This window comes from Podarcis muralis, chromosome 2, assembly GCF_964188315.1.
Source record: "Podarcis muralis chromosome 2, rPodMur119.hap1.1, whole genome shotgun sequence".
Taxonomy (NCBI): Eukaryota; Metazoa; Chordata; class Lepidosauria; order Squamata; family Lacertidae; genus Podarcis; species Podarcis muralis.
The window spans coordinates 14,383,221-14,525,922 of NC_135656.1; the positions used below are offsets into that span (position 1 = coordinate 14,383,221).

The 142,702-nt window shown below is 46.9% G+C and overlaps 3 protein-coding genes, 1 long non-coding RNA gene and 2 other non-coding genes across 17 annotated transcripts; 1 reads left to right on the forward strand and 5 right to left on the reverse strand.

The window, feature by feature from the left end:
- Positions 1–2,886: 2,886 nt before the first annotated feature.
- BAZ2A (bromodomain adjacent to zinc finger domain 2A) lies at positions 2,887–69,212 on the reverse strand. Of its 7 annotated transcripts, none has more exons than XM_077923916.1 (29): positions 69,072–69,212; positions 38,376–38,513; positions 35,480–36,025; positions 33,719–33,883; positions 31,053–31,274; positions 29,604–29,801; positions 29,440–29,500; positions 29,208–29,316; positions 27,593–27,694; positions 26,900–27,110; positions 25,316–25,377; positions 23,911–23,991; positions 23,585–23,818; positions 21,370–21,624; positions 19,766–19,980; positions 18,991–19,065; positions 18,063–18,225; positions 17,328–17,387; positions 16,987–17,131; positions 15,142–15,722; positions 14,112–14,340; positions 13,465–13,620; positions 13,214–13,377; positions 11,912–12,195; positions 10,897–11,029; positions 10,380–10,526; positions 9,823–10,061; positions 9,079–9,222; positions 2,887–7,168 (listed from the first exon to the last, which is right to left on the reverse strand). In XM_077923916.1, the coding sequence occupies exons 2-29, from the start codon at positions 38,509–38,511 to the stop codon at positions 7,000–7,002; spliced, it is 5,286 nt and encodes a 1,761-aa protein (XP_077780042.1). In that variant the 5' UTR covers positions 38,512–38,513; positions 69,072–69,212; the 3' UTR covers positions 2,887–6,999. The 7 variants fall into 7 exon arrangements, with proteins under 7 accessions (XP_077780042.1, XP_028566178.2, XP_077780040.1 ...); XM_028710345.2 differs by lacking the exon at positions 69,072–69,212 and adding an exon at positions 46,481–46,687 and having other exon boundaries at positions 15,142–15,719; XM_077923914.1 differs by lacking the exon at positions 69,072–69,212 and adding an exon at positions 46,481–46,687.
- Positions 69,213–93,356: 24,144 nt separating this feature from the next.
- ATP5F1B (ATP synthase F1 subunit beta) lies at positions 93,357–100,659 on the reverse strand. Its single transcript, XM_028710398.2, has 10 exons — positions 100,476–100,659; positions 98,762–98,944; positions 97,964–98,138; positions 97,099–97,220; positions 96,630–96,814; positions 96,092–96,250; positions 95,159–95,281; positions 94,745–94,957; positions 94,359–94,560; positions 93,357–93,592 (listed from the first exon to the last, which is right to left on the reverse strand). Exons 1-10 carry the CDS (start codon positions 100,609–100,611, stop codon positions 93,495–93,497), a joined length of 1,596 nt encoding a protein of 531 aa, XP_028566231.2. The 5' UTR covers positions 100,612–100,659; the 3' UTR covers positions 93,357–93,494.
- On the reverse strand, positions 96,881–96,952 carry LOC114593110 (small nucleolar RNA SNORD59). Its single transcript, XR_003705604.1, has one exon. It is a non-coding gene; the product is annotated as a small nucleolar RNA SNORD59 (small nucleolar RNA).
- LOC114593109 (small nucleolar RNA SNORD59) lies at positions 98,638–98,710 on the reverse strand. The gene has a single exon (XR_003705603.1). It is a non-coding gene; the product is annotated as a small nucleolar RNA SNORD59 (small nucleolar RNA).
- A 1,205-nt stretch (positions 100,660–101,864) lies between the features above and the next one.
- On the reverse strand, positions 101,865–114,366 carry ATG101 (autophagy related 101). Of its 6 annotated transcripts, none has more exons than XM_077923920.1 (3): positions 114,280–114,366; positions 109,285–109,541; positions 101,865–103,101 (listed from the first exon to the last, which is right to left on the reverse strand). In XM_077923920.1, the coding sequence occupies exons 2-3, from the start codon at positions 109,534–109,536 to the stop codon at positions 102,697–102,699; spliced, it is 657 nt and encodes a 218-aa protein (XP_077780046.1). In that variant the 5' UTR covers positions 109,537–109,541; positions 114,280–114,366; the 3' UTR covers positions 101,865–102,696. The 6 variants fall into 6 exon arrangements, with proteins under 6 accessions (XP_077780046.1, XP_077780047.1, XP_028566269.1 ...); XM_077923921.1 differs by having other exon boundaries at positions 109,285–109,537; positions 114,280–114,359; XM_028710436.2 differs by lacking the exon at positions 114,280–114,366 and adding an exon at positions 112,411–112,502.
- On the forward strand, positions 112,203–112,707 carry LOC114586716 (uncharacterized). Its single transcript, XR_003704168.2, has 2 exons — positions 112,203–112,307; positions 112,463–112,707. It is a non-coding gene; the product is annotated as an uncharacterized LOC114586716 (long non-coding RNA).
- Positions 114,367–142,702: the final 28,336 nt, after the last annotated feature.

The window sequence follows — 142,702 nt, forward strand, 5'->3', positions numbered from 1 at the left end:
ATTCTGAGTGGCAAAAAAAGAAGTGAGGGTCAGTAACAAGTGTTTCCTCGAAATAATTTAGGATCGCACCAGAATAACATTTTATTTTTTAAAGAAAGGGTTTTCTTGATTGCAGAGCACTTGGTGTTCTTCAGCTTTGCCTTCCCGTTCTCTAGGAGGAAGCTCTGGCGGGGATTCCAGCTCTGCTTTGAGCTAACACAAGGCCCAATCCACCCCATACCTTGGGACAAAGTTCATAGCTTGTCGGCACTTTCCTCTGGAGCAATACGCCCTTGGTGGTTCAGATGGTTGCACTGATCCTTGCCCTGTAGCAAATGGCCTTTAAAGCAGATAGCAATAGGCACCCACTCTTAAGAAATACCCATCTCATTCTGGTTCATGTCTACAGCAGGCTACAGGCTAGTGTGTTTTTTAACACCCAAGTTCGTCATCATAACATTGGAACATAACAGCTAAATTGTTGCTTTAAAAACACCACCACCACATGCTTGCCATGGATGTAAACGAGTCTCCTGTAAACATGCATTTGGCACTCTTGAGCGATGCCTCTGCCCTGTTTCTGACTCAAGTCATTCAAAGCTCCCGGGAACTCTCCAAAGGCAACTCTTCTGTGCTTCCATTTGCCACAGACACAGCGAGAGTTCTTGGCCCGCCCGCAACCCACAGTCTCAGTTCATTTTACCGGCTAGTTTTATTTATATACTTAGGACTATTTGTACAAGTTTTTTTTAATTGAGAAGTTTCTATAGTTTTGTATCTTCCATGCTACAGCCAGGCCTGTTTCTCTCTCTCAACCCCTGTACACCTTTCCCTCTGTGGAGCTCTGACTGGTCTCATTTTGAACAAATTTTTGTTTTTAAATAAAAGGTGAAAAAAACCTGTGGCTTGACTGCTTCTTTGATAGTTACTTTTAGCTCGTCGTCATCATTAAGCAGTTTCAAGAAGATGCTGGTCATTCTCTCCCTATTAAAGCGATTTAAGACAAAATATGTTGTCATAATGATTTTCAAACTATGCTCCAGGAAACTCTTGAGGTTCTGTGGAAATTTCTTGGGGACAAGGTTAAGGATGGTGGACCAGTGTTGCTGGCAGACAACTTCACCAGCTCTACTGACCCTTTCACTAGTAGCAGGATTGCTACCAATGAAGAGTACCCAATAAATTCAACCAGTCTTTTCCCTGGGAGCGGCTATTTGCAATCATCAGATGTATTCTAGATATACTCTGAAATGTGTGGGGCATATTGGAAGGCCAGGTCTCCTGTGAACTGGCAATCTGCTCTAGAACACCTTGGCAATGTAGACAGCAAGATTCCCTGAAGTGGTGGAGCACTGAAAAGTCAAGAGTTTCAACACAATTGAACTATCCTATTATGCACAAGAGGTTCATGTTAAACAGTAGTAAAAAGGCTGCCCCCCCCCCCCTTGAAATGTATGCTTGCTGCGAAGGCTGTTTCCCCCCAACTTGGAACTGAGGACTAATCCACAATCTAAGAAATGGTTGTGTGTGAAGTTTTGGTTTACCTAGAAGCTGATGTCTGCATCCAGCACAATATTCTGTAGCCCAGCCAACTGTTAAAGGTCCTCATCTCAGCTTAAGATTGCAAAAAAAAGGGGGGGTGGAGCTACTTGAGAACTCAGGTGTTATTTTAAAGTGGGAGGTGCATACCAGGTCTTGCATTTGCAATATCTCCCTTGCAGTTGGTCTCTTACACAACTTCCACTTAGCTCTAATGAATAACTGATCTTTCTGCAAGCTACAAACAAAATTGCAATTGACTTTCCATACTGTGGTGGTTACTGAACTTTTTCTGTATGTTCATTTTACCATTTTCTATACACACTAATGGGAGTAGCAACTGCCTTACCATGGAGGTAAAGAGAGGCTCAGGCTATGGGACTTTGGGTGCCATTCAAACCCACAGAATTTAAGATTTCTGAAAACTACAATATCTCTGCAAGATGTTGCTGGGATAGTTCACTGCATCCCAGCCTCATCAAAATGTCACTGCCCTAAAACACCAAATTTCAAAAGCCTCCATGAAATGTAGCCTGCTATCATGATGGAAACATTTCTCTCCACCACAGCTGGAGAAGCCTGGCTGATCTTTTGGGTTTTTCCACCTCAGATGACAAATTAAAAGTAGATAAGGCTGGGCTGGATTCCCGTTGTAGAGACTGGGCCTTCCTCCATGTAGGATCCACACAGCTCTAATTTAAGCTATACGTACAGGGTCCCTTTACCTTTTACACCCAAGGTGGAGATGGCGTCCTCTTTAGAAATCACAGAATTCTAGAGTTGGAAGGGACCCTGATAATCATCCAGTCCAACCCCTGCAATGCATGCAGGAATATGCAGCTGTCCTATATGGGGATCGAACCTGCAACCTTGGCATTGTCAACATCATGCTCTAACCAACTGAGCTACCCAGGCGCACAAAACACAGCTGGCCTGTATAAACAACACCCAACTTGTAGACCAGGGGTACCAATGCCATGAAACATTCAGTGACCTCACCTGTACGGATCATGCAATTTGGAAGGAACTGGTCCACCAGGAACCTCCACTCGCCATCCTGCCTGAATTCTGCTGTATCACAATGAAATCATAGACTACAGACGCACCTGCCCAGTCTCTACTTCAACATTAAGAGTGTGTGTTGTTGTTTTTTTTAAAAAAAAAACAATGACGCATCTTCAAGCTTTCTGGCACCCATTGCAGAGGTCCACATCTTAACAGGGTACTGAGGCAGGTTGCCAAAAAGCAGGAGGGGGAACAAGTCCATGTCTAGAGTGGTTAATGTTCAGCTTGTAGCAGAGCAACGCCCCTCCCCTCCCGCCCCGAGAAAAAGACAACATTCTCAAGCACATTCTTCTCTATCAAACGTGGGTTGTTTTTTTGTTTATTCTTTGAAACTTGACAAGCACTCTAACATCTGTACTTGTGGAAACATCACAAGGAAACAAACAGGAATTCTAGATTTTTTTTTCTTCCTTTTAAACCTTATTAAAAATGAGGTTGGTCCTAAAAATATAGAAAGAAATCAATTTAAATTCACAAAAAACTGTACATTATCAAAAATTCACTAAAACAAACACATTTGGTTATTCATATAAAAAGTGTGATGCCCCTCTTCCTGCTGTTCAGAGCATCTCACAGGATGTTGGGTTGCTTGGTTCCTTTCTGATATCAAATCAAGATGAAGGGGGAAGAAAAAGCCAGTAGTTGGATGATAAGGCCAATTATTCTAGTTGCAATTCTCAAAATCCAGTTGGGGGGGGAAATGCATGTAACTTTCAAAAAACAACAAGGTATTTTATACACTGACTCCCCTAATGAAGATCAAGATTAGGACAAACCTGGATTCATTCTTTTAAGGTGTGAGGGTTTGAATCTAAAAATTTTAACATTTCCATAACAAAACAAAACAAAAGCCCAACAATTAACACTTCCAAACTCTCTAGAGCTTTCTCATAGCTGAGAAAAAAATCCCAACAGATCAGGGGGGGAAAACATTACTTTAAAAAAAAAAACCCACCAAAAAGAAGCTGTTACAGCACAAGTTTAGATAAAATATAAATATTTATGCATAATATAAAGTCAGTTTCAAATAGACTTCAAATCTACCTCTTTATTTTAAAAGCAAAAACAAAACAAAACAAAAATCCCAAAATTTAAAATAAAATAAAGTTTGAGGTTATTTGATAGAAAAAGGCTACGTTTTGTTGAAAACAACTGGGGGTGGGGAGTGAGGTTGGGGTAGAGGAAGCACAGTAAGGGAGGTTTCAGTCTCCAGGCTACATCACCTGTGGCTGCATTTTACTTACATCAGTGCTCTTGCAACTGGATTGGTCGACGCGGGGAGGGGGAAAACACAAACACACACACACACACACACCCCTCATTCAATTGTAGCACAGGTGGAAATGCGGGAGGAAAGCCATCTCCTGATGGGACCCTGCCAGCCGTTTATCTGCCCCTAAGTGATACCCGTAATTTACAATGGTTTGAGGAGCTAGGCTGGGTATGAAAAGCAGCTAGGGAGTTAAGGTTACAGGAGATGGCCTTCCTACCACTCCGATCCACCTGGGTGGTGGAAGAAAAGTGAAAGAAACAAGTCGTTTCCTCTTTTATCTCTCCTATATGCCTCCTATGCATCTGCACCACGGCCAAGAATACTGGACCAGCATCCTGAAACAGACTGGAGAAAAACCAACGGCAGCAACGCCCCTGTTCCAGGACAGAGGCAGCTGGGGTGGACTAGGATGTAAGCCTATGACTCCTGAATACAATAAGGGTCGGGTGAATCTGTTTCCCAGACAGCAGTCTCCTTAGAAACCATTGCTCAGCAACAGTGTGAGACTGGTGCTTTGGAACCAGGTTATTACTTCGAATACAGATTGCTAGTAGGCATCCGTGCACCATGAGGGGGATGACTGATGGAGAGTTGCTGAATTGCAAGAAACGAGATGACCAATTATGCTTGTTAACAACTGCCTTGTGGACTGTTTGGGGTATTTTTCTTTTTAAAAAGGCTAGAGACCTAAACATGTATTTTTAAAGACTTTGTTAAAACCGCATTCCCTCTTTGCACCAAGTGCGAGCGGCAAGGATCACCTGGCTTCAGCCACAAATATTTGAATCTGTCAAGCGCTTAGCACCAGAAACCCAAATACAGAAAGTATCACAACTGCTTATTCGCATCAGGCTCCTTCTCATGCTTTAATATAGGTGGGATAGCAAAGAATCCAACACCTGGACATTCATCTCCATGGAAGCTTGTGCAAGAGCTGTTCTCGGTGGACTGTGCGGGTTCTTAAATCATTCCCCAAAGCTGGAGCAATCCATTGCTTCAATGGAACAGGGCCTGGGGGTCGGACCCTCTACAGACCGCTCTATACCTGCTCAGGCAGCTTCAAAACAAATTCTGGTTTTGGTGGTTCTGGCACGGGAGTTAATGGTAGTTCATTGAAACAGGCTACTCTTGCCCACGTGGCAAAAATAACGATGAATGGAACCGCGATTATTTCTCCTCTGAAAACCATCAAAATCCAGTTGGAAAAGGGTTTAGAAAAAAGGCTAAAATGTTAAGAATGTTCACATGGGGTATGTATGAGTGGCGATCTAAGGTAAAATACTATATAGAAAATGTAGACAAAAGCTGAAAGGAAATACCTATGAATTCCAGATCTTTAGATTGAGGGCAGCTGTGGACATCCTGCAAGGCCATAGTTGGTGGAAGGATGAGCTTCGTCCTTTCATGCTTCTAGCATGTGCCCTCCACAGCGGCATGCACCTCAAGAAGACACACAAGTGACTCTACTCTCCCTTCACTTGCATGTAATGTCCAAAGCTGCCCTTCTAGATTGAATCTCAGTCAAGGTAACCAAAGGAGGCAGCACGATTTAGACCCCACAGGTTAAAAATATGGTCAGGAGACAGGAACCTAACATGGAGGAAGATGAAATGGTGGCAGTTTTCCCTCCCTTCTAATGGGCTTAATCCCACATCTTGTCTCAAGGAGGAAATACCTACGATAGTTTGGGAATGGTGTTCCGAGGCAGGAAACAACAATCCTACCAAACGTACAGATAGATTGCAGATCAAACTTTGTAGACAGTAGCCATCCCTGAGGAATAACGCTGGGGCAGAGTTGGGGGACGGGGGACAGGGTGGGGACAACACTCAATAAGGCCAGAATCCCATGACATGATCTTCTGAAGAGCTGGAAGGGGGCATCAGAAAATCCTTCCTCCCAAAACGCAGGTTACATCAACCCCACTCCTGCAAGCTCCTTTACTTTGGTCCCTTGAAGCCTAGTGATACAATCCAGCAATGTTACCCACAACTAAGAGGGGGAAATGAGCTGTATTCTTGCAGCTGAGACTTGGGCACCGCAATGGACTCATGAGCTGCCCCTGCTGAAGTGTTCCCTGTGGAATCAGGGGTGGGGAAGAGGCTAGCAGGAAGGTTCATCCAGCTAAACTGTGGTTTGCATGAGGGGGGATTATCTGGTTGATACTGTCTTCTTGGTACACACTCGTTCTGGATTATTCCCATTTTGTTCAACTCCCTTAGAAACTAAATCTGGAATAAACCAATATTGAGCAAGGGGGGGGGGTTGATGTAGATTAACCAAATATAGGAATGCAAGATCCCAATTTCATATGAAGAGCTCAAGCTATGACCACCCCTCTGGAAGCAGCCCATCTTAGTTGAACCAAGAGAATGTGGCTCACAGGGGTGAGACCCTTGAGATGGGAGTACATCTTGCATTCACATGGGCAGAAGTACCTCGACATCCTAACTCCTCCAGATGAACACCAGCTCTAAGCCATATACCCTTGGTTTCAGAAAGATCATTGGAAACTGGGGGAAGGAACCGTCCACGGCTACAGTGGTTGTTCAGCAGTGGTGGGGAGAAGAGGCGGGTTGAGACAGAGTTGGAAAGGGCAAAGGGGTGGGGTGGGGTGGGGGGTAGAAGCAGCATGTTTCAGTGTCATCAAGGTTGTCATTCCCAGAGGCAGGAGTGATCTGCTTTATACATTTTCAACGCGACTCTAAAAAGGAGAAAAACTTAACGTTCACGTTACTGGCCATTAATGCATGGTACTGACACTGCACAGAAAAAAGTGTTCTTACACATTCACTAAGAACTATTGCTATTATTAAATAGCCCCAGCTAAGCTGGGGTTGTGGGTGGTTGTTTCTCCATTTGAAAAAAAGGAAACTTTTTTTTTCTTTTTTGGCTTACACAGTTCAGAGAGTTTGTGTTGTTTAGAGCGAAGAAGTGAGGGGGGGGGGGCTTCTGAGGATCCAGGCGGCGAGTGAAGCCGCCCCATCGTTAAATGCCAATCCAAGTCCAATCATTGTGAGAGGGGGAAACGTTAATCAGCAGGTAGCAAGATGGAGCTCCAGAAGAGACAGTGTGCAGCACAGGGTTTTGAAATGGGAGGGCTTCGCCTTTGGCTCCTCTCATCTCTCCCCATTCTGCCGGCTTCATGGGTTTGTCTCCTGTTTTCCCTGATAAAACTCCTCCCACCGGCTCTCAAAAAACTGGCGCATGGTCAGCCCTGCCTTGCCCACCTCGGACTCATCCTCATTAAAGGTCCGGCAGTTGTCGAACACCAGGGCAGCATCAGCAGCAAACTCCTCACAACTTGTGTACCTGCGGAGGACAAAGAGAGCAGCAGTCAGCTTCCTGGAAGCAGCTAAGTCCAGCACTCAGACAGAAACTGCAGGCGCCCTGCAACACCACAATCCCATCCCTTGGTGGTGAGGGCAGTCTCAATGCACACTGCTTTAGCCAGCTCTTAATTACTGTGAATCAACCCTCCTCTCAAGCTCTCCCCTCCCCTTCCTTCATTTCTTCCCAGTGGCTAGAATGCAGGGGCAGATTATCATCATGTTATTACATTTATACTACAACTTTCCTCCAAGTAGTGCACCTTTTCCCTGTTCTACCTCCACAACAACCCCTGTAAGGTAGGGTCTAGTCTTAAGTCACCTAGTGAGCTTCATAACTTAGTGGGGATCGTGTTTTTTGAATAAGCACTCAATAGTTCAGTTGATTAGAATGTAGTGCTGATAACGCCAAGGTTGCAGGTTCAATCCTTGTATGGGACAGCTGCATATTCCTGCATGCATTGCAGGGGATTGGACTAGATGATCCTTAAGGGTCCTTTCCAACTGTACAATTCTATGATTTGACACCTGATCTCCCAGGCTCCAGTCCAACGCTACATTGCACCAGCTTCTTTTTCAACAGCAGTAAGCTATGGCGTAATTTGGATTTGGGACCTGTCAACTGTAGGAATGACTACAGGACAGCAGTAAGGCATGTATACATTTGGGACAATTCCACCAGTCTCTCCCTTGCTTGGGCTACCACCATTTGCAGGTGTCATTAGGAAAGGGAGGAGGCTGCTGAGCTTGAGCAGCTAGCGGCAGGCTAATTTACAGGAAGGTTTCTCAAGTCTGAGACCTTAATTTACACTGTAAGAAACAGAAAGGAAAGATCTTGTGGCATCTTAAGAACTAACACAAATTTATTTGTGGTGTAAGCTTTCATGAGCAAGAGTCCAGTTCATCAGATGTAGGTGCTTTCCAAGTTGGCAAGTATATACACATGGGTGTGGAAGGGGGGCAAATAAAGCTGTGACATCAGAGGGAAATAAATTTCTAAATGTACAGACTGTGACAATTCTGATGAAACTTAAATGTAGTCCGATCTTGCATATACAGTGGTGCCTCGGGTTAAGAACTTAATTAATTCTGGAGGTCTATCTTAAGCAGAAACTGTTCTCAACCTGAGACACCACTTTAGCTAATGGGGCCTCCCGCTGCCGCCAGAACACGATTTTTGTTCTCATCCTGAAGCAAAGTTCCTAACCTCAAGTACTATTTCTCGGTTAGCGGAGTCTGTAACCTGAAGCGTCTGTATCCCGAGGTACCACTGTATATTCCTGCCAATGTGGGGCAATGTTCCATACATCCAGACTCTGGTCCACAAAATCTCATGCATTAATAAAGGGGTTAGTTTTCAAGATGCTACAACACTCTTGGATGGTTTTTCTGAAGCAGACAGATACAGCTACTACCCCTCAAGATTTTTATTTTTTTTAAATCTCTTCCAATATCGTGCCCAGGTGGTGGATAAAACACTGTGCCTTTTTTCTAAAAAGCCTTAACTCAAATTTTGCGTGACTGCAAAGGACGCCAGCTTTGCGATCACTACCTCTCTGCCATTCCTACATCACAACGCTTGACCTCCCCAAGGCAGGCCTCATCACACACTCCTTTCCCTGCGCAGCATCACCTTTCCCTCAGTAAGCCCTCTGGAGACCTCAAGTTTAGTAACTGCAAAAGAAGCCAGGCCCAAGGGCTGTGGAATACTGCATGGGACCACCATAAGGCGTGTGCTATCTCCACCTGCACAAAACTACCCCATTTGTAGCACACAAAACCCTCCAACCAGGACCAACCCCCACAATTAGAAAGGGGTTGTGTGAGCGCCATTTGGATTTGCAAATGCCTTGAGCTGGCCCCGCCACCAGCATGCTCCCTCTCTGGACTCACCCGCCGCGCAGCAGCCGTGCCCTCATGGTGGCGAAGTCCATAGGGTTTTTGATGATTTTCCGATAGCCAGGCACTAGCCGGGGGTTAACTGGTTCCAAGAAAGGCCAGGCAGCTTCATGTGATTCCATCTCCATCAGGATGATCCTGACAAAAAGGGGCCAATGTAAGAGTCAGGGCTAAAGAAACTGGAGAGCTTATTGGTCAAGCTGAGAAGGCCTCCCAAGGAGCAAGAGGAGCCCTAGAGGGGATTTACTGACACTCTAACCAAATTATTTGGATCATTCATGCACCGCCTACTAACCAAAGAGGTTCTTGCGGCAGCTTACTAATGCAACTAAATAGGCAAGGGTTGCTATAGTGGGAAAACATATACACAAGTTTTCCCCTCCGCTGCCTCTCTGCTTCTGAATCTCTGAGCCACAGCACATCTGAGAGGAAACAGCTGCTGCAGAAGCCCAATGTAAGTCCCTCACAGAGTGGGGCTGCTTCACCCCATGTCCACTGTGGATGTCTCTCTGCGTGGCAGATGCAAAAAGCCCAGGGAAAGCAAATGGGATTTACAAGCCTTCCACAGCCCTCAGATGTTCCAGGTGCCGCTCTGCTTCTGAATCTCTGGGCCACGGCAAGTCTTAGAGCAAATGGTCCTTTCTCTTCTCCATTCAAACCTAACTGAAAGCTTATCCCTATGGCATATTCTGCTCCACACCCATCTCCCCTAGACACCAACTCCGAGGTGACACCTACTCGCAGAAGGTGAGGTCGGCACTCTGGCCTCGTGTAGACACTCTTCTTCGCTTGGAAGGAGACAGGCCTTCACCCGAGTATCGGGGCGGTACGTTGGCCAGGTTACTGCGCTGCTGGTTTGCTGCTGACCGAGATCGGGGCCTGAGCTCCTCCTTTCCAAAAAAAGCCCCAGAACTTCCACCTTTTCTTTTCTTGCCGCGTCGTGGAGAGCCATAGTCATCCTGGTATTCTCTTTGCATCTGTACCATAGAGAAATTGGAGGGGCGACAGGGATGTATGTGTGAGAGAGAGGGAAGTAAAGAACCATAAACTGGTGAATTTAGGAATCCCACTTCAGGGAAGGGTTTCCCAAAGGCAGCACAAAAGGCCTAGAGCTATCTGCTAGGGATACTGCGCGGTCCCACACTGTTGCGCCCCCACACACTCCAACATTCAACACTCCCTCCCTTGGAATGCATCTCAGTACAAATTGTGGAGCAAAGGAAGCCCTGCCAATCAAGGAGGAAATATCAAAGAGTTTGGGATGGGACAGATTCTAGCCCACATGGAGCCAGCACCTGAGCGATGCAGAGGGAGCAGAACCAGTCACCGGCCGGCACCTCGGTCATCTTGGGCCGGTGGCAGTAGAGGTGGCAGCCACGATCGCAGCTATCGCATAGCAGCAGGTTCTCATCATCATCCCCTTTCCGGCACACTAGGCAAGTCTGAAGGGCAGGGAGAACAAGGAGGGGTGAGGACCAGCACCACATTCAGAGGTCCAAGGCCAAAGTTGAGCTCCGAGAGCTCTCCCTTTTCCCTTGTCCCCAAATTGAGCTCCTTCCCAGCTAGATTCATCCAAGCCACGGCTCTGCTCTAGCCAACCCCTTTGGAACAGAGAGATCTTTCTGCAGATCCCACAGCTGCTTCATCTCCTCCTAGTACAGGCTTCAGCACACATGTGCCTCTAAAGGCCACACAAGGAGGATCAACTCTCTTCTCTGCACCAGGGATTTCACAAGTTACCTATGTTCACTTTGATTTCTTCATTTAGGCTTCCTTCTATTTCCTACCCCCAACCCAGTGCTCGTTCCTCACCGCTCTGACAACGGACTTCTCCCAGGCAACAGAACGCTCCAGCTGGTAGATGCACAGAGAAACTTGGGCTGCACTATGGCATCTCTCCAAGGTCTGGCGCCACGTTCGCATCCGCGGTGTGATCTCGTATGAACTGCAGAAGAAAAAAAAATAGCAATCCATTAAGATGGGGGAAAGTCAATCCTGCCCAGCAAAGGAAATTCTTCACTTGGAGTCTCTTGGGGCCATTCCAAATGGAAACATACTGTGAGAGATGGCAGGCCTTTGGCGCATCATCTGAAGCTCCAGGATGGAATCGTCAGGGGAATCTATAACTTCTGGCTCAGAGTCTTACTGCTCTAAACCACCTACATCCCTGTTATATTTAGTTCTCATTAACGTCCATCGTCGCCTAGCTCATAAGCATGCTAGGTAAACATTAGAAATCTGGTGAACTTTGACATTTATTGTTGAGCCTCAAAGACTTAAGTAGGCCCAAAAGGAAATCTAACAGTAGCCTTAAGTTCAAATCATTCTCATTTCCAGCATATGCAGCAAAAAGGATATTTATCATACCTCAGGCCTGATTCTTGCCAATAAGATTTCTGACATTTCCTGCTGGGCCTTGTAAAACCATGAGACTTACTGGTAAATGTCAACATTCACCAGATTTCTCACTTTTGCTGCAATGCATACATTTACCACTTTCTATTGCCTAAAGAGCCTCATGTCAAAACAACCAACAGCAGCAGCTTTTTTCCTTTCATCTTAATATCTTCTCAATGCAATCAGACCTGGAATTTATCAGGACTCCTGCCCCAACAAAGTCCATATTCTCCCATTTCCACAAGAGGCTTTTTAAATGTTAGTTCCTGTGGGTTTTTACTATTTTACTTTAATGTAAACTGATTTAGGAGTCCCTGGGTTAAAAGGAAAGGTATAAAAAAAGCTTTTTATAAATAGTGAGACGACCCTGATTCTCAGAGTTAGGAGTAAGGCCCTGGCAATTCAGTCAACAGTAAAAGAATACACCTACATTTCTGTGGTACCCAGCTCAAGGTTACTGGGGTTACTCAGCAAAGCTTTTTCTACTACCACCTCGTGGGGAGGCCAGAGGGGCTCTCTGAGGTATCTCCGCTCCAAGTTTTGCTCTAGCTCTGTCAGGCGAAGCACAGCTAGGTCTAAAGGGTTGGTGGTTTCACGCTTCATAGCTGGTCCTTCACGCCGGTTTTTTATGGTGATGTCTTCTAGAAGCTCCAGCTGATGCTCACAGTACTGCAAGTCGTTCCGAACAGAATCAGGTTCTGGACTTGTCCAGCCCTGGGGGCGAGGTGGAAACACAACAAAGCAAAAACGTGAGATCAGGGCATGGCAGGAAGAAGAGGTGGGCATGACACACTCTGGGAACCCCAGATGCATTTGAAAATCTTCTTTCCATGTACCAACCGAAACCAGTTCCTGTAGGTACAGTGGTGCCCCGCAAGACGAATGCCTCGCAAGACGAAAAACCCGCTAGACGAAAGGGTTTTCCGTTTTTGAGTTGCTTCGCAAGACGAATTTCCCTATGGGCTTGCTTCGCAAGACGAAAATGTCTTGCGAGTCTCGCCATTTTTTTCTCGCTCCTCCCCCCCTTTTTCTAAGCCGCTAAGCCGCTAATAGCCTTTTAGCAGCTAAGCCGCTAAGCCTTTAATAGCCACTAAGCCGCTAAACCGCTAATAGCGCTAATCCGCTTAGCCGCTAATGGGGTTGCTTTGCAAGACGAAAAAACCGCTAGACGAAGAGAATCGCAGAACGGATTAATTTCGTCTTGCGAGGCACCACTGTACACAGTTTTCAAGGTTGTGCTACTCCCGTTGCCAATGAAAAATATTTGCGCCAAATAATGATGGTGCCTCTGGCACAGATGTGCAAAGGAGTCCCCATGTACCAGAACACTCACAGTCTTAAGATAACCCATCAAAACGAGGAAGCCTGAATCATCATATGTACATGGACCTCTAAAGGTGCCACAACAAAAAAAGAGAAGTCTTTGCTCTCAAATTGATTAGCTTTCTGCAGGGCAGTGTAGCTGCAAAGGTGCCAGCTGGGGAGTAATGCCCACATGCAAGAATGGAAATGCCAAGGCAGGATTTTAAGGTGACCTGGGTCATTTCTCTCCTCAGTTTTCCAACTCCAGAAACAAGGAAAGATCTCAGTGTATGTTTTGAATTGTTACGGCAGATCTAGAGATTACCAAGGGCACCCCCCAAGGTGATCTGTGCAACGTGAGGCTCTCCCCCACCTACAATAATAAGAGTTATCAGGAGGGACTCAGCCTACCCTTGATCTTGGTACCTACTCGGATCTGCAGATCAGCCATGAGTACCCGCTGCTCCAGCTCCTCCACCCACTGCAGAACAGACAGGTCTGCCTCAAAGGCCCGCTCAGCCATCGACCACCGGGCCAAGGTTTCCTGAGAGACAGGGTGGGAGGAATCCTCAGGATGGGTCTGGAAGATGGGATCTAGGTGAGAAGGCCAGAAAAGTCCATTAGAGAAGTTAGGGATGTGGCTCCCTGCCTCACTCCAGCCATACGATGAGAAGTTCTTACCATTGGCAGCTCGGGCACACACCTCCCGTAGGTACTCCTTGTGCTTGATAAGGTGCTTGTGCAGGGCTTTCTCGCGGATCCCTCGTGGGTGCAGTACCTGCACCACGGCTTCCAGCTCTTCTGGATCCTGCAGCCACCACCAGCCACTCTGCATCTCTGCAAGGAAGAGAAGAATGGGGAGGGAGAGGTGAAGCAGCTCAGAGTCTGGGGCCACTGAATAAGCCACCGTTTCTGCACAGCATGCCTCTTAGCTCCCAAATGATGCACTCTGGGTCTTGTGTCAGGTCAGCGTGCACACGAGGAACTGCACACAAGCAGCTTTCAAGGTTCAGGAAGCCTTTAAGTAATGTGGAAGACAACCATGTCTAGTGCAGTACTTGAGGGGCTTGTCCTTAAGAACAGAATTTTTAGTCCTCATGGGGAAAACGTGAAACTGCATTGGCAGTTTCTACAAGGTCTTACAGACACTGTGGGGTGATGCTTCCAGGGGTTAGGAGATGCCTATGGTCACTCAGGGCGGAGTCTTACAAATGGCAAACAATTTCATCTTCCCTCTCAATCCTTTTCCAACCCATGGTATCAATAACTTCAGGGTACGCACATAGTACAAATTATACAGAAGAAAAGGAGATGCAGGTTTCCCTCACCTGGAGGTATAGGCTGTGCTGTCAACTGTGTCAAATATTTCTGCTCAATTTGCTTGAAGAGTTTTGTAGGGGGGCGCCCCCGTCGTCTCGGCTGCCCTAGAGGTTCCTGGCCTTTAACGGGGACGTCCTTGGCTCTTGAGGAGCAAGTACTGTGAATCCTGGAGCTGGAATGGAGAGGGGTGGAGGCCAGCTGTGGCAATGCTGGGCTGGCGGTGGAAAGGCCATTCAGCTGTGGAGAGGGAAAGATCAGGATGCATCAGACAAGGCATGAGCTCTAACAGGGCTTTAAAGTCAATCTTCTAGTGGAGTTGCCATCTGCTCAAGGAGCTGCCTGGCTGTTTTTTCAATCATGCCAACACTTACAGGTTACTATGTGGGCTTGAAAAAAATCAGCTGCTACCTTATCTGAAGTCATTTGTTGTCTTATTGCTAGCTATTATATACGAGTGGAAGGCACCAGGGAATGGTGTGTATTAGCAGGGAAAGAGGATAACTAGATAGACGACAATGAGATCAAGAAAGGATGTTATAGTTTATCTATACCAAGTTGTGTCCCAAGGCAGGACAATCTTATAACCTAAAGCCACTTCCACTTTTGCCTTGAAAGCTTCGCAGGAAGAGATCTACCCACTCAACGAGAAAGCTCATTCTAAATGACTTTTCACGGTTAGGAAATCCTTCCTGATGACAACTCTAAATCTACCTCTTGAATTCTAATCTATTACTTTTTGTCCGATTCTCTATGAACAGTAGTTTCCAGACCGCTTCCTGTCTGATAGTTCCTACCTTGAACAGATAAGAAATGCAGAGCAATTCAGAAATAGCATTACCACCACCAACCCCATGCTCTAGTTGTTACATGGAAACTGACCACTCACAGGGAACTGTCCCCAGGATTCAGGTAAAGGCCCTGCATTCAATTCCTTGTATTAATGCAGGCACCATGTCCTTTGCTCCTCCACTGACCCAGGCAAGATCAGAATTGGAGCTTGCATTTCCTGGTAATGAAAGGTCTCTAGATGACACTCACCTGCCGGGTCGAGGCCTTTGACTGGTCCCTGGTCGGGGGCTTGCAGGTATGGGGGGCAGCTTTTATAGAGGGTTGTTCAACGGAGGTAGTAATTGGAGAGTCATTACAGGGTGCCCGGGGCAGCAGATTGAACCAGGCAACCTGTGTTTCTGTGGCACTTTCATCCTCTGCGGCAGAGTCTGGCAGCTCATCTGGGGGTAAGGGGTCCCCTTTGCCAGGGCTGCTGTCTGGGGTAAGCACAGAGCTGTTGAGCAGCGAGGATGCCTGCTGTGTCTGGCTGAGCCAGGACAGGAAGGCCGACTGGCTGAGATCATGCTGGGATTGGCCCATGGGCACACAATCCTCCAAAAATCCATTGACAGACATGGGGGCGGGCTCTGGCAACTTGGGCTCCGACGACTCAGGCAGCAGCATATTGTCCCTCCACGGCCGGCTCCATGACCAAGAAGTTGTGCCATTTACGTAATCAGTAACCGGTGGAGTCTCAGTGGTCTCTTGTTTGATGGGCAATGCCTCAGGTTCTTCCTCCTTCAGGGCCTCTTCCTTCTCTGGCATGTTCTTGGGTGTCTCAGGGGAAGCTGCAACAAAAATGATATCTCCCTAAGTTTCGCCACAAGATGGTGCTAAAAACTTATCTCAAAAATACAAAGTCAGGGGTGGGTGCGGGGAGAACCTGTGGCCCTCCAGATGATCTTCCATCAGCTCCAAGCAGCATGGCTGATGGTTAGAGATGATGGGAGTTGGGAGGGTCCAATGTCACCTAAAAGGCCACCGCTTCCTCATCTCTGTATGGAGTGAAGGAGGCAAGCACAGGTACAGCAGATCTTTTTTCTTTTGGAAAGTATCTTCCCTGCCTCCACCCCCTGACTGCAAGGTAAACACTGATTCAAATCACTTGTGGATGTGTGTGCAGCTTTCTTAAGCGAGTAGAACAATGAGAGAAAAAGCCACTAGCGTACAAAAGATCAAGCATCAGCTTTTCAACAAAGGAGTCATTGGCCAAATGTTATATACAGCTGAAGTCTAAAGTGTGATTTGGTTCGCAGATATAATGCCCTATTAAATTACTCCACCCATCCATATATCTCACATGCTGCCTCTGCACCCTCAGCAAACTTCAGTCAAATTGGCATTTCAATTTAAAAAGTGAAATGTGGCCCACAGATTTGAAAACACACACACACACAACCCTCCTGGCTCCACTTCCCACTTCTACTCTGGTCTTCTTGCCCCAAATTCCGAGCTGTCCCACGGCTCTTTCTAATTAGCCCATTAATTCTGATCTATTTTGCCAGCTGCAACAATCCTTGTGGCCCCAATTTCTGAGGAGGGAGCCACCCCACAAAAACAAGGAACACCACAAGAAACATGTGTTCTTCCTTGTCAGACCAGGATCTACAGTGCCATCTCTTGCTTTATAATAAAAAAGCAAACCGATAAATAAAAATAAAATAAAATAACTATTAGGGCAAGGCACATATTAACAAAAACCACAATTTGTACGATAAAACAGGAACTATAAAATCGCAAATCAATAAACTGTAAAATAAACTAATAGGCAGACCCCAACTCAGTAATGCCACCAGTACATTCCAAATGCCTGCATGAAGAGTCAGGTTGTTATTGAGCACTGAAAAGAAGCCGCCATTGGTGCCTCCTGGGCCTCTGGGGGAAGGGAGAGAATTCCAAGACTCTCTCCAACATCCCCACATAATGTATAGCTCCCAAGGAGCCCCTCCATGCAGGATAACTTAAATGTTCAGTCAGGACAATATAGGAATAGGAGTTCCTCAACTATCATGGTCCCAAGTGGTTTAGGCTTTGTACGCCCTAGGCTCCACATACCTGCTGAAACCTCACAGCCTTCTACGAAGACCCCACCTAGGTGAGGCAGCACCCAATACCGACGTCGATATCGATCCTGCCCCAGGGATGAAGCCCGTAGCAGCTGTGAAGCATGGAGCAACTTCTTGCGGAAGAACATCTGGCGCTGCAGCAAGGAGGAGACCAGTAAGAGCACCGAGTGTTATAAAGTGTCCGTGCAAAGCTCTGGTTACCACAGCAAAGAGTAACACACCTCCCAGATTATTCTATTGACAATCCCCAATATACCCTTTTAAGTCTAGCTGCTACTACAGCTCCTTCCATTCCGTACTTGCTTATCTTTTTCAAATACAAGTATTTACCTTGGAAAGCTTTTCAATTTGTCTCTCCAGCTCAGGCACACTGGAAACCGGAGTGTCATGCTGGGAAAGAAAGAAGATAACTTAGAGCCAAACCCTCATGTTTCCCAGCAAATCTAGACTGAATTGCTATGCTTTGGATACATTAAAAAAGATCTAGAAAGAAGAAAGTGGGAAGTGATGAGCGGAGGGGAGGATCCAGCTGCTGCAACTTATGAAGTTGCAAAATCCACTAAGAGACGGGGGAGGGGGGTGTCCCTCTTATTCTACAGGAGGCAACGCAGAGAATATAGACTCACTTCCTAAGACTCTTGCATCTTGCTAAAAAAGCTGGTCGTTTTGACAAGCTTAGATCTGCCTCAACGTCCATGGCCAAACATGATTTTTACCAAGGGTCACACTACTTTGAAGTTACTAGAAAGCAGAGGTAATTTAAATCTGTTCTAAAATATTAACTTTTATATGTTTTCAAGGATGGTTGTGAATTTCTCTTGATTTTATTGTTTTATCCTTTTGCGAACCGCTTTGAGGGGTTTTTTTTTACAATCAAGCGGTATATAAATTTTATGAAATAAAATAAAATTAGTTGGTCCTATAGAGGTTATTGCTCAAACTGTCCTGCATCTCATGCCACATGACCAACACTGCTCCCTCCAGACCTGCACTTTGCTATTAGAACAGATATTCAGGGACACTGCATACGCCCTTCTCAGTTTACTCGCTCACCCCTTCACCTACCTCATTGTCTTTCCGTGTCCTGCATGCTCTGCTTCTCTCCTCCTCCATTTCCATGTCCTCGTTCTCTTCATTGATGCGTGAGCTCCGCCGCCACCGCCCTTCCTCCAAGCCTGTGATTTCTGACTCGGGGCGTCCTGTCTTCTTGGCTAGAGCAATCTTTAACCTACAGTGCAACAACAAGGCACCAGTAAGGGAGAGAAAAGGGACACGATACATTACAGCAAGGGACTCTGGGATTGAGACTCAGGGCAAGTGTTATCCAGCTACTGAGCCTGCATGAGCTGATGCACAACTTCTAGCCATCTGGAATTATTTCCTTAGGTGACCCAAATAGCAAAGGGAGGAAAACCAGAAGGGAAATCCTCTGATAAATCCAAGAAGGTGGAAAATAAAACAATCAGTAATCACTCTGGCTCCTATAGTCACAGTAAGATTCCACACCACCAGAGGCTACTTGACTTAAATACATACAGTGGTACCTCGCAAGACGAATGCCTCACAAGACAAAAAACTTGCTAGACGAAAGGGTTTTTTGTTTTTTGAGCTGCTTCGCAAGACGATTTTCCCTATGGACTTGCTTCTCAAGACGGAAACGTCTTGCAAGTTTGTTTCCTTTTTCTTAACACCGTTAATACAGTTGCGACTTGACTTCGAGGAGCAACTCATAGAACGCGGTGTGGTAGCCTTTTTTGAGGTTATTAAAGACTTTGGTGATTTTTGAAGCTTTTCCAAAACTTTCCCGACACCGTGCTTCGCAAGACGAAAAAAATCGCAAGACGACAAAACTCGCGGAACGAATTAATTTCGTCTTGCAAGGCACCACTGTATAAGAGTGAAATGATCTCAGCCCTCTTCATCGAAGTGCCCCTCCTACACCCACTGAGCTTTCTGGTTACACTGGGTCAAAACTAAATCCTGGAATATGTACCTGCGCAGCTTTCCTTCAATGATCCATTTATTTCTCCTGTGGTTAGACATGTTCTCTAGGGTCTTGTCAATTTCACTGCAAGAGTTAAAAAAAATTTAGAAAGAGAAGTAGAGTGGGGTAGAGTGTATATGACAGGAAGAGTTCAACTGCAGAGAATTGGAAAATATTCCCTTTTTATCAATATATGCACAATGCTCATTCAAGATCCATTACCCAGCCCATTACACATACACAGTCCTGTCTACAGGAGAATCTGCCAGCGGAAGAGTAAGGTAGCCACTCATTTCTTTGCAGACATGCAAAGCTTATGTAGGGAAATTTGGACGTCCAAGACTATTGCAATCTGTTGTTCCCAGTGGTATCTTCCCAGAAAACAATTTGTTCTCTGTTCAGCACGTTTTCTACACAAAGCCCAGGTGCAATCTGGGTGGCCACATGCTAGAGTGCACAAAACCATTTATCTATTTATTTAACAGCATTTTTACACCAATGTTCGGTCAAAAAATGCTCCCAGTGCAGCTTGCATAAAATCAACAATGAGCAAGGTAGTCCCTGCCTACAGCCTTGGAACCTTACTGTGGTCACTAAACATCTAAGATATGCTGAACCATCTAGCTCCTCTGCTTGCTTTCCTCTCTCAGCTCAATACAGTAAGATAGCATCATGGGGGAGGATGCCTCCCCATCCATATCTACGTATTATGAGCTCAGACTGTCACATACATATGGCCATGAGAGACACAACTCAGCAACTTGCCTGACCTATCGCCACTTACTTGATGATAAGGGCACTGCTGTTAAGTTCATTGACGAGGAAGGCCAGCACAGCAGCCTTTTTGTCAGGGGCTAGTGCCTGGAAGGGTTTAGTGCGCAAGCAGTCACATAGGTTCTCATCTGCCCCATAGGCTATGAGGAAGCAGCGAAGGATCTCAGACACAGTGTCACGGTTCAGGCTTATCTCAGAGAGTTTCTCGCCCAGGATCTTCAGCGACTGGCAGGAGAAAGGAGAGGACAATAATCAAGATGTGTCTGCCATGCCAACAGGAGCATCCTGCACAGCACTCAAGACTCTTTCAGAAAACTAGTACCACCAAGCTTGTAGGAGAAAACTACTACCACCAAGCCAAACCTCACTAGGGAGTGGTCTGTTCATGACAATGGGGTGATAATTAGCCTCCTCCCCCACCTTAATGTCAACTCTAAACTGTTTTGTTTTTTTAAATAATAGAACAAGAGTATGGCTGGCAATATGTGTTGGGTCCATAATGTATTGAGACTGCCCCACGGTTAGAACAATGGTTCTAAGCGAAACAGGCAAATGTGCTAATACGTCCAATTTGCAGGTTTTAGACTGCACACAATTTATCTTTTCTTGGCGCAGAATTTTGATTAAGCTGCCTCCCTCGACCCTTTAAAGTACAAGTTTACTTAGGGCTAGACAGAACTGATGGCAATAAGTAGAACAGATGCAAATAGATCACTGGGGAGGAAAAGAGCTATGAAGAGCCACAAAATCTCACACCATGGTCAATGAAGCCCCCCTCCAAGCTCCCTCTCATAAAAGTATTTAGCAGATAATTCCATGCAACTTTTAAGTTCTCCCTGAAACCTTGAATGCTAGAAGCATTCTTTTTTTTAAATAAAATAAAATGAAAAATTCTATTCTCAGGAACCTGCACTGCAAGCCATAGTCTGCCACTAGCAGCAGGCTTGCAGCTATAGCAAGCCAGGATCCCTGACAATGATGCTTCTTCCTGTCCTCCACAGACAGCAATCTAGTCTACATCCTACTCACAAAGTAGATACAGGAAAAAACCACAATAGTCAGGCCTGCATGTATACCACAATTCTACAGGAGAACAGGAAACTTGCATAATGTGGTATTGGGTGCAGCTTCCTGAAACGCTCAGCTTTCATTTCAATTAAAAATATACAACATTTTTCTAGCTTTCTGAGCTTTTCGTTTGCATAAAAGTGTGTAGGCAATGCCTACTAACATCTCAGAAGAAAGAGGGCTTGTTGAAACAGATTCTCAGTGTTTGGGGCAGAGTTTCAGTGCTTTGCACAGTTTGCTGCCCTTCCTCATAGTGAACTCGGAATATGCAAAAATAAGAGAAATTGTGGAAATGTATTCAATTTTCCTAGGTGCAAAATTGGGGTTGTCTAAACACTCTCTCTCTCTCTCTCTCTCTCTCACACACACACACACACACACACACACAGTTAACACACAGCTCTGATTATACCATTTAGAATATTCGGCAAGCACCAGACTACAAACCCATTCCCTTTTCGCACCAGTACTTCAGTCCATATGATTTCTTATATTCAAACATGCAGATTGATGTGACCCAGAACATACAGACATACATGGGCTTACCTGGCAGAAGGGAGGCAGGCCAGGATCATACAGTGCAGCCTTCACCAGCTTCACCAGGAGGTCTAACACTTCACCCAAACTATCGCCTACATTGAAGAGGCCCTCTTGCAGGGTACTCAGACTGGGGACCTCCCTGGCTACATCAAAGCCCAGCACCTTGCCATAGTTGTGTAGGAATTCCACAATGGCTAAGCAGTCTGAGAAAGCATGGCTGGGCAAAACCAATCCAGGGATGCGAGAAAATTCTGGAAGAGGCTGGGAAAGACAAAATATCAGTACAGAGAGCATCAGTACAGACTTGTGATCTAGCAGAATAGCTAGCCCTGCTCATACTGCAACTCAGCCACACGAAAGGCTGATAATATACAGTGTCTAACAAGGTAGAAAATCACAGAACATTTTCCCAGTGTGGAAAGCCTGCCAGCCCTCCAAAGCCAGATGCCCAGATTTCCCTGTCTCAAACTATATTAAATTCCACCAGGACAGATCGAGTCCATTCAGCAACATGAATAGATACAGAGGAGAACTAAAATGCCACAGAAAAATACTTTACTGTCTTAGTGAGATACAACTAAATAGCTCAGACAATCTTAGCCTTTTGGTGGAAGAACTAAATGAGCAACCCAGTAAATATATGACAGAACACTAAATCAGACGCTAAAGTCTTATAATTGGCCATAGGTGACAGAACAATGTTGTGAGACAATCAAGTGTCTCAACTGAGCAAATATAGGAAAGTACTGAAAGGTTCACATATTTAAACAAAAATGCATTGTTTGTTTCGTATTGGCACAATTAAGGAATCTGGTGCAGAAAACTGGCATCCTGAGATGTTAATGTCTGAGCCAGAGTCGCCGCCTCAGTTTCAGTGTCGGATATCATTTTGTGGTAAACCCAGAAGACCCGCTAAGCTGGTGCTACACAACAAAATAGTGTTGCTTGGACGGGAATGTCTTGGTAAGAGATGAGGACTTTCATGTTACAATAAACACATAGCTGCTACAGGTTTGAAAATTTCCCCTTCATAATATTTGGAACAGCATGGTATAGGCATAGTGCACTGTTCTATGCTGCATTATTTGCTACTGTTAGCATGCGGCAGAGAAACATACCATACTGTGACTTCATAAGACTGGCAAGCTCCTCTAGATATTAAGAGGTGAAGGTAGGAATTAAACATTCAACTGCTATTTTTAATAGTGGCTCTGCTTTTACGTATCATGTAATTCTAGCCAAAGCTGTAAGGTAAAGGTAAAGGTAAAGGTACCCCTGCCCGTACAGGCCAGTCTTGCCAGACTCTAGGGTTGTGCGCTCATCTCACTCTAGAGGCCAGGAGCCAGCGCTGTCCGCAGACACTTCCGGGTCACGTGGCCAGTGTGACAAGCTGCATCTGGCGAGCCAGCGCAGCACACGGAACGCCGTTTACCTTCCCGCTGGTAAGCGGTCCCTATTTATCTACTTGCACCCGAAGGTGCTTTCGAACTGCTAGGTTGGCAGGCGCTGGGACCGAACGATGGGAGCGCACCCCGCCGCGGGGATTCGAACCGCCGACCTTTCGATCGGCAAGTCCTAGGCGCTGAGGCTTTAACCCACAGCACCACCCGTGTCCCCTAGCCAAAGCTGTACAGGATAGTTAATAGTCTGGCAGACGTTTGAAGATAAGGAGACGCCTAGGGCTTCCTTCATCAGCTGGCAGGGCTTCAACTACCTACACAACTTTCTCTACCCACCTTTGCCCATGACTCTTCTTCCCCATCTCTACCCTTAATGCCAGTCCATCCCATCTTTTGTAAGATTGTCCAAACCATACTGCAACCAACCAACCAACCAACCAACCAACCAACCTCCAGACCCCCCAATCTCTCGCAATGCCAACAAAAATAAATAATTTTATAAAGGACGTACCCATGTGAGGCTGACACAAAAATCCCTGCACAAGCATTACGCAATAGATCATTATCCAATAAGATCATTATGTCCCCATCTCTCTCCCCTTTCCCCCCAATGCAATGCCTATGACAATAGTATTTCATACCGAAAATAACCAAACTGTGAAAAAGACACTGTGAATTGAAATTGGAGGCGCTATATGTTCTTTTCCATTCGGTTACAATACATTTTTTAAAAAAAATAAAAACTGACTTAATTAAATAAACAAACAAATGGAATAGGGGGCTGTCTCCCAACCTCTAAAAAGCCAAGCAATTCTATGCACCTGGTGGTCCCCTAGACACATATCTTCGGTGGGCTTCTTCATTTCCTCCAGAATCATTTGCTGCCGCTGTCGTTCTTCCTGACGCCGAGCTAGAAGATTCTTATCCACCTTTCGGGGAACCTTGGCTGGTACTGGCAGCTTTTTTTCCTTGGGCTTCACTTTTTCTTTCAGCTTTGCCTTCTCCTTCAGCTTCTCTGGCTTATTCTTTTCTGGCTTGTTCTTTTCCTTCTTTACCTGGAGGAGGAGGAGAGACATGGCAAGGTTTACATGCAATCATTCAGGACCTGCCAACCTTCCAACTTTTCAAAGGGCCATTCCTGACCCACCTTCGGCTTCTTCTTTACTTCCTTGGCCTTGACCTCTTTGGGCTTGAGTGCCTTGGCCTCTTGCCTCTGCTTATTTTGCACCTATGGAAAAAAATAAGCATGAGGAATTCTGTCAAGGAGAGAAGAAGAAGAAAACCTAAGGGGAAGGGGAAAGCCACTGCTCTGTCTTTACAGTAGTAGCTCCCAAAACATTTACTAGGAACATTTATCAATTAAAGTTTGACTGCTTTTCGGCTTAACTGGGAGATTCTTTTCCTATCTTTCATTAATTTATTTTCAATATTTATAGGCTGCTTTTCACTATAAATGTGGTTTCCAAGTGCTTTACAAAGCAGTAAAGAAATGCATCACTGCACTGACAACACATCAGTCAAATAATAAAACAGGTGTTTTAAACAGTAAAATCCACAGGTACAAAAGAAGTCTCACACAACTTACTTAAAATATCTAATTGAACAGAAAGCTCTTTGTTAAGAACCTGTAAGTTCAACAGAGAGGGGGCTTGTCTGATCTCAGCTAGGATGGGACTCCACAGAATTGGGCCCACAATAAACATGGCTCCTAGTGGATACCGGCTGAGCCAGGAGGGATCAATAACAGAGACTCCCCTGCTTATCTTGTGATCAGGCAGGGATATAAGGAATCAGGCTGTCCTTCAAGTATCCAGGACTCAAGTTGTTAGGGGCCTTGGAAATGAATAAAAGAACCTTAAACTTGCCCAGAAATATACAAGCAGTCAGTGCAAACTTTTAAGGGCTGCAATTATGAACTGGTAGTGTGTCCCCACCAAGAGTTTAGCCACAACATTTTGCACCAGCTGGAGCTTCCAGCCAAGCCCAAGGGACAGACCCTTAATGCCCCACTCCACAGCTAACTAGGGTAGCATACATTCGCACACTGCTTAGATTCACCACACAATCAATGGTGGGATTTGGCATTCTGAGCATCTCAGCTGTGAGTAAATGCTTCTATCCCTCATGGCTGTAGAGAAATGCCTAGAATCACACCGAATTAGCGGACAAGCACTGGGAAACTTATTCCTTGCTTTCCTGTCCCTAAAATACAAACCCGTGTAATTTTTTTCCTACATTCCACTATGCAATTCAAATTCTTTGCCAAAAAATAAATAAATCCATCCTTTTAAAATGTGAAAGCAGTGTTATGCCAACTGACCTGGACATATTCCAGACTTGGGTGCACAATTTGGAATGTTTGTCTTGGGGTACACACACATCCTTACTGGCAACTGAAGAAGGAAGCTCTCATCACCCACCCCCACCCCCACCTCACCCCTTCAGCTTGGGAAATGCTCCTTTCATCCCAAAAGCATCCCCCTCTTGCATAGGGAGAGAATACTGTGACCCCTTCCCACCAAGAATACACTGTCCTGTTCTACTGTATGTACCTTTTGCCTCATTTTCTTTTTGATCTTGCTCATCTTCAGCTTATCTTCATCACTGAGTACCTCTGCAAATACAAATGGAGAATGAGGAAATTTTTAAAAAATTGTGAGACTAGACCAGCCCACCATTCCATACCTAATAGTATCCTTATGCTTTATAGCAGGCTTCCCAAAGTTGGTGCCCTCCAGATTTTGGGAGCAAAACTCCATCCATGATGGATGAATGATCAGGAATTAGAGGAGCTGTTGTCAAACAACATCTGAAGGGCACTAGGTGGGGTAAGACTACTTTACATAAGGTACCACTTCTCCAAAAGATGTAGACTTAGGATGATGTTCCTAAGATACACAAAAGGGGAGTGTGTCTCTATCTCAATTGTTAAAGTTTTATATCCTGCTCTAAAAATGCCTGTTATTAATGACTGCAACCCTGAATGAGCATCCATAACCACAAAATCTCTCATTACTACCTGCTCTGCTATCAGTCTACGTAAGATCCCAAGATAAGACATAAGCCAACATGTTCCCTTTAGAGTTTTGTCAACTGTACAGATACAGTTGACAGGAATCACCAAATCATTTCTCACCCCTGAAAGTCACCACTTCTCTCTCAGGCACACCGCTATAGATGGGAGGTCTGTGTTCAGGAAAGCAGCAGTCCTTCCTGTTTCCTCCTAGCCATAACCCATGTCTTTGAAAGGTAAGCAGAGAGAGCATTTTCCTCTCCCTGCCAACCCCTGCAGCCATACTGCCACTCAGAGGACCTGTCTGTTTATCTATCTGTCTGCCTGAATGTGTGTTGGGGCGAGGAGTAGGTCTGAATGTGTATGCATGCTGAGCGTGTGTACGTTTGTGTGAACGTACATGTGTAACTTGGCCACACACACTTCTGATCACATCCACTGCTGGCATGCAGCCCTCAAAGGGTTAGGAAAAGGTTAGCCAATGCTGACTGGAAGCTACTCATGATGCACCAGGACTGACCACAATCTGTTTAAAGATTGCTTGCGTGCAACCCACATAGAATTCTAGTCATATTTCTACTCCTGAAACTCTCAGCTAATCTTTAAATATATATATTTAAGCAAATATATATATATATATATATATATATATAAAACACAAGTTTTTATCCCTCATTGCTGTGGAGACACAAAGAAAGCTAGGAAGACAATGTCTGCAAGTGCTTCCAATCCTCTAGGGCAGAGCTTTTATGCCATGTTTAGCTACCTGCCCCTCCCCTCAGTCTCCAGTCATGTTCTCTTACCTATATACTTTTACTGCCCCTTGCTTATCCGTTTCTCTCTTCCTGCTGCCACACCGCTCCTTGACAAGAAATTCCAAATTTTGCAAAAACTCAAACATTAGTTTCCAGAAAAGGCATGCAAATGGAGATTGATGTAAAATAAGCAGATTTGCATGCATCTTGTTGATATATGCTTTAGTTTTGAGAGCAAAAATTGAATTTTCTTGGCACACAGAATGAACAGCCCTGCCTCCAGAGACTGACAAACAACTCCTGCCACAAACTAAAGCTCTTTCTTGTGAAAGCTCCCGGCATGCAGAAAGGGCTTGTCCAGCTGGTACCTTGGGCTTCCAGTCTTTTCAGAACCCTGGCATCCATCTTGCTCAGCAGGTCAGGCACTTTCACTTTGGGAGGACGGCCACGGCCACGTTTCACCTTGGGCATTTCCTTGGCCTTGGCTTTCTCAGTATTGCGGGGTCGGCCACGTTTGCCTGTGATGGCCTGGATCCGGGAAGGAATTTCCTCAGGCGTCAGCTGCACCCACTGCAGGCCCTGTGAAAGAAAGAAAGCGATACAGAAATAGAACCCTCCCAATCTCTACCAACTTCAACTGGTGCAGAGGTTTTCAGATTTTCCTCCTGCAGGGAAAAGTGATGCTTCCCAGTGGTGCTTCCTGTACACCCCAGTAAGTTCAGTCATTCCTGAACACAGATTCTAACTGATGTCAAGAAAGGGATTATGAGGTAGGGAAGAGGTTGGCAAACTCTTTCTTCACAGTTTACCAACCCATAGTGCCAAGGCCCTATGATGGCACAGGACCTGGTTTTGAAATGATGTCACAGGAATTGGAGAATGGAGCTATGCTGTCCTTGTGTCACAGTTATGAAACTGATAATAGGCACAGAAACATCTTGCGCCTTATAAAACTTCATTTGTATTGCTTCCCCTGAAGCACATGATCACCTACAGACAGCTGTAAACAAGATTGGTGCCAGTGATCCCTAGCAAACTCCTGGACTAACATCATTACTAACCTGGGGTGTATCTCGCTCTTCAAAGAAGTCTCCTACTGGCATTCGAGGACTGAAGCTGAAGTGTTCACGACAGACATTCTGCACAATGTTTCTGCTCAGATACTGGAAGGGAAGTAAATGACCAAAATATGAGCTGATCAGATACTGTGTAGCATCTAGTCTCTTACTAGGGAGGGGCTCTTTGAGGTGGACACCATGCCCTTTTGGTGGTAATGAGACTTGGTGAATCCATCTTGAGAATGAAAACGCACCCAAGAAATTCATGCTGGGTGTTGCCTAATGAAAGGGCTAATGCATTAACAAATAAGGCCACTTGTTGTCTGGTAGAAAGAATCTGAAGAGGGTGAAGCTGATTTCTGGATTGATGCTCTAAAGCAGAAATCACATTCAGCACAGTTAATAGTTCCCAAGCTCCAAGTGAAGGAAATGGGAGTGACTACCGTGAGTCATGTCTGAGAGGAAGGAACAAGGCTTGAAGCAGGGGGCAGGGGAAGAGATTGAAGAGTCATAGGCTATCTGAGGTGCAGGACCACTGAACAATAACAAAGAGAGATAGTCAAGTAGTGCTGATCCCCATACTACTTTGCTTTCCAAACAGTTCTCTATACCAGTGGTTTTCAACCAGTACGCCGTGGCACCCTGGTGTGCCTTGAATGATGGTCAGGGATGCCGTGGGCAACACTGGCCTCTGTCCCTCTTTCCTTCCCTCCCTCCTCTGATGCTTTCTCACATCTCTGCCTCCCAAAGGCTTGTGCAGCTGTTTGCTGCATCAGCCCTGGCTACAAGTTCAGAAGGCGAATGGTGCCTCTGGGTCTGGCCAGGGGGTGCTGGTTGCCTGGAGCTGAGGCGGCCTCGGAGTAAGCAAGCAAGTTGGCAGGGGAGCCTAGCCAGCCAGCCAGCCCTTGCTGTTGGGAATGGGCAGACAAGTCCCAGGCCCCTGTGGGGCAATGTGAGGAGGCACCTCTCTTTGGGGTGGGGTGGGGTGGGGCAGCTCAGAGACCAGGGGCAGGGGCTGCCTGGAGGACTCCCAAGGAGAGGGGTGAGGAGAGGAGGCTGAGGGAACACTCCACAAGGGAATGTGTACAAAAAAGGCTGTCAGCTCTGCAGGCAAGGAGTCACATAATGGGGCTTCTGAGCCACACGGGAGTGCCACAAAAAGAATATAGTTGGTCAAGGGAGCCATGGCCTCAAAAAGGTTGGAAACCTCTGCTCCATATGGCATAAATGACAAAAGTTTATCAACTGTCACTACAAATATCATCTCAATATCAAACTGCTGCTCCGCAGGGCTGACTGCCTCTATCAGATCCAAGGCAAGGAAGAATCCCATAGCAACTCAGCATCCTGTCTTCCTCTACCACTGGGGCACAGTAAAAACCAGAGTCCTGGTAGTTACATCAAATGATTATTTTGCTTTATTTATGACTCACTTCCCATGAAACGTACCAGAGAGATTAACTATAAAAACAATTATAGGATTTCAAAGGCAAGTGAATCCACTCCTGTAGAAGGTCTCTTTGCCCTTGAATGAAGAAACAGGAACTGTGTCTAGGGAAAAGTGGCTCCCAGAAGAGCTCAAATCACCACCAATTCCCCTCTGAGAACTACACTTTACCTTTATCACCTCCGGAAACTGCTTCATCCTCTTGCCACAGGGCCCATAGTACCAGGTTTCTCCCTGCCAACGGCTGCTTCCCTTCTTGATATACACCTCCCTTCGCCACCTAAACATAAAGATGGCCTGTTAAAGACTAGATACATGCACTGTCCAATTCAAGGCACCATGCCTTGATCAGCACCTTTTACAAGGCAGAAACCCACCCCACCAAGCAGATGAGGCTACCTACCCATGCTTTAAGGGGTACCGCACCTCTTCTGCTGTGGCTATCCGCCTTCTTGGAACATCACCTGAGCAGAAAGAACTACTGTTACCAACACTAACAAGCACCGGCTAATGTTTTAAAATGCAGTCTAGGCAGCTGAGAGGTCTTCAGGAAATGGGTCTACTTACTTTTTGCTGATACACTGAATGTTGAGGCCTCTTTACTGTCCCCCTCTATCATGGATGTGGAGTCTTCTGGGCAACTGCTCTTGGTTACCTCTTCCAAGGGGGTATCTAGAGCTTCTGGTTCAAGTGGTGCTTGTGAATCCAGAAATTCTGTGCCCTCTTGTCCTACTTCACTCACAGCTGTTAACTCCAGGCTGCTGTCTGCAGCAAAGAAGGCAAAAACAGGTAAATGGGGATGCAGAGAGGAAAATAATTATAATCTAGAAAAGCGAACAGATGAAGAAGAGTAGGAGTTAACAGTACTTAGTTATACATCTACCTACACACTTAAAAGAGTACTCACATAAATTACTCACTTTGCGCTAAGTCTGGGTTTGGAACCCCTGGCCTGTGGGTCAATCTTGGCCCATTAGGGGGTCCAATTTGACTTGTACCAACCCATCCATCAACTGATGACACTGGTGACATCAGCCGATGGGCAGGAGGTCAGGGTTTAATCCTGCCTTGGCTATGTGTTCTTTTCCCAGCATAGTTTTCCCTACTGTGCATTGTTTAAGACACTTCCAAACAGACTTCAAAGAAAGGAGGGGAGAAAACTGAAGGCCTCACCGTATATAAAAGAGACAAGTCATCTATGCATTCCAAATTTAACCAATTCCTTATCTTCTATACTGAAGTTACTCAAGGGTTAGCGCACATTTTCCATTCTATACTGTGGTTGCTATGAGATGCAAAGTCTACATGCACCTCAAAAAGTAGATATACAGCCTCTTCAATAATGGCTAATATATCTCAGTACAGTTTAATAACAATCTACTGGGCATTATCACAGCACCCCCCTCCAGGACATTATGAAGTTAAGATTATGATTATCCTCAGACAATGGAAGAAATTTAATCCCCATCTATACCAAAACAAAAACATAATCGCTGTACAGTGGTGCCTCGCAAGACGAAAAGAATCCGTTCCGCGATTCTCTTCGTCTAGCGGTTTTTTCGTCTTGTGAAGCAACCCCATTAGCGGCTAAGCGGATTAGTGCTATTAGCTAAAAGGCTATTAGCGGCTTAGCGGCTTTGAAAAAGGGGGGGAAAGCGGGGGGGGAATGGCGAGACTCGCAAGACATTTTCGTCTTGCAAAGCAAGCCCATAGGGAAATTTGTCTTGCGAAGCGCATTGCAAACGGAAAACCCTTTCGTCTAGTGGGTTTTCCGTCTTGCGAGGCATTCGTCTTGCGGGGCACCACTGTATAACCCTTCATTTATACGTCTTCAAGTGAACATATGCTACAATGTTGTCAATAATTACAAGATAATTTATTACTAGAACACAGCCCACCAGGACTCTAGATTTCTTTCGTTACAACCCAGAAGAGTCAAACCATAAAATTTATGGTTCAATATTCCTCTAAACAAAGGGGCAGCTATGTCTCTTAGAAATTGTAGTCCTTTCTCACCTTGTAAAACAGACTCTTCAAGAACAGGCGCCAAACTGGCATTTCCAAAAAGTGAGGTGTCAGGCTGGCTGTCATCCGCCAATAGACTGAATGAGTCGGAAGGGTTGAGAGAGGGGCTGCCAGGACAATCCAGGGCAGAGATGTCAGGAGGGTCCTCCAGAGGAGATTTGCCACTCACCAGCTCGGATGTATCCATTTCATAAAGATCTCCTGTCCCTGGGTCTGCAATTCATGAATCGGGAGACACATCTGTAGCTTACCATCCAACTCAGCAGCCTCACCCCCACAATAATCTCAGCTAGGATCACATGATCACTTACATGCTCTAGAGCACTTTTAATTTGCAAAGTGAGACTGGTCTTTAATACTACCCTTCTAAAGAGAGGGAGAAAAAGATTGCAACTTGGACAAGGCCAACCATGATTTACTAAGGATTTGAAATCCAGTCCAAGTTCAACTTTATAATCACTTGGTCACACTGGCTATGCAATTCTTTTTAGAAAACCACCTTTTAAAAAAAGTAAAGTTAAGACAAGATAGAAAACCATGAGTGTCTGCTTGTTAATAATAGCATTTTTATAGCATACTTTATATCCTGCTCTGTAATCTCTACTACAGATGGAGCAGTATTATGTCCATATCACAGAGAGAAAACTGAAGCAGAGGGAATACAGGCACACCTAAGGCCAACAACACCTTAATGGCAGAAGGGGATTTTAACCAGGGACTTCCCAGTTCACATGATTATTCTCACATGGAGAAGGGAATTGCCTGCGGTTTCATGAAAGTGAAAACCAACACAGTAAATAGATTTCCCCAGTTCCTGGGAGAATTCTCAGAAATGTGGAAAAACAAGATTATAAATTGGATCATCTATATATGAAAAGGTATTAGAAAAACTGATGAGAAACACCTTCCTCATCAACTTTCATAAAATCTGATGTTTTTGTTTAGGAAAACAATGATGTTTTCATACCTCTTCCAATGTTGCAAACCTATTACTCAGGAAGGTGGATAAAGGAATAATATATCATTTTGAATTCAATTATCCTCAAGTGAGGTTGTAAATTGGGAAAGATGCTCAAGATGAAGGAATATATATGCCTTTATCAGTGTCAGCCACTTTCCTCATCTTAAGGGAGTTAAAATAATTAATTTGAGTGTTAATTGACTTTACAGTGGATAAAAAGTTTAATAGCAAATACTGGAAAAGATGTGGTCAGGATAGTGGCTTATAAACACAAGGCAATGCATGATAATTAAAGCATGTGGGTATTAAAGCATGTTGGGGGACGGTGTTAAGAGCATGGTCAATTAACCTATATATTGATTAATTATTGGGATATTGTAAGTAATATATTTCCAGTAAATATATCTGATCCAAAATCTATTAGGAGCAACAAGAATTGTAATTTCATGGTAAAACAATAAATAATGAAGTTGTAACGACTGATAAATAATGGTAAGGATAGAGCTATTTAGGCCAATGAAGACAGAAGCTATTTTGAAGTTATTGGAATATGCATTGTGGACCTCAATTTATACATATAGCAGCGTGCATGCTCTTCTTGCTTTTGTGAAACTTGCAATATTTATTTTTCTTGGGTTATTCTGGATAAAGTTTAATAAAATTGATAGTATTAAAAATCTAATGGAGTTATATATAGACAGCTACAAGCATTCAGTTTGAATCTCTGGCTTAAAGTACTGCTGGAAAATAAGGATCCTGCAAGGAGGTGTTTATCTACCCTTAAGGCAACTTGCTTCCAAACACTAGTACAGTGGTACCTCAGGTTACATACACTTCAGGTTACAGACTCCGCTAACCCAGAAATATTACCTCGGGTTAAGAACTTTGCTTCAGGATGAGAACAGAAATTGCGCTCCGGCGGTGCGGCAGCAGCAGGAGGCCCCATTAGCTAGAGTGGTGCTTCAGGTTAAGAACAGTTTCAGGTTAATAAAGGGCCTCCGGAACGAATTAAGTACGTAACCAGAGGTACCACTGTATTGGGATCAAAGGTCAGGTATGAAGTTTAAGTAGTGGGCCAAAATTGGAGTCAATGACTCTTCCTGTGCCAAACTTACGAGCCAGCTGTTCTCTTCAGGGTAGCCTATTTGCCACCTGTCTATTGTTTTATACAGCACAAACTGATCCCAAATCGCTATTTTGGGACTCTCAAAGTGTCCATTTGGCATTATGTAGAAATATAGCTCAAGAGGAAATTCAAAAGTGAGCATGTGCCTTTAGTACCATTAATGCTAGACCGGGGTCCCTACACTGATGAGTCTCCTATTTAATCCTATCAATGTTCTTGCTTTAGCAGCTAGCCACAATCATCAGTAAGATGGAGAAAGGGCAAACAGGCTTAGAACTTTTGCCCATAGCTGCCTAGGTTTAGAGGGCAAGTATCAAAAGGCACAAGGACAATGTTACTGCAGAGCCTGCACATCTGTAACAGCAGCAGCACATGCTCACACATGGGAGCTAGTTGCAGACAGCGCACAGAACACTTTGTGATCAGCAGAGAAGTTGCTACTGCCTGCATTTATACAGGCCTCAGGACAAACTATCTAGAGAAGCCCCTTATCCAGCAAACTCCATATAGCTGTTGCCATAACTGATGACTACATGGAAATGATGCAAAAGCAAAACCCCACCCCTTTACCTCTGTCCAGTGATTCGAATGGTTCCAAGGGGTCCTCCATTGGGGGAGGAATCCGAGACGCATCTTCCAGACAACCACCTCCAGCATCAGGTTCCAAGACAGAAGCTTCCTGGCTAAGAGGCTCACCAACAGGAGAAGGACCACTGTAGCCACATATTTTCAACTCTGCAAGAAATTTTTGTTTTTAAAAGCTAATATTATACTTTCCACATCATTAAAAAGTCAGCCATCAATTAGAACCAGAGAAGTTACGGAAATGAACAGAACTTCACAAAACAACTAATCAGCATAGATGGCAAAGTAAAGTCAGGAACTTTTGCCTTTTGTGGAACAAGTGTCTGATGATGTTGCTAAAGCAAATAAATAACGTATCACTCCATTGTACCTTGAAAGCTGCATCAGATAATGCCTTGTTGCTTGACAAAAGCACCCACTCTAAGAATAGCAAGCTCCAAGTCCATGAGGTACTTCTGGGATTGCAAAGCTTTTTGAGTTAAGGTCCACACGTACAGCTTATCTGTAGTCAGGGTCTTTTGACACTGAACCAAAGTAAGTTATTCTGCTGCTCAAACACACCTCAACCTCATTCCTCTTCAAAGGTGATATGTGACTTGTATTTGCCTGAGTTCACACCCTCATTTTGCTTCCACAGGATTTTCCAAAAATCAATGAACAACACCAGCGTGGACTTGTCACTCTCGTCCCCCTTAAATGCAGGTGCCTTCTGGTAAAGGGGGATTCATGATCAGCACAGGGCCTATATGACTGAAACTCCCAGGTATAAACTTAGGTGGTGGTAGTGGCAAAGAAAAGATTGCTTCTTTGCCACCTCTGCATTTTCAAGTAGCTGTCCAGATTTTTTTTCAGGTGGCAAACTGGCCTTTGAAATCTGGCCAGAGCAGGAAGGCAGAAAGACAGCTAAAGGCCTCCTAAAGCCAAGTCTGATAGGAACTATAAGTAGAAGGTTGTCTGGAATCACACTGAAGTAGACTCCATAGTCCAGGAGAAGCATCACCTCATATTAGCCTGCCCATGGACCAAGATCAGCAGGGGAGGCTCTACATGTGATTTCCCTGCTAGGCCAAGCTCAGGGGCAGTGATGCAACAGTGTCTTCTCTTTGGTGGGACTGCATGTCTGGGATGTCCTCCCTTACGAGTTACGTCATGCACCATTATTTGCTTTTTGCCAGCAGGTGAAGACAGACCTGTCCGCCTAGACTTTGAGAGGGTCAGGGAGGATTAATATTGCGAGTCACCAATTTGAAATTTATTTGATAGCTTTAATGAAACAGGGGTGTTGAATATTCTAATTATTAGTTTTAAATATTCTAAGTGCATTTGATTTTCGAGTAGTTATCTAGTATTTTAATGATGTATATATTTCCACCCTCAGGTAAGGACAGGTTATAAATATTGTAAATATACTTTTAAAAATCCAAGTGAAGCAGGCGTAATGATTCATTCTCTCCATCACTGCTCCCTTAGCTAGAACATGGAATAGGAGAACAACCATAAAATTCTGAACTGTGAAGAATTTTAACGGCACTTGACAAAATGAGCAGGATCAGCAAATCTCCATCCTAAGATGCTCTTAGATAATTACATTGTAATAAGACTCTCCGTCTAAAAAAGGCCCTGCCTTTTACCATAGCCTAATGATTAATCCAGACATGAGTGTGTTCTGGGGCAGACAGGCAGGGGTATCATATTGCAAAGGTAAGCTTCCTGAATAAAAAGTTTGGGTACCATTGGCAGTCATACCTGGCTGTGTGTTCTCCAGCTCCATGCTGCCAATCAATCTGGTGCCATTTTCTGAGACTGCCGAGGAGGTTTCCTTCACTGGCTCCTCATTGCCTGGTTCATCCTGCTGTGGTGAGAAGTCCTGACTGCCAGAGCCAAGCATAGGGGAAGGCTGAGATGATGTGTAGAAGCTGGATGGGCCATTTTGCAGGATTTCAAAATTCTGATCATCAGGGAAAGAGTCATAGAGCTCTGTTGAATCAAAGTTAAGTCCCATGGTCCCTGGAGTGCCGTTTGCCCAGAACTCTTGCCCACTGCCACTTCCCCTCAGATTGGTGGTGTGCCCAGGTGAGCCTTGCCGATTGCCTCCAGCAATACCATTCAGTGGATACTGGGAGAACAGTGGGCTGTCCTTGAGGTTGTTGCCATTGCCAGATGGGTACTGAGAATAGTTCCAGAGATAGTCATAGGGGTGTTGGAGGTGTGAGTTGGTTGAGGAGCGGGTCCCTGAAGTACTAGCATGAGATACAGTAGATAAGCCATTAACATTCATATCTCCATTCAAACCTGTAAACAAAAGGAAGGGAAAAAGCTATTAAAAACTCACAACAAATGCAAGGAACACTGACTGAGGAGAAAGTTCTATCCACCTTTGGGCCTGTCTCTTTTTACAAAATAGGGGTGGGGGGTGGGGAGATAAAACAAGACACAATGAAGTTGAGTAAACTGGATAAGAAATGTGTATTAGCATGTACTTTGAAAAAGATTTTTACAGTCTCTGTCCTCTTAACAGGCCTATGAGGTAGGTCACTATTCTGATTTTACAGAGGGGGCTCTGAGATTAATTCATCACACGGTCTGGGTTTAAGATCAGCCCAAGCCAACACTCTAGCATACCTCAAGATGGTTGAAGGGACTGAATGAAATAACTTCATGAACTTTGCCCTGAGCTCCTTGGAGGGTGGGCAAGGCAAAAACACACACGCAAACCTCAGTGCAACTACTTCTCTCATATGCAGAATTGAACCCATTCCCTTTTTTGCCAAATCCGCCCCCCCAAATTATTTCCTCCCCTTGCCTACTGATTTCTATTTTTTTTGCCACATTATCAAGTCATGTTTCTAAGTTTTTCTTGGTAACTACAAATGATAAAAGATGCATTAGCCTTTAACAAAGGTTGACATGCCCCCCTTTCTCCCCTCACCTCCCAATGTATGTAGTCTTTTCCACCTAGTAATGTCTTCAGTATGGGAAGAGCTGTAATCGGGATGTATTTTCTTTCTTGTCTTCTGGAAAAAGATGATGCTAATTTTGATCCGTTTCCATCCTTAATCAATGAGGACTGCAATGGCTGGGCTGACCTTTATAGTGCTACTATTTCTGGGGTGGCTGTATCTGTACTTATTCTAAAGGCAAAATAGGTGGTAGCAGCTAGGGACTGCAAACTAGACAGGGTCCTAACAGCCAAAACGGCAGAGGCCCACTGAGCAACAGAAGCAGCAACAGAAGTGGAGTGTTGGTCTGTTTTGAAGACCTTTACCCTATATGACCAGATAGACAGAATTCTAGAAAGGTTACCAGCTCCTTGAAAGCCAGTGGGGAGAACATTTCTCGATAAAGAAAATGGGGTAACCCTGTTTTATTTTTTGAGCCTAGGTGGAAAAGAGGGGATATGGGGGATGATGTCTTGGTCATTGATGTAAAGATTAGAACTACTATCAATCAAAGACAAAGCAGCATTTCCATGCTCTAGAAGGAAACTGAAAAGTGTTTCATCCTCCCATACTTGTATTCAGTAGGCATCTTAAGGAGAAAAAGGCAGCCAGGTTAGGCTCCTCTTTTGAGTTAAGTGGTGTCATAACCCAAACAGACTCTCTCCTTCCAACGTAGCTAGAAATATCTTCAACATCTATAAAGGGGGAGAGGAAAGGACAACATTTCCATCCCTCTCCTCCAAACAAGGAAGTGAACCTAAAAAGGTGTTTTTTCCTGAAAACTCTTCAATTTACAGTTACCTTCTTTATTTCTTAAAGTGCCTTCTTAAAGAGTGGTCATATTCCAACATCTGTAAATTGGGAATGTTTTCAGGAATACACACTTTTACTTCAGCAGCTTTTGAGCTTTGCCTTAGGTTGTTGCTGTTTTTAAAGTATGTTCTCCAATTCCCAGCTCCTCTGTGCACTCTTTGTTAGTTTACAAGCAATAGCCTCACTTTAATATTCTGCCAAATTAATTAATTAAAATTAATAAACCTTTGGGAAGCAACACCACTACTGAAGAAATTATGCAAGGTCAGATAAAAACTGCCCACTGGGAAATGCCTTACACGGATTATCCTAAATCTTCACAAGCCCTTCCAAGCTTGCTTTAACTGAATTATAACATATTTGAAACAGCAACAACTCTTGAGCCCAGATACATGCAACTCAGCATGCTAGCAGAAACCAGCGCAAGGGCTTCCACAAGCGCAACAGGGCTTCCCCCCGCTTCCCCCCATATGCTCAAGAGCAGGGGTCAGCAACCTTTTTCAACAGGGGGCCAGTCCACTGTCCCTCAGACCTTGTGGGGGGCTGGACTATATTTTTTTTTTGGGGGGGGGGGAGAATTCTTTCTCCCACCTTTAACAGTAAGAAAGAAAATATCAGATTTTCACATCATATCCAGTTGTGCTTTCACAGTGGCCTGTGAGAATACACACAACTTTGCCTGTTGCTGTGGTATTCAAATTCCTTACACTCCTCCTGAGGCACAACCATCATCCACACAGTTCTCCTTACCATTCTGCAAAGAGATACTCAGAAAAGAAGTGGAACCTCAATCTATAAAGGCAAGGGCTAGCAGTGTTTGCTATAAGACCATGTATGATCAATGCTGATGCCTGTCACTAAGGTCAAAAGGTCCATTGCCCCACACTTACTTTTCCCTTGCTGAGGGAAGTTCATGGGAGATCCATTTGTGTAGACATTGTCCCCTGAGGAAGGCGCAGGTTTCTGTCCTGAGGCAGCAGGTGAAGAGGGAAGGCCAGTGAAATTAAAATGGTTGTTCGCCTCCATTTCTAAGGAGAAAAGAAAATGCAAAAGATGCAACAGAAAGTTAAAGTCATTACATAGATGCTGCTTTTCACAGGCAGCAGTGAAAAAATCCTCCAACCTAACATGTTAGCCAGTGACTGAACAAAAGATACCAAGACATTTAGTGTTTTATCACATCTTATCCCAATAATCCTTAGAACAAGATACAGTGGTACTTTGGTTTACAACCATAATCCATTCCAGAGGTCCATTTGTAAACCAAAACAGGTTGTAACCCAAGGCCCGCGTTCGCCAATGGGGCCTCCAAATTTTTTTTGTTCGTAATAATAAAAAAAAAAGGTTGTAATCCAAAAAAAGTTTGCAAACTGGGACATGCACTTCCAGGCTTGATGTGTTTGTAATCTAAAACTTATGCAAACCAGACTGTTTGCAAACCAAGGTACCACTGTATTGTAAGGTAAAACAATACTATTATCCCCATATTGCAAATGGGGGCCAGGCTGAGAGAGAATGGCTTACCTATGGCCATCCAGGTGGTGCACTAGTGATTCCTGGCTAACACCTCAGTCTTGCAGCTACTATGCTACACTAGCTCTCAAAATTAGCAAGCAGGGCAGATGCTATACCAATAGGACAGTAAGTTTAACGTCCATATATTTAAAGCCATTGTGTCCCTTTTGATAAAACCCAGGCTTTCATCAGAAACTGTGCAACTAAGTTTGACATTGACTGATTGATCTCTGCCTCTTAGGAGAACGGGAAATTTTCCCAAACACACAATGTAAGTCCTCACACTGAAATCCTTGTAAGAAAAATATACCGTATTTTTCCGTCTATAAGACACCCCCATGTATAAGCCCCCTATTTTGGGGCACTCAGATTTAAGAAAATGGGGGGAGATGGCCCAGAGTATAAGACGCCCCCTAATTTTTGACATTATTTTTTAGGGGGGAAACCTAGTCTTATACATAGAAAAATACGGTATGTCATGAGGTGACCAGCAGCAACTATTTCAACTTATCTTGAATGGGGAAAGTTTAGCCAGGGGTTCTGAAATCCACTCAGGCACTCCATTCTAATAGCAGAATCTATTTAAACACATTTCTTTTGCAAGCTTCAGGGTTACTCTCACTCAGCTATCAAATAGCAATATGTCCACAGGATGGTTCTTAATATGTAGTTATAAAGTCCACTTGCCACACAAATAGGCCCCTAAAATGCTTTCCTTGAAGAGGAAACCTAAGGACCAAACAGTTCTGGAAAGTGATTAAAAGGCTCCATTACTACTGAGAAAGAGGGATTCAGTGTATTAATGCAGAGCCGTTCCTGTTTTAAAAATTTTTACTGAGCAGGCTGACTGCAAAGTCCCAGCTCCTTCCATGGCTTTCTAGGCCTCATGCACTGCAAAGTAGTATGTGAAAATTCCTCATCAGATGATGCAAGCTTTACCAAAGCATCACCGCCCCCGCCTAGCTAGTCATTTTCTCATTCCACAGGGATGCAGATGAACTTTCGCCTCTCTGCAGCTCTGGGAAAAAGCCACCATTTCCTGTTACAGAAATTAATGCACTAAATAGATGCACTGTTCAAAGAAACTGGATGAAAATAAAGCAGAGGGCATAATCTCTTGGCATGGGGCCTAGTCCATTCCCTGCGTGTCCAGTGGGACATCTGTGGCTCCCAAACATGGCATTCCTACCAGCTTCAAGCAGGACCTTTCCCTCCCCACCCCTTTGAAATAGAAGACTAAAGAGAAAATGCTCAAGGCAGGTCTGGACAGCTGCCAAGGAAGGCAACACATGGATGAATGAATGAGGATGGAGTTCAAACTACAGATTCAGACCAGTCTGACAATATACATCTTCTGCATAAGTAAGCACGTACATCACAATAAGTCACCAAGGAAACTTCCTTACTAAAATAATTACGGCAGCCACAGTTTATATTACATCTTGAATCCAGAAGCTTTGCCATGAAGCCTCACTATTAAATAATACTTCTTCCACTCAAAGCTCAGAACAAACTTCAACAAACCTTTAATATGGTGTGGCATCCTATATGTATAAGAGTATGAACAGTAGAAAGAGATGACACTTGCACTTGGGCAACTCCTATGGAATAACCTAATATTAGGATAAAGGTAAAGGTAAAGGTTCCCCTGCCCGTACGGGCCAGTCTTGACAGACTCTAGGGTTGTGCGCCCATCTCACTCAAGAGGCCGGGGGCCAGCGCTGTCCGGAGACACTTCCGGGTCACGTGGCCAGCGTAACAAAGCTGCATCTGGCGAGCCAGTGCAGCACACGGAAACGCCGTTTACCTTCCCGCCAGTAAGCGGTCCCTATTTATCTACTTGCACCCGGGGGTGCTTTCGAACTGCTAGGTTGGCAGGCGCTGGGACCGAGCAACGGGAGCGCACCCCGCTGCGGGGATTTGAACCGCCGACCTTTCGATCGGCAAGCCCTAGGCGCTGAGGCTTTTACCCACAGCGCCACCCGCGTACCCTCAAAAATAATGATGGCACAGGTCTATTTACTTAACAGGAGAGATGACACCAACCCTCTCAAACAGTTCACAGTCTGAGAACAAACACATTAAAAGGAAAGTCATGGGTATCTTTCCTCCCCCTCCTGTATTTGCTATTTGTTTCAAAAGTTTTACTGAACCTAGTACCTACTTCATAAATTATGGCACTAAGAACAGGTGCACATCCTGTGTGCCTCCTCAAGACAGAATACAGTGGTACCTCGGTTTACGAACTTAATCCGTTCTGGAAGTCCATTCTTAAACCAAAACTGTTCTTAAACAGAAGTGTGCTTTTCCTAATGAGGCCTCCCGTCGCTGGTGCCCTTCCACTTTTTGGATTCCATTCTTAGACCGAGGTAAAGTTCACAAGCCAGGACACTACTTCCAGTTTATGGAGTTTGTAAACCGAATCATTTGTAAACAGGACTGTTCTTAAACCGAGGTACCACTGTACCAGGAATGGCTACCTGTCATGGTCAATGAACTGTCAAACCCCTCACACTGCTTATATGAAGGCTGCTGTGCCATAAGCATACAGTGAACATTAAGAATGACAGATAAAAGCTATATGGGGGGACGGGACAAAAGGGAAAATAATTGAAAGACTTTTTTTTTTTAATTGAAAGACTTTTAAGAAGAAAGCTACAGAGAAGAGGACAAAAACCACCTAGCACATTCCACAGAGAAATTTCCCCCTGCTACTGTAGTAGTAGGGACGCGGGTGGCGCTGTGGGTAAAACCTCAGCGCCTAGGACTTGCCAATCGTATGGTCGGCGGTTCGAATCCCTGCGGCGGGGTGAGCTCCCGTTGTTCGGTCCCAGCTCCTGCCCACCTAGCAGTTCGAAAGCACTCTTAAGTGCAAGTAGATAAATAGGTACCGCTTTATAGCGGGAAGGTAAACGGCGTTTCCGTGTGCTGCGCTGGTGCAGGCTCGCCAGAGCAGCTTCATCACGCTGGCCACGTGACCCGGAAGTGTCTCCGGACAGCGCTGGCCCCTGGCCTCTTAAGCGAGATGGGTGCGCAACCCCAGAGTCGGTCACGACTGGCCCGTACGGGCAGGGGTACCTTTACCTTACTGTAGTAGTGGTTGAAAGAGAGCTAAGCAGTAGGGTGTGGGCTCCTCCTCTCTAGGCATGTGCATTCCTTCTGAGGGGTGGGCTCCATAGCCATAAAAGTTGTAGCCTTAACTCTAGAAGCGTCTCAATATTGCTTAAAACATACACCGTACCCCCCCATCTGTATGCTTGGACAGAAAACATGAAGAACAGCACCTTTCCAAATGCCCTTGCACAGGGACAGAGCTTAGAAATGCTTCACTGCCAGGAAGAAAAGTGCTAGTGACCAAAATGTAAAGTCAAAAAGTCATTTAGAGAGAAAAAAACAGAATGCAGAGCTGCTTCTTTTTCAGAATCTTTATTTCTGCCAAGCTGACATACTTAGATAATTGACCGGGTCAAAATCAATCACCCTGCCCTTTTCTCCCCAGGAAATAATCATTGTCAAAATCAAATTTATGTACCCAAACCAGGTGTAAAACTAAATAAACTAAATGTTAATGAAATACGCATTTCATCCATAGCTTCTGCTTCACTGCTTCAATCTCCCTCACATCACGAAGCTTCTCTCTCCCACACACACCTCTATTACTGCAATGTCATGCCAAGCTCCACCACCTAAACTGCAAGGCTTCTGTAGCTGCAGAGATGGGGGTGGGGAAAGGCTTCTACTAATAGCAGCAGGGAAAATGCCTTTCCCTCAACTCAATATGCACTGTCAGGAATCATCTCTGCAACGCACTAAGGCCACTATTCCACTTGCTGCTCCCCTTTCAAAAAGCAATGGATCCTACCCTGACAGTGCACAGCAGCTGAGTTGAACCATAAAATTACTGTGAATATCCCTTTAAGGGCCAGGGTAGTAGCAGAAAAGGCAGCTGCTGCTCCAGCACAGGGACAAACAGAGCTGGAGCTGAGGTGAAGTGCTGGGAAGGCCTTGTAATTAAAGGGGAAGGCGGAATGGTTTGTTAGGAAAGAAGCCAAGCAAAATGGATGAATTAATTGCAGCCAACAAGAACGACAGAAACAGTTTAAAGGGAAGGGGTGTGGTTTGACAGGAGCTGCACATGCCAGAATAACACGGAACAGCTGATATAGACAGAGGTCCTATTTGTAAATATCTCAGACCTATGTCTCTCATGTGATCCCAGCAGAAGCAGATGTTTCAAATGTATGAAAGGATGGGAGCAGGGAATCCTATAGCCTGAGAAAGTGGCAAAGGATGAAACCATAGTCTTCATTTCTCCCCGTGGGCAGGGCAAGTTGTTAATAGTATGTACAGATGGGTTACAGCCTTGTCGAGTCAGGGCCTCTTCTGTTTTTAACTATTCTTAGTGAATGGGTGTGGAGTTTGATGCATGCTCATGCTCTCCAGCCACAGAAATGAAACACTCCTGTCCTAATCATAAAATAAGACCTCCTGTCCTAAGCTGTCAAAATGTGCTTCAGACAATGTGGTCAGTCCTGCTTTGAAAGTCCTACCTCCATACTTCACCATAAAATGCTTTTTTTGCCCTAGCAGAAATTAACAACAAAAACCTTGATTATTTTTTTTTACTCACATAAGTACTTCTCATGTAGAATTTCTTTTTCTTTTTACAGTAACGTATTTGTAAGACTACAAATTGGGAACAGGAGTTAAATTAGATGCACCATCTTATTAAAGTTTTCTTTTTATGAAAGAGGGAGGTCCTGGGTATGTTATGACATTTGTGAAAGATTACCATTGGCTGAGGCCAAGAAGAATCTAGAACCTTTTAACCAGTAACTGTTTTTCAGTTGTTGAGGACTGCCAAGTTCTATATCTGTGCAATGCAACCAAGCCCCTGTAAACACAAAAATGTCTTAAAAGGTATGGGGAGCCTGTGGCTCTCTTGATGTTGTTCAACTCTGGCTCCTATCAACCCCGGGCAGCATGGACAACATTTAAGGATGAAGAGAGTTGTAGATCAACAACTTTAGGAAGGTCACAAGCAATGCCCCACCATCTGTGCTTTAAAATATGGGCCACGTGATTTAATTTGCAGGAAATCAAAGATGAAAAGGGATCATGGATAGACTTCTTTTAGGAAGGCTGCCATAATTTACCTCTCAATGACAATATATCTGTTAGTAACCTTACACTGTTTGGTTTTCCATGGTTATGTTGCTTCACTTGAAATCCAACAAAAAGGAAAGGGAGAATGCTCTGTGAATGCAACCAAGAATGACCCACTAACAAATACCTCAGGATAAATGGCGTACTCTAGGCAAATCATAAAATAAGTGTATACTTGAGAACTATATGTGACACGTATGAAGATTATTTGTGGGGCATAGGAATTTGTTCATTTCTCCCCCCCCCCAAAAGAAAAATATAGTCCTACCCCCCCCCCAAGGTCTGAGGGACAGTGGACTGGCCCCCTGCTGAAAAAGTTTGCTGACCCCTGCTTTGTAGCTTCCCGTTTTGCTAAGTTAGAATATATATGACTGCCTCTTTAAATTCCATGTAACTTTAAAAAGAAGGTGGTGATAACCCTAAACTACAGGATCTTGTGCCAACTGGCTGCTGGGGAATAGGGCTAATCTAGCCAAGGAGTTTAGGGAAAGCCAGAAACAGAAACCAAATCTGATTAAAAAGGACATTTCAGAAAGCAACAAACACAGCTGCCATTTCCCGGCCAGTTCCTGCAAGGTTGGGGGAGGGAGCAGAGGAAAGAGGGCTGTTTGCATCAAGATGCTGTAAGCAGGGGAAGAGACAGCTCTGGTCTCCCACTCACCTCGCTGCCAGTCACCGGGGATTCCCTATGCCCACACCCCGCCTCCACACATACACAAAGGGCTCTCTCAGCCCTAACCATCATCCAGCCAAACCACATTTGCAGCCTCCCTCATGGTACTAAGATCTTGGCCTCTCAACTTCCGAAATACATGGAAGACTGCCATCAGAAATTGCCCCATACCACCTACATACAAATAACACTTCCTGTACACATGCTAAACCACCAGTATCAGAAACAAGCTTTGAAGGGGACCCACAGTAACTAGAAAATCCTTCCGGTGCCCAATATGAAAACTAGGGCAAACCCAAATTTCGGAGCCATAATCTCCATCCACAAAGCAGAATTCCTGGGTTTTCTTCCACAGACTTATCAAAAAGGCATTTCTGTCTCCAAACACCAGCCCTGTTCAGGATATTAATGACTTGTGTATGTGCTAATAAGATTCCCAGGTATCTGCATCCTTGTTTACAAACCATTCTCTCCATAAGCGGCATCACCAAATTTAGAGATCCCTAAAGGGAAGCCAGGATTCCCGGGTCACGTCCCTACTCCCAGGAAGGGAGCGACCTTTTCTCGTCGATCTAGTGGGATCCTTAGCGAAGCCCACAGATCCCATCTTCCCACAGCCTTATCTCCCCAGACTCAAGGACCTGCAGCCCTCCTCGCCGCCATGGAAGAAGAGCTGGAGCGCAGGGAGCGGCCGCGCAAAACTGGCCGCCACTCTTTCGAGGCCAACTAAGGGCACCCGACAAAACGTTCAGGGCGCCTTTCCCCCAACTTCCAAGTGGAGTTAAAACACATCCAATTCCCACCTCCTATACACTAAGCCACAACGCCAACGCCGCCGCCGCCATTCTTCTCCGGGAGCAAAACCCCAAACGCTTCCAGCCCAAAGGCCAGGCCTTGCCCTTCTTCAGTTCGCCTGCGGAGGTGAGGGAAGCGGCGGCCACGCTCCCCTCGCTCGACGCTGCCGCTACCGGGACTCGCCAGCCTCCTCCTCCTCCTCCCCCTCGACTACCGCGCCATGCCGGGCTGGGGAAGACGGGAGCCCCTCCGCATCGCCGTGAGGGCGAGAGCCGGTGCCCCGCGGGGCCTGCTCCCAACTCCAGCCCGTCGTCGTCGTCCCCACACGACTCCTGAGAGAAGTTGGCGCGGCGCTTCGAACACGCGCAGCCCCCGGGAGGCGTTATGTCTTCGGCAACGGGCTTCTCCTCCCCCCACCGAAGGAGCCTCTTTTCTCCTCAGGGCTTTTGGGGTGGGGGGAGGGGAAGGGGGGGAGGAGGAGGCCCCCTGTCTCACCCCAAAGCGGGAGGGCTTCGTGTCCTCCCTCACACTCCCTCGCCTTCCTCTCCTGACTAGGCCTTCGCCCCTCACTTCGGGGAGAGCGGAATGAGGGAAACCAACCGCCGCCGGCCGCCCTCCCCCACCTACGATGAAACTTGCTTCGCTCCCTCTCCCCCCCCCCCACCTCACAACGACTCGGGCCAAACTTCTCTCGGCTCCCCCTCAGGGGCCACGTCTTTCTCATACGCACCTTCCCTCCCCCCCGCCGCCGCCCGCATTTTGGTTCAGCCCCACGCATTACTCTCCTCTCTTTCCTCACCCCACCCCCACCCCTCGCGCGCGCACCTCGCACTCCGGACGCCTCACCTGAGGGAGGTGTCAGCCGGCTCTTCACATGGCCCCGCCGCGCTGAGGGAAAGGTCGGACCCCGCGCCGCAGCATGGCCTGCGGGAAAGGGTGGGCGGCGGCGGCCACCGGCTGAGGCTGGTGCGAGGGGAGGAGGGTGGCGCAGGCCGAAGCCGCACCAGGCGAGGCCGTCGTCGTCGTCGTCTCTGGCCAGGAAGCCGAGCTCAGCCAACGAACGAGCGAAGGAGCGAGCGCCGGGGCGAGCGTCGTCGGCTGAGGCGCCTCGCCGCCGGGTCCTAGCGCCCCACCGCCGCCGCCGTGACCGCGCCAAGGCTTGACCCGGCAAACACCGCCGCTGAGGAGAGGAAGGGGAGGGGGAGCGAGCGGGGTTCCTCGGCGGGAGACCCTCCAAATAAACAAACCCGTAACCAGATGCACAAAGGCGTAGCGGGTAAAGTTGGCTGCGGAAGCGGAGGGAAAGCCCTGCAAAAGGAGTGGGTGGAATTGGGAGAAAAAGACTTCTTCCTCTTCTGACACCGTGCAACTCAGCTCCGGGCGAAAGGGATGCCCACGTTTCGTATGGAAGAGGAGGATCAGGGTTCGATTCCCGGCCTCTCCAGTAGGGTTGGGAAAGAAGAAGAGCCTCCTGCCTTCGACTATCTCGAGGGCTGGCCACGTGGGGAAAGGTAACAAGCTTGTTGTCTCCTGCTCTTCCCGAGGGTAGGACTCGAACCCGCGGCTCCAAGTTGCAAGGAAGGAGAGAGGATACCAGGAAGAACTTTCTGGCAGGAAGATCTGTTGGACAGGGGAATGGTCTGCCACTGGGAGGTTGTGGGCTCTCCTTCCTTGGAGGTTATAAAGCAAAAGTTTGGGTGGCCAACAGTCATGGATGCTTTAGCTGAGATTCCTGTTTTGCAGTGGGTTGGACTAGATGACCCTCCGGGGTCTGCAAAATCTACAAGTCTATGAAACCCTGCGGAGAGCCATTGCCACTCGGAGGAGCAGGCAAAACCAACCAACCAGGCCTGGCTCAGTACAGTGGTACCTCGGGTAACATACGCTTCAGGTTACAGACTCCGCTAACCCAGAAATAGTGCTTCAGGTTAAGAACTTTGCTTCAGGATAAGAACAGAAATTGTGCTCCGGCAGCAGGAGGCCCCATTAGCTAAAGTGGTGCTTCAGGTTAAGAACAGTTTCAGGTTAAGAACAGACCTCTGGAACGAATTAAGTACTTAACCCGAGGTACCACTGTATATGGTTGCTTCCTCCTGCCCTTTGAAAATATCTTATCCTTCAAGTCAGGGGTGGCTAACCCCTGTTGCTGAGCTGCAATACTAGACCCCCCAGGGCAAGGGAGTAAATGGGATGGGGTGATGGGAGTTGTAGTCCAGCAACATCTGGAGGGCAACAAGTGAGCCACCCTTGAGCTGAATGCACACCATATGTTTAAAGAATCCTAGGTACTGTTGCTCACCCCTCATAGAGCTACAATTCCCAGCACCCTTAACAAACTAGAGTTCCCAGGATTCTTGGGGTGAGTGTCCTTTAAATGTATGATATGTACACAAGCTTGATTTAAGCATTTGTATGCCACCTTTCTGGGCTAGCGTCCTCTCATTCCATGCTAGGGTGGGACGGGAGCGGTTAAGGATAGGCACACTGTACCTGCTCTGAGTGTCTACCTACACAGGTTTGCCATCTGCATTCACATTACTTGGTGAACAACACAGCAGCTGTTGCAATGATTTGCATGTGTGAGTGAACCATCACTGGTTAAACGCTACTCATATATATACTTTAAACACAGCAATGTTGGTGCAGAGGCCAGACTAGAGGGTTGGCTTTTTCAGAACCCAAACCTGGCCTTGAACTCTAGCTTGGGATTAACCTAATGCAAATGTGCTTTATGGGGATAAAAACAGGGAGAAGCCATGTAAACACTAAAGATACGGTTGCAAATCAAACTGTCAAATGATGGGAAAGCAAATGATGTGCTCCAGCTCTCAGTTTCTCTCTGTTGTTAACTTCACCTGTTCAACGGCCGCATCCTGGCATTCTGTAAACAAGTTTCAGGGCAAAACCCTAGTGTGATGTGGAGAGTCTACAGCAGGGGTGGGGAACACATAGTCCACATTGGTGGACTCCAGCTCCTAGCACGCATGCACAATGGTCAGGTTTAGTGAGAATTGTAGCCCACAGGTTCCTCATTTCTGGTGTAGTTGAGAGGGAGGAGCAGTGATTTTTAATTTTTTTGAGTGAGGCATGGTTGATGGAGGGGGACAATGCTAAAGCAATGAGGGAGGGAGAGCCTGATTACATGACAATAGTAGCTTCTCATTTTTTAGATGTATGACTGCGGGATTTGTGTCAGCATGCACAGTGGCTAGGAAGATGGGAATAAGGATGCTGTAGTGTAGAAGGCTCATATTGCTGCTGTGTTGTTGCTGCTGGAATGGCATTTACTAGGATTGTGGTCACCTAGTGGCAAGTGGCAAGACTCTTGAGAGTCCCATGGACTGCAAGAAGATCAAACCTCTCCATTCTTAAGGAAATCAGCCCTGAGTGCTCACTGGAAGGACAAATCCTGAAAGCTGAGGCTCCAATACTTTGGCCACCTCATGAGAAGAGAAGACTCCCTGGAAAAGACCCTGATGTTGGGAAAGATGGAGGGCACAAGGAGAAGGGGACGACAGAGGACAAGATGGTTGGATAGTGTTCTCGAAGCTACCAGCCTGAGTTTGACCAAACTGCGGGAGGCAGTGGAAGACAGGAGTGCCTGGCGTGCTCTGGTCCATGGGGTCACGAAGAGTCGGACACGACTAAACAACAACAAATGCCGACCAACACTAAAGAAAGATTCCTTAATTCAAAGGAGCAACAAGACTAAAAGGAAGATGGTTGATACTTATAAAATTAGAGGAATGACCCAGCTCCTTGTTTTGCCCACAGATGGCAACAAAGCGAGATAGATTAATTAATTAAATTTACAGCCCACCTTTCCTTGATACCAATACCAGGGCAGGTCACACTCCAAAATAAATTACAACAACCAAGTCAATTAAAAAGCAAATTCATCAAAATACAAAACAGGTGCAGCTAAAAAACCAACAACCCAGCGAAGGCTAAAACGATCACTCACTAAAGAGTTAAGATAATTAAGATACCTGAGCAAACAAATGCTGTGAATTGACACAATAGCAATGTCAGCACCTGTTGTACTTGTGAGGAGGGCATTCCACAGACCATGGAGAAGGCTCCACCTCTTAAGGCACATGGGAAAGAGCCTCCTTAAAGCAAAGGGGGGGGGGTGTCCCAAGGGAAGGCATGCTTTTCGATGCCATTGCACTGAAATAAATGGGAGGCTCTCGTGTGGGAGGGTAGAAGGAAAGCCAGAGAGAGCCCAGGATGAGAACCTTTGACTGCTAAGAGACCTATTTCTGGGGTCATTGTGGAAATATAGAAATGGGTGTTAAACAACTTGCCAGACGATCTGCAAGATGGAAGTGTAGTGACAGGTCGTTCAGCAGAGGCACGTGAGGGATGTTCCTATAAAAAAAACTGATGGAGGAAAGAAATTCCACAAGATAGGCCTTTTGATGCCAGGAGGATGAAGGCGTAGTTACCAAGTTACAGGGGTCAGCACCCTGAGTCCAAAAAAACAATACAATGAGGAAGAATTTCTGTAGGCTGGTGATGGAGCACGCTACATATTATTAGTTCTTTGGGCTGATTCTTCAGCTCAGGACATTATCTTCTGCTGCCCTATAACATTATCTTCTGCTGCCCTATAAGCGCCATCTCTGAATGTGACCAAGAAAAAAAAAGTTTTTGTGTCTGTCTCCCCTAAAATGTACACTCACCATGGGCTTGGGAGTTCCATCAGCATACATTTGTCTCAGCACACTTTTCTAAAAGTGAATGAGGTATTATTTGTTCCACTCCTCTCACTACACTGGTGTACAGTGGTACCTCGGGTTACATACGCTTCAGGTTACGGACTCTGCTAACCCAGAAATAGTGCTTCAGGTTAAGAACTTTGCTTCAGGATAAGAACAGAAATCGGGCTCTGGTGGTGCGGCGGCGGCGGGAGGCCCCATTAGCTAAAGTGGTGCTTCAGGTTAAGAACAGTTTCAGGTTAAGAACGGACCTCCGGAACGAATTAAGTACTTAACCTGAGGTACCACTGTATATGATGTTCCTCATGGTTTTTTTTTTAACGTGCCTTTGCTGCTTTGTGTGCCCACTGTGACATTTTAGTTAGTCCTAATAAAGGCAAGTGACTTTATTTTAGACGAACATTTTATACTGGTGAAAAATGACATGTATCAAACTGTAGCTGTGGGAAAGACATATGGGGGAAAGTGTCTAAATTTCGTGCTACGAAAGGTCAAGTCTCTCAACCATGTGCAATTTCTTCCAATATGTTTTTGGTTTTCCTTTCTTTTCTTTTTTGGCTGCTTATATCCCCTTAGTGCTTCAACCTTTTGAAGTGTGTGTGTGTGCGCGCGCGTGTGCATGTGCACGTGCGTGCATGCTGCTTTAAAGCAAATGATGGAGCTAAACTTCCCCTACTGAGTTCCAAGTTACTGAAGACTTGATAGCCCCAATCGCAATTTTGTGGGCGGTTGCTTCACTTCATGGCACTCTGATCTGTATAGTTCTAGGATTAACACAATTCACAGGCTGAAGTGCTAGCAAGTCTTTCAGGGCTGGTATACTCTGAACAGCTTCTGACAAGCCCGCACAACGGAAGACGCGTATGTTGGGCCTTCAAAGCTGCGGTGCTCTCCCCTGTGCAGATACGCTCCACTCCCTGCCAGCTCTGGCGTTGCAGCACTTGTGGTTATTAGGAGACCGGAGCTGCCAGAGCCCTGCCAGCTCCTCCTTCCCTGAGATGCAGAGGCCAGCATCAACAGAGCCCAAAAATTACATCTCTTGTGGCTGCAGGATAAGCTGAGCCAGAGGACAAGGGGAAAGACACCAGAGGGCAGATGGAGGACACAGGAAGAACACACACACACACAATCCCACAAACAACAGAAGAGATTGGTAGAAAAATATATACATCCCTGTGCTCTCGCCCTGCCCAGAAAGGGCAATAGGGAAATCCAGAATTTACAGGGAGCACAGATATTTGGGGAGGGGGGGAGGAATGAGACAGAACAAACCTTCCTCAGTTCCCAATTAGCTCCATTCTGTGCTGAATCCAGGCAGCTGAGTCAGCCAGACGCAGCAAAACAACTCATCATTGTTATCTAGCCTCAGCTCAGCCTCCCACCTCAAAGCGTTGGAAGCCAGTCATTAATTAATCATTGTTTAGGGGTTTGGCTGTGCTCTGCCGAAGGAGAAACTGAGGCACAGATTGCTGCGGTGCGGCCCAGCACTCTCATCAAGGTCTCACACAGTCAGCAGAAGGAGGGAGACTCCAGGGTCACAGCGCTGCCTGCTCCCTCTTATCACATGCTCAGCGTAGCTCTGCAGGCTTTGCTGAAAGTGTCAGTATTTGCAGTTCATTCAAGGCTGGGTGCAAGCCTTTATGGAGAGATCCTTTACCTGCAAATGTGCCGCCCCCTCCTCCACCCACCAAACAACTTCTACCCCCAGGAGGCTTTGAAGACAGCCTTTGCCAACTTGTGCCTTCCAGGTGTTTTGGAAGACAACTCACATCAGCCCCAGCCATCACAGCTTAATAGAATCCTACCACATAGGTCCTGGTGCCTGGACTGATGTCAATGGCTAGTCAAATGAAACATTTGCTGAAGAACACAAAACATCATATTTCTTGGGGCTGGAGAATTAAAAGAGCCCCCTCATTTTATTTTATTTTTAAAAAACCCACAACACACCATCATTCTGTTCCCCGCTTCCACAAAACATGAAGGTGTTAAAAGCGTATTTGCCACTCCAATATTCCAATAAAGAATCCATGCTCTTGAAATCGTAATCCTCTAGCAGTAAATTAAAGCTGCCAATAAGGCCCACAGCATCACCACTATGAATCAGGCTACCGCAAAGAAAAATAAGCTTGTGGTTTAGGATGTAACCCTAAATACAATTTACCTGGGAGTGAGTCCCATTTTTAACTCAGTGGGACTTGCATAGGATTGCACCGTAAGGGAGAACAGTCAATGTCCCATTGGAATCAACACTGACTTCTTTTTATTAATCTGGATTATACCTGCATCTGTACCATTATGTACTGCCCTATGTATTCTGAACTAAATACATTTGTGAACTATTGTGTAAGATGCCTGATGTGGATGATCAAGTGAAGATCACATATTTGCTGTCTGGATCCAGTAAGTTCATGAGTTGCAAGATTCGCAGTTGCAGCCCCAAAACTGAGAACGTTCATCAATATGGTGGACTGTAAAGACTGATAGGTAATGTAACATAGAAACTTATATACATTAAAATTCAGACCTACACAAATATGTATAACTCGGTTATCACTGTATTTTAACAGGGTATCTATGCATATTCTATGCACAGCATGCATATAATACTCCCCCCCCCTTTTTTGGTTGCAATGACCAGGATGGTCACAACAACAAATAAACTTTGACTTGATACCCAACATTCCCGCCTCCAAACACGCAATGCAATGCAATCTCATTCAGCTATTAAAGGTAAACCCCATTGAGTTCAATGCTTCTTCCTCCCAGGTAAGTAAGTATAGGATTGCAGTTGCAATTCCGTTAAAAGAGAATATGGGGGGAGGGGGCTAACTTGCCAGGAAGCCAGGCCATCTGCCTCACAAAGAGGAAGCTATGCTTCTGAATACCAGTTGCTGGATCCTGCTTCCGGGTTTCTGCAAAGGGATCTGTAAGACCAGGATGCTGGACTAGGCAGGCCATTGGCTTGATCCATCAGGCTCTTCTAACATTCTTATAAGCCCCCACCCTTAATGCTGACTAAGTGGTGGCAGACTGTGGCTTCAGTTATGAGGAAAAGACACTCTAGGCACACACAAACGTGCCTCTCTTTATTTCATCTCCTATTTCGGGACAACCATGCTGTTGAAAATAAAGGTCAACAGCACAAAAATCCCAGCTCTTAGGCTTAAAATACGATAATTTACAGCCCAAGTCTTTCGGACAGACATGCCATTATTTTGTTTTAACAGCAATGTTCTCTGGAGATGCAGCACATTCTGGAGTGTTGGTGCTAACGGCAAACAACACAACGTACCCTCAGTCATTCAGACATCACACAGATACAAGGGCACTGTCCTTGTAGGAGGAACACCGAGCCAGCGCCGAGTTCCTAGCTGCACAGGGTTCCAGTGACCTTGTGGGTGGGAAAACAAGGGATATCCAGCCATTTTAGGAATGCACGCCTACATGATGTCACCATCCAAATACTTCCTCTCCCATGCAGATAATGTCGTTCTAGCCGTGAAAACACAGTGGCTCATCTTCCAGCCTGGGGCCATTCACCGCTTGCCGCTAATAATCCCAGTCTGCCCAGCACCTCCAGAACCAGACTCCCTGCAGGGGGTGCTGGGATGAACCAGACAGGCCCATTAAAGCAAAAGCAGCCAGCACTCAGATCCCTTTTAACCCAATGAGTGAAGCAAGAGAAATTTGCCTGTCTCCTTTGCTGGAGGCAAAAGTAGGTTATGGAGTGAGTTGCAGAAATCTTCCTGTGTTCTCTAGCTTAGGGTGGGGGATGGAACAGCTCTGAGAGGCTGGCTGGCAGAGGGAAACACAAAACAGATGCAGGAGAAAACCCCATCACTTCTCTCTCCCCCCCCCCCCATACACAAATATATGCCTGTCCATGCTGTGACTCAAAAGTGTGACATGTTTGGATGGAGATGTGATGCCTGTTTGCCAACACTTGTCTGTGATAACATATTTAGATCTGCACAAGAATGGTGTTTATCTTATCTTTTCCTGCTAGATTCAAGAGATCGCCCTGCAGGTTGCCAGTTCCAGAAAGAATTAAGCAAGTGAATGATTGCTTCAGAACTCGCAAGCCATTCTTTTCCAGTGCCCCCATGGCGATAATAACACTGGCCTACCATGCAGGACTGTTTTAAGGATTGCTGAGAACCAGGCAATATATGCAGTAGGTAAGAACACTGAAAGGGATGCGGGTGGCGCTGTGGGTTAAACCACAGAGCCTAGGACTTGCCGATCAGAAGGTCGGCGGTTCGAATCCCCGTGACGGGGTGAGATCCCGTTGTTCGGTCCTTGCTCCTGCCAACTATCAGTTCGAAAGCACATCAAAGTGCAAGTAGATAAATAGGTACCACTCCAGCAGAAAGGTAAACGGCATTTCCGTGCACTGCTCTGGTTTGCCAGAAGCGGCTTAGTCATGCTGGCCACATGACTCGGACAAACGCCGGTTCTCTCGGCCTATAGAGCGAGATGAGCGCCGCAACCCCAGAGTTGGCCACGACTGGACCTAATGGTCAGGGGTCCCTTTACCTTTACCTTTAAAAATACTGAACCCTGGGTTCAAGTCCTTAGCCATCAAGTTCGTTGGCTAAACTTGGGCTAAGTTTCTATCAAACTGACCTTACATAGTTGTTGTGATGATAAAATTGGTTACCGGCACGCACAATACCACAGCATTTTAGAGGGAAGGCAGGAGGCAAATGAGATAAATTTAAGCTGATATAGAACAGAGGACACATCGTTTCTTCTCCAGAAAGGATACTTGGAGTTGTAAAGCAGACAGGACTTAATCTCCTCGCTTTGCTTTATTTTGTTGCCACTCTAGATTCCATCAGATCTGTCTCCAGGAATCCTAAACTTATTTGCAATCTCTCTCTGGAATACCTGATCACAAGAAAAACAGCTGGTTCACCACATACCTTTCCATGTGGTGCAGAATATGGCAAAGGCATGGTCCTTGCACAGAGATGGTCACAGGCTAAAAGCTGCGTGTCTACTTTGCTCAAGAGCAGGACGTGGAAGGAAGGGCTCTGGGTTTTTTTATACCTGGAAATGCAGAGACAGTGTAGGATAGCCAAATATTGCAAGTGCAGACCCCAAAGCAGCCACTGCACCAGTGATTATGATGGGCTGCAGGGTGGATCCTCCTAAGGGTCAACTTATACATTATACACAGACATTATACACAGACAAGATTAAACCAACCCATCCTTCTATATGAACACTGGTGTGGACACAACCTACAGAGGAAGTGAAACAAAGGTGACGTGAAGAAGCAATGAAGAGGAATAAGGAAAAACATGGGGTTTTGAGACAATGGATCAAAATCCAAGCCGGGAATTAATGCGGGAAGAAAGGATTAAACTTGTGCAAACCAGCCCCTAACTGCTGAGTCCTTCCTGGAAGCTCCAGATTTTGGACATCAAGAGGCTCAGCGTTTCTAACATGGGTAACATAACAGGTCTTTTTGTGCCTCCATCTTTTCTATCACCCTCAGAGCTGCACACCTGTTTCTAAGCATTGAGAGGCAAGAGCCCTTTTCACCAGGGCCAGCCATTTCTTTTCCTGTCCGCAGCGTACGTTGTAAACCGGGCCCCTGAATAATTCATAATCACCATTATGCCATGACGTGGTACTCAAAAGCCAAAGGAAGCAGCAACTTCACTGAAGTTAAGCAAGCCTGAGCTCTAGCCTGTGTCCTTGTGGAGGCAGATTTTGCATGCCGCAAAATCTGCCTCCAAAAGGCAGGGGTGATATGATAGCCATGTTCAAATATATAAAAGGATGTCACATAGAGGAGGGAGAAAGGTTGTTTTCTGCTGCTCCAGAGAAGCGGACACGGAGCAATGGATCCAAACTACAAGAAAGAAGATTCCACCTAAACATTAGGAAGAACTTCCTGACAGTAAGAGCTGTTCGACAGTGGAATTTGCTGCCAAGGAGTGTGGTGGAGTCTCCGTCTTTGGAGGTCTTTAAGCAGAGGCTTGACAACCATATGTCAGGAGTGCTCTGATGGTGTTTCCTGCTTGGCAGGGGGTTGGACTCAATGGCCCTTGTGGTCTCTTCCAACTCTATGATTCTATGATTCATAAAAACTGGGAAGGCTTCTTCCACAGGGCAAATTGTGGTTTGTCCTCATGTGGTTGGTCCTATATGTTCAGTGCCATCCTGGCTGAAAAAGACACTCGGATCGCATGGATCAAGGACGGCTAACCTACGGCTGCTGTGGGACAACAACTTCCATCTTCTCAAACCACTGGCCATTCCAACTGGGGCTGATGGAAGCTGGAATCCAAGATCATCTGGAGATCAACCACCTTCATAAGCAATCCCTACTGGTACACATGTTCCTCAAGGAGTGAGTTGAGAGGGTGAAACTGAATGAGCCATCGCAGAACTCACTGCGCCTCTAACGAAATACTTCTGAAGGGAGCTCCGTTCAGCTTTGAGACATCAAAGCCCTCTGTTGGGCATACGTCAGAGGATGGGGCATCACATGGCTCAGTCGGTAGAGCATGGGACTCTTAATCTCAAGAGTCGTGGGTTCAAGCCCCACGTTGGGCAAAAGATTCCTGCATTGCAGGGGGTTGGAGTAGATGATCCTCATTGTCCCCTTGAACTCTACAGTTCTATGATTCTATGTAGGACTGAGCTCCAGGGCTGCACTACAGGCCCTGCCCCCAATGTTGTATGGTGTTGTTCCTCCTGACCCTAATGTCCACACTTTTAAGTGTGGACACCTGCAAAGGAAAGTCCACTTGCATAAACCTGTAAAACATACAGACTTACCATGCATTCTGGAACCCAGCATGAAATCCAGAATACATGAAAACCTAAGTGTCTATGTGTGTAGGCTTTGCTTTCTGTGCTTTTCCGTGGCATCCGTAGCTGATATGTGGGGGCTGAGTGGGTGCTGCAGGCCCTTGCAGGGCAGGATGGCTTTGCAGCTTCTATGCTTGAAGGAGGTCAGGATGTTAAGTCATCAAGCGATGAGAAATCAAGCAACGTTACATGCATGTGTGAACCAGCCTCCCTCCCCACAATAATATGCTGAGGCAGACCGCAATCTCTTGTAACGGTGGAGAAAGGGAGCCACTCTTCAGAGCAACGTGCTACAAAACGCACGCAGAACACTGGATCTGACAGCTGCTCAGATCTCCTCCCCTCCTCTCTGCAACACAAAAAAATCGGGAAAATCCAGGTGTATGGCAGCCCAAGTCGGCAGTTCCGTTTCCCCATAAAAATAGCTCAAAATTGCATTTTTTTTTTTTAAAAAAGCGATTTTGCCCAAAAAGCTCAACAACTTTTCTGTCTTGGAATATGGCAACCCTAGACAAGACACAGCATGCTTCCTCTGGCTGCTGAGAGAGCAGAGGAACTGTTGCATTTTTATACTCTTTGCAAGGCCCGCCCTTGTCTGTCCCCTTCTGACCTGTGACCTTGCTGACTGCAGGTTGACCAGTGAGAAGGAGGCATCTTCTACGGAAGGGGAATCAGTTTTTCGCCCCAGCCTGCGGACAGTACTCCCTTCTGGGCAGTGGCGTAGCGTGGGTTGTCAGCACCCGGGGCAAGGCAAGTAATTTGCGCCCCCTAACCCGTGGATTTGCACCCCCTAACCCGTGGATTTGCGCCCCCTAACCCGTGGATTTGCGCCCCCTAACATGTGGATTTGCCCTAACCCCAGATGTTGCGCCCGGTGCGGCTGGCCCCCCCCCCCCTGCACCCCCCACGCTACGCCACTGCTTCTGGGCAAACTTCCCCACATGCTAGTGGTGGGCGAGACCAGTGGGGTGGAGAAACAAATGTAAATTTTAAACTTTGGACAGTTGGCTTGCTTCTACAAGCAGAAGGCATTGTCACAGTTCAAGGACACTAAATACAATCTCACAAAAACACTGGTTTTGTGTTTTGTGTGTGTGTTTTGCAAACTGGGGCCAGTGAGGGTTGTGTCCTTGGGAAGATTTCCAAAGGTCAGATATAGAGAGGCCTGTATTTGGCTCCCAAGCCTGAGGTTCCTCACCCTTCTAGGGTCAGGCTGATCTAAAGCAGAAATGTGGATTCAGTTCTGAGACCCTCTTGCTGAGCCTTTCCCCACGAGGTGCCCACCAGTCCTTTTAGACTACAACTCCCATCACTCCCAAACAGCACTGATGGGAGTTGTAGTCCAAAATGTACGCAAGGGCACCAAGTGGAAGAAAACTGCTAGAGCTCAGTCTTGGTCCTTCCAGAGACCAAAGGCATCCTTTGTCCTTGGTTCAAACTCAGCTATGACCTTGCCAGGTGGCTTTAGGGGAGTCACTGTACTCCAAAGCCTCAGCTTTCCTCCATTTGAAATCATAGAATCATAGAACCATAGAGTTGGAAGAGACCACAAGGGCCATCGAGTCCAACCCCCTGCCAAGCAGGAAACACCATCAGAGCACTCCTGACATATGGTTGTCAAGCCTCTGCTTAAAGACCTCCAAAGAAGGAGACTCCACCACACTCCTTGGCAGCAAATTCCACTGTTGAACAGCTCTTACTGTCAGGAAGTTCTTCCTAATGTTTAGGTGGAATCTTCTTTCTTGTAGTTTGGATCCATTGCTCCGTGTCCGCTTCTCTGGAGCAGCAGAAAACAACCTTTCTCCCTCCTCTATGTGACAATGCAGGGGTGATAATAATGACCTAGCCTCCTGGGCTGTTGCTAAGGATTACTGGGATCGTGTGTGTGTGTGTGTGTGTGTGTGTATCACCTCCATGTACTCGAAAAGTTAAAGCTTTCGAGAAAGGCTTATAACCAGGCCAACTCCCAAAAGTTTAGGGCTGAGGGCAGAGGGTGGTTTCTTGTGTCACTAATTCTAGAAACCTAGGGCAGAGTATTATGCCCATTTAGCAGATGGGGAAGTCAGCCGGAGTGTGACATCATACCCTCCAACATTTCTCCAGTGAAAATGGGGGCTTTCCCCAAGGAAAAGCGGGACATTCCGGGATCCAATCAGAAACCAGGGCGGCTTCTGAAAATCCAGGACTGTCCCTGGCAAATAGGGGCACTTGGAGGGCCTGTGTGGAAGACCCGGCAAGTAGTGCAGAACAGAACCCAAGTTGAGAAGTGAACCTCTGGATTAAAGGAATGAGGCAATCTGAGGCACAGGCGAGCAGTTTCGAGGTGCACTCCTTCCTGCAAGTGGGGGGATCCTTCATAGAGGCTCTTTCCTGGCGAGATCCCTTGGGGTCCCCCCCCTTCCTCTCCCAGAGAGAGAGAGCTTTCTTCGCCAGCCGCCCACGCCGCATCATTCAGCCACCCGCTTCGCAGCCTCTGCAGACAAGCCGACCGCCCTCCTTCTCGGGGCACGCCGCTGCCTTGCCATCTACTGTATTTCCTCGCTCCCTAGGAGGATCGAGAGAGAGGGAGATACAGGCGGGGCCGAGGAGAGAAAGCAAAGCATAAGGGGGGGGGGTGTAGGCTTGGAAAGATGGCTGGGGATCAGCGGGAATCAAGAGCTTCGCCGGCCTGCGCTTCCCATGTCCTGCGAAATGCGCGCAGCGCTGCTCCTGGGTGGGTGGTCGGTGGCGATGGTGGCTAAGGACGAAGGTGGGCTGGACAGATCTAGATTGGTTCTCCCCCTGGCGGCTTGGAAACTCCTCCATCCCTCCCTCTCCCTCTCTCCCTCTCTCCGCTTTTGTGTGTCACAGGATCTGGTGAAAAAGCAGCCGCCCACACCCGCGCACACAAACAAACAAGCCCCGGAGGCCATTGGAGGCTGCGCGCCCTGCACGGTGCGGCACTGCTGCAAGGTGCAGGCGAGGAGAGACAGATGGTTGGGGCTTTTGTAAAGGGAGCCCCTCCTCTTCCCCAGCTGCTGGAGCCAAACACTTCCTTTTCCATGCAGCCAAGAAGTAGCAGCAGCAGCAGCAAGCAAGCAAGCAGGAGGGCGAGCGAGCGAGCGAGCGAGCGCGCACACACACACTTTTCTCCTCCAGGCCTTCAGCCAGAGCAGTCGTCTCTCCTCTTGCCTGCTTGTGAGTCACACGCAGGGAGAGAGAGGGAGAGACAAGCGTGACAAGCATCCCCGCCCCGAGCGACACCGTCTGATTGAGAAAGAGGTTGCCCTACGCACAAGGGCGCTTAAAAAAAAGAGAGAGAGAGAGAAACCAGCAATGCATCCGAAATAAGTGGATCGGGTTAGCACCCCTGTTGTTGTTTAGTCGTGTCCGACTCTTGGTGACCCCATGGACCAGAGCACGCCAGGCACTCCTGTCTTCCACTGCCTCCCGCAGTTTGGTCAAACTCAGGCTGGCAGCTTCGAGAACACTGTCCAGCCATCTCATTCTCTGTCGCCCCCTTCTCCTTGCGTCCTCCATCTTTCCCAACATCAGGGTCTTTTCCAGGGAGTCTTCTCTTCTCCTGAAGTGGCCAAAGTATTGGAGCCTCAGCTTCAGGATCTGTCCTTCCAGTGAGCACTCAGGGCTGATTTCCTTCAGAATGGATCCGTTTGATCTTCTTGCAGTCCATGGGACTCTCAAGAGTCTCCTCCAGCACCAGAATTCAAAAGCATCAGTTATTCGGCGATCAGCCTTCTTTATGGTCCAGCTCTCACTTCCATACATCACTACTGGGAAAACCATAGCTTGAACTAGACGGACCTTTGTTGGCAAGGTGATGTCTCTGCTTTTTAAGATGCTGTCTAGGTTTGTCATTGCTTTTCTCCCAAGAAGCAGGCGTCTTTTAATTTTGTGACTGCTGTCACCATCTGCAGTGATCATGGAGCCCAAGAAAGTAAAATCTCTCACTGCCTCCATTTCTTCCCCTTCTATTTGCCAGGAGGTGATAGGCCCAGTGGCCATGATCTTTTGCACTCTCCTCTTTCACCCTTATTAAAAAATTCTTTAATTCTTCCTCACTTTCTGCCATCAAGGTTGTGTCATCTAGCCATCAAAGTTGTGTCATCTAGCACCCCTAGATAAAGGTTAAGGGACCTCTGACCATTAGGTCCAGTCGTGGCCGACTCTGGGGTTGCGGCGCTCATATAGCACCCCTACTCACATACAATTGTAAAGTTGGATGAGGATCATCTAGTCCAGGGGTCTGCAACCTTTAAGACAAAAAGAGCCACTTGGACCTGTTTCCGAAGAAAAAAGAACTGGGAGCCGCAAAACTCGTCATTATAAAAATAACTTTTTTGTCACTTTTTTATTACTATTTCTTTGTTTGACCCCTCAGAATTACTCCTCCTCATAGAAATAAATGTTAAATTAACAAGTTACCTTTTTTTGCGTGTGTGTTCTTCACTCCCCTTCAAAACAGTGACCAGCGTACATGCCCCCTTTCAATGCAGTGACCAGCGTACATGCCCCTTACAATGTAGCGAGCGGGCGGGCAGGAAGGTGACGTCGGGACGGTGCGTGACTAACGCACGCACCGCCCCCATGCGACGTCACGGCCAGTACAGCACCCACCGCAGTGGGGAGTGTCGGGGCGCACAATGCGCCTCCTCCCCTTGCTAGTATCCGCCCTGGAGCCGCGGCAAAGGTGTAAAAGAGCCACATGCGGCTCCGGAGCCGCGGGTTGCAGACCCCTGATCTAGTCCAACCGTCTGCAATGCAGGAATATGCAGCTGTCCCATTCAGGGATCGAACCTCCAACCTTGGCATAATCAGCACCATGCTCTAACCAACTCTAACCAATCAATGCACAAGGATGCTTGCACAAGGGTGGCGGTCACCCTGGCCCTGACTTGGTTGTCAGCAGCACCGTGCGCTGGTTTGAGAAGCTGCGATTCTAGAAAAGCTTCCCTGGGAGTAAGCCCTGCTGCCAGCGGAAGATTTGCTTCTGCATAAAAATGCACAGGGTCGCAGTGGAAAGCAGGCTAAGGAGCGCTCCCAGCTTGTGATCTCGAGTGTGCGAGGAGAGGGTTTTGTGGGATATTCTCCTCCCAATGCTATCAGAGGCACAGAAAGGCATATCTCCCACGTGGGCACAGGCTGCTGCCCACACACAGATGTTTTGCTGTACTGAGCTACTTTCCAGTGGGAAAGTGGCCTTGGAGCAGGGATCTGTCCGGAGGCAGCGTCCCCCAAACAAAATAGATGAAAGCATTATCTCTCCTCGCCCTCTCTGTCCTCCGAAACAAGATTGCCCAAGTTTATTATCTGCCTCCCAACAGAGAAAAACGCAATCAAGTATTTCTGCACTTCACTCATGCAACTATCAACACGTCGCCTCCCAAACGGATAACAGCTGCCATCATCCTTGGCCAATGGCCATGCAGGCTGGGGCTGATGGGAGTTGGACTACCAGCAATATACAGAGGGCCACAGCCTCTCCACCCCAGATAAACATACACCTATCTCCCCCCCCCCCCCGACTATAGTCCGGAATCTTGCACACCTTTTCTCTCCTTATCACTTTGCCTCCAGGCTGTGGTTAAGTGGTCCTAGAGGATTCTTTCAGCGAATCACCCTACATTTTGGAAAACACTGAATGTTTATGGACCCGGCATGACTGGAACATGTGTACACAGATGTGCCTTTGCTGGGACCAGAAATATAAGCCTCGGAGGTCTCACCCTTGATTAACTTAAAACATTTATATCCCACCTTTCCACCTTTAAGGCAGCTTAAAACATCCATTATAACCAATGTTAACTTGAGATAACACTTCATCAGAGTCCGCAAAATACTATGCCATCATAAATTTGTTATTTAAGGAGCTACAAGCCTCTTTCCATTGTTTTTACCTGGAGATTGGGGGAGATGAAGCTATCATAATATGGATGCATCTCCTCCTATTAAATTTATGTGAGTGTTTATCCTTGTTATGTTTTCTTGAATTATTTTAAATACATTGGGAGGTGCAGAATAGGGCAAATACTCTGAATATGTGACTGGGAGTGGGCTCAGGCAGCTACAAAACAAATAGACAAAAGTTAACCCTGGCCCACAAAAAACCGAACTAGCTCACCACTCCACATGTAGCATATTTTTCCATGTATGACTAGGTTTTCCCCCTAAAAAATGATGTCCAAAATTTGGGGGTGTATTATACACGGATAGATCTCCCCCCCCCCATTTTCTTAAATCAGAGTCCCCAAAAATATACGTGGGGGCGTCTTATAGACGGAAAAATACAGTACTTATATTGGTTGTAGCATTAGTGGCTTGAAAGAATGAAGCAACTTTTCCAATTAGCAAATGCTTCTCTGCCCAGTTCCCTGAATTCCCAAAGGCATTTTTTTAATAGCCATAGGCAACCAGGCCAGTGATTACTTGCAAGCCTGGGTTAAGGCAACACTAGCACAATGCTAGCAGGCTGGTATTTACTCAAAGAGAGAACAACATTAGAGCATGAGATTCTTAATCTAAGGCTGTGGGTTTGAGCCCCACATTGGGCAAAAGATTCCTGCACTGCAGAGGGTTGGACTAGATGACCCTCGTGGACCCTTCCAGCTCTACAATTCTATGATTCTTTATCACTCGCTCCCCTGACTCAGGCATATTGGTACAAGTTCACCAAGATCAAACACAGTTCTGTACAATTAACCCCACTGCAAAACTTTGCATGCTTACTTCAGAGTATTTTCCATTGACCAGGGCTTACTTCTAATATCCATGCATAGGATCAGGTCATAAGACTCTTAGACCAAAAAATATTTCAGACTATGACTGCTCTGTAGGTATGTGAAACATCCCATCATTCACGGTCATTTTGAAGACCTGATGCCATCTACCATTCAGATATCATTCTAAATTATGTTTTTTGCTGGTTTGGACTTCATCTTTTAACTGAGGTTTGGCTGTCAAGTCCAAGCTTCAGGCTTGCATATGCCCGTGTTTTCCAAACCCAAGAATTGGCAAATTAAAATGTTAAGCTATAGCTCAGGGGTAGGCAACCTAAGGCCCAGGGGCCGGATGCGGCCCAATCACCTTCTCAATCTGGGAATAAGCGTGTTTTTACATGAGTAGAATGTGTCCTTTTCTTTAAAATACATCTCTGGGTTATTTGTGGGGCCTGCCTGGTGTTTTTACATGAGTAGAATGTGTGCTTCTATTTAAAATGCATCTCTGGGTTATTTGTGGGGCATAGGAATTCGTTCATTTCCCCAAAAAAAATATAGTCCGGCCCACCACATGGTCTGAGGGACAGCCCATGGCTGAAAAAGGTTGCCGACCCCTGCTATAGCTGAACCACTCCACTGTTCAGAACTCAAATTATGGTTTGAGCACCCCAATGTACAGGCAAATCATGGTACAGTGGTACCTCGAGTTAAGTACTTAATTTGTTCCGGAGGTCTGTTCTTAACCCGAAACTCTTCTTAACCTGAAGCACCACTTTAGCTAATGGGGCCTCCTGCTGCCACTGCACTGCCACTGCACGATTTCTGTTCTCATCCTGAAGCAAAGTTCTTAACCTGAGGTACTATTTCTGGGTTAGTGGAGTCTGTAACCTGAAGCGTCTGTAACCTGAAGCGTATGTAACCCAAGGTACTACTGTATAGGCCTGCTTGTCTAATTTTATTTCCCATCTGCTCAGCACTCTCATATCTAAGTGCAGTAATCTGGAGGTGAAGACAGGCCACTGCAAACCAATCATGCCAAACCCACTTAAAACCATGGCTTCCAGTTCTGATTTGCCGGCTGATGGCAAACCATGATTTGTCAATTCAGACTTCATGCTAAGCCACACTTTACTTCCTTAACTATTGTTTAGCAGGATGTCTAAACTGAACCAAAGGATGTGGCGAGGAATATGCTGAGGTCCTCAAAGACTGAACGTCCAGTTGCTCAGGGCAGTGGTACATATCCTCTGGTCCTCCAGATATTTGCTGGATTTCAATTCCCATCACCCCAACCACTGGCCACGCTAGCTGAGGCCAACAGGTGTTGTAGTCCAACAGCATCACAGGGCACCAGGTTTCCAAACCACTTCCACAGTGCATAGGTAAAGGTAAAAGGACCCTTGACCATTAGGTCCAGTCGTGGCTGAGGGAGCCGGCATACAGCTTCCGGGTCATGTGGCCAGCATGACTAAGCAGCTTCTGGAGAACCAGAGCAACGCACGGAAACGCCATTTACCTTCCCACTGGAGCGGTACCTATTTATCTGCTTGCACTTTGACGTGCTTTCAAACTGCTAGGTTGGCAGGAGCTGGGACCGAACAACGGGCGCTCACCCTGTCACGGGGATTCGAACTGCCGACCTTCTGATCAGCAAGTCCTAGGCTCTGTGGTTTAACCCACAGCGCCACCCACGTCCGCAGTGCATAGCTGAAAGGAAAACAACAGCTACTACTTATCAATTTGCCAATAATCAATTTGTCTCCACCCCCATCACTGAGGTCCAGCTCCGTGGGCCTTCTGGAGGTTCCCTCCCTGCGAGAAGTGAGGTTACAGAGAACCAGGAGAAGACAAGTTTTAATTCCATGCCCTTTCCCTCTCCTGCTGTAAATACATCTCTTCTTCCCCCATCCCTCTCCCTCAGTGGCTTCACCATTCTCCCTGTAAATAGATTATAATTTTTTTTTCTTAATGCAACGTTGCAATGATTGCCCCAAACCCCATTTCCCTCTCCATCTTCAGATCGCTCTAGGATTGAAGGTCCCCCCCTGGGGAGCCAGGGTGCAGCCTGTGGATAAATTCCCCCCACCTCCCCATGCCCATTCCTCATCACTGCCCCCCCTCCCTTCCAACATTGTGTGTTAGTTTCTTTCTTAGGTTTTTTGGCTGTGTACAGACATCCGGTTCAATAAATTATTGGCATGAACGGAAAAAAAAAAAGAAAAAGAAAAAAAAAGAGAACCAGGTAGAGGGCCTTCTTGGTAGTGGCGCCCGCCCTGTGGAATGCCCTCCCATCAGATGGCAGGGAAATAAGCAACTATCTGACTTTAAGAAGACATTGGAAGGCAGCCCTGTTTAGGGAAGTTCTTAATGTTTGATGTTTTATTGTGTTTTTAATATTCTGTTGGGAGCTGCCCAGAGTGGCTGGGGAAACCCAGCCAGATGGGCGGGGTATAAAAAAATAAATTATTGTTATCATCATCATCATCATCATCATCATCATTCGGGTAAATGTTGTTCCATACCTTGGGATCTCCCTAGTTCCTTAAACCTCCATGAACAGTTATCAGCTACTGTGAAATCCACGCTCTTGCAAAAGACAGCCCTGTTTTGCACACAGACTAACAATATGCCATACAACTAATACTTCCTTTACCATTTTAATAGAGAGGTCTCATTCAAATGGGGGGTCTGACCCTCATTTATAAGAAGGGCTGTGATTCTGCCAGAACACAAGACTGTGGTATTTGGAAGAGAATACAGCCTCCTGCTAATTTCACCCCCCCCCCCTTTCTCTCTGCATGACGCAAAGATGTGTTGGAAAATGTGTAGGCAATGCTTGCCAAAAGAGGTGGCTAAATAAGATTTCCAGTGGGTTAGAGGAGAGGCTTTTAATGCCCAGCTGGTTCATTACCCCTACTGATGATTAGCAAAACCAAAAGAAGTCATGCAAAATACAAAAATGCAGAATTGTTGGTTTTTGAAAATGAAAAATATGCACATTTCTCTTATTATGTGTGTTGGGGTTTTTTTAATACAGAGGCATACAGAACCTGGCTTTTCTTGCTGCAGTTTTCTTTGCGGGAGGGGTAAGCCCAAATCATATACAGCCTTGTTTATAGTTGAAGTAATTTCACTCCTCCTAACACCAAGGATGGGTAGAATATACATACAAGTCCAGAAGCACGCAAACAAATCCAAGATTCAAAGGAACTGGCTTCATGAAGTTCCCAAGGTCAGGGCTGGCCCTACCATTAGACAGAGTGAGTCAGCTGCTTCAGGCAGCAGTTGCTACTGGGTGACAATGAGGTGTTGGGAAGCAGAGCTGTGTGTGCCACCTGCCCTGCCCTACAACCCCTAAGGACACACTGTCCCTCCTTTTGCTAGTATTGAAGTGAGAGACAGCTGTCAATCAGGTCAGCTTCAGAACAAGACTTTGCCTTCTTGTCTTTCCGCCTCAGGTGGCAAAATGACTTGGCCTACCCCTGCCCGGGGTTCCTTTATTAACCAGTCATTTGATGGCTGACCCAACAGCCTTGGGCAGATAGGAAATTCAGGGACCCCATCACTGCCAACCTGTCTCTCTTAGTCACGCCAAGAAGTGGCGCTCCGGTGGGTGGGTGCACACCCACAATCCAGTTTAATTCAGAGAATGCTATGGTCAAGACTGCAGAGTTATTATATGCCCGTGATGGCAGGTATTGATTTGGTGTGTCCTGGAAGGACACAGATGGTTTCGTTATTTAATTTATTAGCATGATTTTTATTTTTTATTTGACTGCCGGGGCAGAGGAAGAGTCGTTTATGGGATTTCCTGCCTCAGTCAAGCCACGCTGAATGAATAGCCCCCTGGTCGTGAACTACGAGCCAACTGCACAAATTCAGGAAAGCCAGAGCCAGGAAGCCATTCAAAGAAGAGAATGCTCTGCAGCACTGCCAGCGTCAGAGGACGGCAAAGTCAGGCGTTTACCGGTGCCCAAATGCAAACCGCTTGCTGCCCAACAACACTCCCCCTATTTTCACTATAAACAGAGCACCCACAAGGAGATGTGAGATAATTCTCAGTTGGAATTCCCCACCTCTTCCAAGCCAGAAATGGAGGGGGGGGTGTTGTCACCTGAACTTATCTTGCAACTAACGCCACCCAAGCCAGAATGTTCATTCATTCAAAAGCTCTGCAAGCTCATTCATTTACTGCATGGGGTGCAGAAATGGCACCCCAGTTTTTCAGGAGGGGGGGAGAGAATAGCGACAATGCTCAGCATGCAAAATAAATACACATACGTTTTCCCCCCCCAGAGCTGAAGGGGAATAGGCATCCAGTCACACACAGCTTGTGACGGAAGAATCACAGAATTCTAGAGTTGGAAGGGACCCTGATGGTCATCTAGTCCAACCCCCTGGAATGCAGGAATCTCAACACAAGGTCGCCCATCCAATCTGAAACCATACCGGACCCTGCTTAGCTTCGCAAACATGCCTGCAGTTTTATTGCTGCGCCCATTCTTACCCATGATGCCCTCCTGAAATTCAGGGTTCTGCTCCAGCTCTGCAGGGCTGTCCCCTTCTCACCCCACTGCTGCTTCCTGAACAACGGACGATAAGGTGCCCTTGCTCTAACCACAAGGCCACATGTCCTCTGCAGAGGTATCCCCCCAACTCTTGGGAAACCCCAGAACCCCGAATTCCCAGACAACTTCCTCCAAGCTACTACTACGTACTACTCTGTTTCCAAAGCCCTTTTCGGGATCCAAGATTAATTTTACTTATTTGCAGGAGGCCAGCATGCTTGCAGCTGGGGTTGCAGAGTGCAAGTTCCGCTCCCAGCAAACCAAGACTTTACGCAGCAGCGCCAGCCAACTTTTATTTCCCTTCTGCAACTTGCACGGGGGGGCGCAGGGTTTACCCCACCGCCCGATCTCGCGGCTTACTCTCTCCTGACTTTTTTAAAGAGTCATGGAAGACAGAACGCATCTGCCTTTGGGACCCGGGAGGCTCCAATCGGCAGCTGCTGCAGGCAGAAGAGGAGGAGGCAAAAAATAAAAAAGAGCCTTCTGATGGTGAAGAGAGAACTCCCAGGCTCCGCCTGGCTCGGATCGAGCTCGGTGGGATCATCTGGGGTTCCCTGCACGCAGAAAGCCAGCCCTCCCAACCCATGCAATCGGCGCCCCTTACCTGGAGGGCGAGGGGTCTCCAAGGGATGGGATGGGTGGAGGGGAGATCTGGGAGATCAGCAGCAGCAGGAGGAGGATCCTCGGGGGTTCCCAGCAGTTTCCTCTCTCTTCCTCTCTCTGGCTGGGAGCAGGTGGCTGCTGAAGCCCTGGCGCTGATGTCACCAGGCTCGGGCGGCTGCTGTTGCTGCTGCTGCTGCCTCCTCCGCTGTCTCCTCCCCAGCCAGCCCCATGCAAGGAGGCAGAGGCAAAAGACAGGGCGATGAATTATTTAAAGGTGCAGAAGCCATTTGCAGGCGAAAGGGAAAGCAGCGAGGGGGGTTGCAAAATAAAAATAAAAATAAAGAAATGGGCATAGGCGCGCGCGCGCGCGCAATCCGCGCCGCCGCCTCTTACTTCCGAAATGCGGGAAACGCACATCGAGGAGAATCCTTGCAAGTGAACGGGGGGGGGGGGGAGATACCCACCAAGAAGGGACACCCCGCCCGCCCCAGCACTCCTTTCAGGGGTGCCAACTTGAATATAATATAAGGGGGGGGGTCCAAATAAGCTCAAACCTGCAGAATCTCTCTCTCTCTCTTTATATATATACAGGACCCCTTTATATTATATTATATTCAAGTTGGCACCCCAACTTGAAAACCAAATAAACAAATTAATATTATATATATATATATATGTTTATTTGGTTTTCAAACCAGAGTTTTACAATCACATATCCAATATATAACATAAAAAGAAGATTCCAAAGCATCTTCTGGGCTTCACTCCTTGCCAGTGCCGGATTTACGTACAGTGGTACCTTGGGTTACATATGCTTCAGGTTACAGACTCCGCTAACCCAGAAATAGTATCTCGGGTTAAGAACTTTGCTTCAGGATGAGAACTGAAATCGTGCTCCGGCGGCAGCAGGAGGCCCTAAGTGGTGCTTCAGGTTAAGAACAGTTCCAGGTTAAGAACGGACCTCCGGAACGAATTACCATAAGTACTTAACCCGAGGTACCACTGTATAAGCTAAACAAGCTATAGCTTAGGGTCCCGCTCTCTCGGGTAACCCCCCAAAATTCACTATTAATATACTTCTTCTTAATTGTTTTTCAGTTCAGACCAGACCATGTCATTACCGAGGAGGCAGGTTTAGTCGTTGTTTGAAGACTATCCCTGCCTCCGGGTCTGGCCTTGACCGGATGGATACTGGAATCAACAGGGGAAACCCACATGACCTGAAGGTGTTGCTGTGTAATGCCAGGTCAATGATGAATAAAACCACTGCCATCCACGACCTGATTGTGGATGGAGGATTTGACCTGGCATGTGTGACAGAGACCTGGTTGGAGGAAGCAGATGGGCCTGTCCTTGCTGCTGCTTGCCCACCAGGTTTCTCTTACGCACAGCAACCCAGGTCATGTGGGCGGGGAGGGGGGGTTGCAGTGATTTTTAGGAAGTCATTAGTTTGCATCAGGCGTCCTACTGGGAAGACCCAGTTTTCTGAGTGCATGTTCTGGAAGTTGGGCAATAGGGGCAGTACAGGATTCCTTTTGGTGTACCGACCTCCCCGCTGCACCAAGGATTCCCTGTCCGAGCTGCTTCAGGTCGTGGCGGATGTTCTCCTGGAGACACCTAGTTTGGTTGTCCTAGGGGATTTTAACATCCACGCCGACACGACCTTACAAGGGGCCGCTCGGGACTTCGTGGAAAGCATGGCCTCCATGGGGCTGTCCCTGAATAAGTTGGGCCCAACTCATAGTCATGTACATGCCTTAGACCTGGTATTCACCTCTAGTGATGTGGGTGATCTGACACTAAGTAAAAGTGAAACCAAAGAAGTGCCATGGTCAGATCACTTCCGGGTGCAACTGGACTTCTTCGTGACCCTTCCCCTCTGCAGGGAGGTGGGACCAATTCGGATAGTCCGCCCCCGCCACTTAATGGATCCAAATGGTTTCCAGAGAGTGGTAGGGGATGCTTTATCCCATGTTGATGGCCTTTCAGCTGACTCCCTGGTGGGCCGCTGGAATGCGGAGTTAACCAGGGCGATCGACTGTCTGGCTCCAAAGCGCCCTCTCTGATTGCATGGAGCCCGGACAGCCCCGTGGTTTTCTTCGGAGCTGAGGGCGATGAAACAATCGCTGAGACGGCTAGAGCGTCGGTGGCAGAAAACTCACTCCGAATCTGACCGGACACAGGTTAGAGCTCAACGTCGAGCCTACCAAGTGGCGATAGCGACGGCAAAGAAGACTTTCTTCACCACCTCTATTGCATCTGCAGAAAATAGTAGCAGGAGAGTCTTTCAGGTGGTCCGCAATTTAACGGAACCACCTTTACCACCGGGCCCTTGTAAAGACCCCAAGATCTCCTGCAACGATTTTGCAAAGTTTTTTGCAGATAAATTCACTCATATTCGGAAGGAGCTAGACACCACCGTGGGAGCAGGGCTGGGGCGGGAGAGTGCTGGAGCCCTGTCTGGTCAAGTTGCATGGAATCAATTTCAATCCATTACCCCCGAGGCTGCTTGGACGTGTGAAACCAACCACCTGTCTCCTTGATCCTTGCCCATCCTGGCTAATAAAAGCAAGCTGGGAAGGGCTGCTGTCAGATGCCTTCTAAAAGTTGCATAGTTACTCAGCTCCCTGGCTTAGGGGTCGCTGCCCTCCCAACATTTTCCCCATGAAAATAGGGACGTCCTAAGGAAAAGCGGAACTTTCTGGGATCAAGTCAGAAACCGGGATGGCTTCTGTAAATGCTGTTCCTGGAAAATAGGGACACTTGGAGGGTCTGCAATGTGGGGCCGTAAATCTGCACGGGCAGTGCGCCCCCCAACCTCCAGAGGAGTAACGGGAAGAGCCCTCAAATACTTGCCCTGTACACACATAACTGGGAGAAAGCCCCACTGAATTCAATGAATCCAGACTGAATCCAGACTGTCTCTCTCTCTGTCTGTATGTACAGATATATAGATACATTCTGTCTGCAATATGTCACTGACTCACAATGCATTTGTGCTGGATTTATACTAGGCTGTCCGCACATCAGTCTGCTTCATTAGTTCTTCTGTGATACTTCCCCAGTGTTACTGCATTTTTGCTGAATGGAGGGGCACTCTTGTGCCATAGCATAATGAAAGAGGGACAAAAAACACAACCCTAAAACCCAACTATCCCAGAACGTTTGTGGTATAAAAAGTTTCAGACTGGGTCTCAGCAAGAAAGTGTGGAGTATGCACTTGTTGGAAATGAACCAATCGTGTTTTTAATATTCTGTTGGGAGCTTCCCAGAATGGCTGGGAAAACCAAGCAAGATAGGCAGGGTATGTATGTATGTATGTATGTATGTATGTATGCAGTGGCGTAGCGTGGGTTGTCAGCACCCGGGGCAAGGCAAGTAATTTGCGCACCCTAACCCGTGGATTTGCGCCCCCTAACCTGTGGATTTGCCCTAACCCCAGATGTTGCGCCCGGTGCGGCTGGCCCCCCCTGCACCCCCCACGCTACGCCACTGTATGTATGTATAAAAAAATAAAATAAAATAAAATAATAATAAATTTTTATTTAAGCCCGCCCTTCCCGGTTTAAAAACCGGGCTCAGGGCTGCTAACAGCAAATATAAAACATTGATTAGAAAAACTTAAAAACAGCATAAAATACAACATAAAAATGCTGCATCAATATGAATAAAATTCAAAAATTCAGGGGTCATTTGGGGGGGGGGGAGAGAAAATGGGGTGGACTCAATCAGTAGACATCAAATGATCACCAGGGTTAACTGGCCAAGTTGGTCCTACTAGGGCCAGCAAGGAGACCAGGGGAGAATTTAAATGTAGGGTCCCATAGAAGAGGAAAGGGAAAAGGGAATAGAGGATCAGGCTATTAGTGTTTGGTGCTGCACCCTCCAATACACATAAAGGATTGTTCTGTAACTGATCACAGGACAGCAAGCTCAAAAAGCACCCTGCTCGTTACAATGACAGGGGCAGAGGGCGGAATACTGTATACAGTAATTTGTGGAAATTCTCATTCGGACCATGTTCTTTGGTAGATGTTTTATTTCCATTTAAGGAAAAGGAAAAGTAGCCCATTCTCAGCTGTCACCCCTCAGCTATGAGTTACCGTATTTTTCGCTCTATAAGATGCACCAGACCACAAGACGCACCTAGTTTTTGGTGGAGGAAAACAAGAAAAAAAATATTCTGAATCTCAGAAGCCAGAAGAGCAAGAGGGATCACTGCGCAGTGAAAGCAGCAATCCCTCTTGCTGTTCTGGCTTCTGAGATAGCTGCGCAGCCTGCATTCGCTCCATAGGACGCACACACATTTCCCCTTACTTTTTAGGAGGGAAAAAGTGAGCCTTATAGAGCAAAAAATACAGTAATTTTAAACACCTGCCTGAGCAACTATTTCGGGCTTTCTTAGTTCCACTGCCATCAGGAGAGTCCTATCTTGGTATCAAACCCAGGGTGGGTCGTGAGCAGCCTTCGCAGGATCAGAGCCCAGGAGATCAATCTGCGCTGGATCAATACCATGAGCAAGTCAGGCTGCCAAGCAGAGAGTCAAGAGAGCTGATCGATACAGCTGCATCAAGGCCAAAGAAGGGAGCCAAAGGCAGAATGAGGTTAAAGCCAGCTGGGCCGGACAGTCTCAAAGCAGGAGAATCGAGATGTCAAAGATGGAGGTCAGGCACTCAAGACGAAGGCTGACAAACAGCAGATTTAAAAAACAACAACAGAAGATACCAATCACAGACAAGATAGGTAGGATCCTGAGCAGGGCCGGATTTAGGTTTGATGAGGCCCTAAGCTACTGAAGGTAATGGGGTCCTTTATATGTCCAGCTGTCCTTTGTCAGCAACAAATTGTCACCGTTTTTTGTGTTGAATATATGCTATATGGTAATTTATGGACCTAACAGGTATCTAAAGCCATTTGCACATGTTGCCATGCAGAATGTAGGCACCCTATATATAGAAAGGAGCAAACCAGTGATATTTTAGGGAGCAGGCTAGCCCATTACTTGCATCATAGAAGCCTACACAACACAAAACACTGTTGCTGTATGCAGGTTTAATTGTTTTTTATCTTATACAGTGGTACCTCGGGTTAAGTGTTAAGTTGTGGGTGAACGTATTAGACGACACAGAGATTCTTCAGACAGTTCTTGTTCATTCACAGGCCAGAACAGAACTGAACTGAAGGGTTCAGCCAACCTGCTTACAGTGGTACCTCGGGTTAAGTACTTAATTCGTTCCGGAGGTCCGTTCTTTACCTGAAACTGTTCTTAACCTGAAGCACCACTTTAGCTAATGGGGCCTCCTGCTGCCGCTGCGCTTCCGGAGCACAATTTCTGTTCTTATCCTGAAGCAAAGTTCTTAACCCGAGGTACTATTTCTGGGTTAGCGGAGTCTGTAACCTGAAGCGTCTGTAACCCGAGGTACCACTGTACTTTTGTAAACCAAGAAAATCTTTAATAAAAATACATTAAAAAGAGAGAGAGAGAGTGTGGTTGAGATTCATGGTCGATAAGGTGGCACTTAAGGTTGTGCCTGGGACGCGGGTGGCGCTGTGGGTTAAACCACAGAGCCTAGCACTTGCTGATCAGAAGGTCGGCGGTTCGAATCCCCGCGACAGGGTGAGCTCCCGTTGCTCGGTCCCTGCTCCTGCCAACCTAGCAGTTCGAAAGCATGTCAAAGTGCAAGAAGATAAATAGGTACTTCTCCGGCGGGAAGGTAAACAGCGTTTCCGTGTGCTGCTCTGGTTCGCCAGAAGCGGCTTAGTCATGCTGGCCATATGACCCAGAAGCTGTACGCCGGCTCCCTTGGCCAGTAAAGCGAGATGAGCGCCGCAACCCCAGAGTCGGCCACGACTGGACCTAATGGTCAGGGGTCCCTTTACCTAAGGTTGTGCCTAACTCCCAGTGTCAGAGGTGATATGCCATTCAATACCAGTTAGGAACATAGGAAGCTGCTGCCAGACAATTGGTTCATCTGAGTATAATAATAACAATAACAATAACAATAACAATAACAATTTATTATTTATACCCCACCCATCTAGCTGGGTTTCCCCCAGTCGCTCTGGGTGGCTCCCAACAGAATATTAATAATAATAAAGTGACAAAACATCAAACATTAAAAACTTCCCTAAACAGGGCCAGTGTGGTGTAGTGGTTCAGAGCGATAGACTTGTAATCTGGTGAACTGGGTTTGCGTCCCCGCTTCTCCACATGCAGCTGCTGGGTGACCTTGGGCCAGTCACACTTCTCTGAAGTCTCTCAGCCCCACTCACCTCACAGAGTGTTTGTTGTGGGGGAGGAAGGGAAAGGAGAATGTTAGCCGCTTTGAGACTCCTTTGGGTAGTGATAAAGCGGGCTATCAAATCCAAACTCTTCTTCTTCTTCACTGACTGGCCGGGTTTCAGGCAGGAGTCTCTCCCACTTCTGGGTCTCAACGTCTTCTTTCCAAGCAAGATGCACTACCAATGAGCTACAGCCTCCCCCCAGTTGCTGCAGAGCACAAACAGAGAGGGTGCCATTGTATTCAGGTCCTGATGGTGAGCTTCCCGTAGGCATCTGGTTGGCCGCTGGTGAAACAGGATACAGGACCTAGATGATGAGCTTTTGGCCTGATCCGTGCAGGACTTTTCTCACGTCCTTCGGGGAGGGATCTGTTATTTTTGCAGTTTGGCAGACCCTATGCAGCTTCCCCTGACTATATGACATACTGTATTTTTCACTCTATAAGACGCACCAGACCACAAGACGCACCTAGTTTTTAGAGGAGGAAAACAATAAAAAAATATTCTGAATCTCAGAAGCCAGAACAGCAAGAGGGATCGCTGCGCAGTGAAAGCAGCAATCCCTCTTGCTGTTCTGGCTTCTGGGATAGCTGCATAGCCTGCATTCGCTCCATAAGACGCACACACATTTCCCCTTACTTTTTAGGACGGAAAAAGTGAGTCTTATAGAGCAAAAAATACGGTAATTGCCGTGGATTGCCAAATGGCTTTGCAAGCTAGCACACCCAAGAGCCTGCAGTTTAGAGCCTGCCCTATAGAAATCTGCCTGGCACTTTAACAATCGCCCCTGCTGTCCTCTTTTGCTTCCTCTGGGACTCGCCATTCCTGCTGAAAAACTGGCAGTTTCAATCATTCTTAGCATATGATTTTACATGCTCACCAAGCGACTAATTGTCCTGCCCTGGAGAGCGGTATATCACCCCAGGAGCAGGCGTGTGGCACAGTGTCTGGATTCCCTTGGAAATAGGAGGGAAATGTAGGGAATGGGATGTTTTTAACCCCCAAGCACTTTAGACAGCCTGGTTTAGACTTCATGTCAACCTAACACTAGTCCCACAATTGTTTGCTGTGCCAGAGCTGAGCACCAGAATTTATGAAATAATAATTCAGGGAAATGGTTCAGGTGTCACTGAACCTTTTCTTTCATCATGAGCATTCGGAGCCTGCAGGAACTGGGACGCAGGGCTTGATAGTACAGGCTTGAGGTTCAGCACCTCTCTTTAAAGGGATTAAATCACTGGCCTGAACTGACTCAGCCTTTATAAGAAAGACAGACACTGTTGCTAACACCAGTTGTCCAGATTAATATGCAGCCTCCTTTCCAGTGAGACGCAGGAGATGAAAGCGCACTATTAAGCACCGAAATTCAATTGCTTTTGATTTCGGTATAATTCAAAAGGAAAACACAAGCTTCAAATTTGTTTGAATCCATTTATTTATTTAGTTATCCAAATTCTGTCTTTCAGATGAAGCTGTGACATAAGCTTCAGCAGAGAATTAATAAGCATAACTTCAGCCACTTCTTGCTCATCGGCATCTGACCCATTCTACAGCATAGCTGTCAAGTGTCCCTTATTTGAAGGGATAGTCCCTTATTCCAGCGCCATGTCCCGCTGCTGTCCCTTATTGATGGATGTCCCTTAAATGTCCCTTAAATGATGTCCCTTAAATTTCAAAGGAAGCAGCTCCTCTCCCTCCCTCCTTGCCGGCCAGGGAGGAGGGAGGCTCCAACTGTGTTGCTTGGCTGTGTTGCTCACCCAATAAGAAGTCTAAGAACGACTGGGGGGTGGAGCTTGCATGCCCTGTGTGTGGCTAGTTAATGCAAGCTGAGGAGGTTTTTGAATGCTGGACGCCATTTTGTTGCACGTGCTGCTGCAAACTTTGCAGTTCAAAGCCAGGCCGGGGAGCCATCTTGAGTTGAGGCTGCATAGGCCTTGTGGTGCATGTGATTCAGATTCTATTCAGTTGAACCTCTGGTTACAAAGTTGGTTGGACAGTGTTCTCGAAGCTACCAGCATGAGTTTGACCAGAGTGCAGGAGGACAGGAAGACTGGAGTGCCTGGAACAGGTGAGGCTGAAGGTCCCTTATTTTGGCTGCTGGTCCCTTATTTTCAAATCTGCAAGTTGACAGCTATGTTCTACAGATGTGGAGTGCTGAGGCTGAGAGAAAGTGACTCTCTCTCTCTCTCTCCTCCAGCCTGGTACCCACCACATGTTTCGGACTATGCCTCCCACAAGCCCCAGCCAGCATGGTTGGGATGTGAGTTGTAGTTCACAACAACTGGAGGGCACAAAATTACAGAAGGCCGCTTTAGTTTCTCCCCTGCATTCAAATGGTAGGAGGGGACGGTGAGTGGCGGACCTCGGAGTCTCAAATTTCAGCAGCGCCCCGTGCAATGCCAAAATTTGGTGCGCGCATGCGCACACACACACACACACACACCAGCTCTCTCACTCCATTCTAAGTAATAGTTGTGGTATCACCTGCAGCACCCTTAAGGCTCTGTGCCCAGTGCAACCGAACTGGTCACGCGCCCCTAAATCTGCCTCTAGGACTGTAAACACCAAGCCCATAATCCAGTGCTGAGTTCCGTCATGGTGTGCCAAATCTGTTGATTTAAGTTCACTTAAATGCAAAAATGCAAAAATATTAGTTTTCTGGCATGTACCCAATTCATTTTGAATCAGTTTCATGTACATTACTTAGCAATACAATACTTAGCCACCAAGGATCATAGAGTTGGAAGGGACCCTGAGAATCATCTAGTCCGACTCCCTGCAATGCAGGAATATGCAGCTGTCCTATACGGGGATCGAACCTGCAACCTTGGTGTCACCATGCTGCAACCAACTGAGCTATCCAGTGCTCTTTAGAGCCCCTCTAAGCTGCATATCTCCTCCCTCAAAGAGATTGTAAACCTTGTCAAGAGACAGTGCAAATACCTTTGTTCTCAAACCTGGGGTCCACTTACCCACAGAGTCTCTGCAGGATTCAGCTTCAAGTCTATTGACCCTCATCCATTCCACGGCCGCATCCAGGCACTGGTTTGACTCATGCACAGCCTCTCCTACTAAGCTGCAAGGAAAGCCGCCCACTGATGGATATCAACTCTGCATAAGTTATGCTTTTGTTATAAGTAGTGAGGCAGTATCAAAAAGCGGAGGTCTCCAACTGGGGTTTTCTTACATAAAGTTTTGTAAAATTCTGTAATTAGAGAGTTGCAGAATTCATCATGCGAAAGGCTGGGCTGGATGAATCCAGATATACAGATGACACAATCTTGACAGCAGAAAGTGAGGAGGAATTAAAGAACCTTTTAATGAGGGTGAAAGAGGAGAGCACAAAATATGGTCTGAAGCTCAACGTCAAAAAAACGAAGATCATGGCCACTGGTCCCATAACCTCCTGGCAAATAGAAGGGGAAGAAATGGAGGCAGTAAGAGATTTTACTTTCTTGGGCTCCATGATCACTGCAGATGGTGACAGCAGCCACGAAATTAAAAGACACCTGCTTCTTGGGAGAAAAGCAGTGACAAACCTAGACAGCATCTTAAAAAGTAGAGACATCACCTTGCCAACAAAGGTCCGTATAGTAAAAGCTATGGTTTTCCCAATAGCGATGTATGGAATAGAAAGCTGGACCATAAAGAAGGCTGATCGCTGAAGAATTGATGCTTTTGAATTATGGTGCTGGAGGAGACTCTTGAGAGTCCCATGGACTGCAAGAAGATCAAACCTCTCCATTCTGAAGGAAATCAGCCCTGAGTGCTCACTGGAAGGACAGATCCTGAAGCTGAGGCTCCAATACTTTGGCCATATCATAAGAAGAGAAGACTCCCTGGAAAAGACCCTGATGTTGGGAAAGATGGAGGGCACAAGGAGAAGGGGACGACAGAGGACGAGATGGTTGGATAGTATTCTCGAAACCACCAGCATGAGTTTGACCAAACTGCGGGAGGCAGTGGAAGACAGGAGTGCCTGGCGTTCTCTGGTCCAGGGGGTCATGAAGAGTCGGACACGACTAAATGACTAAACAACAGCAACAACAATTCTGTAATTCTGAATTAGCGATCTCAATTTATACCACACAGTCGGAAACTGTTTTAACTGCTATAACAAGGGTGTCCCTGGATCTTAAATCGAGGCTCATACAACCAAAAATAATATTTAGAATATACGGGACCCTATTATGTTTGTTTAAAAAAGGGCTATCTATGGTATTTAACTTTTGGAGATGCAATAGGGATAATGCTTCTCTAAAACATGTTTCTTCATTGTCCTATATTGAGAATTTTTTTGAAACCATCAACAGAACCAGGGCCATCTTAAGCATATCTGGCGCCGTGGTGCAAAGATCCCTCTAGCACCACCCCCCTTTCCCAGAGATGTTGACCTTCTGGAGGAGGTGGGCAGCAGCTCAGCTGGCCACTTTGTGCCGCGGTGGCCACAGCAGGCAGCACACTGAGTGAACGGGCCTGCGCTGAACGAGCGAGGGTGCGTACACCACTCCCGCCAAGCGTCGGCTCAGTTTTTTCCCTTTTAGTCTTCTGGCGCCCCGCAGAATTCGGCCTCTGCAGGCTAAAAGAGAAAAAACCAAGCCGACGCTTGGCAGGAGCGGCGCACTCAGTGCGCTCGTTTGGTGTTCCCTGGACTCTCGCTTGGCGCCCTCCAGAGCCTGGCGCCCTGGCACCCCGCACCACTAGCCTCTATGGGTAAGACGGGCCTGAACAGAACTGTACGGAACAACCTTACAGAGCAAAATATCCTCTTGAATTATATACCCAGCACATGGAACCTTACGAAAGGACAATATAAATGGACTCTCCGTGCCCTTACCACAGCAAAAAGACTGATACTGATGAACTGGAAAAATAAAAACGCGGTTCCCTTCTATGATTGGATTGAAGATTTATATAAACTCACAACGTATGAACAACTTGCATATAAATGCAGACTTGCCACGGACAAATTCAATGAAATTTGGAATCCATTATTGCAAATTCTGTAATAGGTTAAGATCTGGTGAAGTACAATAACAACCTTGTAAAATAAGCAGTTTTGGAGTCCCCCCCTTTATTTTCCCTGCTACACAGGTTCTGTTTCTGTTTCTCTTTTTTATTTATGTCTCACCATGTATAGTGCACATATAATTATGTACTTTTTGAACTTTAATTAAGATGGGTTTAAAAAAAAGAGGAAAAGATTTGCAACGCAAACTATGGATAACGAGGACCTTCTATCATTCTGCGAACAGCACACCTACCAACATCCTCCGACACGACTGGCCTACAGTATAACAATCCCAACCAGGACAGGCAGTTCAGGGCATAAGATGCCACTGACCTGGAATGGCTGTTCGACTGGATTATAAACCAGTTTGGATCGTCAACTGGCAGGAGCCCTATTTAATGTTTAATGGGTCGCTGCCAGGGAAGCGACTCCCTTGGGACAAGCAGGGGCGCTGCCCCACCAGCCTCTGGCCTCAAGCCAGTCTGCACCTGCCTGTCTTTTTCCTTGTAACCAATCACGGGGTGGTGTAACTCTGCCTGCCATTGGCTCTGGCTAAAACACCTGTGCGTCTGCCTGCCTCCTGCCCTACCAGTCTTGAAGGCACCAACCAGTGCCAGATTTACATATAATCTAAACAAGCTATAGTTTAGGGCCCCACTCGCTTGGGGGCCCACAAAAAAATTAAAGGGAAGAAAAACAACTGGATGCACATTTTCAAAACACTGTGTGTACAATCTCTCTCTCTCTCTCTCTCTCTCTCTCTCTCTCTCTCTCTCTCTCTCTCCTTCAAGTAGCATTTTTTCAAATCAGTTTCATTTGTTGAGACACTGGGAAGAAAAGTGGGGAAAGAGGTGGCGGGGGGGAAAGGTGAGTGGGATTGGGGTCGGGTGGCGATGTTTAGATTTGGGGTAAAGAGTAGGAGGTAGGTTGTGGAGAGTTTCCTATATGTAGTCATACAGATGTTTGTTTGGGGTATTTTGGGCCATCTGGCATTTAGCCGGTTGGTCCTAGGTCTCAGCTGGCATGGAGGGCCATGTTCAGGGACAGGTTGTTTGTGATAGGGGGTGGTCAGTGAGATGATGTAAAGCGTCCTTGTGACGCCAATGTCAGGTATAGGGTTCATAAGCAATGTTGCCAATGTTATTAGCAACATCGTTGGTGTGTTGGAGTGGGGATGTGGGTGTTGGTACGCTCTGGTGCCACCATCGTGTTGCTTGGGTGTTGAATTCTCTTGATCTCTGAACACATAACCCAGAGGTTTTCAACCTTATGGGGTCCACGGCTCCCTTGACAAACTACATTATTTCTGCGGCACCCCTGTGGGGCTCAGGAGCCCAGTTGTGTCCCCCCTTGCCTGCAGAGCCGACAGCCCCTCACCCCTTTTTCAAACACCCTCCCTTGTGGAGTGTTCTTTCAGCCTCCTTTATTCTCCCCTCTCTTTGGGACTCCTCTGGGCAGCTGCAGCTGCCGCCCCTGGTCTCTGAGCTGCCCCCCCCCAGAGATGCCTCCTCCCACTGCCCCACAGGGGCCTAGGAAGCACCCCCTGGCCAGCCCCAGAGGACCATTCGCCTGGGAAGATTGTAACCAGGGCTGCCGCAACACACAGCTGTGTGAGAGGCAAAGATGTGTGAGGGCATCAGAGGATGGAGGGAAGGAAAGAGGGACAGAGGCCAATGTTGCCTGTGGCATCCCTGACCATCATTCAAGGTGCCACAGGGTACCACGGCACACTGGTTGAAAACCACTGGCGTAACCCATCCAGGTTATAGTCAGATTGCAAAACAAACTGGCTTCCGCTGCTTAATTTTCCAATAGGGCTGAGGTCTGCCCCTTCTCTTTCTGCCCTAACCTGATCATGAAACAACAATCATAAAGAAGAGGAGTTTGGATTTGATATCCCGCTTTATCACTACCCGAAGGAGTCTCAAAACGGCTAATATTTCCCTTCCTCCCCCACAACAAACACTCTGTGAGGTGAGTGGGGCTGAGAGACTTAAAAGAAGTGTGACTGGCCCAAGGTCACCCAGCAGCTGCATGTAGAGGAGTGGGGAAGCGAACCCGGTTCACCAGATTACGAGTCCACTGCTCTTAACCACTACACCACACTGGCTCTCCTCGGTTACACTTCTGAAAGTGTGCTTTGTGAAATGTTTTAGGGTGGAAGGAGTGTCTTTCTAGTATGGGGAAGATGGCAAAGACATTGAACTGGGCAGGGTGGGGCGGGGGGAGGGAAAAGACATGAAAAGATGGTCAAGCAAGGGTTAACAATCCATTTATTTATTTTAATTCTTGGGCAGATATAAGACTGCAAATCAGCAGTGCCTTATTTTCAGAGGGCTTGTTGCGGAAGAGTACAGTATGTTTGGACACCTTTGGACTTTGTGTTGGATCATGAGATCCTGGTAGTTACGCAATGCATTTTCCTTTGTTATATTAATTAGTCTCACCTTTTATTCTTCCAGAGACCCACCCACTTTTATATCTTTCCCCCAGAGGCATACCTTGGGTTCCTTGTGCAAGGAGCTGCATCGGCACCCGCTCCCCTCCCGACAAAAAGCACTTTCCTGCACACCTTTAGGAGGTTGAGTGAGGAGGACAGGAAGCTTCTCCTGAGTTTTATCTCGCTGCAACAGTGGCTTCCGTGCAGTCATACACTCCCTAGTCTGATAGGGGATTTTGGCACCAGCACCTTAGGCCTGCGCCCTGGGGAGGGGCTGGTTTCACCAACTTCTGGGTTTTGTTGTTGTTGTTCAGTCGTTTAGTCATGTCCAACTCTTTGTGACCCCATGGACCAGAGCACACCAGGCACTCCTGTCTTCCACTGCCTCCCGCAGTTTGGTCAAACTCATGCTGGTAGCTTCGAGAACACTGTCCCACCATCTTGTCCTCTCTCGTCCCCTTCTCCTTGGGCCCTCCATCTTTCCCAACATCAGGGTCTTTTCCAGGGAGTCTTCTCTTCTCATGAGGTAGCCAAAGTATTGGAGCCTCAGCCTCAGGATATGTCCTTCCAGTGAGCACTCAGGACTGATTCCCTTAAGAATGGAGAGGTTTGATCTTCTTGCAGTCCATGGGACTCTCAAGAGTCTCCTCCAGCACCATAATTCAAACGCATCCATTCTTTGGTGATCAGCCTTCTTTATGGTCCAGCTCTCACTTCCATACATCACTACTGGGAAAACCATAGCTTTAAGGATACGGACCTTTGTTGGCAAGGTGATGTCTCTGCTTTTTAAGATGCTGTCTAGGTTTGTCACTGCTTTTCTCCCAAGAAGCAGGTGTCTTTTAATTTCGTGGCTGCTGTCACCATCTGCAGTGATCATGGAGCCCAAGAAAGTAAAATCTCTCACTGCCTCCATTTCTTCCCCTTCTATTTGCCAGGAGGTGATGGGCCCAGTGGCCATGATCTTCGTTTTTTTGATGTTGAGCTTCAGACCATATTTTGCACTCTCCTCTTTCACCCTCATTAAAAGGTTATTTAATTCCTCCTCACTTTCTGCCATCAAGGTTGTGTCATCTGCATGGGAACACCTCCGCTTTTCCCTCTCTCCATCCATCTGCCTCCCCCCACATTGTCCTCTCTTCCAGCTGCTGTAGCTTTGGCTGTGGCCTTGAATACTGGCCTTCTTCACAAAAGACTTTGGGAGTTAAAAGGGAAACAGGAAAGAACTGTGTGCGTCGGCGAGTACCTCTGCCGCTGTTCCACTGTCCTTTTGCATTGTTTTGACGGGGACTGGATCCCACACTTAGCATGGGGAGATTACTGCACAAGCAACCCGAAAGCAACCAGTAGAAAGCAAGCCATCCCAGGTCCTAGAATCAAAATCAGGCTTCAGATTTTGAAGCTGCAATTTTATTATTATTATTATTATTATTATTATTATTATTATTATTATTACAGTGGTACCTCGGGTTACATATGCTTCAGGTTACATATGCTTCAGGTTTCAGACTCCGCTAACCCATAAATAGTACCTCGGGTTAAGAACTTTGCTTCAGGATGAGAACAGAAATCGTGCGGCGGCAGTGGGAGGCCCCATTAGCTAAAGTGGTGCTTCAGGTTAAGAACAGTTTCAGGTTAAGAACGGACCTCCGGAACAAATTAAGTACTTAACCCGAGGTACCACTGTATTATTATTATTATTATTATTATTATTATTATTATTATGGTCAGTTCACAACTGATGAAAGCTGGCCATCTTTGGGGTGAAAGGAATTAGGGCTTTCCCCTCTTAAACTAAGGTGGTAAAAGCTTTTGCGTGCGATAGCAGCATGCTGTGGTCTCTGGCTTAATCAGGAAACCTCCCAAAGGAACATAGGAAGAGGCCTTATATAAAGTCGGACCGCCAAACTTGGTATTGTTGACACTAACTTGCAGCAGAGGAACCTGCATTATGCTGAGTTAGACCAATGTCCCATTCAGTTCCGTATTGTCCACAACTACCAAGGGCAGGGGTCTATAACCTCCCCAGACCCTGAGATCATCTTCTGAGGCCCTTCTTTGTGTGCCTCCTCCTTGAGAGGTCCGGAGGGTGGCAACACGAGAACAGGGCCTTCTCTGCAGCGGCTCCCCATCTAGGAATGCTCTCCCCAGGGAAGTTCGCCTGGCGCCTTCATTATACACCTTTAGGCACCAAGCAAATATGTTCCTTTTTAACCAGGCCTTTGGTTGACCTGATTGACATCCTATACCCTTTTAAAATGTGGTTCTTTTTTTGGGGGGGGGGGTGTTATTGGGTTATTGGTCTTACAGTGGTACCTCGCAAGACGAATGCCTCGCAATACGGAAAACTCGCAAGACGAAAGGGTTTTTGGTTTTTTGAGCTGCTTCGCAAGACGATTTTCCCTATGGGCTTGCTTCGCAAGACGGAAACGTCTTGCAAGTTTGTTTCCTTTTTCTTAACACCGTTAATACAGTTGCGACTTGACTTCGAGGAGCAACTCATAGAACGTGGTGTGGTAGCCTTTTTTGAGGTTTTTGAAGACTGTGGTGATTTTTGAAGCTTTTCCAAAACTTTTCCGACACCGTGCTTCGGAAGACGAAAAAATCGCAAGACGAAAAAACTCGCGGAACGAATTAATTTCGTCTTGCGAGGCACCACTGTACTTTGATTTTATATATTGTGATCTTTTTTGTGAACCGCCCTGAGACCTCCAAGAATAGTTAAAGTCAGGGGTCGGCAAACCTTTTCAGCAGGGGGCCGGTCCACTGTCCCTCAGACCTTGTGGGGGGCCGGTCTAGTTTCTTTTTTGGGGGGAGAACGAATTTCTATGACCCACAAGTAACCCAGATATGCATTTTAAATAAAAGCACACATTCTACTCATGTCAAAACACCAGGCAGGCCCCACAAATAACTCAGAGATGTACTGTATTTTTCGCTCCATAAGGCACACCTGACCATAAGGCGCACCTAGTTTTTAGAGGGGGAAATCAAGAAAAAAAATATTATCCCCCCCCAGCCCCAAAAAGCTCCCAGAGCTTCTCGGGGCTACCGGGGGAAGCCCGGGTCCCCCCCCCAGCCCTAAAGAGCGAAGCCAGCAGGATCCTGCTTGCTGTCCTGGCTTCCTCTTTAGCCATGCGCAGCTCCTCCGGCCGGGAGAGGCTGCGCGTGGCTATGGCAGAAGCCAAGACAGCCAGTGGCTTCCTCTTTAGCCACGCAACCTCTCCAGCCTATGGCAGAAGCCAAGACAATCAGCGGGATGCATCCTGCTCGCTGTCTTGGCTTTCTCTTTAGCCGCGTGCAATCTCTCCAGCAGGGAGAGGCTGCGCACGGCTAAAGAAGCCATAGCCGCGCGCAGCCTCTCCCGGCCAGAGGAGCTGCGCGTGGCTATGGCAATACCCCCACCTCCCGCAAAAGCCCACAGGAGCCACGCACCCTTTAAGGAGCGCGCGGCTCCTGCGGGCTTTTCTACAAGGAGGGAGAAGGGACTGACTGGCCATGTCAGTCCCTTCTCCCTCCTGGGGAAAAGCCTGCAAGAGCTACACGGAGCTTGGGGGCTTTTGGGGGCTCTTGGGGGCTTTTCCCGCCTGCCTCCCCCCTGCATTTGCTCCATAAGACGCACACACATTCCCCCTTACTTTTTAGGAGGAAAAAAGTGTGTCTTATGGAGCAAAAAATACGGTACTTTAAATGAAAGGTCACATTCTACTCATGTAAAAACACGCTGATTCCCGGACCGTCTGCGGGCCGGATTTAGAAGGCGATTGAGCCTTAGTTTGCCTACCCATGGTTAAAGTCATCCATATTGGTGGCCAAATTCTGCCATTTAACTATGTGCTTGGTTTGTGAAGAAACACCTCCTTTTCCTGCCTGTCCTGAATCTCCCAACATTCACCTTCAGAACATGTCCCCAGCCTTAGAATGATGAAAAAGTAAAGTTTCTCCGTATCCACTGCTCTGTACACCCAGCGCATAGTCTTAGACCAGCCTTTCTCAACCTTGGGTTCCTAGATTGTTGCTGGACTACAACTCCCATCATCCATAGGTGGCAGGTTCAACAGTCGTGGATGATGGGATTGGTAGTCCAGCAACATCTGGGACCCAATGGTTGAGAAAGGCTGTCTTAGACACTTCTTTTGTATTCCCTTTCGCTGCACAACTAAAAAGCCCCCAACGGGAAAGAGTAAAGACCCTGCTGAACAAATGTCCCCTGTTCTCCCCACAAGGGTGTGCGCTGTGCATATATGTGTCAAGGGGTGGGGGGTGTGATAGGAATTTTATGGTCTTAGATATATGGTAATGTTCATAAGTGTACCAACCAAGCCCGTACATAGATCAGCAGATCAGCACAGGAAGGCCAACCTGGAACCATTTTGATTCCTAAACTGACCAAATGTTTTCTCTGCAAGGTCAAAGTGGGAAACCTCCCCATTGTCCCTTTCCTCACAAATCCTGTCTTAAGGACACATTTAAGATACGAATAGGGTGTGAGCCTGTGACCTGGCCCAGGAACTAAGTATTTATCACTACAAAAGAATGGCCAGGCTCCCCAGGCAATCCAATCAAGTAACCTGCCAGTCAGGAGATAAACAAGGACAGGAGAAAAACAACATTCAAATTTCTGTTTTAGACCGCCTTTTTTTGTGATGTAGGTGTGATGTATCTGATGTATGATGTTTCTGGGGGGTGGTCCTATCTACAGGGTGGCAATTTCAAAAGTCTTTACAAGGCCTTGCACGCCATTTTTCTTGGTCCTCCTCCTTTTCTGCGTGTGAGGGGAGCACCCTGTTGCAACAGATCAATAAAGATCAAGCTTACTAGCTGCTTTCCTTCTCAATATTCTCTGGTTGGCCTCTGTTATTCTCTCCTACCAATAGTGAACCTATCTAAGGACTCTAGATGGGCTCTTGGATACCCCATAAGGGAAAAGGGCAATTTTTGTTTACAACAGGGAAAAAGACAACATCTCTTTTCACCTAGCGCAAACAATTAAGTAGCTTGTGCCAGCCCCAGCAGCCAGAAACATGTTGCTCGTAGCCAAATGCAATTTTCCATGCCATCTCCTGCATGACAAGAAAGGGAGTAATTAGCAGAGGACAGCTTTCTATTCCACCTCCCCCCCTCTAGATGAGGACTTCGGAAGCCGGCGCTCAAAAGGAAAAAAGCCCAGATGTTGCTTTCCCTCTTTTCTGTTCAGCTGCACTGGAGACAGAGCACTCTGACCTCTTCCCATTGATCGGCCTCACACAGGCCTCATCAGCTGGCTAATTAAAGGGGAGTGGAGGCAGGATAGCACCACGTGGCAAGGCTCTCCTGCAGTAATAGACCAGGCATTTCCCGGTGACAAAGCAGGCAGGGCTGGAGGTTGCTTCTCTTCTTCTTTTTGCGGCCTGCCCTGGTGGTTAGCAGCTTCCCAAGCGAGCGGCTTCCCACGCAGGAAGAGGTCGTTTTTTCTTTTTCGAGATCTGCGCAAAGCTTCCAATCCTTTTAGCAGGGAGAAGAAATAAGACCTCTCTTTGAACCAATGCAAGCTTCTGCATCTCCGCGGCTGGCTCTTGGGCGGCATATACACCAATGACGCCAGAGGCAAAGAACAGCAGCAGCAGCAGGGCGTTTGGCTGCATGCAGGTTCTACATACATTCTGCACCAACAAGAACCAAATCTGCATCTAGACAATAGTGGCAGTGGTTCAGGAGGGAGCAACTAAAGGACGAGGCAGCTGGAACTGCTACTGGCATGAGCCATGACTTTAGGAACTTGTGCCTGAGCTTGCTTTTCCCTCCCTCCTATTCCCCTTTTCCTCCTGCGTCATGGCTTTTTAGATTATAAAGCCTGAGGACAGGGTCGGTCTCAGCACTGATTTCCGTGAGCTTTTTTGGCTAAAGGGTGGTCAGTCCTGTAAATACAGTGGTGCCCCGCAAGACGAATGCCTCGCAAGACGAAAAACCCGCTAGACGAAAGGGTTTTCCGTTTTTGAGTTGCTTCGCAAGACGATTTTCCCTATGGGCTTGCTTCGCAAGACGTTTTCGTCTTGCGATTTCCCCCCGCTTCCCCCCCTTTTTCTAAGCCGCTAATCCGCTAATAGCCTTTTAGCCGCTAAGCCTTTAATAGCCGCTAAGCCGCTAATAGCGCTAATCCGCTAATAGGGTTGCTTCGCAAGACGAAAAAACCGCTAGACGAAGAGACTCGTGGAACATATTATTTTCGTCTTGCGAGGCACCACTGTAACATGCTAGAAAGTCTGATTGCATGCATAGGAAGTTGCCTCCTGCCACGGCATACTACAGTGGTACCTTGGGTTAAGTACCGTATTTTTCGCTCCATACCTACTTTTTTGGGGGAGGGGGATTAAAGAAAAAAATATATGCGGCTCTTGGGGGCTTTTGCGGGAGGTGGGGGAAGGGAGAGAGCCTTGCTCTGTCCCTTCCCCCACCTCCCGCAAAAGCCAGGGATAGCCACACGAAGCCTCCCCAGGGCAGCAGGATGAAGGCTCCCTGCTGCCCTGCGGAGGCTTCCCGGGCTACCCCACAGCTGCTTCACCCAAAGAGCCTTTCTGCTGCTCCCCGACCTGCTCTTTGGGGAAAGCCACCGCCAGCCCCAAAGAGCAGGTCGGGGAGCAGCTGTTCCCAGAGCTTATCGGGCTAGCGGGGGAAGCCCGGGTCCACCCCCCCCCCCGCCAGCCCCAGGGATCACACATTCGCTCCATAAGATGCACAGACATTTCCCCTTAGATTTTAAGAGGGGAAAAGTGTGTCTTATGGAGCGAAAAATATGGTACTTAATTCGTTCTGGAGGTCCGTTATTAACCTGAAACTGTCCTTAACCTGAAGCACCACTTTAGCTAATGGGGCCTCCTGCTGCCGTTGCGCCACCGGAGCACGATTTCTGTTCTCATCCTGAAGCAAAGCTCCCGCACTTTGGTCAAACTCATGCTGGTAGCTTCGAGAACACTGTCCAGCCATCTCGTCCTCTGTCGTCCCCTTCTCCTTGTGCCCTCCATCTTTCCTAACATCAGGGTCTTTTCCAGGGAGTCTTCTCTTCTCATGAGTGGCCAAAGTATTGGAGCCTCAAGCTTCAGGATCTGTCCTTCCAGTGAGCACTCAGGGCTGATTTCCTTCAGAATGGATAGGCTTGATCTTCTTGCAGTCCATGGGACTCTCAAGAGTCTGCTCCAGCACCATAATTCAAAAGCATAAATTCTTCCGTGATCAGCCTTCTTTATGGTCCAGCTCTCACTTTCATACTGGAACCAAATCCTGGGAACAATCTGATGGGAGAGGACTGTTGCCCCCAACCCTGGTCTTCTGCTTTCCAGAGGCATCTTGTCTGATCCAGGAAGTAAATCCTTAAGTTCTGCACAAGCCTATTATTACAGGGGGTGTTTGTTTGTGCTTCCTTCCTTTAGAAAAGCTTTTAGTGTTTGACTGGGTAGTTGCAACATTGCCTTTGCATATTCCTTGTTAGTAGCACTGAACTTCAGAGGAAACACGAGATACAGATGTTTTAAATCAGGCTTCCCCAACCTGGTGCTTTCCATCTGTTTTAAACCATTACTCCTGTCTGCCCCAGCCAGTGCTGTGCAGCTTGGAAAGTTTAGACATACAGAAACGAAACATCTGGAGGACACCACACTGGGGAAGGCTGCTTTAAATGAACAAAACCACTTTGCATAAATGGTCCCAACGTGCTTACATTAGCTAGTTTTGCTTAATGTATTCTGCTTCTACTGCTCATGGGGAGGAATAAAGAGGAAAAGCATAGCCCTGAAAGCACAGAGTACTGGAAATACTCTTAAACCTCTCCTTTGAGATTTCCACAAATATTAGCCACATGGGTTCAGGTCTGTCTTTTCAGGCTTAAGGGCTTTAGAGTCGCCGTGTAAAATATACTTAGAAGGCAGCTCCAATCCTACGCATATTTACTTTGAAGCAAGAGTACTTTTGTTTCAGTACTGATGCTTTAAAGCAGACTGTAAATTGCAAATGAGAAAACCTGCCCAGGGGTGTTCATAAGTTCACTCTGAAACAGGCCCATTGCAAATGTACCGTAAGCCCTACCTGCTCAGGAGCAAGTTAAAGGGTAAAGGGACCCCTGACCATTAGGTCCAGTCGTGGCCGACTCTGGGGTTGCGGCGCTCATCTTGCTTTATCGGCCGGAGGGAGCCGGTGTACAGCTTCCGGGTCATTTGGCCAGCATAACTAAGCCGCTTCTGGCGAACCAGAGCAGCGCACGGAAACGCCGTTAACCTTCCCGCCAGTGTGGTACCTATTTATCTACTTGCACTTTGACGTGCTTTCGAACTGCTAGGTTGGCAGGAGCAGGGACCAAGCAACGCGAGCTCACCCTGTCGTGGGGATTAGAACCGCCAACCTTCTGATCGGCAAGTCCTAGGCTCTGTGGTTTAACCCACAGCGCCACCCGCGTCCCATGAGCAAGTTATGATAAAGATAACCTCAACCACACAAGCAATGGTTTTTTGTTTTTAAAATGGTGACCAGAGGCAATCTGCAACCTGCACTCTCACTCCTGCCAGCAGATTGAAATGGAGCAGTAAGATGGTGAAATTGCCAATAGAGCAATTACATATCCCAAGGGCTTCATCTGAATTAATAACACATTACTTGCACACCACAGCAATCATGACTTCTATTCTTTCCAGTGCAACAAAGCTTATTAATGCATTTCAACATCTTTAGAGTGAGCTCCTGGTAACAGCTGCACTACCAAGATGTAGGGTTACCAGCCTTCAAGACAAGTTGAATACCATTCACTTTTGTAATTGGCATCTGTCTTGTCTCAGTAGACAATAGAGTGCACCTTTGGGTGTGAAGCCAAGCTGCAGGAAGGCCGCAGCGCCTGCTGTAACTGTAGGGGCTGATACAGGAGAGACATGTTTTGTTGCAGTTGGGGCAAGATGAAGGCATCGACATTAGGTTAAAAAGCTGCTTTGAAACAAGCACTAACCCCATAGTTTGATATTTTAGAATAATAAAAAAAATTTTAGCCTCCTTCCTTCTCTTTTAAAAAGCTGTATAAACCACTTACTGGCTGGATCATTGGTGTAACTTGAGTGTTTTAGGTTTTTATTAAAAGAGGCAGCCAGGGAAAAGGGTGGAGCAAGGGCTGGAAGATATATATGGAGATTGCTAGGCAATGTGGTTCTTCATTCTTGCTACTGAAGTGTTGCAAGAACCTTTTGATGCTTGAACATTTGATAGTATCCCACTTGATTTTTCTGGAACGCAGTGGGTACTAGCTGCTCTGCAAAGTACAGCTCCTTTCCGATATGGTATCATTAGCTGTGGTTTAAGAATGAAAAATGTCATAGTGGGGAGGGAGAGCAAGACCAGATGGAAAAGTCTCAGTGCACATACACTACTGTAGCATAGAAACTGCAGCAAGCTTATGTACAGGGCTGTAGTGCACCATGTTTTTTAGAGGAACAGCCTTCCATTAACATTAAGGATAACATGAGATCCTACTAAAATTACGTCCAACTTACTCTGTCTTAAGAATGTAGGCGGCTTGTTTCCTTCAGTTACCACTGATATTAGGTCTGAAAGAAGTGTCTCAAAACCACCATGTGTCCTACAAGTTTGTAACTTGCAAGGGACGTTAAAAAAGGTAAAGGGGACCCCAGTCGTGACCGACTCTGGGGTTGCGGCGCTCATCTCGCTTTATTGGCCGAAGGAGCCGGCATACAGCTTCCGGGTCATGCGGCCAGCATGACTAAGCCGCTTCTGGCGAACCAGAGCAGCACACGGAAATGCCGTTTACCTTCCCGCCGGAGCGGTACCTATTTATCTACTTGCACTTTGACGTGCTTTTGAACTGCTAGGTTGGCAGGAGCAAGGACCGAGCAATGGGAGCTCACCCTGTCGCGGGGATTCGAACCACCAACCTTCTGATCAGCAAGTCCTAGGCTCTGTGGTTTAACCCACAGCGCCACCCTTAGGGAGCACTTAAATGCACACCCAACCTACTCTCAGCCCATTGAGATTTCTTATATATACTTGCTAGACTTGATGCTGCTTGCAACAGGCAAAATATGCTAGCTCTTCTATTTGTAGTGAGGCCAGTACTGTAATTCTTTTTTGACCAACTAGGCTTACTACCTATCTAATCAAGTTTGTGAGGAGTTACACTTTCTCTTTCACCTGGCCAGATCATCTACCACCTACTAGATATCAAGGCAAGCAGAAGCCTACTAAGGATATCTGGATTTTTCTGCTGCTACTGATCCCAAGATAAGTGCACATCCAATAAAAGTTGTACCACTCAGGATAAATGGGATAGAATTATCCATCATGTTTATCTGGTAATAAAGACATTCAAAAAACAGCTGAGATTGAAGAGGCATTTTAGGCCTAGCCTCCAGGGAATTTGAGCTTGCAGATGAGTAACTGGCTGCATGCCAACACATTAATCTTAGGAATGAGCAGGTCTACTGTTGGGGAAATGACAAGCAGCAGTTAAGGGGGAGAGAGAGTCAGCAAGCTACAACAGAAGTGCTATTACCTCCCACGTCACCACTTGCAACATGACATGCCACTTCTACGATCTCACCAGAAGTTTTATTGAAAACTTTAAATACTTTGCAGACATGTTACACGACTTCCCAGTTGGGAACCTGGACAATATGAACCAATGGAGAGTTTGATACAGAACAATTTCCCCCTCAGCCGCAGACTCATTGGTGCTCTTCAGCCAGCTTCTCCGCCTTTGCCACAGCTTCCTCAATAGGCCCCACCAAGTAGAAAGCCTGCTCAGGGAGGTGGTCATACTCTCCTGCAAAGGAAAAGATATGCAGCAAGTCAGACAACAAACTGTTCAGGAAAAGCAGCAGATTGGCAAACTTGTTTAAAGTGCTGCCATGCAAATCTGCCCAGTTCCCTTTTTAGGATTTCCTTCCATGCTACGGAGGATAGAAGTGGTAAATCAGTATGAACTGGCCGGAGCCTCCTGCATATGCCCATTGTAGAGGGCCATTTATGATTACCCCAATTACCGTATTTTTCGCTCTATAAGACGCACCAGACCATAAGACGCACCTAGTTTTTGGAGGAGGAAAACAAGAAAAAAAATATTCTGAATCCCAGAAGCCAGAACAGCAAGAGGGATCGCTGCACAGCGATCCCTCTCGCTGTTCTGGCTTCTGGGATAGCTGTGCAGCCTGCATTCGCTCCATAAGACGCACACACATTTCCCCTTACTTTTTAGGAGGGGAAAAAGTGAGTCTTATAGAGCAAAAAATACGGTACCATAAATTGGGTGCAAGTGCAAACTGCTGACATTGTATAGCTGAAGGTGTGGAATGCTCTCCCCAGGGATTATACCTTCCTTATACACCCTTAGGAACCAGGTAAAAATGTTCCTCTTCAACCAGGCTGATTGATCTCCTAGACCCTTTTAAAAGTGTTTGTGCGAAAGGGAAGGATTGTTTTGTTCTTGCTTTTATTATGTACTTTTGTGTTTATTCTGTGAACTGCCCTGAGATCTTCAGATGAAGAGCGGTATAAAAACTAATAAATAAAATACTAGGACAACTTCTTACCTGCCAGGATCGCTTTGAAGCCCTTGATGGTTTCCTTTAGGGGTACCAGCTTGCCTGCATGGCCAGTGAAAACTTCAGCCACCTGGAAGGGCTGGGACAGAAATCTCATAATTTTACGGGCACGAGCCACGGTAAGCTTATCCTCTTCAGACAACTCATCCATACCCAAAATAGCAATGATGTCCTGGAGGGACTTGTAGTCCTAGAAAGAACATATGCATGTGACCAAAAGCAGCAAAAGAACCCTGAAGGAGAACAGGCCATGCACCAAATCTACATTCCAGTGGTACTACCAGCGAGGATAAAGTTTACTGGCATAAACTTGCGCAGAGATAGTTTTTTGCATGAGATATTAAGTACTTGTGTGCCTAATCCATCCTCCTCACCTGCAAAATCTTTTGCACCCCACGGGCCACATCATAATGCTCATGCCCCACGATATTAGGATCCATGATACGAGAGGTGGAATCAAGAGGGTCCACAGCTGGGTAAATGCCCAATTCAGCAATGGCGCGAGACAACACAGTGGTGGCATCCAAGTGGGCAAATGTAGTCGCAGGGGCTGGATCAGTTAAGTCATCAGCTGGTACGTAAATCGCCTGTGAAGAGAGAAGACTTACTATAGTGCCATATTGCTTATGCAAGCACTTTAAATGTTAACCATCTGAAGGAAGAAAAACAGCTGTGTTGGATCAAGGGGGAGAGCAATTGGATGAAGTTTGTTATTAAACAAAGCAGAGTGTGAACTTTGTGGGCAGTTTTGCCATCCTTAGAGAGGGACTTGTTTTAACAGTTGTTACCTGCACAGATGTGATAGATCCCTTGCGAGTTGTTGTGATTCTCTCTTGCATGGTACCCATATCAGTTGCTAGAGTAGGCTGGTACCCCACAGCTGAGGGAATTCTGCCCAGCAAGGCAGACACCTGGAAGAGAAGGAATGTGTAGTAATTCAACACCAGTGTGGCTGACAATAAGATCTTCTACCTGTCTGCAAAACAGAACTATTTACACACAGAGACCTCCTCCCGCCGCCAGCCTTTGGAAGGCTCCTCCGAAGGCTGGCGGTGGGGCGGAGAGACCTTCTCCCCGCGCCAGCCTTCGGATGGCTGTCCTGAAGACTTGCGGTGGGAGGAGGGTTTTCCTTCCCACCGCCAACATTCAGAATGCTGTTCTGAATGTTGGCAGTGGGGAGGAAAAACCCTCCTCCCACCGCAAGCCCCGGGAACAGAGGAGAAGCGCTGCGCGCCTTCCCCTCTGTTCCCGTACCTGTCCTGAAGGCTTGTGGTGGGGAGAAAAGCCCTTCTCCGCACCGCCAGCCTGGCAAGCGGTCTCCATAGGAACGCATTAATTGATTTTCAATGCATTCCTATGGGAAACCGTGCTTCGCAAGACGAAAAACTCGCAAGAAGAAAAAACTTGCGGAACGAATTAATTTCGTCTTGCGAGGCACCACTGTAATTAGTTTTTCCGCCACATGCTTTAGCCAGGCTTTGTTCATGTGTCCTGCTCCAAGCAGGCAGGAAATGAGTAAGGCAAAAAACAAGAGGTCCTAACAGGAAGAAGGCACCGAGAACTAGACATTTCTGCCTTCAAGGGATAGGGGACCCTAAACACACCTGGAGACATCCAACACTCAAGGCAGAAACTCACATTTTTTTTAAGACTGAGGCCTTCTCACTAGCAAGCTCCATTGAAGGTTCTGATGGAGGGTAACCTAGGACATCCAGCCTTACCTCAGATCCAGCTTGTGTGAAACGGAAAATGTTGTCAATGAAGAGCAGTACATCTTGACCTTCCTGGTCCCTGAAATATTCAGCCACGGTCAATCCAGTTAAAGCAACCCTGGCACGAGCACCAGGTGGCTCATTCATCTGTCCGTAAACAAGTGCAACCTGAAGGATAAGAGGAAATTCATTATGGGTTAGAAAGTTTCTATGCCCCTCATCAGCCCCTCCCAGGTCAGACCAAGGTAGCTTCAAATGACATATGAAAGTATTTCCTCCAAAGGCAGGCTCTAGCTACTACAAATGTTAACAAGAAAGCCTCTTCGGCTGGTGTACTTCAGTAATTCTGTTAGCTTCCTATGAGCATTTGGTGCAAGGTCCAGACTAGATATTCAGAATTCTATAGACTAGTCTCAAACACAGCAACCAATTTCTGGTGAAAGCAATAAAATTCCCTTTTGAGATGGCAGATAAAGTCAACCAATACTAAATTCTTGGGGCCTAGATTGGTCCCTTCCCACCTGCGTAGCCTGAATAGCTTGCTCACCTTGGATGTGTTATCCTTCAAGTTGATGACTCCAGATTCAATCATTTCATGGTACAAGTCATTTCCTTCACGAGTTCTTTCCCCAACACCAGCAAATACTGAGTAGCCACCATGGGCTTTGGCAACATTGTTGATAAGCTCCATGATCAGTACTGTCTTGCCAACACCAGCACCACCGAACAGCCCTGGGGAAGAAAGCCAGTTTAGTATCCAGCCTTTGATTATGCACCCTCTAGCATTCTCCTCCTTTTCCTTCTCAGAAATAAGAGTGGCTTCAGCAATCTCAGAAGAACGAAAGTCATAAATTTACTCATCAGTGAAGGAAACAAAGCCGTTGTCAGGATTTTAGGTTCTAACTGCCTAATGATAGAGGAACACAAATTGTTGGGGCAGGAGACTTGGGCATTCAAGGCACTGACCACCCTACCCCAGACAGAACCTATTCCACATGGGTCCTCTGGTAACTTACCAATTTTACCACCTTTGGCATATGGTGCAAGGAGATCTACAACTTTAATGCCAGTCACAAGGATTTCTTGCTCAACACTCATCTCAACAAACTCTGGTGCTTCAGCATGAATAGCAGCAAGTCTGCAAAAGGAAGGAAGGAAGGAAGAAAAAAGAGAGTTGGCCACACATTACGAAAAATTGTGCTCTTATATTGGGTATTCACAAAGTGTTCACCAATAATTCTTATACCCAGGCTCCAGTTTGGTATTTACACACTGTGCCTGCTTTAGGCCAAGAAGTCTGCAACACCATAGTTTCATTTGTGTTTTAATCATAGAAAAACTGTCTAGTTTTAGTTCAGTAAGAGTTGGAGCAGAAAAAGCAGGATTTGAAATCTATACACTAGGTTGCATAAGAAAAATGCAATATCTAAAATATGTATTTTGAACAAAACCTTTTTATTTTAGATAAAGCTTATTTTCATTTTCTAGCATGGAGTGCTAAAACTAATGTGTCAGCAATCATGATATGTTATACAGGAACTGCTCCACAGCTGCACAGTTAGCATGCTGCTATTAATATGGTTTATAATTTAGCACTGCATTGCTTAGGCTAGCTCTTAATGGCCAGAAAATGCTGTCCAGAACTTCTAAGAACAGCGAGATTAAAGAATGACCATGAAATAAATAACTGCTGGCATGGCTTCTGCCATAAAATTCTCCAGACCCTCATAAACTGTAGGGGTGCTCTGCTATCTAAGCTCAACAACAGTTGAACATGAAGACAGCAAGAGTTCTATAAAACTGAAAGTACGCTAATTAACATGCTTTTGCTACCAGCCTATGAATGGTTGCCTATCATTTAACCCTCAGATTCGCACTTACTGCTTCGTTGTTATTGGGCCTCTTTCATCAATTGGCTCCCCAATCACATTCATGATTCTGCCAAGGGTCTCAGGTCCTACAGGAATTCTGATGGGTGCACCAGAGTCCAAAACTTTTTGGCCTCTCACCAAGCCTTCAGTACCATCCATAGCAATGGTACGAACCGTATTCTCACCTACAACGGAGAACAAACATTTCTCACTAAGCCCGCTAAGTTCAATATTTAGAGGGGGGAAATACTCCATGTTAATCCCCTGTGGTAAATTACTAAAGGAAGCTTTACTTCTGTTTGAGAATGACATAAACATTGAAACAATGTACTTTCCATTTAACACATACAGAGAATAGAGCTAAAATTCAGTACATTGTATTAACAGTTTTATGACTGAAAAAGCACTTCAGTAAAGATTTATTTCATTATTAGAACATGAAGCTCATTACAATCAGATACCAAGGTCAAGATGGAAAGGCAAGGGATCTCTGTGTTTGAGAATTTCAAATAGGTAATCTGCTCCTTATTGTGTTGGGCCATAAAATGCCAGTGCCCTCAGAAACTCCTACATTCTCCTGGGTTGGAGACTGATAAGTAAAATTGGGCCACAACACTAACCAATACCACCAGTCAACACGGCCCTGTGTTCAGTTACCTTCTGGTTAGCAGTGGATTTAAGATTCCTTCTCAGATCATAAATATGGCTTCAGCAAGCTCAGAAGAACGAAAGTCATTTTACTGATCATCAAGGAAGGAAGAGTTAAAACATGACTAGAGAAAAGCCAAGGAATACAAATGGCGCTTACCTAAGTGCTGTGCTACCTCCAGCACCAGCCGTGTATCTCTGCCTTGCACCTCAAGGGCATTGAGGATCGGTGGCAGATCATCATCAAACTGGACATCCACCACAGCACCGATGACTGCCACAATGCGCCCAGTGGCCACTCCAGCTTTAGCTGCAGGAGCCGCTTGTGCAGCATAGTTCCGGCCTAGAGGACAACCATGGCAGACATGACGATTAAGCGGTTATCACAGAGTATTTCCCCACCCCCAAGGCTGCAAAGGAAGCAAATGTGACAGGAGTTAGCTCAAGACTTCCACCCTTTTGACCTGGAGAACCCGCTGAATCAAGGAGAACTTCAGGCTGTGACCTTGTAACCCTCATTCCCAACTCCTTGAGGTTACCAGTGTGAGACTAAGTCGAGAACAAACTGCTCCCAAGCACAAAACATGGATCCCTTTATACACCCATGAGCCAGTTTCCAGCTACCGAAATCCTCCACTCCAGCAATATATGCCTTTTCTACTTGTCTCCCTGTACACTGCACACACTCTGCAAGGAAGCTCTCTATGCTGGCCTAATTGAGTCCAGCACTGGCAACTCAGCCCCACCCCCCTCACTACTCCAGGAGCAACCCCCCACCCCCACTTTCTGGCATAACCTTCCCTTAAAGCTGCGGTTCTCAACCTGTGGGTCCCCAGATGTTGTTGGACTACAACTCCCATCATCCCTGAGCTCTGGCCTTGCTAGCTAGGGGTGATGGGAGTTGTAGTTCAACATCCTCTGGTGACCCACAGGTTGAGAAAGGCTGCCTTAAAGGCCAGGCCCCTTAATACTGGCCACCTTGTCGAAGGTGAAAACAGAGGCACTAGTCTCGCGTGCTTTGGAAACTCTTGCACACCAAGGACCAGCCCTTTACCACCGCCACTGCGGAAGCCTTTTCCCATCGCCATCTTCTTCATCGGCTCCCCTGCAACAACCTCCGCTGTTAAAACAGGCCACCTTCGCTTCCCAGTTCCAAAAAAACCCGAACCTTGCCAGGGGCCACGCGTCGCGTGAAAGGGCAGCTTTCGCGTGCACGCTTCCCCAACCGAAGCGCTAGGATTCCTACGTTAGAAATGCCTCCGAACGATTGCTGGGGGGGGGGGCGTCCCGTGTCTTGCATGGGGGGGGGGGCGCACAGATGCGTGTCGTCCCTCCCAGCCCCAAATGGGAGCTGAACCCGTAATAGAGAAGTATAACATTTAAGGTAGCAGGTAAAAAGGATTTGAACAGAAACACCGTGGATGTTAAGACCGGGAAGTCAAAATGCTGCGGGAATATTGCGAATGGAATTTGTTAAATTGTATGAAAATCAATTAAAATTTACGACAAAAAAGGAACGCGACCGTGGGCTAAGTGGGGCTCATCCAGAGGGGCCTCTTAGGTTTTCCCTCCCTAATAATAATAATAATATTATATTTAGACCCCGACCATCTAGCTGGGTTTCCCCAGCCACTTTGGATGGCTTACAGCGCGCATATATATAGGAACATAATAAAAAGCCTGACTGCAGAGATTTGACTTAAGCCAGCAGAAAAGGCCCTGCAGCCTGAAAGGCAGCTCCTCCCGCCGCAGAGGAGCAGATTCGGCATAAGGATTTGCTGGGCCCACGCCGTCCTCGCAGCGCTTCACACCCGCCACTAGGCCCCAAGGTGACCCCGCCCTCGGGCGCCTTCCCTCGCCCTCCGCTCACTCACGGGCCTCGGTGGCAGCTGAGGCGACCCCGCCGCGGAGCTTCAGCAGGTCCTGGAGCGGGCTCGGCGCGCTCCGCACGCCCCGCCGCAGCAGGGAGGCGGCCGAAGAGGCGCAGCAGCGACCCGCAAAGCCCAACATGGCGGCCACCGGCTGACTGAAAGAGCAACCGCCGCCGACAGCCTCAGTCAGCTCCGGCTGAAGGGTGGGATGGCGCCGTCCGAGTCGGCTATTGGCCGGGGAGTGTTCGGCTCCCTGAAGCTTATTGGGTCAGCTGCCTTGTCACTCACCCGCTGGAGCAATCGCTGGGTGGGAAGGGCTAAGCGAGAGGGGAGGTGCCATGGGGGATGTGCCCAGTTAGCAAGTAGCCTATTGGGCCAGGGATCTGCTCTTTATCACTATAGCTCTCCGCTACAGGCTAGAGCCGACGCCTTTCAAGGAAACCCGGCTTGATGATTGTTCGGAATTGTGGAAGTTCCCGCCCTTACGGATACGATTAGTCAAAGTAAGGGAAGGCGGGTTTAACTTTTAAGCGTATACCAAAGAGACTGGATTGAGCACGTGTCCCAGATTTGCCCTTGCTTTAAACTGGAAGTTTTCAACATTTTATTAGGTCGAAGGGCCACCAGTAAAAGTGAACCAGTAATTTCAGATTCCAGTTAAGTTTGATATAAATGCATGTGTATCTGCAAGAAAGGCTGTGATCCTATTTGAACACACTGATTTGTATGCATGTAAGGGACGCGGGTGGTGCTGTGGTCTAAACCACAGAGCCTAGGGCTTGCCGATCGAAGGTCGGTGGTTCAAATTCCCACAATGGGGTGAGCTCCCGTTGCTCGGTCCCTGCTCCTGCCCACCTAACAGTTCGAAAGCACATCAAAGTGCAAGTAGATAAATAGGTACCACTCTGGCGGGAAGGTAAACGGCGTTTCCGTGCGCTGCTTTGGTTTCGCCACATGACCCAGAAGCTGTCTGTGGACAAATGCCGGCTCCCTCAGTAAAGCAAGATGAGCGCCGCAACCCCAGAGTTGTCCACGACTGGACCTAACGGTCAGGGGTACCTTTACCTTTTTAAGGCTGCACATGTGTATTTCCAGGTTGATTTGCCTAAGATTGTCTGTTACATTTGTACTGCACCCTTCCTCCAAGGGTGTGAGGCTGCCACAGATCAATTTCCTTTCTTTCGTTTTATTTGCACAGCAAGCCCCAAAAGGCAAACGAGGCTGAGATGATGATTGGTTAAGACTCAATGGTGAACTTTCTAGCTGAATGTTGGACTTTGAATCTAGGTTTCTCCTGCCCAAGTCCATACTGGTAGACACTTTCCCAACCTTTTCAGTGTATGGCATCTGAAAACTATTATTGTGTAGCATATACTATGACAGAGGCAGAGATTTGGGTTTTCTAATTTTAATTCTCAGACTATTATACATTTACATTACACTGGAAAAACAAATACAAGTAATTGAAGATCCTTATTTTTAGAAATGCAAGTGCCTGACTTCCAAACTCTCCTGAGAAATAGCAACTGTGGGGTTGTTGAGGACTAGATTGGCAAGTTAAGACAGCCCTTTGAACAGGTCTTTCGGACTTAGCTCTTCTTTGCAACCAGGACTCACAAGGAAAAAAATTAGTCTGCGGCCATCTACTGCCCTAACCGACCTGTACAAGACAGGGAGACTTATAATCTTATTCAATTATCCAAGTCAGAGGAGGGTCAAGGAGAAGGAGTGGTTTATCAGGATGAAAGGCACCCATTTTGCCAAGATAAGTAACCCCAGCTCTGGCAGATTTCCATTAACAAAAGACTCTACAGTTAATAAATAAAGGCATCTGGTCATGGAGAGAACCAAGCTTGGAGTTATCATCTGTCCTATATTAGGGAAATGCTCATGAAAAAATACACACTATTTTCTCCCATGAAGAGGCACACCTTCTAAGCTTGTAGAGCTAAGTCTAACAGAAAAGGGGCTGAAGGAAGAATCCTGGTTTCCTTTTCTGCTGTGAGAGGCTGGGTTCCACGTAAACTGGTGTACTGAACCCAGGAGTCAGGGCTGGTTCTGTCTTTGCCCTGGAGATACTTGGAAATTAATAAATTAGAACAGGGCACCTGGATAGCAAGACTCCCAGATTTTCTGGGAGAAAATATGTATTTGGTGCTTTTGGACAGAAAGCCAGTTGCTCATGTTGCCTCTCAATAATGTCAGGTCTACAGTCTCATGGAGATTAGAGTGCCAGGGTATCCTTGATGAGGCGCCGCATGGTTGTAGTGACAGAGGTTCCAAGTGAGTCAGTGATCTGGTAAGCAATCTTGTACAGGTAGGGCTGGACATCCCGCAGCCCCGTATCAAAGACATTGTCCACCTCGGACTGGGTGGGCATCTTGGGCAGGTACTCATGTCGGTTCATCACTTCTACAATGTTGATGATCTTCTCACAGAGCTTCTCACCAACCTTCTCACGGCAGATCTGCCGCTCCTGCTCATTAGCCAGGCTCACCACGTTCACTTTGACAGTCCACACTTCCCATGGGATACACTCGTCAGAGAATGGCCAGCGTGATTTCTTCTTCTGGTAGAACTCCAGCGAGATCTGGCCCATCCCATCATTGCCCGAGTTCCGCAGTGCATCCTGGGAATACAGAACCACCAATGGACATTTTACAATGCTGATTCCCAAAGACCTTCACAACATATATGTGGTGGGATGATGAGCTGCTTGTGCGTAAAATGCAAGTCCCTCAGAGTTTGATCAGGTTTTCAAACCTCTGCCTGTGACGGAGCCCCTCCGGCATGGCTGCGTCAATCGCTAGTAGAATCCGAAAGTGGTTGCTTTCGGAAACGTTTCCAACATAAAAGCTCTTTCACGGAAACACGTCTTCTGGACTCTCTGCGTGACAGTTTCCGGCGAGGCGTGGGTGTCCCTATAGGAGGTCCTGAGACCTCTCCACTGTTTTCGCTGGAAACGTCTCTGAGCCACCCCTCCGACTCACTTTCCCTGGAAGTTCCTGCTCGCCCCCTACTGGTTCCCTCTTCAGCTGCTCCGTCTCTTTCAACCTGAGGGAGCCTTTGCACCTCCTGTCCTTCCGATGGCAGTTCCCTGACATCCACCTCCCCTCCAGGGCCCCCTTCACCCCCTCCCGTCTCCTCCCCTCCGGGCTGGGAGGAAGTAAAACCCCTGAAAGAACCTTCCTCATCGTCCGAAGTTTCGAACACTTCCCTCCACCTGCTACTGTCCCTCGTCTCTCGATACTCCTCGTCTTCGGAGTCTATTCCCTCTTCCAACTCCGACTCCGTGAATCCTTCCATTTCCTGTTCCTCGTCGGTGGTGCCGAAGTACTCCCTCCTAAACCTTTCTACCGGCTGTGGTTTCCTAGGGAATCTTTGGTGGAACGTTTCTGTTAAAACCTCGTCATTGACCTCCCCTGCAGTCACCCAGGTGTTTTCTGACTCCGGTTCCCCTTCCCACGCCACCAAATACTCTACCTGATTTCCCTTCCACCTGGAATCGAGGATTTCCGCTACATGGTTGCTGCGTTCCCTCTCTTCCAAGGCTGGTCCCCTGACGTGCTCCCCTTCACGTCCCCCCCTGTATGGTGACAGTAACGACCTGTGGAACACTGGGTGCAATTTCATGTGGTTGGGTAACCGGAGTTTGAAAGCCACCGGGTTGACCTGCTGAATGACCTCAAAGGGTCCCAATCTTCTGGGCCTCAATTTCTTACAACCCCCTTTGAACGGCAACCCTTGGGTTGACAGCCACACTTGATCCCCCACCCTTATGGTTTCACCTTCCCTTCTGTTCTTGTCTGCCTGCTTCTTATATTGTGCCTTGGCCCTTTCTAAGTTGAGCTGGAGCTGATGATGGATCGCTTCCATCTCTTCTACAAAATGTTCAGCCGCTGGAACGCTCCATCTCTCCCCTCCCTCCCCTGGAAATGCCCTGGGGTGACACCCGTAATTAGCCAAAAAGGGGCTCATCCCTGTGGACACATTCTCCGCATTATTGTAGGCAAATTCTGCCAGCGCCAACTTTTCGACCCAATCGTTCTCTCTGTCATTGACATAACACCTCAGATATTGTTGAAGAATGCCATTTGCTCTTTCCGCCTGCCCGTTGGTTTCAGGGTGCCGGGCCGTTGAAAAATTGACTTCCACGTGCAGCAAGCTCATGAGCTTCCTCCAGAACCTGGAAGTAAATTGTTTGCCGCGGTCTGAGATCACCCTCAAGGGAGCCCCGTGCAACCTAAAGATGTGTTCTACAAACAACTTCGCTGTTTCTTCCGCTGTGACTGCATGCGAGCATGCTACAAAGTGGCACATCTTTGTTAACAGGTCTACTACTACCATGATGGCTGTTTTCCCCTTGGACTTCGGCAGATCCGTCATAAAATCTATTGATACCGCTTCCCAAGGCCGTTCTGGTGTGGGTAATGGTTCTAATAACCCTGCCGGCGCCCGTCTTTCCCCTTTGGCTCGCTGACATTGGTCACACCCTCTTACATACTCCCTTACATCTTCCCTCACCTTGGGCCACCAGAATTCCCTGGTAACCAACCACATGGTCTTGTGTTGCCCAAAATGTCCCGCCGTGGGGCTATCGTGCAACTGCTTGAGTACTCTCCCCCTCAATTCACCTTCGGGTATATACAGTGCCCCTTTGTAATACAATGCCCCATTTCTTTCCTCAAAACCTTCGGGGCTCTCGCCCTCCCCCCTGAGTCCTCTGAGCTTATCCTGGGCATATTCATCATTTTCCGTTTCCTCTACCAGTTCTCGTTGCCCCACCAGCGCCGCCCCACACACCCAGCGGTCCTCAGGGATGACATGTCTCTCTTCAATCGCCCCCTCTCCCTCCCAATACTCTGGTTTGCGTGAGAGAGCGTCCGCCCTGACGTTTTCTGGACCTGGCACATAACAAATTTCAAAGTTGAATTTAGAGAATTCCTGTGCCCATCTCACTTGTCGTTGGTTGAGCACTCGAGCTGTTCTCCAATACTCTAAATTCTTGTGGTCGGTGCACACTTGCACCTTGTGTTGTGCCCCAATTAATAAATGTCTCCACCTCCGGAACGCTTCGTGAATGGCAAGTAGTTCCCTGTCATACACCGTGTAGTTCCTCTCGGATTTATTCAGCTTCCGCGAGAAGAAGGCACACGGTCTCCACTCTGACATACTCCTCCCCGGTTGAAGAAGTACCGCCCCTACCGCCCGGTCGGACGCATCAGTTTCCACTCTCATGGGTTTTCGTAAATCCACATGCAGAAGTTGTTCTTCCGAGGCGAAAGCCCTTTTCAGTTCTTCAAATGCTCGCTCCGCCTCCGCCGTCCAAACAAATTTCTTCTTGCTGCTGAGGCAGTCGGTGATGGGCGCCGTCAAGTGGGCAAAGTTCTTGATGAACTTCCGATAAAAGTTCCCAAACCCCAAGAATCTTTGCACATCCTTCTTGGTCTTCGGTGTCTTCCATTCCAGTACCGCTTGGACCTTGCCTGGATCCATGGCCAATCCCTTGTCTGACAAGCGGTACCCCAGGAATTCCACCTCCTTGGTATGAAACTGGCACTTCTCCAGTTTCACCCACAGCTGGTTGGCTTGCAGCCTGCCCAACACTTCTCGAACGTCCCTCACATGCTGCTCCTCATCCTCCGAATACACCAACACGTCGTCTAAAAAGGCCACACAGTTCTTGTAGAGCAAAGGCCCCAGAACGTGGTTAATAAACGCTTGAAAGCACGCGGAGCCTCCTTGTAGACCGAAGGGCATAACGAGGTATTCAAAGGCTCCCAAAGGGGTGAACATGGTGGTCTTCCATTCATCTCCCTTCCTTATGCGTATCAGATTGTACGCCCCCCGCAGGTCCAGCTTTGTAAAAATCTTTCCCTTCCTTACCCTGGTCAAAATGTCATCAATTCGGGGCATAGGGAAAGCCAGGGGTTCCGACACTGCATTCAAGGCCCTGAAGTCACACACAAGTCTCGGCTTATCTGTGTTTTTTTTGTCCACAAAAAACACTGGGCTGCCCCCCACCGCTCGGGACTCTCTGATGAAACCTCGCTTCAGGTTTTTGTCAATGAACTCCCTCAGCTCCTGCATCTCCCTGTCGGACATGGCGTACAGCTTGCCCACTGGGAGTTGGGCCCCAGGGAGTAGGTTGATTTGACAGTCAAAGGGTCTATGCGGCGGCAGTTTGTCTGCTTCCCTTTCGCTGAATACGTTGCTCAGATCTGCGTATTGCGGGGGCACCTTCCCTCTGCCCATTACTTCCATCCCGGCTAGGGTGACTCTGTCTCCGCCCTGAACCTTCCCCTGCTTGCAGTGTTCTAGGCAATGCGCTGACCCAAAGGAGACCACCCTCTGATGCCAGCCCACTAGCGGATCGTGTAGCGCCAGCCAGCTCATCCCCAAAATGATGGGAGCTCCTCCCAAGGTGGCCACATTAAACGCTATCCGTTCGGTGTGCCTTGCCACCCTCATTATCATCGGGACAGTCTGTTGGCTAACTTCTCCTCCCAACAGCTCTCTGCCATCAATCGTGGTCATTCCTTTCTTTGTGGGCAGACTCTGGCAAAGTGCCCTGGCTGTTGGCAGAGATAACATTTCTTGGCGCTCTTTCCCTCCTTCTTCCGCCCTTCACTGGGATTTGAAACTGCGCGCGCCCGCGCTGTTCCAACTTCCATCGGCTCTGCCGGCGGGAAAGGTGGCTCTGGAATGTCCGGAATGCGCAGTTCCCTCCAACGTTCTCCTTTCCCTTCCCGCCTTTCCAAAGCTCTCGCTTCCTGGCGCGCTCCTATGGCCAGCGCGGATTTGGTCAGCTGATCCATAGACTCCGCCCTTGGCCCCCGGGAAAGTTCATCTTTAACGGCCGAAGAAAGCCCCTCTTCAAAAAGCATTTGGATGGGTTCTGCCGATAGGTCCCACCCCAATTTATGAATCAGCATAGTAAACTCAGTCCAGTACTCACGGACAGATCGGCTCCCCTGTTTGCAAGCCATTAACTGCCTTCGTACCACCCCCTGCTCAATGTCACTGGAAAACATCAGGTCCATGGCACGAAAAAACTTCCTCGTGTCCTTTAGTATCTCATTATTCACTGCCATCAGGGGTCGAACCCAATCCTTCGCCCCCCCCTTCGAGATGGCCAATTACAAAAGCCACTCGCGATTCCTCGTCGGGGAAGTCATCATACTGCAGGTTGAGAGCGTATTGCATCTCAGTTCTAAAGGCATGATAGTTTCTGGGATCTCCCCCGAATTTCTGCACCAATCCTGGCACCTTTCTGGCTATCGAGGTGGTTTTCTCCTTTCCCTTTTCTGCATCCTGAGCCCTCCTCTCCTCAAGCCTCGCCGTTTGCATGGCCAGCTGGATCTCCAACGCCCTGTACCTTTCTTCCAGGCTTGGACCTCCTCCAGCTGCTCCTGCTCCTCCGGTTCCGGCTGGGTCGCTCATGATGCCGCTGCTTGCACAAGCTGGCTTTCAGGGACTTTCGGATTGCTGTGGTGGGATGATGAGCTGCTTGTGCGTAAAATGCAAGTCCCTCAGAGTTTGATCAGGTTTTCAAACCTCTGCCTGTGACGGAGCCCCTCCGGCATGGCTGCGTCAATCGCTAGTAGAATCCGAAAGTGGTTGCTTTCGGAAACGTTTCCAACATAAAAGCTCTTTCACGGAAACACGTCTTCTGGACTCTCTGCGTGACAGTTTCCGGCGAGGCGTGGGTGTCCCTATAGGAGGTCCTGAGACCTCTCCACTGTTTTCGCTGGAAACGTCTCTGAGCCACCCCTCCGACTCACTTTCCCTGGAAGTTCCTGCTCGCCCCCTACTGGTTCCCTCTTCAGCTGCTCCGTCTCTTTCAACCTGAGGGAGCCTTTGCACCTCCTGTCCTTCCGATGGCAGTTCCCTGACAATATAGAAATCACTGCTCCCTGTATTAAGAATCGTGCTGTGCATCCATATTCAAGGTGGATAGACTGTTGTATGCCCAAAATTTCATACCATCTGAAAGCTTTTCAGAACTCTGAAGATCAAGCACGTTTTCTTGACTCCCAAGACTGAGGATTGCTCAAGGCAATATTTGCTAAAAGGAGTTAACTCTGGTTCCAGTCATCAATTGGCTGGATGGCTTTACACTATGCAAGACGCTGTCTTTCTACATTCATTCCAGTTCTTTCCCTTCAGCCCTACATGGGCATTGTCATTCACTGTGCCTGGCATCCATTTTACTTTCTCATATATTACCAAATTTCAAATTTAAACATCCTACTGCTAAGTTACCAGAATGCAGATTAAAAAATATGTCTTCCAAATTATGTACATTAATTGATAGTATGTGGGAGTTGTATGATAGAAATCTAACCCAATTCCACTGAACAGTTGAGCAAAACAATGTGCTTATAAAACTGGAGACAGAACTCCTTGGTGTCCTAAATCCCCTTATTTAAAAAGGTAACAACTATCACCCAGCCATACTGTACAAAACACTTGTTAAGATATGTGGAGAAGCATTCCATGCAGACATGGGGACAACTGCAATAAAGACTTGCTGGACACAGAAAAGGAATGGAGTTCTTGAGCAGGTTTATATGGGACGAGGTGATTCTGCAAACTATCCAGTAGCAGGCTATTTAGGGAAATGAGCCTGGAAAGAACTTGGTCACCTGTGAAGGTGGCAAAAGACCAGCGTCACATGTTCCATTCTCTTGGTCACTGCCCAAACCTTGGTGGCTCAATTGCATTTTGGAAAAATTGAAGTTTTTGAACCGTCTTCCTGGGCAGTCTCATGTACTTAAAAAAATAAACAGTGAGTAATAGCAAGCATTACCTTGAATTCCCCAACAGCTTTTCTCAATGCCCGGTCAAGCTCATCGGACGTAACTCTAACATAGGTAAAATCAATGAAGTCACAGTCAACATCTTGTGTGCCGACTGTCCCAATGGAGTAGGTCCCTTCCTTCTTGTAGTGGAACTTTCCTGTGCTGCGATGGAGCAATATGGTGTGCAAAACGGCGAGCATCGCTTCTTCAATCTGGCGCCCCTCCACTGATATCTCCAGTACCTCTGAACGGCAGTTCATCCTGGCTTTTGCAAAGGAAAATAGATAAGCTGCCCTCCCATTAAAAAAGCAGTGCAACCAAAACAGAGAATGGCAATATTTATGGAGGGTAGGAATACCCCACAGCAAAGTGTCAAGCTATGAAAGTGAACTGAGATGGTTTTAAATGAAAATAACAAGCCTGGGATAAAACAATTGTGCAAATGGGAGAAGAGGGGGATTTTGGTGGTGAAGGAGAATAAAAACACTTGATTCATTTTCTTCCTCTGCAAGGAAATCAAATTATCAGTTTAACACAAAGAACAAAATGGCAACACAGATTTGTTTTGTCGTCTTTCTTCCACATCAACAATGGAATTCCAACTCCAAACTCTCTTTCCCTCAGAGAATTATGGACACTGTAGTTTACCCCTCACAATGTTACAGTCCCCAGAAATCCTTGACCAAATTACAATGCCCAGAATTCTTTGAGGGGGGAAACGTGCTTTAAGTGTGACTTAAAGGTAGACCTTAATGTCAAATAGCAGCTGACTTCAAGCAAGTGTCCAGATTGCCCTCTAGTGGTTTCATGTGTGGCTTCAGTTTGGAACTGCACCTGAATATGCTGAATTTCAATGCGGAGATTCCTCGGTGATCATTTAGCAATACTTCTACTAGTAAGCTTAGATTATTTTTGTTAACAATTCAGAGGTTTTATTATAATGAGAAACAGCACTGAAAAATATCTTATTTTCCTTAATCCCTTTAATCCATGCTTCATAGATTTTAATCTGAATTTTAAAATATCAGGAAAGACACAGATATAGCCTTGCCATCTATTCCTGATTTAATATTAAAATTGAGTGTTGCTAAATAAGAAACTATTGATTGAGTCCCAGAAGGGGTGGGAGAAATACCCTGGACTTTTGCTCAACATTTCTAAGTTCAAACAAAAACCTAAGCAGAATTAAAAGAAGCACAGATTAATCCTGTGAAACTAGCTTGTGCATACCATCCTCCCTGAACTAGCCTGAACAGTCATGTGAACAGTTGCCCAGGGAAGGAGTCTTGTAGGAAGGTGCTCCCTAGGATGAACAGAAAACAGAACTTTTGTACTTTTTAGAGATGTGCAGAAGAGGGAATTTTGGAAGGTTCAGCAGTTCTTACCTTCACAGCACTGCCTGTGCAACGTTGTATACAATCCTATGTAACTAATTTATGTAACAATGCATTTTAGGAATGACCATTTTTCCATAGAAAATACAGGGGCAGCAAATGTTCCATTATGGAAAATATTTCATGCCAGGTCGCTGCCTGAGCCCCTTTAGAAGCAGTCAAGCATGCAAAGAAATCAAGCAGAAGCTCTACCTATCATTTCATCTGCATGCCAGAAAAAAATTAATGTGCTTATCTTTCGCACTTCCTCGACCTGGTTCTGTTTCCCTGATCTGGTTTTGGGGGGGAAATAAAGGGGAAAAAATTTCCCTTTATTCCCCCCCCCAAAAAAAACTAGGTGCGTCCTATGGGACGAGAAATACGGTACTTATCTAAAACAGGGGGCGTCCTAACTAACATATATTTAAATAAATACGAGAAAATTAGATCCTTTCATGTGTTGCACATGCCATACACACATGCACGTTGCAGCGCACATAGAAGTTCTGCGTCATTTTGAAAAGCAACATTTCATTTTACAGCTTAGTAATATATATTTTTTGTTTCGAATCACATATGGAAAGAGCAGGCCCTGCCCCCTGACATCATTCAGACCCAGCGACAGTCCCAGTTTCTGATTTGATCCTGGAATAGCTTGCTTTTCCTTAGAATGTCCCTATTTTCATCAGAGAAATTTTGGACGTCCCTATTTTCATCAGAGGCATTTTGGAGGGTATGGAGTTATGTGACCCCAATGCAAAGGAGATACAACCTTTAGAAAACATCTGAAGGTCGGCGGTTTGAATCCCCGCGACGGGGTGAGCTCCCGTTGCTCGGTCCCTGCTCCTGCCAACCTAGCCGTTTGAAAGCATGTCAAAGTGCAAGTAGATAAATAGGTACCGCTGCGGCAGGAAGGTAAACGGTGTTTCCGTGCACTGCTCTGGTTCGCCAGAAGCGGCTTAATCATGCTGGCCACATGACCCGGAAGCTGTACGCTGGCTCCCTCGGCCAATAAAGCGAGATGAGCGCCACAACCCCAGAGTCGGTCACAATTGGACCTAACGGTCAGGGGTCCTTTACCTTTTTTTATTAATAGTGAAATAATTATTAAGCTCTAACTTAAAATGATTTTTTGTATTCATAACAAACTTAATAATGCAAACACATTGGCATTTGGCAATAACAAAAGTTTAGAAACGCAATTTACAAAGACACATAGTCTAGTCTCTTAGAAACTTGCTATAATAGGTGTAAATATATGATGCAAACTGCTAATAATTATAAATAGCAGAATGTAGGCACCCTATATATAGTAATTAGCAAACCGGTGATATTTTGGCAATGTACAGCCAGTTTTTCCCTCTTTAAATTTTTTTGGGCCCCCCAAGGGCCCTAAGCTATAGCTTGTTTCGCTTATACGTAAATATGGCACTGCTCGCCCCTTACCAGTTTTGTGGCTTATCAAGGCGCCATCAAAGGCCACGAAGCCACCGGCGCGAGCGGGTGGCGACGGTTGGTTACCAAGGCAACCAGCAGGCCGAGGGGAGGCGAGCTGTCCCCCAACCCCCCTTTGAGAATATGAACTGGAGACTCACCTGCCCTAACCGCTGATGCTTCCCAGGCCGAACAACTTAACCCTCGGACCAGCCCAACTAAAGGTGAATGGGAAGGGGGGGGAGACCTATAGCCTCTTAACGCAAGCCGATGCTATTCTTCCTGCCGCATCCTCTGAGATGTATGTAACGATAGAGGGGTTGTTACCTAACCGATGCAGCTCGTTTTAGGCGTGGCTTCACTCCTTTCTCTCTTCTAGGGCTTTGGGAATGCAAGCCTCCTCCCCCCCCTCCCGCGGCTCGTGGTATGTTCCAAGAAAACAAAACGACGCGCAGAGAAAATGGAACGTCACAAGGGCGCCACTTCCTGGTCCTGCGGAACGGACCAAGCTCTCTGCTGCCATCTATAGTTCCTGCGATGGGATCGTGCTGTCAATTGAAAGCTTTGGGGCTTTAAAAAAATACCCACTTATGTATACATTAAAAATACCTAAAGTTTTTTTTTCCCTTTTCAAAATCCGTATAAGGACTGAGCTCTGTGTTGCCACCTATAGTTCCGGCGACGGGATCGTGCTGTCATTTGAAAGCTTTGGGGCTTAAAAAAATACCCACTTATGTATACATTAAAAATATCTAAAGTTTTTTTTTAAAAAAAAATCCGTATAAGGACCGAGTTCTGTGTTGCCACCTATAGTTCCGGTGATGGGATCGTGCTGTAAATTGAAAGCTTTGGAGCTTAAAAAAATACCCACTTATGTATACATTAAAAATACCTAAAGGTTTTTTTTCTTCCCAAAATCCTTTATTAGGCCAACTATTAAATAAAAATGCAAGCAAAAGAGCGTGCAAGCTTTCAAGAATCCATCAAGCTAGATGGTAACAATCCAAAGGAGGGCGGGCTTCTGTACAAAGTTCAGTACAAAGACATACCACCGTCGTTGCCCGCAGGCTTACATTCCAGTAGATTTATGCTTTTGAGGATCAGGACATTGGGGGTGGGAGGTTTCCAGTGATGAACCACACCTTGGGGTGCAGTCCACACTGGAAACCGCTTTTGCTTATGAGGCATCACTGTGCTGGTACTTTTCTCAAACGCCATTGTCACGATGTATGATACCTTGTTTATAACGCCGTTCCGTGCCACGTGCAAATTGTAAAGCGGAATAAAAAATGGGAAGTTCTCAGTTCGCTGCACTGCCTTTATGACGCAGTGTGAGAAGTGAATCTTGCATGCAAAAACCCCAAACCACTTGCGTGCCCACGTCCACACACAAGTCATGCAAGTTAACGGGCAGAATTCTCTCTCCACTAACATGCACAGGAGGGGGGGGGGGAAGAGGCTGAATCCGAAGAAATGGCTATGGGGAGGGAAGAGACTCTTATACACATCCTATCATCCTTGCTGGAGAGGGTGACACCCTGCCACAGCACACACAACCCGCGTTGTTTCTGGCAATATAAAACCCCTTCCCTTTCTCCACCTTCAGTCGCCAGTTAGTGGCTACTAGATCTCTCATAATTCTAGACCTCTCTAGTACTAGACCTCTCATAATTCTTTTGAATTATGGTGCTGGAGCAGACTCTTGAGAGTCCCATGGACTGCAAGAAGATCAAATCTATCAATTTTTAAGGAAATTAGCCCTGAGTGCTCACTGGAAGGACAGATCCTGAAGCTGAGGCTCCAACACTTTGGCCACCTCATGAGAAGAGAAGACTCCCTGGAAAAGACCCTGATGCTGGGAAAGATGGAGGGCACAAGGAGAAGGGGACGACAGAGGACGAGATGGTTGGACAGTGTTCTCGAAGCTACAAACATGAGCCTGACCAAACTGCGGGAGGCAGTGGAAGACAGGAGTGCCTGGCGTGCTCTGGTCCATGGGGTCACGAAGAGTCGGACACGACTAAACAACAACAACAGACTTCACTCTCCCAAGTACAAGTTTTCTGCAGGGTCCTCCAGAAACAGCTGGGAATCGGGCAGGGCGGAGGGAAGCCCACCACCCTGCTAAGAACCTGTGGGGAGGGGGCGCGAAAAAGGCAGGCCTAGCGCCACAAGAACAGTACAAGCCCATCTTACGTATTCAAACTTGGTGGCGGCGGAACGTTGCCACCTGTCCCTCGCCTGCTCAGCCGGACACTTCCGGTCACTGGAACGGAGCCGGAAGCTGAAAGAAGAATGCGCAGGCTCAGAAAAGGGGCGCGCGGCGTCACCGGAAGAGGCGGGGCAGAGAGAGGAAAAGAAAGAGGAGAGGGGGAGAGAGAGGAGTTTGAGCGGGACTTCTGAACTGCTTCCTCGGAGCTGTAGGTTCTGGGCGGAAGTGGAGTATTATTTCTGATTTCATTCTCTAACTTGGGAGGGTCTGGATCGGGGAAGGAATGGTCCTTAGGGTAAGGTTGCCAGATTTATTTCAATGAATCCCGGGACACTATCAATCAATCAATTTATTTTTTTAAAAAAAGAGGGGAAATGTTATATATATAAAAAAAGAAGTAATATCTTCTCTTCTGTGGTCTCCTCTGTTGCGCCGCCTTCCTCTGGGTCCCGGCCTTTCTTGGAGCGCTAGCGGTGCTCCCCCCCTTGCACTGCGAACCCCTATAGTCTTACTCGGGAGTAAGCGTTAACAGAACCCCCCTCCTCCTGCTGCTGCCCTGCCCGTCTGTCTGGGCGTCTCCTGCGCAGGGATCGTCCCGTGGCCGCCCATCCCCACCGTACTTACCATCCCAGGCCGCCCATCTGCGGCCACATTATCCTTTCTTTTATCAGATCAAAATGATCAGACAACAGCAAAGGTTGCTAGGATTATCGAGGGTGCAATGAGATTAAGGGACACTATCTGAACGATAATCTTGGTCATTTGATTGCCCTTTTTACCCATTGTTGTCTTTTAATAATAATAATAATAATAATAATAATAATAATAATAATAATAATAATAAAAATAAAATTATTATTTATATCCCACCCATCTGGCTGAGTTTCCCCAGCCACTCTGGGCAGCTTCCAATCAAGTGTTAAAAACAATACAGCATTAAATATTAAAAACTTGCCTAAACAGGGCTGCTTTCAGATGTCTTTTAAAGATAGGATAGCTGCTTATTTCCTTCACACCTGAAGGGTGTTCCACAGGGTGGGCGCCACTACCAAGAAGGCCTTCTGTCTGGTTCCCTGTAACCCCACTTCTCGCAATGAGGGAACCGCCAGAAGGCCCTCGGCGCTGGATCTCAGTGTCCGGGCTGAAAGATTGGGTGGAGACGCTCCTTCAGGTATTTATTGCTTGTTTTATGTTGCTATGGCCGTTGGCTAACACAAATAAAGTTTATCTATCTATCTGCACTGTAGCACGCCCAGTCAGTGGGTCCGGGGCAGAGCTGGTGGCGAGCAAGCGGGAGGAGGCACGCTTGGGCCAGATCGTCCACAATGGCCAACGACGAGCTGGCCAACATGCTGAGCCGCCGCTTGCAAGTTCAGGAGCACAATGGCGCAGCCGCAGCTGCCCAAGCACCACCCAGAGGCTGAGCCGATGGCCTTGGGAAGCGGTGCTGACAGCGAGCTGAGCCCAAGTTGCAGTGGTGCACCAAACTCAACGACCCTGCACAGCTTTCGCCTAGCAGCAGCGCCCAACAGCATGTCTTCAGCCCCTACTCCGAGTCCCTATATGATGTGTCTTGTGTGCAACACATCATATGGGGACTTCCAGTGAGGCAAAATGGCGGGCATCACGGAAGCAGGCAGCTCCTCAAGCTAGCCAGAGCCAACTGCGCTACCAGGCTGATTCCGGGCTGCTGAGACTGCCGCTGCTGCTGCCATGTTTCCTGGGGACATTAGATGAAATCTAGGGACATTCTGGGGATGGAATTTGTCCGGGGACAAATTTGCAAATCCGGGGACTGTCCCTGGGAAACGGGGATGTCTGGTAACCCTACTTTAGGGTGGAGAGACAGTCACTGGTAAGGATATAAAAAAGCACCATTTTCTGTTCTGATCTGTGTTAGTTGCATGCAGTCGCTAGAACGTGCCACAACATCATCCAAGTGACCTCAGGGAGCATTTCAATTTCAAATATTCTGATAATTTCTGCTTTCAGTTAAGTATTTCGATTTTTGTTAAATTTACTTGATGGGAGGCAGTCCACCCATGGTTGGAAGAGACCAGTGCTATTTTTTCCAATAAACGAGGTGCCGGAATTCACCCTGAACACACCTGAGTGGTGGTGCCAGAACTGAGTTCTGGTGATTTCTGCCAGGCAAAAAAAAGCCCTGGAAGGCACCCCAACAATTCAAAGTGTTGGCGCTGACCCTTAAAGCCCCAAACAGCCTCGGCCCAGTATACCTGAAGGAGCGTCCCCACCCCTGTCGTTCAGCCCGGACACTACGCTCTAAACATTCCACTCCTCTGTGAGACGCGATGGTCCCAAAAGTACAAAAGTATTGTAGTTTTCCAAGAGCATTTTGTGAGCACCGTTGATGGGTTGGAGAGATTATTGTTCAAAGGAAATAGCAACATAAGGAAACAGGCCTTCCAGCTACATTGTGCTGCCACCAAAGCTCAATTCATCATTGCTCTGGTAGCCAAGTATTCTGCCTTGGGACCTGTGGCAAATGCTCTGCAGTTCTAAAATCCTGCACCTGCTCCATTATTCAGAGCACATCAAACTGATCCTTAGACCAATAACAACTCGCTGCAGTGATGCAGAGCAAGTTGCTACAGAGCTCATAGAGGATGTCTACAAGATTGCTGAGGAAGTTGGAGTGGAATTGGTGGTGTCAAGATTTGTTGGAAGACAGCAACATGGCTCCAGCGTCCAGCCCTTTAGAGTACTGGAAGAGATTTCTAGTAATTCCTTACTTGAACTCTTTAGTGTCTTCGTTAGAGCAACATTTCTCAGAAGAGCATTCACCTGCCTTTTCAATTTTGGCTCCACACCGCCTTATGTTGGATATGAGCGTTCAAGATGAAAGCCAAGCAGTTCTCAAGTTTTTATAAGTTGCAAGACTTTGACTCCAAAGCTGAACTATGGTACTCCGTGTGACAGGAGAAGAAACTCAGCAAAGACCAATCAAAAGAGCTGAACATAGCAGACCTAGGAAAAGAGGCGGAAATCTTTTACTCTACAACAAAAAAAGGCGCTGCTCATCTCTCTTGCTCAGCCATGCACCGCCTGTACCATAGAGCTGTCGTTCAGTACCTTGCAGAGAGTAAAGACCTGGCTAAGGTCAACGATGACAGGGGAGCATCTTAATGGGTTATGCTTTCTGAGTGTACGCAAAAAAACTACATTGGAAAAAGGGAATTTGAGAGAAAAGGTTTTCAGGAAATCTGATAAAAATTCTTTCAGTTTACACTTGTTTTAAATAAGATGAAAAAAGGCGTGCTCTTTGTAATTTTGCAAAATATGCTCATTAACCACACGAAAGGTTCTCCCTGATGTTAATTTTTTATATAACTTCCTGGTTTTCAAACGACTGAAAAGTTTGACAGATTTTTCTGAGCACTTGGGGTCAAAAGCAAGTAATTTAGAACAACTGTTGTTGAGACATTTCATTCCGAATCTGCTAGATCAGGGGTCTGCAACCCGCGGCTCCGGAGCCGCATGTGGCTCTTTTACACCTTTGCCGCGGCTCCGGAGCGGATACTAGCGAGGGGAGGAGGCGCATTGTGCGCCCTGACACCCCCCACTGTGGTGGGTGCTGTACTGGCTGTGACGTCACATGGGGGCGGTGCGTGCGTTAGTGACGCACCGTCCCGACGCCACCTGCCCACCTGCCCGCTACATTGTAAGGGGCATGTACGCTGGTCACTGCATTGAAAGGGGGCATGTACGCTGGTCACTGTTTTGAAGGGGAGTGAAGAACACACACACACAAAAAGGTAACTTGTTAATTTAATGTTTATTTCTATGAGGAGTAATTCTGAGGGGTCAAACAAAGAAATAATAAAGTGACAAAAAAGTTATTTTTATAATGACGAGTTTTGCGGCTCCCAGCTTTTTTTTCTTCGGAAATGGGTCCAAGTGGCTCTTTTTGTCTTAAAGGTTGCAGACCCCTGTGCTAGACAGAGCCAGACAGAGGTTGATGACAAGAGGGTGTTCTCCCCCCCGCCTGGCTACACCCATGCATCCTCTGACCTCTAGTTTCTGGGGAGGAGTAGAGTATTATCTCTAACTTCATTCTCTGATTTGGAGGGTCTGAGGACTTTTGAAGTGCAGCAGGAAGATCAGAGAAGGAATGATTTTTAGTGTGAAAAGAAGTTCACTGGTAAGGATGTAAAAAGGCATCTGTTCTGACCTGTGTTAGTTGCATGCAGCGGCTGTTTACATTCTGCTGCAGTTCAGTTTCCAACCGAAAACCCCCAACGTTATTTGTTTAGCTGTCCACTTTATGTAATCAATTGTATAATGCCACACAGCATTCATTCATTTTTTAAATAAGTTTTTATTGTTAAAATAGTTCATCATTAATACACCTATACAAGCATACAAACATACATTTCATACAATCCTTAAAAGTGTTCAAACATACTTACACTCAATCCCACAAATAATTCCTTTTCCCATCACCATCCACCACCCCTCACCCCACCTTTGTGTTTGACTTCCAATCTACTCAATTACAATTTCTTTCCACTTCTATTACTTTCTTTCACACACCTTTAGCCCAATTTCATACTTCTTTTTCTATTACACATTGTTATCCATCTTATTTGATATTTCAGTATTTGAAACGGAACTTGTTTATTCTAATAGGAGTTCTGATTTTTCGATATGATTTTGCAAGTATCTTTTAAACACCTTCCAGTCCCTATCTATCTTTTCTTTTGAAATCCTTCCAATTTCTTCCATTGTTTTGGATATATTGTAATACTCCAATAATTTGGCAAGCCACTCTGTTTTTGTCGGTATTATACCACTTTTCCAGTTTTTCGCAATCAATAGCATTCATTTAAAAGCAAAGGGAAACTCCAATGCAAGTGGCGGGTGGGGAAGAGAAATCAGTTCCATATCATTTGCAGACTATAAACAACAATGAATACAGATTCTGTTTGCTGGATTAATTTCTGTTCCAGACATGGGTTGAACTGGCAATTTCCTCTCCTGTTTCGTTTTGAATTCTCCTATGTCTCTAGTCACTGGCAGCCAAACTTGTGAACTGTTAACCATGACTGTAAAGCAGTGGTGTCCAAACTTTTTTTCAAAGAGGGCCAGATTTGATGAAGTGAGGGGCCGTGGTGTTGTTGTTGTTTAGTCGTTGTGTCCGACTCTTTGTGACCCCATGGACCAGAGCACGCCAGGCACTCCTGTCTTCCACTGCCTCCCGCAGTTTGGTCAAACTCATGCTGGTAGCTTCGAGAACACTATCCAACCATCTCGTCCTCTGCCGCCCCCTTCTCCTTGTGCCCTCCATCTTTCCCAACATCAAGGTCTTTTCCATGGAGTCCTCTCTTCTCATGAGGTGGCCTAAGTATTGGAGCCTCAGCTTCAGGATCTGTCCTTCCAGAGGGGCCGTGAGGGCCGACCAAAGAGCCAACCAAAGTTGTTGACCTTTTAGGATTGAAGTTGTGGAGGTTTTTTAAGGATTTTACCCCAGGAAATAAACTGCCACAGGGTCCGGATTAAACCAACCGGCAGGCCAGATTAGGCCCCCAAAACGGACTTTGGACATGCCTGCTGTAAAGTAGTAGAGACATTTTACTTATGCAGTAGGGGGAAAAATATCATGGCTTGCATTTTGAGTGCAGCTACTTCTATGCTGTGCTCAGTGCGGAGGCATTACAAGACAGGTGACTCCTTTGCATACATACAAACTCCTCAAAACAGGGCTATAGAGAGAAGAACAAAAATTAATGGCGAGGGCTAGTTAGCCTACTCACCTTGAATTTGTAAGCCCAGCATCAAAAAGGAATGTGAATTAGCCCAAAATAGGCTTTGATACAAATCAAGGAATTTGATTTCAACTCTGGGGCCTCCGCTCTGGAGCGTATAGAACAAGAATGACTCTGAGCTTGTGCAGAGTGACAGCCTCTCACTCATTATGGATCAGCTTCAGCCAGCCTTGTGTCCCCCTGTGCTTCAGGAGAAGTTTTCCTAGGCCATATGGTGTTACTCTTAATGCTTCTTCCATTAAAAAAATGGGGGTATTACCCCAACGTTTGAAATAAATTCTGAGGATTTTAACTCATTTCTGGTCTGGATCTGCACTTGTTGACATCCCCGAGCACAGGGTGAACCAAATACTATGTATTACAGTGGTGCCTCGCAAGACGAAATTAATTCGTTCTGCGAGTTTTTTCGTCTTGCGAATTTTTCGTCTTGCGAAGCACGGTTTCGGGAAAGTTTTGGAAAAGCTTCAAAAATCACCAAAGTCTTCAAAAACCTCAAAAAAGGCTACCACACCGCGTTCTATGAGTTGCTCCTCGAAGTCAAGTCGCAACTGTATTAACGGTTTTAAGAAAAAGGAAACAAACTTGCAAGACGTTTTCGTCTTGCGAAGCAAGCCCATAGGGAAATTCGTCTTGTGAAGCAACTCAAAAAACCAAAAACCCTTTCGTCTTGTGAGTTTTTCGTCTTGCGAGGCATTCGTCTTGCGAGGTACCACTGTATTATTGTTTGGGTCTAGCAAAGCATCCTAGGAAAATGGGGAAATTATTAGTAATCTTGGAGATTAGAGGGTTTTAAATTACTATTGCATACATTAATTCAACAGTGCTGCACAAGTTGCATTTCCCTTCACCTCAGCCTGACCCAAGTTGATTTGTAATGGCCTCTGTGATAATAAGGCCATTTACAACTCGATGCTTTTATTCATAGGCATGCATGTGCATAAAGTGAAGAACCAATTTAGGGCATCTGGCCTGACGGATGGGCCTTACTGTCTCCCAATTGCTTTCAGCAGCTGTCTGATTACCTTGCCGGATCGATGTTCCTGACATGGACCGTGCAAGCGTCTTGAAAGTGTGCTTGTGATAGGAATCCTTTAAAACAGAACTTGCCCATTGCACCTGCCCAAAAGCCAGGCCCAGCGACTAGGCTCCACGCCAGGCTTAGAGAATAGTCCCTTGCATAATGCAGTGCTACATTCTCTGATTAATCTGCCTCTGGTCCAAGGGTGAACAGAAAGATCAGCAATGGCTAGAGAAAAACACAAGGTGCAAAATGTTCCCTCTTTATTAAACCACTGTCATCTGCTGCTCTAATAAGCAGAGCAAAATAAGCTGGGATTTCCAATTTAGAACTAGTTATGGCCATAAATTAGAGGTGGTGATGGTAAGGTAAAAAGCACACTCAGATAAAGACACTTGTGTAGACAGGGCCACCCAGCAACTGAAGCCAGAAAAGTGTTTTCTGCTGTGAGTGGCCTAAACATGAAACACCCAGAGTGTTATGTACTGAAGTTCTCACCCTGGGCCAGCAGGGGGATACTGTAGATAGTTTTCACTCAGGTCCACATATGGAAATAAGGGATTGAAAGTGACGTTCAGTGATTGGATAGTTACAGAAAGTGGTTACTGTTGCGTTGTAGTGGAGCTCTATATAAGCAGGCTGGCTGAACCCTTCAGTTCTGTTCTGGCCTGTGAATAAACAAGAGTTGTTTGAAGAATCGCTGTGTCGTCTGATATGCTCACCCACAACTTAACACAGAGGTTCGGATCCTCAGGCCTTTATGCATTCTTCAGCTGCATTATTACAAGCAGCAGAGCTGGTGCTGGTCTTTGAATTTAGCATTCCCAAGAACCCAAGGGACCCTTTTATTATTTAGAAAGGGAAACCCCAGCCCTTAAGTAGAGTTGCCTTGTTTTCGCATGAGAGCTGTGTAAACTTACATAAGAACAAAGCTCATTCAACTCGGGACTTGCTTCTGAGCAAATATACAAAGATTTTAATTGTTTGGCCATTTAGACATCTTGCAAGAGGTCCTCATGGATAGACGACTTACTTCTTTTAGAAAACAGAGCAAAGTCTGTGTTACTCACTAATGACTTCACTTAACATGATCCTCCTCCTGGGAAATATGTTCCCGCATATTAAGAGATCATAAGGCATGCTTTCTGTCTGGTTTAATATTTGCCTCTCTTTATGTGTGGCGCTGTGGGTTAAACCACAGAGCCTAGGACTTGCTGATCAGAAGGTTGCCGGTTCGAATCCCCGCAACGGAGTTACCTCCCGTTGCTCGGTCCCTGCTCCTGCCAACCTAGCAGTTCGAAAGCACGTCAAAGTGCAAGTAGATAAATAGGTACCACTCCGGCGGGAAGGTAAACGGTGTTTCTGTGCGCTGCTCTGGTTTGCCAGAAGCAGCTTAGTCATGCTGGCCACATGACCCGGAAGCTGTACGCCGGCTCCCTTGGCCAGTAAAGCGAGATGAGCACCGCAACCCCAGTTGGCCACGGCTGGATCTAATGGTCAGGGGTCCCTTTACCTTTACCTTTATGTGCACAAAACCGAACACACACGTCTCTGCAAACTGTCTCTCTTGTACCCCCAGCAATCAGGGACAGTGGAGGCAGTAAACACCTTCTGACCCAAATCTGGCACAAGTGTCTGTCCCAAGTGTTCCGCTCTTTATAAAAAACAACTTTGCCCAAAGAATCCTAGGATATGTGGTGAGGGTGCAGAAAATCCTACGTTCAGATATTCCCACCCCCAGTCTAGGAACTGCAATTTCCAGGGTTCCTAAGGCCGAGGGAGTCACCGTTAAAGGTCTGTAGTGCCCCTGCAGTTTTATTCTTCCAGCCCATCAAGCATCTTTTCTGCCCTTCCACCCTTTTAAAAGGTTTTTTTACATGCTTGGCTGGCTTGTTTGGGAACAAAGAGCTTCCCCTCCCTGCCTCCCCTCTCTTAAAAATAACCTATGAGGCTCTCTGCTTTTGTCCCATTACATAAGCTAGGCAAGAACACACTCCATCGGCCATGGAGATCTCCCCTACACACAGACAACGCATTTTCAGAGATAATTCATGGTGTCCCAGCGCCATCAGCTGAGAAACTAGGAAGTGGAGGGGGGATTAATTAACTCACGATCCATTATGTCACCTTTGGAAGAAGAGTAGCTGCTTTTCAGCTGATGTCAAAGGTGGAATGATGGGTCACAAGTTAACAAGTGCCCTCCACCTCCTAGACACAGGTGTTTAGGCAAGCGCCCTGTTGATCACAGCCTGAACCTGACCTGGGTTCAGAGAGGGGTGCGTTTAAGTGTGAGCGAGCTAACTGCATCTCATGTGTCTTGTCTGTGGTCCAAAATGACTTTGTGTCTGGACATTTATGGTATGGGTTACTCGCCTGTTCTTTTTACAGTCAAGGGCACTGCTAAATGCGGATCTTGTTACTATTTCATTGGCCTGGCCTGGCTGCCAAGTCCTTCCCCAAGAAACCCACAGAGTGGAGAAGTGTCTTCTCACCCTGAATGCCTTTCCCATTACGCCCGGCTCTTTCTAGATGGGGCTTTTCCATGGAGCTGTTTTTCCTCTCCTAAGCAGGTGACTTAGCACATGGGAGGCTCCTAAGGTTGGGGATTTAAAATAGAAAACCGATGCAGTTTTTGCACGGGAAAGGCAGGGATCCAAATGAGCGCTTCACAGAACTACAATTCCCAGAGTGGTTTAACAATCAGTCCTTCCTGGGAATTGTAGCTCTGTGAGGGAATTCTCAGCACTCTTAACAAACCACCGTTTCCAATATTATTTGAGGGAAGCCATGGCTATTTAAGGTAAAGGTAAAGGTACCCCTGCCCGTACGGGCCAGTCTTGCCAGACTCTAGGGTTGTGCGCCCATCTCACTCAAGAGGCCGGGGGCCAGCGCTGTCCGGAGACACTTCCGGGTCACGTGGCCAGCATGACAAAGCTGCATCTGGCGAGCCAGGGCAGCACACGGAAACGCTGTTTACCTTCCCGCTGGTAAGCGGTCCCTATTTATCTACTTTTACCCAGGGGTGCTTTCGAACTGCTAGGTTGGCAGGCGCTGGGACCGAGCAGCGGGAGCGCTCCCCGCCGCGGGGATTCGAACCACCGACCTTTCGATCGGCAAGCCCTAGGCGCTGAGGCTTTTACCCACAGCGCCACCCGCGTCCCTATGGCTATTTAAAGTAGCACAATACTGCCTTCAATGTATAGTGCATTTGGCTGCACACTCAACTTACATTTAAAGCACATTATTTCCCCCAAAGAATCTGGGAACCATTAGTTGTTGAGGGTGCTGGGAATTGTAGCTCTGTGAGGGGGTAAAGTACAGTTCCCAGATTCTTTGGTGGAAGTCACGTGCTTTAAACAGTTGGCGTGCAGGCAGCTTAGGAAGGTGCAAACTTTAGAAAAATAAAAGCGAGAGGTGCTGAGGGTTTCCTTATACAGTGGTACCTTGGGTTAAGAACTTAATTCGTTCTGGAGGTCCATTCTTAACCTGAAACTGTTCTTAACCTGAGGTACCACTTTAGCTAATAGGGCTTCCCGCTGCCACTGTGCCACTGGAACACGATTTCTGTTCTCATCCTGAAGCAAAGTTCTTAACCTGAGATCCTATTTCTGGGTTAGCGGAGTCTGTAACCTGAAGCATCTGTAACCTGAAGCATCTGTTTGTTTGTTTTTTTATAATTTTTTATTAGAGGTTTTTCTTATAGTTACAAAGATAAAACAAAACATGACAATACATTAAAACATAACAAACAAATAATAATAAGTATACTTTCAAATCTTATTTTCTTAGACCTTACTTCCCTGACTTCCTCATGCTTCCCCTTTCTGTGTTCCAATTTCTAATCAATTACTCAGCAAATCTTCTCGTATTTTAACTATTTGGTTATTTGATTGTTGTTAGCCGCCCTGAGCCCAGCTTCGGCTGGGGAGGGCGGGATATAAATAAAATTTATTATTATTATTATTATTAACTTAATTTACTCATTTTTCTCCTTGTCTTAACCATTACCGCTATCAACCATTTATTTCACTAATCCGTCATCCTTCTAAACTTCATAAATTTTGCAATATTTCTTTAAATAGTCCTTAAATTTTCTCCATTCTTCTTCCGCTGCTTCTCTTCCCTGGTTTCGGATTCTGCTCGTCATCTCTGCTAGGCCCATGTAGTCAATCACCTTCGTCTGCCATTCTTCCAAGGTGGGTAGATCTTGTGTCTTCCAGTACTTAGCGATGAGTATTCTTGCTGCTGTTGTAGCGTACATAAAAAAAGTCATATCCTTCTTAACCTGAAGCATCTGTAACCCGAGGTACCACTGTACTATATAACCCCAGATCTGTGTGACCATGACCTCAATCTTACACCTGCTTACTTGGAGCGTAAGCCCTAATGAAGACAGCGGGACAGAGTCCTGAAGAAACATACACCTGACGGCATTGTAACTTTGGGTTTATTCGGTAGTGGGGGAGAAACACCACATGTTCAGGACAAATTAAGAGAACCGAAACAAAAAAAACCCCAGTACTGAACTATGGCCTCTCTTGCAGTCTGCAGCAACCAAGCTGTTTGCTTTTGTATTCCAAAGGTTACAGCAGGAGCCCGTAGTCTTTCCGTAGAGTAGCCAGCATTCTTGCATGCTGAACATCTTTAGTTTGTCAGACTTATCTTGAAGGAGCAGTAGCGAAGGGCAGTTGAAAAAAAGGTGGCAACTCCCTTTTCAAAACCCCTTTGGTTCAAACTGCTGCCCCGTCCTGATACCAGGATGCCGTGCCAGCGAGCTGTGACAGCAGAGACGTGTCTGTTCTGATGTTTCCATGCGTCCGGGCTGTGCGCCAGAACAGTGCCGAAGGAACGTCCCCCTGTCTCACGTGCACCAAAGTTGCCTCGGGCTCCCCAGCTCAGGTAACATGTAATTACGGATAAATATCGGTGCGTTGCCAAGGAATAGGGTGTGCGAATGTCTCTTGAGCAGGATGTGAATGCCAGGCCTACATGTGGCAGCCAGGATGGGCTCCTGCTTGAGCTGAGATCGGCCTGTTTTATGGGCAAATTGCAAAACAATCCCTTTCCTCTAAGGTCAGGCTGAGGTCAAGAGGGAAAGGCTGGTTGGGCAGGGATGAGCTGGGGGGGGCACCCATGCGGTGGATTTTGGAGCAGCTCCCGATTCCCGATTACAGGGATGGAGGAGCATTGTTGGCGCATGGCAGAAAGAAGCCCGGAACGGAAAAGAATAAATAAACTAGCTGAAGCAGATGGCTGCTGAGCATGATTACAAGAACTCAGCAGGATCTGACCCTGGCAGATTGGTCTTGCAGCACCCCCTGTTCTCCCAGGGGGAGAATTTTTTTTCTTGTTCTCCCCCTCTAAAACAAAGTGCGTCCTATAGAGCGAAAAATACGGTAAGTATAATGTCAGGCAGAAGGGAGAGCACAACGCAGGGCGCCTGCGCAAGCCGATCAGCATGATGGATACAGAGATGGGTGCCTGCGCGAGCGGAGCAGTAGCCAGACGGCAGCAACAGTCCACCGCTGACAGGGTCCTAGATGCCGGCACGCGGTTAGGCTATCTGCAGTGTGTGGACGGAACAACCATAAACAGACTTGCCTGTGGGGCCAGATGAAACTTCCTATCGGGCCAGATTAGGCCCCCGGACATGCCTGCTGTAGGTAGTAGAAAGCCATTACAACTACAGTGGTACCTCGGGTTACATACGCTTCGGGTTACATACGCTTCAGGTTACATATGCTTCAGGTTACAGACTCCGCTAACCCAGAAATATCACCTCAGGTTAAGAACTTTGCTTCAGGATGAGAACAGTAATCGTGCTCCTCCGGCGCGGTGGCAGCAGGAGGCCCCATTAGCTAAAGTGCTGCTTCAGGTTAAGAACAGTTTCAGGTTAAGAACTGACCTCCGGAACGAATTAAGTACTTAACCCAAGGTACCACTGTATTATAGAATTGTACGGTTGGAAGGGACCACAAGGGTCATCTAGTGCAACCCCCTGCAATTCAGGAATCATCCGCCCAATGTGGGGTTCGAACCCACAACCCTGAGATTAAGATCCTCATGCTCTACCGACTGAGCTACCCCAGCTGTCTAGAAGTCCTTGACAGCTTGCACCTGCCTGTATCTGCCTAATTTCCTTTTGGAGCAGCCCAAGTTGACACCCATCACTATAACTTGTGGGAGTGAATTCCTAGAACGAAAGTTCCTCCTCCTGCCTGTCCTGAACCTTCCAACATTCAGCTTCTTGGATGACCTCTGTTTCTAATAATATGGAGAGGTAGGAAAATGTCTGTCCACTTTCATCATCATCATCATCATCATTTATTATTTATACCCCACCCATCTGGCTGGGTTTTCCTAGTCACTCTGGGTGGCTTCCAACAAAACACTAAAATACAATAACCTGTTAAACATTAAAATCTTCCCTAAACAGGGCTGCCTTCAGATGTCTTCTAAAAGTTTGGTAGTTGTTTTTCTCTTTGACATCTGGTGGGAGGGCGTTCCACAGGGCGGGTGCCACTACCGAGAAGGCCCTCTGCCTGGTTCCCTATAACTTGGCTTTCGCAGCGAGGGAACCGCCAGAAGGCCCTCGGCGCTGGACCTCAGTGTCTGGGCAGAACGATGGAAGTAGAGGTGGGGCTTTCTGTCACCCCAGAGTTGTGCAGTCGGAAAAGCCACATCAGCTAAGCTCCCTACCACCCAAGTGCTAGAGACACAGAAGCATCCTTCAAGGCCAGGAAACAACAGCCATGTTCCTGCAAGACTGCAGGCAGTCTAGTGACAGCTGCGAAAAAAGGGCTCTGCCACTGTTGTGACATAAATTAGCTCAATCACAGCCTCGTTTCTTTTCTCACCTAGGAGACGGCTGTGTTGCTTAGATACCTCCTGGGCTGCTTTGGGATGCATTCTGCTGTGCCCCTAGAGGGCTTTTCTTTCCCCCCTTTTTTTACTTAAGGGAGCTGGATTCCATGACTGTGTAATGTGCAGGGGAAATCTATTTGTTTAAACCTACTATGGGTTTTAATTCCTGGGAGGAAGGTGCCTCCAAAACCAAGTCTGCTTACTGAATAGCTAAAGCTTTGTTATTATATTTAAGTGTACTGAAAGCTAAGCGAATTTTGACATCTAGATCAGGCATAGGCAAACTCGGCCCTCCAGCTGTTTTAGCACTACAACTCCCATCATCCCTGGCTAACAGGACCAGTGGTCAGGGATGATGGGAGTTGTAGTCCCAAAACAGCTGGAGGGACGAGTTTTTCCTATGCCTGATCTAGATGCTGAGTGGCAAGAAGACACGGAGAGTAGCCAGATCGCCAAACTTTTGTATTTTTCCTTTTCTTGTTCTGATAAATAATTAGCCAAACTTTCGGGATGAAAGTCCATCACTCTTTGAAGAGCACTCTGTGCTCTCCCAGCATCAGACAATGGGCGCAGCAGTTAAATTTGGGTACCTTAATAATCCTTATGGGAAATTATTATTCCCTTTTGATCTGGGAGAAATGGAGGACACCATTATTCTCCCCCCCCCATAAGATACAAATAAGGAGAACCCTAGTCACACACCCCTGCCCTATTCAGTTCTAATGTGGCTAAAATGACAACTTTGTCTACAGAGTTTAAATTTATCTGTGTATGTAACAATACTGTTGAGTACATACTGTACAGTATCTGGGATTCAAGTAGTCTTTGTAATGAATTGATACGCTGTGTGGGTGCTGGATATAATTGATACGATAGTTGTGTATAGGATATTGAGATAATCCTTATGGATTTGTTTGGGCACCTATAATATATTGCAAGGTTCATTTCCCTGCTGATTTGGGAGCAAACCCCATTGAATTCAAGGGGGCTTATCTCCAAGTAAACATGTTCTATTCTAAGCATGTTTCCCAGAAAGGAAGTCTAACTGAGTTCAATGGGACTTAAGCAGACATGCTTAGGATCAGGCTGTTAAATTGCTCAGTTGGGTAGATCATGGTGCTGATAACACCAAGGTTGCAGGTTTGATGCTTGTAAGGGACAGCTGTGTATTCATTCCTGCATTGCGGAAGTTGGAATAGATGATCCTCAGGATCCCTTCCAACTCTACAATTCTATGATCCCAACGTAAGGTAAAGGTAAAGGACCCCTAACCATTAGGTCCAGTCGTGACCGACTCTGGGGTTGCAGTGCTCATCTCACTTTATTGGCCAAGGGAGCCGGCGTACAGCTTCCGGGTCATGTGGCCAGCATGACTAAGCCGCTTCTGGTGAACCAGAGCAGCGCACAGAAATGCCGTTTACCTTCCCGCTGGAGTGGTACCTATTTATCTACTTGCACTTTGACGTGCTTTTGAACTGCTAGGTTGGCAGGAGCAGGGACTGAGCAACGGGAGCTCACCCCGTTGCAGGGATTCGAACTGCAACCTTCTGATCGGCAAGCCCTAGGTTTAACCCACAGACCACCCGCGTCCCATATGATCCCTATGTAGATCTATGAAATTCACTATTCAGCTGCAGACCGCTACAATATGCAGCTAAGCGTTAAGCACCATGTTCAGGTGAAATGCAATCTAAGGGCTCATCCAGAATCACATTTTACGCAGCGTAAGTTGAAAGCAATGAGAGTGTTACAAAGGGGAGCATTTGTGTCCTCTAATGAGCATGCCAGCCCAATTCAGAGGGGAAGTTCCTTTGTTATCTTGACTGCTGTTGAACAATGTGGGGGTCAGCACCCTTGCAAACCATCCAAGTGACCTAGCAGCAAATCCAGACCGACCTCCTGTCCACCCCATGCTCCTCTGCCTCGGCCTTCCTGTGCTTCCGTCCTGACAACGAAGAGGGAGGGAATGTTTGTGGCCAGCATTCGTCCATCAGGGGGAGCCAGCACTTTTGAAAGGCAGCCTCTTCTCCGCAGTTGGCAAGCAAGGGGAGAAAAACACATCTGAGTTGGCCGATGGCATCTGATTAGCTTCTCCAGGCTCTCCTGTTTTGTCATGCCAGAAGGGGGTGTTCTGCTTTGCCTGCCAGGCCCTCCCACCCACATTGCCTTTGCCCAGTCAGATTCAGATCATTTGTTACGAGCCTGCGTTCGGTAACCACAACTCCAGCTGGAATCCGACAGCGATACTTTTTCTCCTGAGAAATCAGAAGTTTATTTTTATACGAACTCGAAAAAGACTTCGGGGCTGGATTCAACCACACGGTTGCACTTGTGGGAACCAGCACCACAAATCCCGCTAGTGAAACTTGGGCTTTTCATCTTCTCTCCCTCTGTACCCCCCCAATTGTCTTTGGGAGAACCTCCTAGAACAGCGAGAGGAGAGGGGAGATTGTTCCGCCTGGCAAGCAGAAATCCTTGTGCAGATAATAATAATAATTTATTATTTGTAACCCGCCCATCTGACTGGGTTGCCCCAGCCACTCTAGGCAGCTGCCAACATAATTAAAAACATAATCAAACAGTAAGGTAAAGGGAACCCTGACCGTTAAGTCCAGTCGCTGATGACTCTGGGGTTGCGGCGCTCATCTCGCTTTACTGGCCAAGGGAGCCGGCTTTTGTCCGCAGACTAAGCTGCTTCTGGCGAACCAGAGCAGTGCACGGAAACGCCGTTTACCTTCCCACCGGAGTGGTACCTATTTATCTACTTGCACTTTGATGTGCTTTCGAACTGCTAGGTTGGCAGGAGCAGGGACCGAGCAACGGGAGCTCACCCCGTCGCAGGGATTTGAACCTCCAACCTTCTGATCAGCAAGCCCAAGAGGCTCTGTGGTTTAGAGCCTAATCAAACAGTAAGCATTTGTATAATAATACAGTGATACCTTGGGTTACAAACACTTCAGGTTACAGACTTCGCTACAGGCTACAGAAATCGCGCACCAGCGGCGCGGCGGCAGCAGGAGGCCCCATTAGCTAAAGTGGTGCTTCAGGTTAAGAACGGTTTCAGGTTAAGAATGGACCTCTGGAATGAATTAAGTTCGTAACCAGAGGTATCACTGTAGACAAATCCAGTCTTCACCACCGGATGCTCCTTTGTGTTTTTATGAACAGAGAATTATTCCTCTTTGTCAACAGTGGAGGCACTTTCATTACAATGTTAGATTCACACCGTCTCTCCCTGGAAACCTGGAAAAATGCCTGCTTGTTTTTTTGCATTTCTGGCATATGTAGAAAATACAATGGTATCAGCGCAACACTGAATTCCATCCCTGGTGTCAAAATGGACTTCCCCCAGTGTATGCATTTTAATAATTGCATGTATTAAATAGTCCCATGGTTGTGATATAATTACTATTTACATATAGGATAGAGGTTTCTCACCTGTGCTCAATGGCAGGGGCTCCCAAACTGCTCCACGGACCCTTAGTGGTCCACAGTCTTCATTCAAGTGGTCCATGGTGTGTCTATGCAGCAGCATAGTGCATTAAATATTTGTATTGATGTTTAATTGTATTGCTTCTTTTATTTCTTATATTGTATGTTATTTTTGTTGTCTTTTGCACTGTAGTCTATGGAATCTAAACTATCACACTAAAATGCAATATAAGAAATAAAAGAAGCAATTAAAAAAATTTGCATGGCATATTACTGTTGCTACTACAGACAGAAAAATCATCCTGTGGTCCACAAGGATCTTCAGCAATTTTCAAGGGGTCAGTGAGCGGGTGGCAGGGCAGCACTGCTCTAGGGCCAATGTATTTCAGATTCACGTACACCTTAAGAAGGAAGGTGCAACCTCACTTGCCCAGTATCACCGCCCATTCCAAATACACGCCCTAAGCTGAAGCTGTTGTTTGTCTCAAAATTATATATGCCTTCTTTGATATGTGGGCAGAAAGTTCAGAAAGACAGCCAGGTTGAATGTGGAAGCGGCTAGTTTGATACACCCTGTGGGCATTCCGGATTATAAATAGCCATGGCGAGATTGGGAATCTAGATTTCAGACATGTGCCAGAGGATGGGTTTCACTTGCTCTCTGCCAGAGAATCAATGAGTGAGAAAAATGTGGCCAGGGCTGGCGCCTGGTCTCATCAGAGGGATGGGGTCAGCATTTTCAACCTCTTAAATGGAGGAATCACTAATAACATTTTAGCTTCACAACACATCCATGTCTTCTTGCTTCTCTCCAATAATTTAAATATTTTTAAATAATTTTAAATAATTTAAATAATTTTAAATAATTTAAATAATTTTAAATAATTTTAATAGTTTTAAATAATTTTAAAAGCCGTTCTAGGAAATGCATTTCAAAATTTGCATCAAACTTGGACTCTTGTAATAATTCAGTGCTTCCAATAAGCATCATTGGGGGGGGGGGGCATGTCCTAGAGCCACAGGGAAAGCACACTATTCCAACCAGCTGAGGGCAGACTTTCTCTCCCTTTGGCACGATTTGGGCAGTGCCCCTTGCTGCATGTACAGTACAGTCAGTGGGCAGTGGAGCAGGGGAAGGCGGAGGAAAGAGGGAACATTGCCACTTCCAGAGTTCTATGGCACTTGCATAGGAATCGCCGTGTGTGTGCAGTTCACGTGTGCATGCTAGACATTTTGCCATTTTCGCCACGGGGCACAAAAGTGCTCTCTTCACAGGGCGCCATCGATGGAATCCTGTTATGGCATCTTACCAGGGATGCTTCCCTCTGGCTTCTGCTGACTCAGGTGGGATTGGCTTTGCATCTGACAGTATAGTTTGCATGGGATTACAGCTGTTACCACCTCTGCGCATAGCTCGGCACCCTGCCTGGCAGGGAAAGCTACACCATGATTGATTAGCATGTCGGGCCCAAAATAATAACCTGCTGATTGCATCACTTCTGAACATGAGGTGTTTGTCATGCCACCTTTAGTAGGTCACCTTCAATCCCGGGTGGGGAGCAAGTGTGTCTTGGGATCTATAGAGAGATTTCACCCCATATCTCAGAAGCAGGAATTGGAGGCAGCAATAACCCTCCTCCTTTTTCTGAAGGACCAACATCTATTGTTTTAAAAACATGGAGGGAAATGGTGGTTCCTTAATCTCTTTGGGAAGAATGGTTGAAAGGCAATAATTCGATGAGGATCGAAACAAACCAGTTGGAAAGGTGGTGGTTTTTCTATGTTTCAAATAGGGATGTTGCGTCAGTCATTTCCCAGTACAGTGGTACCTCGGGTTACAGACGCTTCAGGTTACAGACTCCGCTAACCCAGAAATAGTACCCCGGGTTAAGTACTTTGCTTCAGGATGAGAACAGAAATCACGCGGCGGCAGCGGGAGACCCCATTAGCTAAAGTGGTACCTCAGGTTACGAACAGTTTCAGGTTAAGAACGGACCTCCGGAACGAATTAAGTTCTTAACCTGAGATACCACTGTAAAGTGGTACCTTGGTTTACAACCATAATCCATCCCGGATGTCCGTTTGTAAACCAAAACAGGTTGTAACCCAAGGCGTGCTTTCGCCAATGGGGCCTTCCAAAAAAATTTGTTTGTAATAAAAAATAAGGGGCTTATAATCCCAAAAAAGGTTGCAAACTAGAACACGCACTTCTGGGTTTGTCGTGTTTGTAATCCAAAACATATGCAAACCAAGATGTATGCAAACCACTGTATCATGTTTTGAACTGCAGGAGTTTTTCTTCTCATATCTATTCCAGTTCTTGTGAGAACAAGTGGGAACCCTCACCTTCTGACAGGATTGGTCTTCTTCAGGGTATCATTCCTTCCCATCCTTTCCTTTTGATTTTTGTCTTCCAACTAGCACCCAACATCCTGCAGAATGGAGGCGAGCAATTGGGTTAAACCACAGAGCCTAGGACTTGCTGATCAGAAGGTCGGCGGTTCGAATCCCCGCGACGGGATGAGCTCCCGTTGCTTGGTCCCTGCTCCTGCCAACCTAGCAGTTCGAAAGCACATCAAAGTGGAAGTAGATAAATAGGTACCACTCCGGCAGGAAGGTAAACAGCGTTTCCGTGTGCTGCTCTGGTTCGCCAGAAGCGGCTTAGTCATGCTGGCCAAATGACCCGGAAGCTGTATGCCGGCTCCCTCAGCCAGTAAAGTGAGATGAGCGCCGCAACCCCAGAGTCGTCTGCGACTGGACCTAATGGTCAGGGGTCCCTTTACCTTAAAGGGGGTCCCAGGCAATTGCCAAGTGGTCCACTTGACATCGATACCAAGAAAGGTATTAAACAGTTGGTGTGCTGGTCCCGAGGGTTAACCGTGCAGCGAGGTCCAAGTCCAGTCCGAGATCGAGGATGCGGTTTGGAGGCTGTCCATCAAAGCTGAAGCTGGGTCCAAGGCAGGGAGTCGGGTGAGGTCAGGAACTCTGGCAGAAGAGCAGGACAGGGTGCAGGCAGGAACAGGCTACCAACAATGTTGCTCCCGCAACCTGGGACTGGCTGGCTTTTATCTGCCCCGAGGCATAGGGCGGCCCCAGTCTGCAGGTGACTCGCCTCTCCTGGCCTCTCCTGCGAGAACTTAGTTCCCTCCGCCTCTCTGCCCTGAGCCTCTGCAGCTCAGGAGAGGCTGGAGGGTTACCGGACCCAGAGGCAACCTCAGCTTCCCCTGACGGGGCTGAGAGTGGAGCACCTGCAGGCAGTGGGTCCTCCATCACCTTAGGAGCCAGAGCAGACTCAGCTGGTGCCTGCACCTGAGGATCCAGCACAGGTGAGGACCCTTCAGGCTCAAGCTCCAGCCCTGGCTCAGCTGGTTCTGGAGGCGGGGACTCCTGTGCAGGCTGGGATTCCTCAGGTTCATCCTCCGAGTCCGAATCCCAGGCCATCACAGTTGGTCTGTGAGCACTTAGAAAAGGATGCTGTGATTATGAAGAGCCAGCATGGGTTTCTTAGAAATGTGCCATATATATTTTTTAATATAGAGTTACAAGTTTGGTGGATCAGGGGAATGTTCTGGATGTAATGTATCTTGATTTCAGTAAGGCTTTCAACAAAGTCCCCCGTGATATTCTTGCAGAGAAGTGGGTAAAATATGGGCTAGGCAATGTTGCTGTTAGGTGGATTAGTAGCAAAGAATGCTCACCAATGTTTCCTTGTCCTCCTGGGGAAAAGTGACAAGTTGGGTGCCGCAAAGTTCTGTCCTGAGCCCAGTGTGTTGTTCAACATCTCTATAAAAAATGTGGATGAAGGAATAGAGGGGCTGCTAATCAAATTGGCAGATGGCACCAAACTGGAAGGGGTAGCTAATACCTCAGAAGATAGCATCAGGCTTCAAGAATCGCTTAACAGATTGGAGAACTGGGCCAAAACTAACAAAATACATTTCATTAGGGACGAATGTAAGGTTCTGCACTTTGGCAGGAATCACCAGATGTGCAAATATAGGATGGGGGACACTGACCTTGCCAGTAAGGTAAAGGTAAAGGGACCCCTGACCATTAGGTCTAGTCGTGGCCGACTGGGGTTGCAGCGCTCATCTCGCTTTATTGGCTGAGGGAGCCGGCGTACAGCTTCTGGGTCATGTGGCCAGCATGACTAAGCCACTTCTGGCGAACCAGAGCAGCACACGGAAACGCTGTTTACCTTCCCGCTGGAGTGGTACCTATTAATCTACTTGCACTTTGATGTGCTTTCGAACTGCTAGGTTGGCAGGAGCAGGGACCGAGCAACGGGAGCTCACCCCGTCGCGGGGATTCAAACCGCCGACCTTCTGATCGGCAAGTCCTAGGCTCTGTGGTTTAACCCACAGCGCCACCCGCATCCCTTGAGCTTGCCAGTAGTACATGTGAAAAGGATCCAGGGGTCTCTTTAGACTATAAGCTTAACAGTGTGATGCAGCAGCAAAAAAGCTAATGCAATTCTAGGCAGCATCAACAGAACTGCAGTACCACTCTGTTCTTCCTTCTAGTCTTCTCTATTCTTCCAGCTGGAGTACTGTGCCTGGTCCTGGGCACCGCAGTTTAAGAAAGGGTATTGATGAGCTAGAAAATGTGCAAAGGTCTGGAAACTGAGCCTTATGAGGAACAGTTGAGGGAGTTAGGTATATTTGATAGCCATCTTCAAATATCTGAAGGGCTGTCACATGGAAGATGGAGCAAGCTTGTTTTCGGCTGCTCCAGAGGGTAGGAGCTGAACCAATGGATTCAAATGTCAAGAGAAGAGATTCCAACTAAACATTAAGAACTTTCTGATGGTAAGAGCTGTTCGGCAGTGCAACAGGCTACCTCAGAAGGTGGCGGACTTTCCTTCATTGGGGGTTTTTAAACAGAACCTTCATTGGAGGTTTTTAAACACAAGGTGGGCATTTCTCTGGGATGCTTTAGCTGTGATTCCTGCATTACAGAGGGGTGGATTAGATGATCCTTGGGATCTCTTCCAACTCTACAATTCTAAGAGTCCATGGCAACTTAGCATGCTCAGGCATCATTGGGCAGTTTCTGGAGGGGTTGTTCCACTCACTTTAATTTTTTTTATAACCTTGAGTTTACTCCCCAAGCATGCTGACACATTCCTCTTAGTGACCCTATTTTGGTTCCATACCTCTTGAAAGTCATCACCTGACTGTTCGTCATTTACAGCTAATGGGAGTGACAAGTAAGACGATGTTGAAGTGTGTGCCACACGCCTCTTCAATGGAATGTTCCTGCTCAGGGCGCCCATCAGCCAGCCATGCCCTATTCTCAAATACTCCATTTCCAACCCCCTTCAATTTCTACTTTTCAGCTGACATTTAATATTCAATGGCTAGAGGGTGTGCCAGCTCTTCTTAAGAAAGATATGCATTGCGCTTTTCACTTGTGACAAATAGCAAACTCAGGTTTCCTCCTCGCCAATATACGTTCCCAATTAACTAGGCAGCAGATTCCCCTCTGAAAATGTATTTCACTTAAGGCAAACACAGAATTGCAGGCGACATCTTTAAAAAGACATCTCCCCTCTCTTAGAGGATGCAATGCCTCTTTTAAAAACGATGCCTGCTATGATATGCGTGCACCCTCCAATAAAAAAGGATGTGTATGTTTTATGGGTGGCGCTGTGTGTTAAACTACAGAGCCTAGGGCTTGCTGACCATGAAGGGGTGAGCTCCCGTTGCTCGGTCCCTGCTCCTGCCAACCTAGCAGTTTGAAACCACATCAAAGTGCAAGTAGATAAATAGGTACCGCTGCGGCGGGAAGGTAAACGGCATTTCTGTGCGCTGCTCTGGTTCGCCAGAAGCGGCTTAGTCATGCTGGCCACATGACCCAGAAGCTGGACGCCAGCTCCCTCAGCCAATAAAGCGAGATGAGCGCCACAACCCCAGAGTCGGCCACAACTGGACCTAATGGTCAGGGGTCCCTTTAACTTTACCTTGTGTTTTGCATCAGAACTATGGTTTTCACCCACTTGCAAATATGTGCAATTATAATCAATAGATTCTTATCAGCTAAAGCTCATACAAGGAATTGACTAAGGTGTCCCCAACTGGGTGACTGCCATAGGAAATAGCCACCCACCCCCATCCTTCTTGCCTCTCATCGGCAAAGGTGTCTATCCTGAAAAAGGTTACCTCTGACTTTGGAGATGTCTAACCCTGATATATGGCCCAACTGAGCCAAGCGTCTGGGGCTGTTGCAATTAAGGCATATTTTTAAACCTGAGTGCGATGTCAGACAGGTCTCCGGGTCATTTGAGTACCGCAGCAGTGGTGACTGCCGCAGTAAACTCCTGCGAGTGATTTATGCAGGAGGAGGAGCAGGGGCTGGGCTCATTTTTGTCACCCTTTGGCGAGCATGGAAAGATTGCTAGGGGGGTTAGTTTCCACCATAGAGCCTCTGTCCTCAGGTTCCTCCTGGGAGGCATGAGCAGGCTAGGCCAGGTTCCCCCTCTCCCTTTTCTTGATAAGTTGGCAATCCTAGTCACTGAACTACAGTTCCCAGGGTTCTCTGGGTAGAGGGCTTGGCTGTGTTAAGCCATTTCAAACAACAACCACCACAACAATAATAATTTATTATTTGTACCCCGCCCATCTGGCTGGGTCTCCCCAGCCACTCTGGGCGGCTTCCACAAAAACCAAAAATACACTAAAATGTCACACATTAAAAACTTCCCCGAACAGGGCTGCCTTCAGATGTCTTCTGAATGTCAGGTAGTTGTTTATCTCTTTGACATCTGATGGGAGGGCGTTCCACAGGGCGGGTACCACTACCGAGAAGGCCCTCTGCCTGGTTCCCTATAGCTTTGCTTCTTGCAGTGAGGGAACCGCCAGAAGGCCCTCGGTGCTGGACCTCAACGTCCAGGCAGAACGATGGGGGTGGAGACGCTCCTTCAGGTATTCTGGGCCGAGGCTGTTTAGGGTTTTAAAGGTCAACACCAACACTTTGAATTGTGCTCGGAAACGTACTGGGAGCCAATGTAGGTCTTTCAAGACCGGTGTCATGTGGTCTCAGCGGCCGCCCCCAGTCACCAGTCTAGCTGCTGCATTCTGGATTAGTTGTAGTTTTCAGGTCACCTTCAAAGGTAGCCCCCGGTAGAGCGCATTGCAGTAGTCTGAGCGGGAGATAACTAGAGCATGCACCACTCTGGCGAGACAGTCCGCGGGCAGGTAGGGTCTCAGCCTGCATACCAGATGGAGCTGGTAGATAGCTGCCCTGGACATGGAATTGACCTGCACCTCCATGGACAACTGTGAGTCCAAAATGACTCCCAGGCTGCGCACCTGGTCTTTCAGGGGTACAGTTACCCCATTCAGGACCAGGGAGTCCTCCACACCAGCCCGCCCCCTGTCCCCCCAAAACAGTACTTCTGTCTTGTCAGGATTCAACCTCAATCCATTAGCCATCCCTAAGTGAATAACTCAGACATTTTGAGCCTCCCCCTCTTTGTTGTGGTCCCACAAACGTTAAGCCCTTAACGCAACTTGAGCCTATGGATATTTATGGAGAACTCAGTCATGCTGAGTTCAGTGGAGCTTATTCCCTAAGCAGGTTTGTGCCAGTAAATCCCATCCCTTTCAATGTGATAGTTAAGCATGTGCTTTCAATCTCCCCCCACTGATGCCTGCATCCCTTGAAATTGCTTGACAGGCTGAGTTGCGTCCATATTTCACTGATGATTCTTAGTCTGTTCTGATTAACAGAGCGTCCTTCTGAGATTTCCTCCACAAGAACCTAAGAGCTCAACTAGAAGTGGAACGACAGACCCACGAGGTGTGTGAGTTTGCGGGTTTGACTAGTGAAGCAGCAGTGGAGGAAGAAGTGTTTTAATATTTCCCTCCTTTCTCATTTATTCAATCTCAGTTGCATCCCTTCCCCAGCTGCTGTTCAATCCACCAAGGAAAAAGAATGGGTGTGTTCTGCCCTCTGCCCTCTTGAATGGGTAATTGTAGATTTGAGAATTTGGAGATTCACATTGAACAAGGGGAAAGATGGAGACCATGAAATACTCTTCCTATTGCAACACTCCATTCTGAAGGAAATCAGCCCTGAGTGCTCACTGGAAGGACAGATCCTGAAGCTGAGGCTCCAATACTTTGGCCACCTCATGAGAAGAGAAGATTCCCAGGAAAAGACCCTGATGTTGGGAAAGATGGAGGGCCCAAGGAGAAGGGGACGACAGAGGACGAGATGGTTGGATAATGTTCTTGAAGCTACCAGCATGAATTTGACCAAACTGCGGGAGGCAGTGGAAGACAGGAGTGCCTGGCATGCTCTGGTCCATGGGGTCACGAAGAGTCGGACACGACTAAACAACAACATTTCAACACAGCCCCTGACCAAATTAGCAGCCCCATATGGCTACCCTGAAGTGAAATGAAAACAAAGTATCGTAGTTATAGATCTCCCACATTACGTCTTCTTTAACCTTCTTTTCAGGACATCATCATCAGAAGTACTGCAAAATGACAATATCTGTAAACCAAGATTTTTCAACAGTCTAGATGAGCTTCCTAGTGTTGTAAACAATATCTGCCCTATTTTCCCTTATGGGTATCCAAGAGCCGTATTGAGTCCTTAAGTGAGTTCCCTATTGGTAAGAGAAAACAACAGAGGCCAACCAGAGTATAAAAAGGTAAAGGTACCCCTGCCCGTACGGGCCAGTCGTGACAGACTCTAGGGTTGTGTGCCCATCTCACTCAAGAGGCCGAGGGCCAGCGCTGTCCGGAGACACTTCGAGGTTACGTGGCCAGCGTGACATCGCTGCTCTGGCAAGCCAGAGCCGCACACGGAAACACCATTTACCTTCCCGCCAGTAAGCGGTCCCTATTTATCTACTTGCACCCAGGGGTGCTTTCGAACTGCTAGGTTGGCAGGCGCTGGGACTGAGCAACGGGAGCGCACCCCGCCGCGGGGATTCAAACCGCCAACCTTTCGATCGGCAAGCCCTAGGCGCTGAGGCTTTTACCCACAGCGCCACCCGCGTCCCATTAACCAGAGTATATTGAGAAGCAAAGCAGCTAGTAAGCCTGATCTTTATTAAAACTGTTGCAACAGGGTGCTCCCCCTACACGCAGGAGAAAGAAGGAGGACCCAGAACAAAGGTGTGCCAGCCCTTCTATAGACTTTGGAAATTGCCCACCCTCAAGACCACCCTCAGAAACATCATACATACATCACAGAAGGGGTGTAGCCCAGGACCCCCCCCCAATACATTATAAATACATCACAGAAAGAGGTGGTCTCCAGCAGAAATACATCACAGGGCAGTCTAAAACAGAATCCTGTGTTGTTTATCTCCTGTCTGCCAGGTTACCTGATTGCATTATCTGGGTTTTGGCCACTCTTTTGTTAAAATAACTACTTAATTCCTGAATCCAGGTCACAGGCTCACCCTATTCATATTTTAAATGTGCCCTTAAGGCAGGATTTGTGAGCACAGAGACAATAAGGAGGTTTTTTTTATTCCCTCCCTCCTTGCAGGGAAACATTTGGTCAGTTTGGCAGAGTCAAAATGGTTTCAGGACTGTCTTCCTGTACTGTTGCAGACATGTGGCTTATATATTTATGTACGTGTTTGCTTCGTACTTTTAATTTATATATTTGAGACCTTAAATTCTTATAACACTAGTTTCTCTGCCATTTAGAGAAACCAGAAAAAAGACAGAAAAATATACATACAACGTGCTTCTTAATAGTCTCTCATCCAGGGGATTCTTGTGTCAGACCCTGCTTAGTTTGGGTATTGAAGCTGGATCTGCTGTCTCTAAGCTTTTCACCAGTTTCTGCAGAGTTAAGCTCTGCAGCTAGGTGAGATTTAGTCCATCAAAAGTCATGTATGGAAGCCCAGTACACCTGAAGGAGCGTCTCCACCCCCATCGTTCTGCCCGGACGCTGAGGTCCAGCGCCGAGGGCCGTCTGGCGGTTCCCTCATTGCGAGAAGCAAAGCTACAGGGAACCAGGCAGAGGGTCTTCTCGGTAGTGGCACCCGCCCTGTGGAACACCCTCCCATCATATGTCAAAGAGATAAACAACCTGACATTCAGAAGACATCTGAAGGCAGTCCTGTTCAGGGAAGTTTTTAATGTGTGGCATCTTAGTGTATTTTTGGTCTTTGTTGGAAGCTGCCCAGAGTGGCTGGGGAAACCCAGCCAGATGGGCGGGGTATAAATAATAAATTACAGTGGTACCTCGGATTACATACGCTTCAGGTTACATAGGCTTCAGGTTACAGACTCCGCTAACCCAGAAATAGTACCTCAGGTTAAGAACTTTGCTTCAGGATGAGAACGGAAATCGTGCTCCGGCGGCGCGGCAGCATCAGGAGGCCCCATTAGCTAAAGTGGTGCTTCAGGTTAAGAACAGTTTCAGGTTAAGAACGGACCTCCAGAACGAATTAAGTACTTAACCCGAGGTACCACTGTATTATTATTATTATTATTATTATACAGTTTTTGGTCCTCGCTCCATCTGCTGTCAAAGGCTAAGGTCAGAACCAGGAGGCTGCGTGAATTTCAGTTGCAGCTACCCTGGACGCAAAGAAGCCAACTGAGGCTCCTCTCCAAGGTTACTCATCAATGTCATCATCACTCCTGCCGATAAATTTAGCCTTGACTTGCTTATAAATTAATATAAGCTGCAGCTGTAGGAGGGGCAGAGACAGTCTCGGAGGCTTGTTTCTCCAGAGTGTAAGAAGAGGAAGACGTGCCCTTTTCCTGCACATGCTGTCCTAGTGAAAACTGCTACTCCCAGCTGCTTCTAGACCATCGCCAAAAAGGCTGGGATTACAAGGAGATTTGATCAACATCATATAAACGAGGTTGATCACCTGCCTCAAAGAGCATCTTGCAGAAAGAGGTCTTTATGTGCCGCGGCTTCATTCAGGTGGACTGGTTGCGTAGGTACCAACTGTCTCTGTTTACCAGGAACAGTGCCTGTTTCCTGGCCTTTGTCCCTTGAGGTACGTCTCTGGTTGCTGTATTTCTGCCTTTTCGGACTGCCTTGCTCAAAGGAATTTTCCTCACTCGCTACCATTCCCCATGACTGGGTACATGTTGTCACTAGTTCATGTGCATATATGTGCCTGCCAGTTGTGTTGTGGCACATTCAGGAGTGCGGGGGACCTTCAGCAGAGTCTTCTACAGAGAGTCATTTAGTCGTGTCCGACTCTTCATGACCCCCTGGACCAGAGCACGCCAGGCACTCCTGTCTTCCACTGCCTCCCGCAGTTTGGTAAAACTCATGCTGGTAGCTTCGAGAACACTGTCCAGCCATCTCATC

Coding starts and splice junctions, on each gene's coding strand:
- BAZ2A (XM_077923916.1), bottom strand. CDS start 38,511: ATGGAGGCGAACAACCATTTTAATTTCACTGGCCTTCCCTCTTCACCT. Junction 27,111..27,592: donor AAGAGCGAGATACACCCCAG/GTTAGTAATGAT, acceptor TTTCTTTCACAG/GGCCTGCAGTGGGTGCAGCT. Junction 19,066..19,765: donor AGCAGTGCCCTTATCATCAA/GTAAGTGGCGAT, acceptor TAACTCTTGCAG/TGAAATTGACAAGACCCTAG.
- ATP5F1B (XM_028710398.2), bottom strand. CDS start 100,611: ATGTTGGGCTTTGCGGGTCGCTGCTGCGCCTCTTCGGCCGCCTCCCTG. Junction 98,139..98,761: donor GGAGGTAGCACAGCACTTAG/GTAAGCGCCATT, acceptor TCTCCGTTGTAG/GTGAGAATACGGTTCGTACC. Junction 95,282..96,091: donor TCACACAAGCTGGATCTGAG/GTAAGGCTGGAT, acceptor CTTCTCTTCCAG/GTGTCTGCCTTGCTGGGCAG.
- ATG101 (XM_077923920.1), bottom strand. CDS start 109,536: ATGAACTGCCGTTCAGAGGTACTGGAGATATCAGTGGAGGGGCGCCAG. Junction 103,102..109,284: donor AAGCTGTTGGGGAATTCAAG/GTAATGCTTGCT, acceptor CTGTATTCCCAG/GATGCACTGCGGAACTCGGG.